The following is a 144,179-nucleotide window of genomic DNA, read 5'->3' as shown; positions in this document are numbered from 1 at the left end:
CCCTTTCCTAAACCCTCCATGGAGGGGCAGGACAGGGGGGAAAACAGACCCTCCATGGTAGTGAATGGGCAGGAATACAAAGAACCCCCCTTTGAGGAACTAGGGGAGGGGGAGGGGAAACCCTACATGGAGTGGAGACAGAACACCCTCAATGGAGAGGACTGGGAGGAGGGAAAGATGATCCTCCATGAAGGAGAATGGGCAGGGGAATAAGGATCCCCCCTTTGAGGAAACAGGGCAGTAGAGAAGGGGCACCCTTCATGGACTGGGGCAGGGGACCCTTAGTGGAGGTACAGGGCAGGGGTAAAGGGTCCTCTCCATGGAGGGTAATGGTCGTTGGATAGAGATCCCCCTTTGAGGGGCAGGGAAGGTGGGAGAGCACCCTCCATAGAGTGGGGTCAGGGATCACACCATGGAGGGGACAAACAGAGGAGATAGGGGGCCCTCCATGCTGGTTCTCCAAGGAGGGTGCCCCCTCCCTCCTGCCCTGTCCCCTCAAAGGGGGGAATCCCTAACCCCCTGCCCATTCCTCTCCAGGGAGAATCGCCTTTCTTCTGCCCTGTCCCCTCCATTGAGAGTCCCTTGTCACCACTCCATGGAGGGTGCCCCCTCCCCCTGCTCTGTCTTCTCAAACAGGGGTTCCTTGTACCCTTGCCCATTCACCATTATGGAAGGTCCCCTATCTCCCCTTCTTGTCCCTCCATGGAGGTCCCTTTTCCCCACTTTATGGAGGGTGCTCTCTCCCCATTGCCCTGTCCCTCAAAGGGGGCGTCCCTATCCCCCTGCCCATTCCCCTTCATGGAGGGTCTCTGTGATCCCTACCATGGAGATTCCCTTTTTCTACCTTTCCTGACCCCTGAAATGAGGGGTGCTCTATGCCCTTTCCCAACCCCCCCCCAGGCAGAGGGGAGAGGGCAGCCTCCATGGAGGGAGCATGGCATTGCCCTTCTTCCTCCCTGGAGGGTCCCCTATCCCCTGTGCTCTGACCCTCAAAGCAAGGCTCCTTGTCCCCCTGCCCTTTCCCCTCCAGGGACAGTCCTCTTCCCCCACTCCCATCCCATGCATGGAGGGTCCCCTATACCCCCTCCATGCCTGTTCCCTCAAAGGGAGGTTCTTTGATCCCCTGCCCATGTCCCAGGGGACCCTCCATGGAGGGACAGGACAAGGAGGAAAGGGGACCCTCCATGGCAGTGAATGAGCAAGGGTACAAGGAACCTCCCTTTGAGGGGCCGGGGAGAGGGAGGGAATACCCTCCAGGGAGTGGGGACAGGGGACTAGCCATGGAGGGTCCCCCATCTCCCCTCCTCGTCCCCTCCATGGCATGTCCCTTGTTCCCACTCTATGGAGGGTGCTCTGCGCCTGCTCTTTCCCCTCAAAGGGGGGGGGTACCTATCCTCCTGACCATTCTCTTTCATGGAGGAACCCCCTTCTCCCGTCTTTTCCCTCCATGGAGGGTCCTCTGTCCCCACTTCATGGAGAGTGGCCCCTCCCCCTGCCCTGTCCCCTCAAACGGGGGTTTCTTGTACCCCTGCCCATTCACGATGACGGAGAGTCCCCTATCTTCCCTCCTTGTCCCTCCATGGAGGGTGCCCTGTCCCCACTTTATGGAGAGTGCTCTCTCCCCCATGCCCTGTCTCTCAAAGGGGGGTTCCCTATCCCCCTGCCCATCCCCCTTTATGGAAGGCCCCTGTGGTCCCTACCATGCTCATTACATGGAGATACCCTTGTTCTCCCTTTCCTGCCCCCTGAAATGAGGGGTGCCTTATGCTCCTGCCCATTCCTCCTCCCCACCCCCAGGAGGGGAGAGGGCAGCCTCCATGGACAGAGCATGGCATTGCCCTTCTTGCCCTTCTTCCTCCATGGAGGGTCCCCTTGTGCCCCTGTCCTTTCTCCTCCAGGGTTGATCCTCTTTCCCACACCCTGTCTCCTACATGGAGTGTTCTCTACCCCCCTCCATGGGGGGTCCCCACCTCCATGCCTGTTCCCTCAAAGGGGGTTTCTTTGTTCCCCTGCCCATGTCCCAGGGGGCACTCCATTGAGGGACAGGACAAGGGGGAAAAGGGGACCTTCTATGGCAGTGAATGGGCAAGGGTACAAGGAACCTCCCATTGAGGGGCCAAAGGAGGAAGAGAGGACACCCTCCATGGAGTAGGAACAGAGGACCCTCAATGGAGAGTATGGGGAGGGAGGGAAAGAGATCCCCCATGGAAGGTCATGGGAAAGGGAATAGGGATCCCTGTTTAAGGGGGTAAGGCAGGAGGGAGGGAGCACCCTCCATTGAGTGGGGACAGTTGATTCACCATGGAGGGTCCCCTATCTCCCCTCCTTGTCCCTTCCATGGTGTGTGTCCTGTCCCCACTCTATGGAGGGCTCTCCCTCCCCCTTGCCCTGTCCCTCAAAGGAGCGTTCCCTGTCCCTGTCCATTACTCTCCATAGAGGGTGCTTGTGCTCCTTGCTTTGCTCCCTCCATGGAAATTCCCTTGTTCCCACTTTCATGACCCCTGAAATGGAGGGTGCCCTATGCCCTTTCCCATTTCCCTCCACAGGCTGAGGAGAGAGGGCACCCTCCATGGAGGGAGCATGGCATTGCCCTTCTTGACTCTTCTTCCTCAATGGAGGGTCCCCTATCCCCCTTGCTCTGTTCCCTCAAAGAAGGGTTCCCTGTCTCCCTGTCCTTTACCCTCCAGGGATGGTCCTCTTCCCCCCTTTTTTTTCCTTCATAGAGGATCCCCTATCCCCCCTTCATGGGGGGTGCCCCCACTCCCATGCCTGTCCTCTCAAAGGGGGGTTCCTTGTACCCATGTCCATTCTCCTCCATGGAGAGGATCCTTTCCCCCGTGCCCTGTCCCTCCATGGAGGGTGCTCTCTTCCCTGTACCCTGTCTCCTCAAAGGGGATTCCCTGTCCCCCTGCCTACTCCCCTCCATGGAGAGTTCCTTATTCATGTCTTGCTCCTGCCATGGCCAGTCCATTTCCACCCTTCCTTGCCCCCACAAAGGGGGATCCCTATCCCCCTAACCATTCCTCTCCATAGAGAGTCCCTTTTCCCCCTGCCCATTCCCCTCCATTGAGTGTCCCCTGTCCTTACTCCATGGAAGGTGCCCCCACCCCAATATCTGTCCCCTCATAGGGGGTTCCTTGTATCCTTGCCCATGTCCAATGGGACCCTCATGGAGGTATAGGACATGGGGGAAAGGGGATCCTCCATGGCAGTGAATGGGAAAGAGTACAAGGAACCCCCCTTTGAGGATACCCTCCATGGAGTGGGGACAGGGGACCCTCAATAGAGAGGATGGGGAGAGGGAAAGGGGATCCTCCATGGAGGAGAATGGTCAGGGGAATAGGGATCCCCCCTGTGAGGAGACAGGGCAGGAGGGAGGGGCACCCTCCATGGAGTGGGGAGCAGAGACTCTGCATGGGGGGGGACAGGGCAAGAGGCAAAGGGTCCTCTCCATGGAGGGGAATGGTTAGAGGAAAAGGGATCCTCCCTTTGAGGGGCAGGGAAGGGGGGAGAGCACCATCCATAGAGCAGGGGTTGGGGATGTGCCATGGAGGGGACAAGAAGAGGAGGTAGGGGACCCTCCATGATGGGTCCCCTGTCCCCACTCCATGGAGAGTGCTCCTTCCCTCCTGCCCTGTCCCTTCAAAGAGGGGAATCACTAACTTCCTGCCCATTCCTCTCCAGGGAGAATCCCCTTCCCTCTGCCCTGTCCCCTCCATTGAGAGTCCCCTGACCCCACTTTATGGATGGTGCCCCCTCCACCTGCCCTGTCCCCTCAAAGGGGGGGTTCCTTGTACCTCTGCTCATTCACCACCATGAAGCGTCCCCTATCTCCCTACTTGCCCCCTCCATGGAGGGTCCACTATCTCCACTTTAAGGAGGGCTCTCTCTTTCCCCTGCCCTGTCTCTCAAAGGGGGGTTCCCTATCCCCCTGCCCGTTCCCCTCTATGGAGGGCCCCTGTGGTCCCTACCATGCTCATTCCATGGATATTCCCTTGTTCTCCCTTTCCTGCCCCTTGAAATGAGGGGTGCCCTATGCTCCTGCCCATTCCTCCTCCCCACCCCCAGGAGGGGAGAGGGCAGCCTCCATGGGGGGAGCATGGCATTGCCCTTGTTGCCCTTCTTCCTCCATGGAGGGTCCCCTGTCCCCCTGTCCTTTCTCCTCCAGAGTCGATCCTCTTTCCCATTCCCTGTCCCCTACATGGAGTGTCCTCTGTCTCCCCTCCATGGGGGGTCCCCACCTCCATGCCTGTCCCCTCAAAGGAGGTTTCTTTGTTCCCCTTGCCATGTCCCAGGGGACCCTTCATGGAGGGACAGGACAAGGGGAAAAGGGGACCCTCCATGGCAGTGAATGGGCAAGGGTATAAGGAACCTCCCTTTGAGGGGCCAGGGGAGGAAGCGGGCACACCCTCCATGGAGTGGGAACAGAGGACCCTCAATGGAAAGTATGGGGAGGGGGGAAAAGAGATCCCCTATTGAGTGTCCCCTGTCCTCACTCCATGGAAGGTGCCCCCACCCCAATAACTGTCCCCTCATAGGGGATTCCTTGTATCCCTGCCCATGTCCCATGGGACCCTCATGGAGGGATAGGACAAGGGGGAAGAGAACCCTCCATGATAGTGAATGGGCAAGAGTACAAGGAACCCCCCTTTGAGGGATAGGGGATACCCTCCATGGAGTGGGGACAGGGGACCCTCAATGGAGTGGATGGGGAGAGGGAAGGGGATCCTCCATGGAGGAGAATGGTCAGGGGAATAGGGATTCCCCTTGTGAGGAGACAGGGCAGGAAGGAGGGAGCACCCTCCATGGAGTGGGGAGCAGAGACTGCATGGGGGGACAGGGCAGGAGGCAAAGGGTCCTCTCCATGGAGGGGAATGGTTAGAGGGATAGGGATCCTCCCTCTGAGGGGAAGGGCAGGGGGGAGAGCACTCTCCATAGAGCAGGGGTTGGGGATGTGCCATGGAGGGGACAAGAAGAGGAGGTAGGGGACCCTCCATGATGGGTCCCCTATCCCCACTCCATGGAGAGTGCTCCCTTCCTCCTGCCCTCTCCCCTCAAAGGGAAGATGCCTATCCCCTTGACCTTTCCCCTTCATGGAGGGTCTCTGTCCCTCTGTCCTGTCCCTTCATGGAGCATCCCCTGCCCTCCCTCCATGGAGGATGCCCCCACCCCATGCTGGTCCCCTTAAAGGGGGGTTCCTAGTTCCCCTTCCCATTTTCCTCCATGGAGAGAAAAATTCCCCTCCTGCCCTGTCCCTCCATGGATGATACCTCCTCCCTGCTCTGTCCCCTCCTAGGGAGGTCCTTATACCCTTGCCCATATCTCCATGGGGACAAGGGTCCCTCCATGGAGGGACAGAACAGGGGGTAAAGTGGACCCTCCATGGCAGTGAATGTGCAGGGGTTGAAGGAACACCCTCTTTGAGGGGACAGGGAAGAGGGCGGGACAGGATCCATGGAGTGGGGAAAGAGGACCTTCAATGGAGAGGGCAGGGAGGGAGGAAAGGGGCCCACCATGGAGGGGAATTGACAGAGGAATAGGGATCCCCCTCACAGGGGACAGTGCAGGGGGGTGAGAGCACCCTCCACAGAGTGAGGAAAGAGGGTGCTCCATGAAACGGAGAAGGAAAGGAGATAAGAGACCTTCCTCTGGTACGGAGAGTCACCTATCTCCCCTCCTTGTCCCCCCTCCATGGAGGGTCCCCTGTCTCCGCTTTATGGAGGGTGCTCTCTCCCCGCTGCCCTGTAGCTTCAGAGGGGGATCCCTATTCTCCTGCCTATTCCCCTCTATGAAGGGTTCCCTGTCGTCCATGTCTTGCTCCCGCCATGACAGTCCATTGACCCCCTTTCTTCCCTCCTCAAAGTGGGGATCCCTATACCCCTGCTCATTTCCCTCCATAGAGAGGACCCTTTGCTCCATGCCCTGTCCCTCCATTGAGGGACCCCTGTCCCCACTCCATGGAGGGTTCCATGTCCCCCCTGCCCTGCCCCCTCCATGGAGGGTCCCTTCTCTTCCCTGCCCTGACCCCTCCATGGAGGGTTCACTGTCTCCCCTGCCCTGCCCCCTCCATGGAGGGTCCCTTCTCCTCCCTGCCCTGACCCCTACATGGAGAGTCCCCTCTCTTCCCTCTGCCCTGCCCCCTCCATGGAAGGTCCCCTCCCCCCTCTGCCCTGTCCCCTCCATGCAGGGTCTTCTGTTTCCCTGCCCTGTCCCATCACTCACAGGCTCTGAGAGGCATGTGCTCTGGTCCCCAGTGTTCATCTGTCCTGCTCCAGGCCGTGTCCACTGTCTGCACCTGAAGCACATCTCACCGTCTTCATCTGCCTAAATCCTGCCTGGCTCTCAGGACACATGTCAAATATCATTTCAAATGTCAAATCACTGAGTGATCTTTAAAAAATATAAATCAGATCCCCCTATTCTGGTGCCTAAAAGCCTTCCTGCTGTGACAGCATTTCCAACCCACCCTTTATCTGCCCACCCGCCCTCTCCTGCACCAGCCTGGCTCTCCCTGCCCTGGAGGTACTTGCTGTCCCTTTGGTGGTGGCTTCCTGAGTTCTCCTTGTGGTGAGCTCTGTCTCAACAGCCAAGTCTGAGTTAAATATGACAAGATCTTGGGGAGCCCTTCCCTGAGTCTCTTGGGGCTTCACACTGAAGGGGTCTCAACCCAGGCCTGTGGGATATAAACTGGCAACAGGTCACAGAGCTGACAGGTCACAATGGTGAGACAGGTCATAGAGGTAACCTGGCAACCACTGGAGGTCAGCCAGGTGGGCCAATGTAACCTGGGTTCTTGTGTGGTTGTTTTAAATCCCTGAATGAACATTTATTCAGCAACAACCAACCCCAGACCCTCTACAGAATGTACAGAAGGTGCAGCTCGCCTCCGAGGTCCTGGCCTTCAGTAACCATGTGCTCTTGAAAGTGGGATGTGGGCGAGAGGGTGGGTCACAGATGCCGTGGGAGGGGCTCAGTCTGAGTTGCTGGCTGCAGGAAGTTGAGGCTGGAGGAAGGGACCAGGAGCCAAGGTTTTCTGGAGGCCCTGGAACTGGGAGTGGCTCTGGCAGGGACACAGCAGGAAACTGCTCTGCAAGGAGAGGGCTCTTCCAGTTCCCCAGTAGCCAGGAGCAGGGCCTCCCGACCTTCCAGGGAGGAGCTCAGCTGGATGCACCTGCTTCAGGTTTCTGACCCACAGCCCCTGGGATCACACACTTTGTGGTGAGGGCCACTCCGTTTGAGTCATTTGTTAGGACAGCAATAGGAGACCATGTAGTCCCTGTCACCCCCTTGTCATATCACCAAGCCTGAGTTCTCCATGGCTTTGGGTATCTTCTGAAATAAAGTGTGGTTCTTGTTCTCCTGTCTGTCTCCCAGTCCCTCTCAGCTCCTGAAAGGTAAACTGTGAAGGCCCTGCCCCCAAAGACCCAGGTCCAGGGAGGGACACAGAGGGGCACACATGTGTTCAATGAGTTCGGGAGTGAAGGGCTCTTTTCTGATTTTATAAAATGTTATTTTTGTAATAAACCTGATTGATTCACATATAAATACATATGATTTTTATTTTTTAAAAAAATATTTTTATTGATTTCAAAGAGGAAGGGGAGGGGGAGAGAGAGAGAGAGAGAGAGAGAGAGGGAGAGAAACATCAATGATGAAAGAGAATCATTGATTGGCTGCCTTTTGCACACCCCCTACTGGGGTTGGAGCCTGCAACCCAGGCTGACGCTCTATCCACTGAGCCAAACCAGCTAGGGCTACATATGATTTTTAAAACCTCTTTAGGACATCCCAAATATATAAATTCACAAATGACAAAAAAAAAGTTTTTGTCAAAACCCGTGTGTTAATTTTTGGTTCAGAAATGCAGTAGCTGCTCTGTGCGCAGCCTCAGAGGGACAGGATCCTGACAGCAGACCCGGTTCACACCAGGATGTGCCTCCTGTCCACCTGTCTCCACTAGCCGGCCCTCAGGCCTCTGGTGGCCAGTTGGCTGGCTGTGGTCCTGACACCTCATCTCATGTTCACCGGCCTGGTACTACTTCCGGTGGTGCCAGGGGACCCCATCTCAGGGCTGTGCATGCTCTGATCCTAGATCCTTGAGCGCTGGTTCATTTCTTACTTGGGGACCAGGAATTGTGACCATTGAATGTGGGGCAGCCCCATGCTCTTTGCTCCTGGCTTCAAGCCTGTGGGAGCAGGGGGGCAGGTGGTGTGGGTCAGGCCCTCCCGAAGCCCCCCACTAACTGCCTGCTGCCTGGCTACCCCTCCTGGATGGCAGCTCCCCTCCTGGTTGCCTTTGAGGTTCAGGGAGAGGCTGATGTTGGGTATCTGGATGGTCCCCCTGGGATTAAGAAAGCAGGTGCTTTGGAAATAGAAGAGGCAGACATGCTGTCCACAGGGAAGGGCTGTTTCTTCTTGGTCAGGAAACTCCAGCAAATCAAACAGCAAATCTGCAAAGAGATGAGTTCTGTCTTCCAAACAGTGTGAGCTCTGTGGAGAACCCAAATACAACTGTTCTGCAGATGGGTCTGTTTGATGAGTCCTGCGCCATGTGACCCTGGATGGGAAGTGTGTGACAGGCCTGGACGGACGTCAGGCACAAAGTGTCCATTGTGCTCACTGGCAGTTCAGGTGCTGCTGCCTAGGACTCTGTGTCTCCAGGCCGGAGGCTGGTGGCCCAGGAATGCTGGAGAGGATGTCCTGCCTGCCCTGCCCGGTGTTTGTTTCTTTTGTGTGGCTGGGCCTGGTTTAGCGGAGGCCAGGTGCCCTCAGCTGTCCCCATGTCACTGAGGACTGCGGTGCTGAGCTCAGACAAGAGCAGGACCCACGGCCCCCTTCAGACTCTGTTATCAGCAAAGGGTCAACCGTTGTTTCAAATAAATCACTTCCCAGTCAGCAGCCCAGGGATTGGGCCCCCATTTCCTCCCCTAGGTTGATAAAAATAGTCTCCGGTTTACTGTACAAAACATTAACTCCAGCAAAATTAAAGGAGTCATATCTCTAGGAAAATAATATTATAATCTCACTCAGCCTCACCTCCAGCATGAATCATACATTTTATGTTTCTGCGTCTCTCCTGCCTGGAGCAGCTTCTCATTTCCTCACTGCCCGTTTCTGTCCCTTCACGCCATAAAGCAGGTTGTGATCCTCACAAGTCCCGGGTATGACCTGCACAACCCCTCTGACCTGCACAACCTCCCTCTCATATGCACAACTTTATTGGGAAGAGACAGCAGTAGCAATGCCGGCCCATTTTACAGATGAAGTGTTATAATAAGTTTATATACTTTGGCCCAGCTAGGGTCTTTCGATGGCAATGAAAGAGCCCAGAGGGAACCTTGTTCCTCTTGTACAAATCCTTTGACACCAGGACATTTAACTTTTCCCTCTCCCTCCTCCTGCCCTCCCCTAGAATTGACACCATGTCCAGTCAGGGCCTGGCCTGTCTTGTGCCATGGGACAGTGCTGCCCTCCTCGGGCTCTCCCTGATCCTTGCTGAGAGGATGGTCTGAAGACATGGATTTGTCATTCATCCTCATTTCTCAGCCCTGATGGTCCCTAATCTACATAGAGTAGGTTCCTGATGGAAGAGGGTGAGAAGAGTCATGTTTGGGTGGGGTCAAGTCCAGAGCAAGGTTGCGGGGGCAGAGACAGAAGAGAGAAGGTGCTGTCACCATGGGTGAGACTGGAGGTCATGACAGTCCTGGGCTCTGGCACATGGGTTTCCTTCCTGGCATCACCATGATGGAGGGCTGGGATGAACTCTGTGTGGCCCTCTGATTCCTGGGCAGTTTGGGAGAAACGTATGGGCAAACTGCTTTTTTGTTTTTGCTTTTTAGTTTAAATAAACTTTAATTTTTAAAATTATAATAAATGTAAACTGAATGAAGATAAAACACAACACTGTTTTTTTAACACATTTGGAAAACTAACTTTCAGGTCTCTATAGTCTGTAAGATTTGCTCACTTTGATCTCTGATGAAATATGTTATGGCTGCTATATGACATTTCATGGCTTTTCAAGTGTGGATCCCAGTGCTTTAAATGTATTAGTAAATTGTGAACTTAAATACATTTCAAAATCAAATATTTAACTTTTTGGATAGTTTCATTTAAATTAAGAACTCACCTAACTAGATACATTTAACTGAAACCACCCGAGTCATCTCATGAAGTTGACAGTTGGCATCAAGTCCCTTTCAGGTGTTTTCCCCCCATGCAAATGCTATTTCTTGTCTCCATTGATCATGCCTCTTGAATGCAGTTTCCTTTGAATTCTTTGATTCCACCTTTGGGAACTGCTTGACTGAAAGTAGTTATTTTCTGTTTAGCCTATTTCCACATAAGAGCCTCTTGTTACTACCCTCCCTGAAGAAATGCAGGGATGATAACTTCATTCTGTAATACGTCAGCATACACAATTGGCCTCTCTCTGAGGAAAATCACTTATAACACCTATGTAACCCAAAAGGGGCTCCTGCCTCACACCATTCTCTACTGTACCTATATTGGATATAGTTATGTTATAAACCCAGGGTTAGTTGTTCTTCCCTCTGAACCTCTTTAGGACTCTGGTCTATGCCATGGACTTCATTTTTGCCATTGGTCCTTATTTTGGTATTCATTGTTTTATGTAAATGAAGTCACTTTTCAGTTGACTAAGACTATTCAAAATAAACCTTAGTATCATCACTAGCATGGTAGGTTCTTGTATAGATTTTGTGTTTAAGAAATATCTAGACATGATGGCAATTACAAAACCTCTGAGTGCTTACCTAGGGCAGTACTGAAAGCTCAAAAAGTGTATAATAGCAGCTTTATAACTTCCAAAGCTTCATTAAGAAAACAAAATCCTAATCATCTATATTCATGATTTTATAATCTATTGCAATGAAATGCATTTGAATAGGTAACATTCAGTAGCTACTTTTTCTTGATCTTATATTTAGTTTTAAAATAATTTATATTTTAGTGAGATTTAATAGTCACAAGTTTCCAAATATAATAAAAAACATAGTATGGGATTTTAGCTTCCATTCAGTTTACACTCTTATGTGAATCATGTATTCATGATTATTTTTAGCTGACAAACATTTCTACTTCCTTGTGACCTATCTTCACAATCTACATTCAGCTATTCATTTTTTTTTTTTTTTTTTGCCTCAGGCCAGGACCAGAGAAATTAGTGATATTTACTGAGGACCTGAAGAATTTTCTATTGATTTGTTTAAATGTATTTTCAGCCATAGGTGCTTACATTGTTAGGCATTTACATAGTGATGGGGAGATATTCCTGGGCTATAATGTATTCTTGCTGTCTACTTTCCCTTCTTACTCTGGGGGTAATAGCAAGAAAATCATTTCTATTTTTAAAGTTTAATGCATCAGAAATCACAAGCACTACATTACACATATCACAAAATAGCTTCACAAAGAAAAAATCCAAAGGCTTAAATATCTCTTCAAATGTTATTTTCCAAAGTGTTTATTTAGAGAAGATAGAAAGAGGTCATTACTCATGAATAACATTCTTTAAAATATTGGAAAATTTTATTCATTGTTTTTGAAAAAATTAGTGGTTAATATCAGATTTATGTAAATAGCACATTTTTAAAAAGTGTATATTTATCAATGAAAATAAAATTATAATAATGTAAATAAAAATTAAAGAAAATAAGTATTTGACAAAAAAACACACACAACAATTTGATTGTCCATCATGCCCTGCACAAACCACACACACACACACACACACACACATACACACAACCTATGTTCGGGAAGCCACTGCTTGCTGATACTGTCATGAGAGTGCACCAAGGGACCTGGATGGTCCTTGGGCGTTAGCAGGGCTGATGCTAAGCATGATTGTTCTTGTTGAGATAGTGTTGGCTCAAGGCAATTCCCTAACCTGATAATCCTTTTACTATTTACCAAACTTCACCTTTGATATGCCTGTAGGCATTGGTAAAGGGCAAATGTGTATTCAAGTAAATAAAAGGCGAACTAGGCCAGAAGCCCGTGTCTCTTCAAGAAAGAGGCTCCACCTGGCCCCCAGTGCCTTCTAAATTCATATTTCTTGTGCAGCATTTTCATTTGTGCATGGGCCCCTCCTTCAGATCCTGAACCCCGCCATGAAGGTCATGGCACCTATGTCTAACCTTTGTTAACAAACTAACAAAAATAGCATGGAATGGAATCAAATATTGCCCAATCATTATATGTGGCAAATAGGAAGATTGGAGGATATAGGTGGTAGATCCATTTCCTCAGTATAATTAAATATAGACAAGTCATTTCACATATTAGTCCCATAGTTTCTTCCCTGTAAAATGAGGAAAATGCATGGTCTAGGTCAGCCGTGGGCAAACTATGGCCCAGGGGCCGGATCCGGCCCATTTGAAATGAATAAAACTAAAAAAAAAAAAAGACCGTACCCTTTTATGTAATGATGTTTACTTTGAATTTGTATTAGTTCACACAAACACTCCATCCATGTTTTTGTTCCTGCCCTTCGGTCCAGTTTAAGAACCCATTGTGGCCCTCGAGTCAAAAAGTTTGCCAACCCCTGGTCTAGGTTGAGCTTTCTATAATTCCAGTCAGTAGTTATGATGAAATTGATGTAGTAACATCTACATCAACACCTACCTTCCTACTGTCCCTTATAGTGTGATTTCTTTAGTGGAATGTCTTTGTTAACATAATTTTCTAAAAGATACAATACAGTAAACCTTCCAAGGCATTTCATATATATATATATTTAATATTAGAGGCCCAGTGCACAAAAATTCGTGAATTTGGGGGGTCATTCAGCCTGGCCTGCACCCTCTAAACCAGTGGTTCTCAACCTTCCTAATGCCACGACCCTTTAATACAGTTCTTCATGGCCCTGACCGGTTTGGCTCAGTGGATAGAGCGTCTGCCTGCGGACTGAAGGGTCCCAGGTTCGATTCCGGTCATGGGCATGTACCTTGGTTGCGGCCACATCCCCAGTGGGGAGTGTGTAGGAGGCAGCTGATCGATGTTTCTCTCTCATCGATGTTTCTGACTCTCTATCTATCCCTCCCCCTTCCTCTCTGTAAAAAAATCAATAAAATATATTAAAAAAATATATATATAGTTCTTCATGTTGTGGTGACCCCCAACCATAAAATTATTTTCGTTGCTACTTCATAACTGTAATTTTGCTACTGTTATGAATCATAATGTAAATATCTGATATGCAGGATGTATTTTCATTGTTACAAATTGAACATAATTAAAGCATAATGATTAATCACAAAAATGTATGTGTTTTCCGATGGTCTTAGGCGACCCCTGTGAAAGGGTCATTCAACCCCCAAAGGTGTCGTGACCCACAGGTTGAGAACCGCTGCTCTAAACCCTTGGGTAGAGTCCATAGGCCTGGCCTGAGATCAGGGCCTATTAGGGTTTTCCTTCCCCTGGCTGCAGGCAGCTTAGCTGGCCCCATCCCCGCCGCTGCCACTGCTTGCCATCTATGCAGCACTGCCCCCCCTCCCCTGCCACCTGTGGCCTCCCTTTCTTTATATAGATCTGAGTTTCTGATGTATATAATTTTCCTTCCCCCTGAAGAAATTATTTTAACACAACTTGCAAGATCTACTTTCTTATGGTGAGTTTTCTCACTTTTTGTTTGAGAAAGTTTTTATTTCTCCTTCATTCTTCAAGGATAATTTCACTGGATATAGAATTTTAGAAGAATGGTTTTATTGTTTCAGCACTTTAACTCTTTTATTCAATTCTCGTCTTGCTTGCACAGTTTCTGATAAATCAAATGAAATTTTGATCCTTATTCCTGTGTTTCACCCATTTCTGACTCTTTATAAGGTTTTATCTTTGCCTTTAATTTTTCTTTTTTCACTGTGAAATATGTCTTGGTATAGACTTTTTGGTATTTATCCTGTCTGATGTTCTCTGAGCCTTCTGGACCTGTGGTTTGGTGTATGTCATTACCAAAAATTGTTGGTGATTATTAATTCAAATATTTCTTCTACTCTGCTGTTTATTTCTTCTTCGTCTGGTATTCCAAACTGTGTTATACCTTTTAAAATTGTTCACAGTTCTTGAATGATCTGTTCTTTTACATTATTTTCTACTATTTTTGAAAATTTTTAGTGACCTATGCGAATTTCACAGATTTTATTTTTTCTTGGCCATATACAGTCTACCCAAGGGACCATCAAAGCTTTCTTCATTTCTGTTACAATGTTGTTGTTTTTTCTATCATTTTCTTTTGCTTCTTTCTCAGAGTCCCTATCTCTCTGTTTACATTGCCCATCATTTTAAAAAAATATGTATTTTTATTGATTTCAGAGAGGAAGGGAGAGGGAGAGAGAGATAGAAACTTCAATGATGAGAGAGAATCATTGATTGGCTGCTTCCTGAATGCCCCACACTGGAGGTTGAGCCCACAATAGGCATGTGCCCTGATCAAGAATCTAATCATGACCTCCTGGTTCATAGGTCGATGCTCAAATACTGAGCCATGCCAGCCAGGCCATTCTTTCATATTGTCTACTCCTGCTCTTAGAACCCTTCTTTAGTTATAGTTATTTTAAGTTTACCGTGTTGTGATTTAAAAATCTATGTCATCTTATTCTGGTTTTATGCTTGCTCTGTTTCTTCAGGTTGTGATTTGTCTTGCATTTCAATAGGCTTTATTATTTTCTGTTGAAAGCTAGACATATTTAATTGCATAATAGAAACTGAGATAAATAGACCTGTTGTGTGGGATTTTGTTAATATGTCTAAAAGTTGGGCTGTGTTTCATGTTTGGTGTAAGTGGGTGCCAGCGAGTTCAAATTTCTTCAGTGCCCTTGTTTTTGTCTGTCCTCTTGATTTCTAGCTGCCCTAAGAACTCTCTCTTAGATGGAACCTGCATCTTGCACCTTGTTTGGCAGTAATCCACATTACTGCCCTGGAGCCATTAGTGTGGTGCTAAGGTGTGGGAGAGGAGAAGCCTTATGTAATCTTATGCTTAAATCTCAATGTTTTAGTGAGCCTATATTCCTGGGCTGTGACCTTCCTGTGTGCTTCATGGCTCCCACTCCTTAGGTGAGACAGGAAGGCTAGAGGGTAATGGATACAGGCCCTTCCTTTTAGATGGGGTGAGGTGCTGGTAAAGTCTTCTTCCCTGGAGAGTAGGCCTTTGTGTGGAGAATCCTCGTCACTACTAGTATGTCTCACTGGTCACCTTTTCCCTGCCTCTGCCAGAGCCTTAGCGGATATTTCTTGGCTCTTAACAGTGACAACCAGATAGGGTTCTTGGTGGTCAAACCCATGAAAGTGTGAGGGCCCCGCTATGACTGTGGTCCTCAGAAGTCTCTTATTTTCAAGTTAATGCACACTCAGACTCCAGTAATTCATTAAAATGACCATTAAAGGGATCCTACCAGTTTATGGCTCCAGCGACTCCTGCTTCAGGTAAGCCTACTTCCTCTGTGGTTCTCTATGTTTACCTATCTCCAGGTTCAGGGATGGAGGTCTGCCCTGTGACCTCAGTTCTCTAATGGTTCCTAGAATATTCATTAAATTTCAGTTTTTTTTCAGCTTCTTGTTCTAAGGAGGAAAATGACAAATTTCAAGCTTTTTTCATATTGTAGCTAAAATTGGTTACCCAATTGGATAATTTTTAAAGAAGAAATAGACCATTTGCTAATCTTTTTACTCTCTAATGTGAGACTAACAATTCATATTTACTTTGTGAGGTATGAATAAGATCTTAAAAATTTTAATATGGTGCCTACTCATAGTAGATGCTCAAAAATAGGAGTTGTTTTTAATTTAATTAAAAATTTCTTTGACTCATCAGTTCATTTCTATTATTTTGGTTATTGGTGTGATTCAATTAGTCAACAACTGGTATAACCAACTAAATAGCAGCTCTTCTGGAAATTGCTTTTAAGAAGAAAAAGACTTCTTTTTCTTGGAGGTGAATCTCTTGTATTTTGAATAAGTTTTATTTGTTATTATCTTACCTGGTGAGAATAAAATGAAAAAATAAGAGTAGCATTTATTTTTATTGCTATGGAGCAATCATTTTATATACAATACATTTTTTTTTATTTCCACAGCAGCCCTTTGAAGTCAGTACTATTATCGTCATTCATGCTTAATTGATAGAGCTGCATTAACATTTAGCATATTTGTAACTGTGACTCAGGAAGGTTCATTTAGCTAAGATCATAGAACCAATAAATGGTAAAGCTGAGGTTTGAAACCATGTCTGACTTTCTCCCCAACAAAACCTTTGGTCTTCAGTACAGCACAAGCATAACTAAAACTTTACCAGTGCATGAAATCCTTTTGCAGGAAAAATATCTACTCGATTACTTTATTCAGATTTTTACTATTTGTGTTATAATATTATTTAGTCATACATGCACAATGAACCTGGTATAAACTCCCTTTCAAACGGCTCTTATCCAACTACAGAAGGAAATGTGAGCACAATTTAAATGCAAAGAGAATTACAAAATTGATCAAATTTAACTAAACATTTTGACTACAGGAGTGAGAGAAAGATACTATAAAGCAATTGAATGCTTGAAATAGAATTTAAGTGTTTTCGTGGCGCACTTTATTTTTAAGATTCTGGTAGGCACGAAGAAGCTTTTTCAGAACAATAGCAATTATCTGCAAAGCACACCACACCTCCCCCAGGAAATTGCATTTGTTTAGTCAGTGAATGACTGCAAATAAAGAGGCTCACCTTAGTGGAACTTCTGTGGAAAGGAAAAGTCCAGAAACAGAATCTGAGCTGAGCAGTGTCTTCTGCAACAGTGACCTTGTGGTTTCAGTGTGAATAATGTCCATCATTTCATTGATCTGGTCTGTTTACCATTAGCCAGAACCACCTTGCAGCTCCTTAACAAGGTGGCCTCCAGTATTCAGAACGAAACTTCTCATCCCAAAAGGCACAATGTTATTCTATGGAGGATGTCTTCATTGCTCTGTTTGAAATGTTATTTGGAAAATATCATGTTTTGAGCCTTTTAATCAAAACATAAGTAAAAATCATATAAGTCGAACTTTTTTTTTTCTTCACCAAGTGAAAGAGTGAAACAACAAAATATTTTTTTCCTCATTTGGTTACCTTTTAATGCTATTTTACTCATGTGCATTTATCTTACTAGATAAAGAGTTTAGTAATTCAAGCATCCTTGACCTTCTAAGATATCTCCTTTTTTCCAGGAGTCTCAGCCCTAGTTCCTAATAGAATTCTGGCTAAGGAAGGCAATGCATTTGGTGCTTCCAACCCTATATGTGGATTAAGCATAAAATTAGTCCTGCTGTTAAGGGTTAGAGGCCTGTTACAGTCTGTATTTACAGAGTTCTTCAGCCAGCCATAGGTTCCAAATTTATCATTTTTGGCCAAATCAATATTACTTTTTATCTGCCTCAATTTTCTGGGATTTAGAGAAGCAGAAAAAATAATTATCAAGCACTTACAATTTTCCAGACACTGAGCTAAGGGATTTTTATACAGGGATTGATTTAATACTTAAATAATTATATAAGGTGTTATAATCTATTAGAATTCCACTGAAGCAAATTGAATTCCAAGCAAATAGAGAATAAGGAGAGAAAATGGATTAGCTATCCCAGATCAGTTTGAGTCCAATAAAAAAAGATCTTCTCAAATTCTAAATGAATCCTACTATGAATACGTGTAATCCTGATATCTTGGACATGTCTACTGGATGGAGACAAGCTATAACATAAATAAATTAACCAGATCCACAATGTGGTCCCTCATCAGAACTTGACCACAACCAGCAAACACACAAATGTTCAATACACAAACAATTCTTCTTCATTGCCCATCCCAGTCAATACTGGATTTGCCACATTCCCATATTAAGCTTATAAATCATTTTTGTTGTTATTGTTGATTGGGTTTTTCTCCCTAAGCTTTGGGCACAGAGTCTAGCTTCCTGTCTTGTCTTACTGGTCACAATTGATTATCAAATGACCTGGTAAGTATGCTTCCTGGTAAAGCCCAGAATGTCTTTTACATCCCTTATTGCATCTTGAATGGGCATTGAATTTCTTATATTCGATGTAATTAGAGACATTTCATAAATCTTAAATTCCTCAATTAATATTTCTTGATTTATGCTAAAGTTTTGTTTTCAGTGATCTTACCTTAGTTATGTATGTAATTATTCATGATGTCAGTATTTCTTAATTGACTAGACTGCACAGCTTTTTTTTTATTTTTTATCTTCAAGCTTTTAAAATAAAAATTGGTGAATCCAAGGAATGAGTGACAGAGGTACCCAGGCTTTCATTATTAGGTTGACAAAACAAGCCATTTTATATTCTGGGAAATCTGATACTACACTAGAATAAAAGAGAGAATTTTTTGAGATGTTTCTCCTAAGGACTCAAAAGAGAATGATTTTAAGTTATTTAGTTTACATATACATCAATCTTGACGGTGGTGTGAAAATTTTAATTGCATTAGGAGGTACAATACAATTATGACCTCCTAGGAGGGAAATGAAAGTGGTGTTAGTGCCTCTCAATGCTGAATTGCTTCAGATGAACCATTTGCTGATGTTTTTAGGTTGTATTTATTCTGGAAGAAGCTGTGATGAAGACTACCACAGTGTAGCTCTGTCGTTCTTTTTAAAGACCTCTCGGAAGGTTGGACTTTTAAAATGCTTCAGGGGCAAGAATGGAAAAGCACCCAACATATACAGGGAAAGAGAAATGGTTGCTACTGAAAAGGCCAAACAACATCTACTTGAATATAAATCCTCTTTCTTCATTTATTTGCTTATAATAATTTTTTTGCTTGAAGTGACTTCTCTGTCTTGGTGGACTATTAACCTTCAAGACCCTGCTGAGATATAACTCTTTGCTAACGCCTTCTCCGATTTACCTCTTCCTTCAAATTGCTATACATTTATTCCATTTATTCAATTCACTCATTCGTTCAATAAACCTTTCTATATTATTTACCAGGAATTGGGTCTATAAATACAGATAAAACTTGATCTCTATTCTTCTGAAGTTTTAAATCGATTTGGAGGAGATTCACACAGTGAGAAAAATAAGTGTGATAGTTGTCAAAGCTTCCATTAGAGACATCTTTATGAAACGTAAGGAGTCCATGAAGCAGGAACTGTGAACCACTATTGGGAACTAACAAAGGTGTAATAGAGAAAGTGGCATTTGTGATTATCTTGAAGTATGTGTACATTTGGCCGGTGTAACGGAAGCTGTGGGTAGCCTGCCTATATTTCTTTGTCTTTACAACAGCAGTGTACACTGGCTCAAATGTTATTGGAGTTGGCTCTTTGGCCACATTCCTGACAGGCTGGACATTCTGGAAATTACCCACTCCCTCACAAGCAGCCTTCCATCATAGGTAAATGGTCTAGGCTCAAAAGAAAGGTCTGGGATGGAGTGTTAAGTATAGCGGTTGTTGGATAAATAGCTCACCTTCCTTACCCAGGGCTGAGATAACTCTGAGGAATGTGTGCCATACTGACTGGGAGTGCCCCCAGGAGAGTTACCTGCAGTTACCCACAGTAGTAACTGGCTTCATAATGTGTATTTATAAGCTGGCTTCCCTACCTTGTCTCACTTCCTTATTTCCCTGCTACCCAAATAAACTACTTGTATGCTGTTATGAGATGATTTTTAAAAGTAAAATCAAGACTTTTATACAATTTTAAAATAAATACATATCAATGATTTTATTTAACTTGTTATTTAATGAGAAAAATGAAGAATGTCACAACCGAAAGAAAGCTAGAATTACCAGATAAAATGTAGGATGTTAAATTTGAGTTTTAGATAAATTTTTAAAGTGTAAATAAATCTACATTTTTGAATGGGACCAAACTTATGCTAAAAAATAACTATTTATTTGAAATTCAAATGTAACTGGGTATCTTGTTAGTTTGATTTGCTAAATATAACAACCTTACTCAAAGGAGCATTCAAACTACTATATATAGGTGTCAGATAAGGAATGTTGTGAAATTAATTTACAAGTAGGTATAAAACTGGAAGAACTGGTCAATATCTATAGGACAACAATCAATTACATACCACTGGGCATAATTTATGTGTGTATGGAAAGTAACTATTTTTATGGGTAATAGTTTTCTACAACTTAGAGTTGTGAAATAGCTCAAAGACAACGAAAAAGTAGAGATAACTGGGAGGGCTAGATAGGGTACTCAGTAGCCTTTTTGTTGTTTTTCCATTTCATAGACTTTTATAATTGTTTCCAACAATAAGAATTCTTGACTGAGAGTCTGCTTCTGAGAGAACACAAACTAAGAAACTGTTCTGGGGACAGGTGAGGTGATCAATCTAGACAATGGGACAGAGTGATGGTGCACTATAAAAACTGTACAAGATGTATGGAGAGTTGTGTTGAGTGGTGAGTGTAGTGGTAGGTTGAGAGTGAGATAATTAAGAACCTTGTGTACCATGCTGAGTAGCAAACCTGGAGCTACTGAAGAGGTAACAAGATCAGATTTGTATTATAAAGATCAACCAACCAATAGAATGATGCATGGATTTTAATGCTGTAAAACTGGAGGTGAGAAACAGAGGTAAAAGAGGCAAGTAGGTTACAGAGATAGAAGAGAAAGGAAAGGAGAACTGAGATAGAATGGGCAGGAAGATATATTTATTAAAACGTGTGGGTTGAGTTAGAAGTAACTATGTAGGGATTACTATTATAGTTCTGCTTTATTAGTGACTAGAGGCCCAGTGCACGAAATCTATGCACTTGTGGTGGGGAGAGTCCCCCAGGCCTGGCCTATGCCCTCTTGCAGTCCGGAAGCCCTCAGGGGATGTCTGATCCATGAGGAGTGGACCTAAGCTGGCAGTCGGACATTCTTAGCACTGCCTCGGAGGCGGGAGAGGCTCCTGAGGGAGAGCACTGACTACCAGGGGGCAGCTCCTGCATTGACTGTCTGTCCCCTGGTGGTCAGTGTACATAATAGTGAGTGGTTGAGCGGCATTAGCATATCATTAGCATATTATGCTTTGATTGGTTGAACGGATGACTGAAGGACTGGATACTTAGCATATTAGGCTTTTATTATATAGGATATTAACAGAGGTAGATGAGTTCTTGGCCAAAAATATTGAGCTTAGCTTTGAATGCATGAACATCTATCAGCAGTCAGCTAGATATATGGTTTAGGATCAGGAGAAAAGTCTGATCTAGATATATGGATGTGGGGGGCTTAAAATAGGTTAAAACTCTGGGAGTGAATGAAATCATTGAGGAAAAGATGGGCAAGGGAAAGACTTTGAAGGGTGCATAGAGGTAGAAAACTCATCAAAGAAACTTGAGAAGCAATGTTGGACATTGGAAGAATCATGAGGACATGCTCTAACAGGACCCAGGCAAAGAGAAGAGAGCTTTGGGAAACAAGAAACAAGAAACTCAAATGCCAAGGAGAGGAATGCCGGAAAGATCAGTACACCACTATCAAAGTGACAAGTGTTTTCCATGAACCATTGGGACAGCTTTTCCCACAGTATGTTTTGAGATACTCAAGTTTAAAGTTTCATGTCCAAATAAGTTTAGGAACATTTGTTATTATATTCTCCTTTTGCTGCTTTAATACAAATATCATTTAGATAATGGGGAAATTCTGATGTATTTTTCCTCAAACCAAAAGCACAAAGAAGGGTATGATTGAACATTATTTAGTCCAGAAATTTCCAATCTGACTTGACCATGAAGCACTTTCAGCCTCTTATTCATAAGTTAAGAAACAAATGCTTCTGGGAAAAATGCACTAGAATTAGTAAAGGAATAATAGTGAAAAAAAAGTTGGCAAGAAAAGAAATGTAGAATGTTTAACATCTGTATTAGCAATATTCCAGGGACTCTACCAACATTATTACATTTAAACTTCACAATGATCCTATAAGATGGGTACTATTATCCTCACTTTTCTGATGAAGAAACTGAAGATATTAGAGAAGTTCACTACTTTTCCCTCGATCACACAGCTAATTAATAGCAGACTCAGCCTCTGAACTCAGGTAGCCTGACTCCAAGCACTTGCTCTTATCCACAATACGATGTTGCCACCTAAATATTTCTTAAAGTTATTTCAAAATGGTTAGAAGAATACAAAAGAACAGCTTGTACAGTTGCAATTAGAAGGAGGTAAAAATTGATCATAATAATCTTGTATTGCATGTTCTATAGATCACAGAGATTGGCAAACTATAGCCCATAACTCAAGTCCAAACCGCCACTTGTTTTTGTAAGGCCTGTGGAGCTAAAATTTTTTATACATTTTTAAGTGGTTGAAAGTAAATGAAGAATAATGTTTTATGACACATGAACATTATCTGAAATTAAATTTCAATGTCCATAAATAAAGTTTTATTGGAACACAATCAATTCCATTTGTTTACACGTTATTTATAGATGCTTTCATGCTACAATAGCTGAACTGAGTTGGAACCGACAGAATAGTCCACAAAGTCTTAATTAAAAATTATACTATCTGGCCATTCACAGACAGAATTTGTTGACTCCTATAAGAAAGGGCAGGTTCTCTAGAGAAAAATGAGGGTACAGGCTTAAAGATTATGTGCCATAGATGACATAATAATAAGATTATTATGCAGAGCTTGGGGAAACTGAAGCCTTCCACTTATTAACATAAGCTGCTATAAATGCTGGTGTGCAGAGCCAACACACAAGCAAGTGTAGGTCAATTACAAAGAACAAAAACCATTCAAGACAGCAAAAATAAAGGGGTGAAACAGCATCATTGTTTCCTCAGGATATGGGAATCCTAAGATTCAGGGAACTGAATTGTAGTCCTTCTGTAAAATGGATAGTTATCAAGCCTTTACTTTCCTCCTCCTTCTTCCTTCAGAGTCTCTTATCTCTAATTTGCTTCTGCCTCTTTTTTTTTTTTCTCCATAGAGCATCTCTCTGCTCATTCGTTTGCTTACACAAAGCTGCATCCAATGGTAGTCTACACAACCGAAAGTCCACATGACCTCCCAGCTTGGCTCCACGTTGCAAATGGGTGTCTCTCCTAAAGTCCCAGAGAGAAATCCAATTGCTCCGGCTCAGGGAGGTGCATGACTCAATCCAATTAGTTGTAACCAAGGGGCTGGTTCAGATGCTCCACATCCCTTCTTCTGACCTGAAGGGAAAGAGTTTAAGGCAGTCATGTGTTCCAAAAACAGTTTTGGTAGAGTTCCTAAAATGGGCCAGGCCTTGATTTGCAAATGGTAAAGAAGTAGGGGCCGCCGTCTGACTCTGTGGTCGGAAACTATGAGAAGGGAAATAGTCACAATGTGGGGATTGCTGGAGAAGGGAGGTCCTCGGGGCAGATCTGGGTTTCCATTAGAACAAGAGATGAAGAAAACATTTAGAGATGAAGCAGATTTTGTTGATGATGGACCATAGATTTGAGAGGGTGCTTTGGAAGGGAGTGAGGGAGTCAAAGGGGAGATAGAGTCAGAGCATGAAATGGCTTTTGTACATATAGGTCCTATTAGAGATTCCTGCTATCTTCCCACCATGATGTAAAACAAAGTTATGTTAGAGAAACAAAGTTCCCCCAAACCTATCATGAGCTGAAACATGTTCTGCTATTGTGTGCATTCTGAAGGCATGTGCGGACCTCACCAAGACTTCTTTTTCCCCTATCGCCTTTATATGTCTATACTTGATCTTAGTCAAAAGGCCAAGAAGCAATCCTTTATATTTCTTCACAGTATTTAGCACTATCAGTCATGTTACATGTTTATTTATTTATTTTTTGGCTATATTTCTAGTAGAAGGCAATCTTCATGAGAACAGGACTTTGCCTGTTTCCACTAGTGCATTTCCAGTACCCAGAACAGTGCCTGACACACAGTATATAGTCAATAAATATTGGTGGAATTAAGACATGAATAAATACATCAATTAATGTATTTAATTAAATGTTGAATTCATACTTTATGATGCCATGTAGTTAAAGCTTGACTCATAGCTGGATGGCTTATGAGGGATGACTAGAATTTGATAACCAACTAGATCGACAGTTAAGGGTAAGTGAACAATAGGAAGATGATCAGAAAAGTGGAAAAAAATATGCTGTCAATTTTATAAATGCTGACAAAGTAGAAACTTTGGAAATCTGGCTACATGGACACAAGTCCCCACGGACTACAGTGCCTGAATAGATTGGGAGGGTCCAGGGAGACTTTTCTTGAAAACATTAGGTTACTGGGAAGACCACTCAGTAAAGACAGGAGCACATGCTTGGAGGGCAAACTGCATTAACTGGAAGTGGAATAAACTGAAGATTTAAAGCACAAGGGAAGAAACCAGTTACTGTAACCGGGTTACAAGGTCAGCCTTCTCTGCTCCATCTGTGGCTCTTTAACCTCAGACATGTGCAAAAGTGGGCATCTCTACCTTCTCCATTTTTTTCTTACATTCCTGGTCCTTCTCTCCTCCTTAATACCAGGTCTTCTTTCTTTCTTTTTCTTTTTTAAAAAAATATATTTTATTTATTTTTTTACAGAGAGGAAGGGAGAGGGATAGAGAGTTAGAAACATCGATGAGAGAGAAGCATCAATCAGCTGCCTCCTGCACACCTCCTACTGGGGATGTGCCTGCAACCAAGGTAGATGCCCTTGACAGGAATCAAACCTGAGACCTTTCAGTCCGCAGGCCGACGCTATATCCACTGAGCCAAACTGGTTAGGGCAAAGGTCTTCTTTCTTGATTGGCATTTCTCCACATCTAGTCGACTTCTGAGTCCTCTGCTGATACAGGCAAGAGATCCCCCCTCCTGAGTGATTCTCATGTACTGGTACCGAGCCGAGATTATGAACCCTTTTAATGGACATATGGAGTCTTAATGGCATTCAAATTCCTTAATTTGATAAAAAGCCTTTCAGTTTGCAAGGTAATGGGATATATTCAAATGAGACTCTTTAGGTCTTGAAATTTCAGTAGAGACCTCAATGCCTGATAGCATTAGAACAGGTGCCAACTACTCTCCCCTCCCCCATATCTTAAAATAAGGCCTAAAATACCTAGGAAGGACAGGCCAAGAGATTGTAAAATCAGCTCTGCCTATGTCCAAGCCAAACACCCACTTCCAGCCTACATCAGAGGTTTCCATTAGATTTGGGAAAGACATTCCATAAAGAGAACTATTAGGGTATTGAAGCTGTTTGCCTCTTCTCTCACAGGAGCAGGGGAAAGTGATGGCCCCTTATATTCAGCCACGTGAAGGGGGCATTGATAAAGCAACTTGGAAAGCTTAATAGGAATCCCTCAAATTTGGAGCACACAGGGACTGTTTTTCAATTCTGCTAGGAGAGGCCTAAGATAAGTTCGGTGGACCTGAGAGAGGAGAGAGAAGAAATGTAACTGCCTGAGACCATACTGCTGCCTTCTCACCCACAGAAAAGACAAGATACTTGTGTTCCAAAGGCTGGCCCCGAAACTGACCTGAACTCTTTTTTTTAACATGTTGTTATTGATTCTAGAGAGAGAGGGAGAAAAACATCGATGAGTGAGAGAGAAACATCTGTTGGTTGCCTCCCATACATGTGCTCTGTCCATGAATCTAACTGGTGACTTTTGGTGTACGGTGTGGAGGTGGGGCACTCATCCTTCTGAACCACACCTGCCAGGATAGCCTTTTTTATTTTTAATTGCCAATTCTCACCTGATATTTTTTCCATTGCTTTTCAGAGAGGGTGGAAAGGAGGGAGGGAGGGAAGGAGGAAGGGGGAGAGAGAGAGAGAAAGAGAGAGAGAAACATTGATGTGAGAGAGATACATGGATTGGTTGCCTCCCACAGGTGCACCCTGACATAACCTGCAATCCGGGTATGTTCCCTTGACAGGAATCCAGCCGGATGCTCTGAACAACACTGGCCAAAGCTGAAGTCTTCTTAAAAGAGTTCTTACCAAAGTGACTGCCAGAGAGGCAGAGAGGAGCTTGTGGGAAGCCTGTAGGGCTGAGAAGGGGGTCATAAAAGCCCTGTCAGTATTTTAAGTGCTAAGGTAGCATTCTGCAGCAAAGAAACCTGTGAGAAAGCCATGGGAGCACCGTATGAGATTTTTTTTTTAAAAAGTAATCATACTGATTACAGTGGTACCAGCACCGTACGATTATCCCATCCTTCTTTATTCCCTCTGCCTTCAGATGGTGAGGCAGGCGCCTGCAAGTGGGTAAGGAGGTAGAATAACAAATACTGAGAAAGCTCACCCAGTGCCCTCCCTCACTGCAGGTTCTCAGGCCTCCAAATGGCTTCAGCTGAAGGAGGGATTTATCTGAAATCAGTTAACACTTTAGAATTGTATCATTTTTACTGGATCAGAATCCTTCATGCTTCCTGGGAGGGCCAAGAAAACATTTTATTATCTAATATATATGTATATATACCTCAGCACACATGAACTAAGAGATAAGAATAATATCCTTAGCAGCATTGTCCATAACCGCAAAAACAATGTAAATAACACAAATTCTCATTGATAGAAAAATTTGAAAAAATCGAGCGTGTTATGTCTCATTGAATGGAATGCTATATAGTAGTGAACCTGTATAAAATACAAGTATGTTCAATAATAATGATGATTTGTGGTTATGCACTACTGAAGGGGAAAAAAAGCAAGTCCCTGTCTTTTCTTATAATAAGGTAAAAGAAAGTAAAACTAAACAATATATTTCAATATTTGCAAATACAGTGGGTGGTAAACTATAAAAACAAGCAAAAAATTAAGAAACATACAATGCAGGGTTGTGCTAACTTTTGGGGTGGGAAGCAAGGTGGAGGTGGATTAAGTGTAGAAGTAAGTTATCAACAATGTTATAGTTCTGTGGTTGGCTGGGATGTAGAGGTCTACTATCATATTAATATGAATGACTGCTTTCAATTTAACACAATAAAATGCATTCATAAAGAAATAACAGGTCATAAAACAAGAATTACAGCTCATCTAGTTCTGTGGATGACTTTAAAAAGAAAGGAATGAAGAAAGGAAAGAAGGAAGAGAGAGAGAGAGAGAGAGAGAGAGAGAGAAAGCTCAGAGTCTTAGTTGATATTCCCAGTTATGGCTAGAGGAAAATGAGTCCATGAAGCAATTTAGTGAGTGGACAGAAAATAAATGTTCCCTTTCACATGTAGTTAAGACATCCAGCTTTTTCAAAGAGCTGTCTGTGCCCTAGCTCACACATGTATAAGGGAAAAAACTTTGACTGGCTGTTTAAAACATGGTAATATCTTGTCAAAGTTGAAGGGCGAGGTAAAGATGAAAACTAAATGTCAGGGCTGTATTTGTATAAATCGAGTGGAAATGATCTGAAGGTCTAAAGAGAAGGTTTGGCTCACCAACTTAATTATGAATCTTGATGTTAATGCTGATGTTCATAGTTTTCTCTTATTCAAGCAAAGGTTATTCTGTCAAGGAATAAAGACTAGAGAGTGACCTGTCAGAGACAAAGCTCTGTGGTGGTTCCAAATGATCTGATTAGATAGAACTAGAGGCTTCAAAGAACAGAAGGGAGAAAGAATGGAGAGAGCCTCAACAAAGACTCTCCTCTCAATCTTACAGAATGATTTTACATATAAAAAGATCCTATAATACAATGGGGTAGAAGCATTGGGACTTATTATTAAACAATATCGCTTTCTCCAATATCTTTTCTGTGCCTGAGAGGAAGAAGAAAGGCTAAGACATGCCTGACATTGGTGGGATATCAGAAAGTGCATCGATAATGTCTGTAGGGACCTCAACCAAGAGAGGTTTTAGTACCAATTGGAATCCCCATGGCCTGGGAAGCCTGTCTTCTCTCACCAACCAGCAGCCTGAGCACAAGATGTCTTGATATTAGTATATGTTATCTGAACTGGACAATGGCATGTGTGGTTTAAGTGTAATGACAATAGGAAAGTTGGGAAACAGATCTCGCAGGGACTGGATAAGGCAGTAGTGGATCTCAAATCCACTCTATAAAAGGAGATAATAAATAAAGGCTCTTTCTTATTGGCATCTGTCATTCTGTTGATATTGACGGTCTTTCCCTGGGCTGCAAAGCTTGCTGAAGAACAATCTTTGATGCCTGGCCAGCATCAAAGGTACAGAAGTCTGCTTGTTTCCTTCCCCTATTTTACACTGGCTCCAAGATGATGCCGTGTTCTCATGAGATTTGGAATTAGTCTGATAGCCTTGGAAAAAAGTTCACACGATGGTCTCAGAAGGTGAGGAAAATGACTATGACATATCAATTCCTGATACATCCACAAGGATGGCTGCCTGTGAAAACTAACAACAAAGTGGAGATAACTCAGATCAATATCAAGGCTATTCGTGGAGCATTTGTATGAAGTAGCTGCTCAGAGTATTTAAAGGAGCAGATGGGCTCTTAGAATGCGGCAAGTGGCATCTGGTGACGTGTCTGCTTTCCCTTACTTCTAGTTACTTAAATTTTAAGATGATGCAGAGGAGAAGTAAAATAAAAGCCAAAGGTTGCCTGAATCCAGAGAATGTTGTTGGTCATTCCTTTCATTCAACGGATTTGCCGTGGCGATGTGACAGCATGGTCAGTGCCCATGTGGGATTAGCAACACTGATTTCTAGGGCAGCCTTTATGGACATTGACATGATTTTCAAATAGGTACTAGTCATTGCATACAGAAATGTTTAAGTAGCTCAGCAAATACCTCACATTGCATTATTTAGGCCCAGGAATTATTTACAGCCTTGCTCAAGTAACATTGTATATCTGTGAAGGTGGGAGTTGGCCAGAAGTTCTGAGTGGGGAAACCAGGCTCCTTCCGATGCATGCTGGAGTGAAAGCATAAAATCACCTGTCAGAGAAAACATCCCATGGGCCATTTGAAGTAATTGTAGCAGCGTGTCCCTTATGGTCAGAATGGGGAAGCCACACTTCCTTTCTTCCAACCCCTTATACTACCGAAGTGGAAAACTTAAGACGGGGCAAATCTGTGAGAGACTGACTTGTTCCTGAGATAGGAAGACAGCTCATAGGGGTCATGGTCCATGAAGGGAGACTCAGAAGACTACTTTAATTGACAACCTTCTTAGCCAGCATCCTCTCGATAAATCATTGCGTTTATAAGAAAGAGCATCAGTCATGTAGTTTGGACATTCAAGTTGCTTTATAAGAGTTGTTCCGGCAGGCAAAGGGATTTAACAGGTATCAGCTGTGGAGGCCAGGAAGCAATCACATGTACGGAGGCTACAGCAAGGGTGGGAATAGAGGGAGTTCTCAATACACAGGCACCGTATCTGGAAGGCAGAGCACTCAGAAACAGAAACCTTTCTTAAGTCAACTTACCCTGTTAACTTTTTTTTTTTGCACAAAGTCTAGTTTCATTCAGTGAATATGGAGGGAACTCAATGGATAATTATACAGTGACTGATAGAATTTTCCTAGCACAGTGACTAATTTATAATATCCATGATAGTGATTTGATCAAGTTTGAGTGACTGACGGTGGCTGACTCTTGGTTTACTTGTGAGACTATGGCGAAAGGTGGATGGAGACGTTTAGGCAAATCTTGCCTCTGACTGAGGCTGGGGCAAAAATGTCAGAATCACAGCCCCCTCTCCCCGGGTTGTTTTTTGTGTGCTCGGTATGAGTAACTCTTACAGGAGAATCAGAAATGTCACAAGCAAGCAGTTTTATGTGTGTGTTCCTCTGGGGAATGATGTTGGAGAATGAGGAAGGCACTTCATTTTCACTATGTGCACTTTTGTCTTGTCTGCTTATTTGACAAGGGTATGCATGTGTTAAAAAGTGACCCGGTATCCAAAGGCTAGGAAAAATCTCTGTGTTCTGTCTGAGATGTTCTTTGCAGGTTCAGAGGTTGGTTTTGTTGTTTGTGTCTTTGTTTATCTTTTCCTACTGGCCGTGAGAGCATACGTGTTTCACCAATTGCTCTTAAGGGAAACAGAAAATTTGACTCTAAAATCTGAATGTCAAATATTTAATAAACAACATGTAATCTGTAATGTTTTAACTGCTTTGGAAAGCAGTTTAGGTTTATAAATACAGTGCCATACTACTCATTTAAAAAATAAAGCAGTCAAACCAATTAATTGGGTTGGTGAAATAATGGCAAATATCTTGTTTTGGTTGAGGCTTCCCAGTCTTGGGTGCTTAGTTCAATTCAACAGTGTCTTATTCAATTTATACTAAGTGCAAAATACAGTGCTAAATATTCTAAGATGAATCAGATATAAATGCTGCCACTGTGGCAGTTTGCTTCTAATTGATGGAAGAATACGAGGTTAAATAAGTGCTAGTTAGAACTGAACATCTAAGATCTGCGGGGTACAGAGAAATGAGTGTGCTAAGGAATATCTAGCTGAAGATAAAGTTGTTGTTTTTTTTCCTGGAATGGTTATTATTCCCTTAATGATAATGTACTTTATTTCTTATAATGAAAAAAATGCTTAAAGCTACAGTTTGTAGGGGATAGAAGTAGCACTGGGCCGGTTATCCAAATATCTGGATGTCAGTTCTATCTCTCCATAGATCATTTGTACTGGGTAGATGCTTGACAATCATTAGTCAAGGTTCCTCACTAGTCCCCTCTCTTGAGTACAAGTTTACGGATAGTTACTGAACCATTTAGCTGTGCTGGAGTTAGACATGTGATGCTGGGAAGGGTCAATGTTCTGAGCCCATGGATTGAATTTTACTCTTTGGAACTTTTTGGAGTTTATCTCTATGGTTACTTCTCTTTCTTCCCTACAAGTGACCATTAACAGTCTTCAGGGTCTGTTGGCTTAGAAGGAAGTGCTTAGAGAGCCAATGGGAATCATAGCTCCCAAGGAAAGGAGGCATGAAGAGTAGCTTAGTCCTACAGGGATAGGTCTTTAGGTGAGACCTCCTCTTTCCTCCATCCTTTACTCTGGATTGTTTTCAGCATTAAGACCCTAAGTTTAGATCAGAGGATTGAGAATTGGGTATGGTCTAGGGGGAAAATGTGTCTGGACAAAGTCAAAGAGCTGGCTTTTGATTTTATCTCTAGGTTCATTCGTTTTGAGCTAAAGTCTTGATAGCTTTATGGGGCCTTGTCTAATTAACCAAGACATTCTTATATTGTCTGAGGAAAATATCTCCTTTAAATAAATGAAATAATTTGCCTTGATGATTGTCTTTATTTTCTTTGGCAACTTGGGCCAGTGACGAGGGTAATTGAAGATTTATGTCTTCAAGACGATAAGACTGGCCATTTTTTGTTTTCCCAAGGAAATAAAATTTGTTTAGTTAGTTCTGATTTTTTGTTTGTGTCACTTTACTTTTTCCTTTTGTGTTTTTATAAATGTATTACTCTGTAATTTGTCACAAGCAGAGGTGCAAAAGCACTGGTATAGGAAAACACATGTATCTTTTTTGATATTAACTCAAAATCTAGGCATAGATGCTGGCAGTTCAGGAGATTCATGTATATTTTATGTAGCATTCGTAAGATAGTTCATTAGTTAATGGATTAGTTAAAGTATATTTGTTGTATCCTCCATATAATGCTATCTTATACATTACACTTTCACCTGGAGTTTCTACCTTGAGGCCTTTGATCTCTAGAGGGTTCAAGGATGATTTTCAAAACATTATGAATCTCCTGAATTTATATATAACTTTGTGTATATGCTTATCTAAATATATGAATTTATAGTTTTGATATAATTTCCAAACAGCTCTGCAACTTCAAAAATATAAGAAAAAGTAATTTAAAATTTAAATTCTCTAAAATCACAGGCCTTATGTTTTCTTCCCTTTGAGTCTGTCAGCATGAAAATCAGTGTACAGCATAAAATTCCTTGGAGTGTATTAATTCAACACAATAGGGCTTCAATTTATTGAATGTCTATTTTGACTTAGGCGAAATATTTATATGCTAGGCAAATACAGTTGAAGGTAAGAGAGTGGAAAAGGAGGAGTTACAGGGCTACCCAGGGAGCTCATTCCCATCAGCCACCTACTGAATCAAAATTTCAAGGAGAGGAGTAGTCACAGAGGGTTGAACTGCAAACCAGGTTTTCCAGGTCAGTCAGTAGGATCTCATCCCTATGAAGGTTCAAAATCATGAGCCTGATGGGGAAGATAAATAGACACATCAAATAAATATACTTCAAGACAAGAAGAACTCCCTCCCAAAAAAAGGCCTCATTAATGTGAACTAAGAAACAGTGAAAGCAATGTGAATTTCAGAATATATATGACTTTGAGCCAGACCTTGAAGCGTGAGAAAATTCCAATAAGAACAAAATGATAAGACTTGGAAATGATAAGTATGGAAGTGTTGATGGTGCAGAAGGGAAAGGAAACAAAGTTTTCTGATTTTCTCCTGTGACAAAGAGAGTGTCCAGATAGGAGAAGATGTAGTACAGGGATCAGGTGCAAATATATTAATGCAGAGTTGCAAAAACGGACTAAGTCAATTGATCAGAGTTGGCTGACAATACCTTCACAACTGGTGTAGCTTTACCATAAACTCGCCCTTCTTTTGTTCATATTCAAGCCTGTTATAAACAGTCTGTGTAGTTTGACTTGACTCAGACAAGTAGATGGAATTTCCAAGAGCCTATTTAGTATAATCAATATACAAGTTTTTAAAAGCACACACATTTATCAAAGCATCTCGATTTTTTTAAAAAAACCAACTCATTATGAGAAAAACTACTTAGAATTTCTGGAATATCCTGACAGGGCCAGTATTTGTCATTTAGGCTGACAATTCAGCTTAAATGATTTCCTGGATCTTGATCCCATTAGCTGATATTTAGCTACCTGGCATTTTCTTTAGGGATTTTGCTCAAGAAACTAGTTATGAATATTGTGGTTGTGTCCTGTGGCTGCTGTAACACATTATCACAAAGTTGATTGCTTAAAGCAACAGAAATGGAATCTCCCATAGTTCTGGAGGCCCCAAGTCCAAAATCAAGGTGTCAACAGGGACATGTTCCCTCTGGACCCTCTAGCAAGGATCTGTTCCTTGTCTCTTTCAGCCTCTGGTGGCTTGTGGATGCGTCTCCTGCTTCATGCCTTCCCCCCCTGTGTGTCTCCTTGGAGTGTTTCAAACTGATTTCCCCCTCTCTTAGAAGGATACTTAAGGTAGTGTTTTCCATTTCATTAATGTCTGCTTGAGTTTTTATAATTTCTTTTCTTCTCATTACTTTGGATGTACTATGCTCTTCTATTATTTATTTATTTATTACGTATTTTATTTTAAAATTTATTTTATTTTTATTTATTTCTTAAAGTGGAAGCTTAGAGTATTTATTTTAGATATTTCTTTTATTCTAATATGCTGTGAATTTCCCTTGAAGTACTGCTTTCACTGCATCCCACAAATTTCATTTTCATTTAGTTTGGAATATTTAAACATTTCTCAAGATTTCTTTTTGAACCATTGTGTTGTTTAATCTCTAAATATTTTAGAATTTTTTAAGTTGTTGTTCTGTTATTATTTTTGGCTTAATATGATTATGGTCTTATAATTTCAACTCTTTTAAATTTGTTAAGGTGTGTTTTATGGCCCAGATTGTGAGATTATCTTGGTGAGTGGTCCATGGGATCTTGAGAAGAGAGTGTTGGATAAAGTATTCTATAAATGTCTTTTCATTCCAATCACAGGCATAACTTGTTTTACTGTGTTTTGTTTCATTACACTTCGCAGATATTGCATTTTTTAAAATTGAACATTTGTGGCAACCCTACTTTGATCAAGACTATTGGTACCATTTTTCCAACAGATTCAGATCTTGGCTAGCATTTTTAGCAGTATTTTTAATATTAAGATACCCACATTTTTAAAACATAATGCTATTGAATACTTAATAGATTACATTAGAGGGTAAATGTAACTTTTATATACACTGGAAAACAAAAAAAACACATGATATCACTTGCTTTATTGTGGTGGGCTGGAACAAAACCTGCAATATCTCTGAGTTATGTTTTGTAATTCTGGTCAGTTCAATTTTATCTTTACTGATTTTCTGTCTGCTAGATCCGTATACAACAATAATAGAGGATTCATCTGTTTCTCCTTGCAGTTCTATCAGTTTGTGCTGCCTGCATTTTGATGCTGTGTTGTTAGGCACATACACATTAAGGATTAAGTCTTCTTGGTGAACTGACCCTTTTATCATTAGGGATTGCCCTCTTTATCCATGAAAATATTCCCATCACTGAAATCTTTGTCTGAAATTAACATAGCTATTCCAGCTTCTTTTGGTGAGTGCTGATGTGGTTTATTTTTATCCATCCCTTTACGCTTAATGTCTCTGTGTTTTCAGATTTAAAGTAGATTTTGTATAAACAGCATATAGATGGGTCTTGTGTTTTTTTTTATTTATTCTAACTAGTCACATTTAAAATGGTTATTGATATAATTGTATTAACATCTAAGATGTTTGCGATAGATTTATATTCACTATCCTTGTTTGCTGTTTCTCTTTATGTCATTCACTCTTTTTTATTTTTGGTTTTAAGTGAGAATTTTATATAATTCCCTTTTCTTTTTTTTATGTTAGCATATCAATTACACTTCTTTTTAAAATGATCTTAGTGGTTGCCCTAAAGTTTGCAATATACATTGGCAACTACTCACATGTAATACTACACCACTGCATGAGTAGTGCATGTATCTCCCAACAGGAAATTCCCAGTCCCTGCCTCCTGGTCCTTCCTGCATCGCTATATCCATTTCACTGATCCACAAGTTATAATCAGCCAATACCTTGTTGCTCTGATTATTTTCAACAAACTGATGTCTCTTAGATCAATACAAAATAAGAAAACAAGTTTTTCTTTACTTTACCTCCACTTATTTGTTTTCCGATGCTTTCCCTTTCCTTAGGTAGATTGGCGTTTTTGAGCTATATACTTTTCCTTCTCTTTGAAGACCTTTTAAAAAACATTTCTGCAAGGCAGCCTACTGGCAAAAATGCTCGCTCTTTCATTTGTCTTAGAAACTCTTATTTTTCCTTTACTGTTAAGGATCATTTCACTGGATACAGAATTATAGATTTTTTTCTTTCTTTCAATAAATTAAAGACTTCACGTTACCCTCTGCTTGCTGGGATGGTTTCAGACAGGAAGCCACTGTAATTCTGATAGATGTTTCTCTATAGGTTTAGTTGTTACTTTCTCACTTCCTCTGTCAGAAACATGAATGGATTTTTCTCTGATCTTTAGAGTGAGAACTCAGTGGAGCCGTTGGTGGGTAAACTCATGGTTGGGTCCCGGGAGTTTTTATCTCTCAAGCTAGTCAGTGCTTCATCTTCAGCAATTATTTAATCACTGTTTAAGTGTTCCTAACAGGCTCCGGCAGCAGCTCCTGCTCCTGGGAAGCTGTGATTATCTGTACTCATCTGTCTCTCCACTTTTCAGGTCAGTGGTTTGCCCTGTCACTTCACTTCTTTGATGGATTTAAGAGGAGCTGTGGATTTTCAGTTTGTTCAGCTTTTCTTTAAAACAGAAAGGATCATCCCAAACTTTTGCATGTTATACTGAAAACTAAAAAGTACTTTTTAGATATTATACAGTCGATATATTTAATAGGAAAAAGAGTTGTATTTAATAATCATTAAATTCTCTTCCAGGTCTGATTTTTTTCTAATTCTAACAAAATTTGCCCCATAACTTCAAGCAGTTGCATGAAATATTTCTTTGACATTGCACTTTTGACACAATATACAAATGGGGTGGGGGGGATGTCTGGATATAAACCATGAGCGTGATGTCTTGGCCTCAGCTTACCACTTGTGCTGTGGTCTAGAAAAAGTGCTTCGTATCTCTGGATCTCAGCATTTTCACCTGTGTAATAGGTAATCAACTTAAGTTGCAATTTGCAGGAGGCCGCCCATTGTCTTCACTAGCAGAGAAGTGCAAACAAGGATCCCGGAAGGCTGGTGACCCTTGAACCCACGGCAGGGCCTGAGTTATGCACCGATTGTCTAGTCCTGACAATGGGGGCTCAAGCTATTTCCTGACCAAATAGTCTCAGAGTAAATCCCTCTAATATTTACTGACCTTTATGATAGCCTGTCTGTTACTGCAATTACCTGCCTAAGGGTTTTATGTTTAACCAAAGTTGAATAAAAGGTTGGCAAGGCCTGGGCACAGGCAGAGGTCCTTCCCCTTGAATTGGACTTGCCTGCCTGGCCCCCCAATATTTCCAAATTATCTCTTGTCTCTTCTCTTTCATTTGTGTGCGGCTCCTCTTCCAGATCCTGAACGACGCGGGACGTGGGAAAAACAAACATACACAACAATTAACATGGACATTCTGCTATAGTAGAGGATGAATCTTATTTTTAAATACAGTATATTTTTATTGATTCCAGAGAGCAAGGGAGAGGGAGAGAGATAGGAACATCAGTGATGAGAGAAAATAATTAATCGACTGCCTCCTGCATGCCTCCCACCGGGGACCAAGGCTGCAACTGGGCATGTGCCCAGACCATGAATAGAACTGTGACCTCTTGATTCATAGATCAACACTCAGTCACTGAGCAATACTGGCTGGGCTAGGAGGTGATTTTTTAAAGGATTCATAGCAAAAATGTGCCTATTTTCTTGCATACAACCTTAGTTCTTATACATGAAATACTTTGTTGGCATTAAACAAATAGCTATTGCCAGCAGTGAGTCAATAGTTTCTGTTAGAACATGAAAAGTCAGTCAGTCAGCTGGCTATTTGGGCTATCCTGCTCCAACAAGGTAGAATTTTTTTCTAATTTACAAATTTGAATATATTTTTGTATGAATTGACCAAGCAGATCTTCTTTTGTTACCACATAGGCACAGAATGATTCTACTACTGGCCTCCATGAAATAGACATATCTTCTATACTTTCATCTCCTGATCAATTCAGATATCATTTACTCAATATATATGGCATATCAAACACTATTTTAAAGTTTGGAAATAAAGATATAAAAAACAATATGCAAGTCCTGAAAGAGTTCACAATTTTTTATGAAACAGAATCATACAAGTGAAGTTAGGTTTCTGAAAGTTATACCAGAGCTAGAGAAATTGATTTGAAAGTCAACCTACAGATGCTAAATACAAACAGAAATGCGGATGAGTTCTACCAAAGAATGGCACCTTGAGAATCCCTGTTATTTAAAGAGGCCCAGTGACAGGAAATACTACTGAAAAGAAATATTCAGAGAAGCAATTAGAAAATTAAAATTTTGTCTTTGTTTGAATCCCAAAATTTTGTCTTTCTTAAAACACTAAGACAAGGTTTGAGTGCAGGGAATTTATCTGGAATGATCCTAGGAGGTAGCAGTATATGAGTGAAGAGGTGAGTCAGGGAGGAGAAGAAACCCAGTACAGGTTGCTTTATGGAGTGTTATAATAATGTTATGGTCATAAGGAAACCCTTCTAGTGTGTGAAAATAATTATTGTGTGAAATAATTAATGTGTGAAATGTTTGCTGTGTGAAGACCCCAATACTCTGTAACTTCCAAAATTAGTCATTGTAACTTCCTGCTGTTAGTCATTGGTTAGGGGTGGTTCTCAGGGATTGTTAATTCCCTGACACTACTGGCCTGTCACGAAATGTGGTGAACGCCCCACTATCTTGATGTGAATGCCCTAAGCCCTTACAGCGTAAACACTCTGCTCCTAGCAAAGGCACACCGTCTGGCCCACACTGATAAGACACAAGTTGTTTACTACTGGCTGTGTAAGCACCAGAGTTTTCTCCAGTCGATGTCTCCTGCCTGATGTGAGGAGGACTCCACGTCACTCCGTGAGACAAGCCCCTGATTGACTGCTCTGCTGTGTGAGCCTGAACCAACTGTGGCCGCCTGTCTGTCTCCATCTTCGTCGTCCGTCTTTCGGTGTGCACCGCCGGCCTTTGCTGAAGCCTAGGACCTACTAGGAATAGGTAAAGAAACCTTGTGTGGTTGCATACTAATTCTGTCTTTTTTTTTTTTTTAATTAAATCTTTATTGTTCAGATTATTACATTTGTTCCTCTTTTTTCCCCCCATAACTCCCCTCCTTCCAGCTCCCACCCCACCCTCCACCCTCACTCCCCACCCACTGTGTTCATCCATAGGTGCATGATTTTTGTCCAGTCACTTCCCGCATCTCCCACACCCCTTTTCCCCCCAAGAATAGTCATTCTATTCCCTTTCTATGTCCCTGATTCTATTATAATCACCAGTTCATTCTGTACATCAGGTTATTTATTCACTTGATTCTTAGATTCATTTGTTGATAGATGCATGTTTGTTGTTCATAATTTGTATCTTTACCTTTTTCTTCTTCTTCCTCTTCTTAAAGGATACCTTTCAGCATTTCATATAATACTGGTTTGGCGGTGATGAACTCCTTTAGCTTTTCCTTATCTGTGAAGCTCTTTATCTGACCTTCAATTCTGAATGATAGCTTTGCTGGATAAAGTAATCTTGGTTGTAGGTTCTTGGTATTCAGCACTTTGAATATTTCTTGCCATTCCCTTCTGGCCTGCAAAGTTTCTGTTGAGAAATCAGCTGACAGTCGTATGGGTATTCCCTTGTAGGTAATTGAGCCTCTTTCTCTTGCTGCTTTTAAGATTTTCTCTTTGTCTTTTGCTCTTGGCATTTTAATGATGATGTGTCTTGGTGTGGTCCTCTTTGGATTCCTTTTGTTTGGGGTTCTCTGCGCTTCTTGGACCTGTAAGTCCATTTCTTTCTCCAGATGGGGGAAGTTTTCTGCCATTATTTCTTGAAATAGGTTTTCAATATCTTGCTGTCTCTCATCTTCTGGCACTCCAATAATTCTGATATTAGTCCGCTTAAAGCTGTCCCAGAGGCTCCTTACACTATCTTCACACTTTCGGATTCTTTTTTCATTTTGCTTTTCCAATTGGGTGTTTTTTGTCGAATCTTTGGTTTGATTATTGTGCTCCTCTGGTCTGCTATTGGGTATAATATTCTTTATTTCAGTCCGTGTATGCTTACTTTCTAATTTCTTTATCGTAGCATCGAGGGTCTCATTAGTTTTCGTGAGGCTCTGCACAAATTTATGGCAAGCCCTCAAAACTGCGATTCTTAGCTCCATATCCTCCATTTCTGTCATGTTTTTTTGTCTCCGCATCTTTTATGCTTTCTTGGTGCACCCCCTTGTGGTCTCTGTGCGCAGTCTTGTTCTAGCCAAGCCTTAATTGTTGTAGTTAACACTAGAGGGATTTGACCACCAGGCCGACTGGCTATAGGAATCAGCTGTATGGAAAACATCTGCCTTCTGGGGAGGCGCTAATCCAGCCTTTGCCTGAGGCGATCGGCAAATGGCTGTGCGCAGGGTTTGGGCGGGGCGGGATCAACAGGGCGGGTGGAGGGAGCAGTTATGGCCGCGCTCAGTCCCGTTCCCAGAGGCTCTGCTTCTCAGAACCCCGGCAGCCGCTGCAAACCTCGGGGAGAAAGCTGCCCTCAGGTTCCAACTGATGCCGGATAATCCCGCTTCTCCCGTTTGAGTCTGGGTCCCTAGAGACTCGCCCGGATCTGGAGCCCAGAGTCTGAGACTCACTCCCGACAGAAAACGACAACCGCGCCCTCAGCCACCAGCCCGCTTTGCGCGTGCACCTCGGTACCTTTGTATTTTCCACACTGCGCCGCCTCTGAGCCTCGATTTGCTGTTCTCTTTCCTTCTAGTTGTAGAGTCTCTCTTCAGCCAGCCTTCCTGTGGTTCTGGGTGATGTCCGTTCCGTCTTTTAGTTGTATTTTTGAAATGGTTGTTTGCGGCAGCGGTCTCCGGTGTTTACCTACGCCGCCATCTTGGTCTCCTCCCTAATTCTGTCTTATGTGTTCATGTGTTCCGGTTCGGCTTAGCTGTCTAGACATTGAAGTACCAGGAGATAGGCCGTTATTGCTGACTCCTGGTCACCTGCGTTTGTCCCACTAAGTCTAGACCAGTGGTTCTCAACCTGTGGGTCGCGACCCCTTTCGCGGTCGAACGACCCTTTCACAGGGGTCGCCTAAGACCATCCTGCATATCAGATATTTACATTACCATTCATAACAGTAGCAACTTACAGTTATGAAGTAGCAACGAAAATAATTTTATGGTTGGGTCACAACATGAGGAACTGTATTTAAAGGGCCAGAAGGTTGAGAACCACTCTAGACAGATAAATAATTAAATAACTGGGGCATAATTGGGACATGGAGCAATGTACAGTTGTGAGTAACTGAAGCTCAACTTTACTGTGGAACTTGGAGCCCCAGTGCAGATATGCGCTGTAAAATTGTCTTGTCTCTGGCGTACAGGGGCTGAAGTATCTGTATAGCAACTGCTGTTAGTCATTGGTTAGGGGTGGTTCTCAGGGGTGGCTAATTCCCTGACACTACTGGCCTGTCACATGTTCATTGATGGGTTCCAATGGTCAGAGAACCCTCAGGCAGAAGTATCTGGTGCTGGAGGTAGGAAGTCTGGGCTATCATGCATAGGAATGCTAAGTGCTTATGAGCTATGGATGAAACATTCACAGCACCTGTTACAGTTTAGTGCTGTGCGGATCACGGGGAGAGAGAATTTCTGGTAGGTGGGAGTAGTGAACAATGTCCAAAAAGACTGGCAAATCAAATAAGTAAAAGAAACACTGAGAATGAGTCATAAGCCACGGAGAAGGTGTTAATAGAAATGGGAAAAGAAAGTAAGATGCAGGAAGAGATGGAATGAGGGTGTACGTGTGTGTGAATATTTATAACTGAAATAAAATTCGCACACAAAGGCAAATTAAATAAAATTAACATTAAAAATAAAAATACCCTTTTATGTTTAATTCCTATATCGGCGTATTCAGGAGACTCTCCTGAAACTGCTAAGTCTGGAGTAAGCGCCACTTCTTTTCTTTCCAATACACCCTTTGCTTATTTTTATGGTGGAATTTACCTCACAGACTCCAAATTATTCATTTACTGCCTATGCCGGGACGGCATCAGACAGAGACACGTTAGGGCTCCATTTGGTTCATTTGCACTATAAAGCTCTGGATTACTCTGTGCCCAGCAATCTTAGGAGACATGCATAGAAACTAAAGCAGCGTCCTGGGGGATCTAAACCTGCCCACACAGTGTCCATTCCAAACAGGTTAGTCACATCCTGGATGCTTTCTCCTGACACAGCGAGGAGTTGTTACATTAAAGCCCACCATCCGAATACAGAGTGACTGCTTTTCAGCAATCACATTTCTCCTAAACAGGCTCTAGATGGAGACATTCATCTACTGTTCTTTTGTTTCCTCAACAGCTGAGATGAACAATAGACTCAACAACAGCAAAAGTAAATTAAAATTATCCCTCATGTTTAAGTCCCTCAACGACTCATAGGAATGATTTAGGGTGTTCGGTAAAGCAGATAAGATATGGGAAATATTTTTGAATTGTTATTCTGTATAATTTATTAAAGTGGGAGATGGTCGGATGTTACCTCTTTCCATATATGCACATTTTCTAAATAAGGTGCAAATCAGCCGCCTTTTTATATGGAATAAACTTAATCAGAAATACAAAGGAGTCCAAACATTTCCATTTCTTTTTGAAAATCTGCATTTCGTAAACAACAAGGGGGAGTAGCAAAGTCAACCGGCCATAGGGAAAAAAAGCAACATTAGCAAATGTTCTTGTGTACATATTAACATGTAGGTAAGGCTTAGAAATTATTATTATTATTATTGAATAATCGTGTGGGTCACTTTCCCAGTAAATGGGCTATTCTGCACCCTGAGTACCTACGTTTAGAAAAGGAAAATTAATTCGGATCCCAGAGAGAGACATGGTCTGATGGAAGAATTAACCAACTCCTGACACTGGGCCAGCATTAAGGATTCTGAGCTTCTGTTTCCTCCGCTGTCCGAAGAGCCAAGTTCTCCCTGCTGTGCCCGTTCTACAGACTGGGATTGTGACGGAGCAGAGACGCTGGACTGAGTCTGGCCAGGCCGGGGACGGCCTCTGCCTGGCGCCGCGGGATGGGCCGCAGGTGCCCCCGGAGGCTGTGGCTGCTGCTCCTGCTGGCCGCCGGCGCCGGGCTCCTCCTCCTCCTCCGGGGCTGGTGCTCGGGAGCAGTTTGGAGTTCATGGCCAGGGAGGCCGGAGCCCTGCCCGCGCCCCCTGGCCGCGGCCCTGCAGGGGCGCCCGCGCTTCCAGCGGCTCTTCAACCTGTCCACCCCCGTGCTGCTGTGGGGCGGCCTCCTCACCCCGCAGCTCTGGGACGCCCTGATCCAGCTCCGGGGACCCTACAGCTGGCGCGGCCTCTCCCGGGAGGCCATCGCCTCCACGCTGCGCCTCCTGAACGGGTCGGAGAGCGCACAGCTGTTCCCCGAGTCCCAGGAGCCGCGGTGCCTTCGCTGCGCGGTGGTGGCCAACGGAGGCATCCTGAAGGGCTCCCGCCAGGGCCGGCGCATCGACGCCCACGACTATGTCTTCAGGCTCAATGGTGCGGTGATCACAGGCTTCGAGAAGGACGTGGGCACCAAGATCTCCTTCTACGGCTTCACGGTGAACACCATGAAGAACTCCCTCTACAACTACGGGCACCTGGGCTTCCGCTCCGTGCCGCGGGGACCGGGCGTGCGCTACATCTTCATCCCTTCCAACATCCGCGACTACCTGATGCTGCGCTCCGCCCTGTTGGGTGTGCCTGTCCCTGAGGGTCGGGACAAAGGGGACAGGCCTGAGGCCTATTTTGGACCACATGCCCCTGCAGGTAAATTTAAGTTACTGCATCCCAACTTCATCCACTACCTGAAGGAGAGGTTTTTGAATTCCAGCCACATTCACATAGATGCCAAAGGCATATACATGCCTAGCACTGGGGCCCTCATGCTGCTGACAGCCCTGCATACCTGTGATCAGGTCAGTGCCTATGGATTTATCACAAAAAACTACCAGAGCTTTTCTGACCACTATTTTGACCGAGAAAAGACGCCACTGAAATTTTATCTGAACCATGATCTGTATCTTGAGGCAACGCTGTGGGAAGACCTCCACAAGGCTGGCATCATTCAGCTGTACCAGCGCTGACCCCGACGTCTCCCAGCCCTTTGCGTCTCCGTATAAAGCCTTGGCTCTCCTCCTCTCGGTGGCTGAAACCGTTTTCTTTTTTAACCTATGAGAGGAGCTCCATCTTTCTCCCCTTCTTTCCAAAGGAGGGGTGTGGAAGGTGGGAAGGTGGCTTCGTGACTCTCACCAAATATGAGACACGGGATCTTGCCTCTGGCTCTTCCAAGAGAACTCCCCTCTGGATCTTACATTCCAACCTCAGCCAAGGAAAAATAGACACCTCTGCTGGATCCGTTTTAAAATGAAAAATAACATTCCCAAGGAAATACGCCGTACCTTAGCTCACAGAGGCAGGCATACCTGTGTTTAGCATCATTTTAAAAAAATAATTATTGTTGAAAGTTTTACATATGTTCCTTTTTGCCCCATTGACCCCACCCCAGGCCTTCAGCACCCTATTGTCTGTGTCCATGGGTTATGCATATATGCATACAAGGGCTTTGGCTGGTTACCTCCCATCCACCCACCCTCCCCCACCTTCCCTCTGAGATTCTGCACTCTGTTCCATGCTTCCATGTCTCAGTGTTTAGCATCTGAAAGCCAGCATTTGGTTTCGTGATACTTTTGGAATGCCAATTCAGCCGTTCCAGACCTATCACTGAACCTAGATTAAGCAGCAGTAGAGGCAAAGGCACAGTGTCTAACCCAAATCGTCCCACTGGCTATGTCAGGATTTCACAGAACACTCCAAGTCTTCAGCAACTCAAGGATAAGTCTTAAGAACCTGTCTGTAAGATGTTAATCCTCGGAGGACATGATCAATTTGCTTCTGCCCTATGGGGAGTGGAGACTTTTTGTCTGATAAAGTCGGAGCACAAAAAAGAAGCAGAAAAGACAATGCAATTTGAGTTTAAATAATTATATAAATGACAAAAAAGTCATTTGTGGGTTTTCTTTTTTTCCATTAAGGATGTAGAGAAAGCATATAAAATGCAGGGTGAAGGGTGAAGATCACTTGGAAATCAAGAATCTGGTGAGGTAGAAGGAGGGTTGAGAGAGGAGAGGGATGTTGGGGGGCTGGGTGAAAAAGTGAAGGGGTTAAGAAGCACAAATTGGTAGTTACAGAATAGTCACAGGGATGAAAGTACAGCATAGAGAATATAATCAATAATATTGTAATAACTCTCTATGGGACCAAGTGGGTACTTGAAATATTAGGGGGACCACTCTGCAAAGTACTATGCTATACATCTGAAAATAATGCAGAATAATATTGAATGTAAACTGTAACTGAAAAAAAACAACACCCAAAACAAACAAAAGAATCAGGAGAGATTTCTGGGTATTTGATGGGAGTGTCAATAATACTGAAGACTGCCTACCACTGGAGTAAATACCATTATAAATTTATTACCATCTTGTGACAAAAACCAATGGGTTAGGAACCCTCAGTCAAGTCATGATTCCAATCAATTTGAACTGAGATAGTAAATAATCAGTTTAATGGTTTTAGATGGATTAGAGCTGTAATGTCTGGGCTTTTATTGAGACTTGGTTGCTTCCCAGACTGGTTTAAGGAAGTCTCATCCAACATATTATCACCATACAGCCTGTTTGACCAAGCCTTGTGACAATGTCTTGATAACTGTAGCTATGGACAGCCTATTCCACTATACCAGGTGTTTAGCTGACAAGAGACTTTTCAAGGGAGCCTTTGCCTAGAAAATTCACCAAGGACCAGCATCTGGCCTTCAGGTCTGTGGTTTTGGAAGACAGAGTTTATCAACACTAGGAATGAACGAACTCAACAACTAGAATCAAGAGAGTAAGGTTTACTTAACTATAATAAATTTACAGAAAAACCTGATAAACAAACAAAATAAGTTGTGAGAGTTGTAAGAGACATTACAATAACCTTTGAATGTTAAGAGAGTACTCAGGACAGGTCTGACCTAACAGTAGAAGCTCAATTCTTGGAAATAAGGAAGTTGTACCAGGGGTGGGCAAACTTTTTGACTCGAGGGCCACAATGGGTTCTTAAACTGGACCGGAGGGCCGGAACAAAAGCATGGATGGAGTGTTTGTGTGAACTAATATAAATTCAAAGTAAACATCATTACATAAAAGGGTACGGTCTTTTTTTTTTTTTTTTTTTAGTTTTATTCATTTCAAACGGGCCGGATTCGGCCCGCGGGCGGTAGTTTGCCCACGGCTGACTAACCCCTTGATCTGTTTTCCTGATCTTGAAAAGCCTGCTGATTTTGAGTGGGGTTGTTTTCCTGAGCAGGATGCAAGGGTGATTTCTTTCCCAGGCTCTTGTCCAGATGGATTCCAAGAATGAAGCCATGGACAAAAGATGGTAGATGAAATGGTGGAAATTTATTGGAAGGAAATACAGACTCCCATTTAGGGAGGGGCCCTGTTCCCAGGGGTAACCCACCAAGGTCTTTTTTGCTAAGGTTTATAAGGGCTGCAGTTCTTTGTCTCTTGATGCTCCCTTCTTATTGGTTACTATAGAAGCTTCAAAGCCCCAAACCACATGGTGCCCTCCTCTTTCTCTCCCCCTTCAGTGGTAGAATTCTCCATCCTCTGTGAAAATCTGTTTTCCTCTTTCTCCCCATACCCTGTGGCTTTTCCTATCTTCTGTGAATGGATGTCATCCTCTCTTCTTATCTTGCGGCACCCCCTCCGCCCCTCTATGAATGTATGCCTTCTGGCAGTTCCAAGCCCTCATCTATGCACTCCTTCCCCATGGACCGTCTTTATTCCCAAAACTCCCTAAACCTGCCTATTTTATCCCTAAAACTCCTTTCACTTTTTATGTCCCTTTGTTACAAATGTAGGTGGGTGAAGCCCTGAAGGCGAAGCTGTCTGTGAATATAAAGTGCTAATGTAATTAGCCAAGGAGATTGGTTTGTTCCAAGAAGTTCAAATTTCCTGAAATTCTAGTGGGAGAGACTCTTCTTATGCTTTTCAAATTTCTCATTTTTTTATTTTTTAAAAATATATTTTATTGATTTTTTTTTTTTTACAGAGAGGAAGGCAGAGGGATAGAGAGTTAGAAACATTGATGAGAGAGAAACATCGATCAGCTGCCTCCTGCACACCCCCTACTGGGGATGTGCCCGCACCAAGGTACATGTCCTTGACTGGAATTGAACCTGGGACCCTTCAGTCCACAGGCCAATGCTCTATTCACTGTGCCAAACCGGTTAGGGCTCAAATTTCTCATTTTTTTATATGAGAAAACAAATAATCAAGATCTCACACAGTGGTTCCTTATTCTCCACTGTATGTGCTTCAATTATTCTCTTTGCTATTCAGAGCTCTCCTCAGCATAGAGCGGTCTGGCCTTAAAACCTGTATTGCTCACTCCAGGCAACCTTGTCTTCACATAAATGTACTGTGTTCATTTATTTCTCTTTGCATATATATTTTTTTCTGCTGTGCCTCATGCAATCACCTCTGTTCCCTCTGCTTAGCCAAGTCATATCCATCGGTAGGAGCCACTCAACTCATTCAAAGCAACCTTCCTTGATCACTGCAGTCATTACTGGGCCACTTTTATTTTGAATCCTTGAAGCATAAATTGCTTTTAAACACATTATCATGTATTAGTAATACTATTGCAAGTGCATTAGCATTTTCTCTCAAACCAGAATGAGAGCTGGACCGTATCTTGACTCATGCCACTTTTGTACTTGTCAAAGTGCTTAGCACTATTCTTCAACATTATGTGACACATTTTTCTGTCTCAGGCTATTAATGCCTAAGACTGGATCACTCTAATACTCCTTCACTACAGTTGCTAACACTATATAACATGGATAGGTGAGGTCATAACTTGAAAGCAGACAGAGGGAAAGAGAAAAAAAGGATCAGCAAGTGGATGGAGGCCAGAGGGACAGGAAAGGGCTGGGATCTGGGAGGTTTATGTATCAAACAGCTTTCTTTTAAAAAAATTAAGTTTTTCATTTTTTTTCAGAGAGTTGAACAAGGCATCTACATTCTAGCACATCTTTCTAATTTTTAAAAATATTTTTGTTGATTTCCAAGAGGAAGGGAGAGGGAAAGAGAAATATCAATGATGAGAATCATTGATTAGCTGCCTCCTGCACGCCCCCTACTGGGCATTGAGCCCACAACTTGGGCATATGTTGTGACCTGGAATTGAACTGTGGCCTCCTGGTTCATAACCCCATGTTCAACCACTGATCCACAACGGCTGTGCACATCTTAATACTCACTAACCAATGAGTATTGGTTACGCTTCAGTAACCCCATTATTAATCCTTAACCAAATGAAGGATTACTTACTTATATATAAAAAGGTAAGAGAAAAAGGTCATGATTGTTTAACAGGGAATTGGAATCTCCAAATAAATTATCTTACAAAAAGTCAAACTTATATTTTGAAACACTTTTATATTGGGAAGAATGAAAAAAAAAACTTCACACTGAAAAAAAAAATCTTTTTCTTGTATAGCAAGTTGAGAACATCATTTTTCTACCTTAAATAATTCTTTCAAATATTTTACACAAATTTACATTTTCAAAAAAAATTAAGTCAAATATTTGCACTTTGTTTGCTTGGTCAACTAAAATGCCATTTATCAAATTGACATTAAACTGGACTGCAAATGCTATCCTGCAATTGGCATAAACACATCACTTGGGCTGGATATGCACAGGTGCATGTTACATACATGTGAAATTGCTCACGCCACTATCTATACTACTTCCACAAATAGTTTTACCTATAAAATTCTTTAGATAATATGATTATTGTAGACACTTGCTCAGGCATTTTCAAAAATGCAAAAATTATATAATGCTGTTGGGATGTAAAGATATTGAACATAAGATAAAAGTCAACACTGTTTACAAAATACCTGAATATGAAGGACATATTTAACATACCCCTGTGAACAGCACATGGTGAATGTATGTTATAGAGTTCTGGATTCTATAGGTCTGTTCCTGTTGTTTTATTCTAAATTTTACATGGTTTTAGATCCTTAAAAGAGAGTGACTTAATCCAATATTATTACATTAACTCTTTGTTCTAATCACCAACTTTAAAATAAGTACAGTGGAAGAGTATAGACCTTAATATACTTGTAGTTTTAAGGCCAATATAATTTTTATTGTTATGCAATAGTTTAATTAACAGATGCCACTAATAAAAATGACTGTATTGTGGTTTTGTCCATGACATTTAAGTATTTTATTACTAAAATATTCCAAAATAAACTCAGTAAATACTTACTATTTTCAATAGCATGAGAGGTGAATCCAACTATTTTTATCAATTACAACTAAACTGGGATGAGAACAGCTGTGCTAAAACCCAGTCATCAAGATGTCTAAAGCACTCATACTTTTCATCCAAGATAGAAGAATGAGTATCCAAAGTAAAGAGAACCCCATTATTAATCAAGTAACCAATCAACAACTACTGCTCTGTTATTCAAGCTAATAGTTTTGCAAAGTTTGACATTTCTGCCTTCATTATTATTGGTGGTTCCCAGAATCACATTTTCAATGTCAAATGGGACAGCTCTAAGGCCCTCTTGCCCAGCAATAACTGTGGGCAACTGAATGACACCGTTTGTATTTGTGTAGACAGCTTAATCCTTCTGCGGACCATCATAGCCATTCTGTGCCTCTGCGTACAGTCCTCTGGGGTCTCTTCTCTCCAGTTGTCTCCCAGTTTCAACCCTAAATATTAATGTCTTTCTGTAGAAATAAATTGGAGTGCTAAATTTGGAGAGATGGTAAGCCACATCTACTCTGAGACTAGGCATTCTCCATGCTGTTCATGGCACTGCTCTCACAGAATCTGATCTCCTGGTTTCTGATTCCTGTCCATCTGGGATTCTAGACCTGCCTGCTCCTTTCTGTCTTAGTGGACTCCTCATCATGTCTTCCTGGATTGTAGAATTTGCTAGGCTACTTCTGCTCCAGAGTCTTTCTCTTCCTGGCTCATCTTATATAATAAAAGCCTAGGTGGCATCATGTGTGATGTCATCACAAGATGGCTGCCACAAGATGGCCATCACAAGATGGCCACCACAAGATGGCTGATGCAAGATGGTTGACAGGGGAGGATAGTTGGGGGTGAACTGGCTGGCAGAGGAGGGCAATTGGGGGTGATCAGGCTAGCAGGAGAGATTAGTTGGGGGCAATCAGGCTGGCAGGAGAGCAGTTAGGAGTCAATCAGACTGGCAAGGGAGTGGTTAGGAGGTGATCAGGCAGGCAGGCAGAAGCCGCTAGGGGCAATCAGGCAGGCAGGCTGGTGAGCGGTTAGGAGCCAGCAGTCCCAGATTGTGAGAGGGATGTCCGACTGCAGGTTTAGGCTTGATCCCTGTGGGCCTAAACTGGCAGTTGGACATACCCCAAAGGGTCCCAGATTGGAGAGGGTGCGGGCCAGGCTGTGAGACACTCCCCCACCCATGCACGAATTTCATACACCGGGCCTCTAATTGTAAATAAAACCTCTGCACAACATGCTACCCTGTCCTTTGTTCTTTAAGGATCACAGACTTGAAGAGCAGCTAAATGAACTTGCTACTTTTTTATTGAATGTCTACTGTGTACCAGGCACTGTTCTAAATGCTTTACTCGTATCAACTCATTTAATTCTTGTGGTGACTGTGTGAGGTCCCTATTAACAATCCCTATGAAGTAACTTGCCCTAGATCACTCAGATGTTAGGGGATAGAGCCAAGATTCAAATCCAGATAGTTTGGATTCCAAAGTCTGAACTCTATATTTTTAAAATAATATTTTTTAATTGACTTTTAGAGAGGAATGGAGAGGGAGAGAGAGAGAAACATTGATGTGAGAGTGGAACATCAATGATTGGCTGCCTCCTACATGCCCAGTCCTGGGGATCAGGCCACAACCTGGGCATCTGACTTGACTGGCATTGAACCAGCAAACCTTTGGTACAAACAAACTGAGCCATACTGGCCATGGCCCAAAGGCTGAACCCTTAACCATCACAGCATAAGATCTCTGTAAATAAACACCCAGGTGGCAAAATGTAAAAGAGCCAGAACAGCAGGTTGAATCATTTCATACTCATTGTTATTTGCATCATGCCTTAGGATCTGATATGTGCAAAGTTACACCAGATAACAAGTTTACATTCTCTGAGTTCACAAGCTAGTGAACATTAAAATAAAGGAGAGTGTAATCAACACTAGATGACAAATGTAGTCTGGTTGCTAAAAGGGCACAGAAGAAAGTATGAGCAGTTCAAGGGCAGAGGATCAGGAAATATTGTGTGGTAAGTCAGAGTTTGACTGGAGCCAAGCATAGTATTTGGAAGTCCAAAAGGAAGAAAGAGGGGAGCACTTTCCAGGAAAGGGAATAAGAGAGGGAGGGTCCCAAGGACGCACTGTGTACAGGGAAGTAGGTGACTTTGGACAAGAACTTGGGTAAGAGCAGAAAATAAAGTTGAGAGATTAAGGCCAGAAGTCTGAGACCTTATATGCCAGATGAGAGTGTGCATGCAGATTGAAAGGTGACACATGTCAGTGGAATCGAGCACGCTTCAGGAGGATGGACTGGCAGCAGAGTGTGATATAAACTGGAGCTAGGAGCAGCCAAACAAAAGGTTCATATAGTCTCTTAGGAAGCTTATCAGGCAGTATACAAGAGAGGGATGAATTTGAGAGCCATTTCGAAAGCAGAGACAAAAGCCCTAGTGAGTTGAATATTAGAGGTGAGGAAGAGTGCGTTGTTGGAGCCAGTGGGAGTCAGAGTGCCCTGGCCCTCACCCATGGGTAAGTATCTTTTTTGCTTTGCCTGGTTTCTTAGCACACTTCACCCAACCTGCATGAAGTGCAAGGCCTCCACACTCACTACCCTGCCTTCTGTGACCCTCAACAGGGATAATAAAGTCGTACTTGACTCTGAGATGGTGACTAGTCAAATCCTGCTTGGTACGTATGACATTCATACTGACAAGTGCCTACACCACTTTTGGAACCTTTGTTAGGTTCCATTTAGAAATTGCATCAATTCTTATAGCCACTGGTCTTAGTAGAGTCAGGAGAAGTCCCAAAGTAGCCTAGAGAGCCATCGCTGAAACAGGGAGCAGTACGTTGAGTTAATTGATCACTCAGACCTTTATTTTGTTTTGGGACCTTAGGACAAGGGGAAACGATGAAGTGCTGTCTGGAGAAAGGCTCTGAGAGCAGATGTGCTGTACTGAGTAGCAACACTGGTTGTGGGTGTTGCAGGGGGAATGATTGAAATGTACCACATTCAAGCCATTTGAACTCAGGTCCTGTTTTTGTGGGATGCTGGAGTTGAAATAGGTGAGGATCTATAGTGCCAAGCCCCCTTGAATATCTTGGGGGAATTTAGGGACGTGGCTTTTGTCTATGATAAACATTTAATGGAAATGTCTATAGCCCTTAAAAGGGTATGGAGATGATCATGATAATGAATGGCTGTAGGAGATGAGCAGACATGTTGGGTCTAATTTGGGCAAATAATTTTACCTCTTTCTTTCAGAGGAAAGAGTAGGACCTGATTCAATGTCTGGGGATCCCCATTTACTAAGATTTAATACTTTTTCACTAGTGCTGGCCTGAAAGGGCCAACTGCCCTTGAAATTCCTCTTCATAGTATTTTCTTTCCCTCGTCCCAGAAAATGAGACAATGAGAAAGTCTGGGTGATTTAAACTCATCTGTCCTTCCATGACGACAATTCTGGCACAGCCATGTGATACTAATGGCAATGCCAAAGTCATAGTGTTGGTCCGAAAGCATGCCCGGACTGGATTTAAGGCTGAATGACCTCAAAAGCCATCCACTACCCTAGTCCTACCTGCAAATTGGAATACTGAGTGCTGCTCCTCTAATGCCACTTTATCACATGCCACTTAGTATGCTGAGAGTCTGGAGCTTGTCCAATCATTACTCCTTTAGCTGAAAACCAGTGTCAAATAACATGCAAGGTTTAGTCTCCATAAGGAGCAATGACATTTCATAAAAGAGGCTGATGTGACTGCCTAAATCCCAAAGTTTTACTTAATTTGCTCTCACCAATCCTAAGAGATCTCATTTTTCTTCCTTATAGGTGGTTGGATTAAGCTATTATCTCTAAATTTGTCCAGAATGAGTCAGGTAATGGCCAGCATTATGTTCATCCTGATTTTCACAATTGATGCCTGATCTTTGAGCAGATGGCAACCACTTTAGAGGTAGGGGCGTAGACAAAACTTGGCAGTGATATGGCAAGATCCTTCACTCAAGGGCTGGAATCAAGATTCGCTTAGCTATGAAGTCATCAGGATATGGCATGAGTAAGAGATGGCAGTTGAGGCCAATGAAGCCAGATTGCTTTATCTAGAATGCTAGAAGGGATTAATGGGCTACTCCTCAGTGAGCCCAGAAATCCTTCCTCCCTGATGGAATCTACTAGAAGACAACTTGTTCCTAACATGTCTGAGGTTTACCTTTTGCTCCTTGCACACTGTGAATATTCAATTCTGAAATGAGGAATTAGGAAGAAACAGTTTTACGTGTGATTATCTGAAATATGTTCATAGGATCAACAAAATGGAAATGCAACTCTTTAGGGCATCTGAATAAACAGCAACGTAGAAAAGCCATTATCATGATTTATACTGGAATTTATTCAAAGCTGCCACAGGTCCCAAAGCATCCTGGGGCCTATGATGGCTGCATAATAAATTGAGCAGAGGATAATAGCAGAGACCATACATAAAAAAACCTGCACTATTGTCTGTGTCCATGGGTTATGCATATCTACATATACATTCTTTGGTTGATCTCTTCCCTTTACCCACTTCCCTCTGAGACTCTTCAGTCTGTAACATGCTTGCATGTCTCTGGATCTATTTTGTTTGTCAGTTTATTTTGTTCATTAGATTCCATATATAAGTGAGATAATGTGATACTTTTCTTTCTCTGACTGGCTTATTTCACTTAGCCTAATGCTCGCCAGGTCCCTCCATTCTGCCTCAAAGGGTAAGAGATCTTTTTTTACAGCTGCATAGTATTCCATTGTGTAAAGGTACCACAGCTTTTTTATCCATTTATCTACCAATGGGCACTTGGGTTGTTTCCAGATCTTAGCTATGAGACTTCAAGTCAAATATTCAAACATTAATCAAACAATCAGAACTATATCTTACATTTTATAAATGCAAGGAGGGCTATTCCTTGGCCCCATATCCAAGTATTCACAAATATGTCCAGACTACCTCCCAGTATTTGTGTCCATTATCACTGAACTGATTCAGCCTCATATAGTCTTGCTCAAGCCATTGTATTTGCCTTGTACTTGATCTCTGTATCTTCAGTTTACATTCCCTCTAACTGAGTATACAGGTTACCAGAGAGTTGCCTTTCTCAAAATCACACTTCCCATTATAACTTTCCTTCATTAGATAAATACTGCCTTCTGGATCAAGTCCAGATGCCTCAACGTGGCACATTAAGTTCTTTATTTTGAGGCAATGTTTGCCTTTTCAGCTTCAACTCCTGCCACTAACACAATCTTGACAAATTCTGAACACACTATGACATTTATCATTTTGTGCCTTTCTTGTTCACGGGTTTTCTTTCTTTTAAGAATGTTCTCCTTCCTCTCAACTTTCTGCTTCCCCTTGTTCTTCCTCCAAGACTCAGCAAGTAGAGTCATCTCTGAAGTTTTCCTGATCTATCCAGACAGTTGGTTTCCTTACCCTGCATTATTCCTCAGACAGCTCTTGGTGCAACCTCATAACAACACTTTATAATGCTCAAGTTTCATATTTGTCTCTTTTTTCATATTATGAGTTCCTAAGTATTCATATTTTTTTTAATCTCAGTTTTAGTGCTCAATTTAAGTTTTTGAAAAGTTAGAATGAAATCTAAGGCCCTGGTTGGGAAGCTCAGTTGGCTAGAGCATCATCCTGATACTCCAAGTTGTGGGTTTGATCCCCATCAGGGAATATAGAAGAAGCAACCCATGAATGCATAAACAAGTGGAACAACAAATCTCTCTCTCTCTCTCTGTCTCTCTCTCTCTCAAATTAACAAATATAAATTAAACAAAAATTAATTCAATCTAAGTAATTGTCTCAATCATGCTACTGGTTAAATCAAATATGGGAATGAAGTGGCCAATAATTCCATATGCAAAGTTTTCAAAGTATTTGGGATCAGAGTCAAAGCCTTGAGTTATTTTGGAAATAACTAACCTGAGACCAGTAGAACTGAATTCAGGATAATATCACCACACAACATTGCTATCAAAGATATACATTTGTTTATGCCTAATGGCAGAAAATATATGTGAATATATCTTATTAACAAGAAAAATAAAAAATATCTTGTGAGATTATATTGTGCCATGATATATATTAATCTTCAGTTGGCTGGGATAAGAACTTGTCTAAGATGATTAGATGGAAGTGGTATAAACAATGCATATTGATATCAAGGGAACCTATTGTATTTAATTTTGATGGATGCTAACATTGTCAATTCATATGTAGTTCCAACAGCAATGGGTAGCAACATTGCTTTGAGGCACAAGCTGTTAATAAATAAAGCTCATTGTAAAATGTCAGCCAATGGGCATATCTCCCCCCATTGGGGAGAAAAGCAAACAAATATAGCCTGCTGTTTAGCTATCACATGTCTAAGGGAATTGGGCTGGGAGATGACTAATGACTGTGTTCTGTATTGGAAATTCTCAGGTTTCTATGAGAACGTAGAGCCAAGTGGGCACTGCTTTCATAAAATTTTACACTGAGTAGTGGTACTCTACTCATTCTCTCTTCCCTTTTCCCTCTCTGCCAAAGTGACATGTTATTTGTTTGTCCCCATTTTATTTGGATAGACTATTTTATATTATCTGTACTTTAAAGTACATCAGCTGTGTGATATGTACATGGATGAGAAAATTAATTTTACACCAAAATAATTGTTTAGCACTTGATATGCCCTATTTAAGTATACATTCTAATAACCAGGAGCGCACACTCAGAGCAGCCTCAAACAGGCACTTCAATGTCACCCTATAAATCTGTGCTAGCCCCCTAATATTCCAACTGTGGTCCAGAGCCCCTAACTGAGGCATCACTTACAATGGTAGAATGAAGCTTCTCAGGCCTTTAATCCAGACATAATGAATCAGTCTGCATTTTAACAGGATTCCCAGTGGATTCTGTGAGCACTTAATTTGAGAATCACTAAAGGAGGCAGTCTGTTAATTAGCATGAGACATTAGGAATAATTTTTGTATTGCTGAAGTGAGTAATGACCAAACATGTGTTTTATTAGAAATATTATACAGATACATCTGCCCATGTTGGGATTAGATATAAGAATCTTGAGAGCCCAGTAGCTTTTGGGGTGGTACCCCAAAATGAATCTAGAGCTCATTTGGTTTTGTATCCCCCTCGCCCCCACTTAATAGGAGATTCTGGCAAGGTGAGCTGACCCTGCAGTCAAAATATTGTCACATTTGCATTGGTGTAAAATGTACATGAAAGGTAGTTGCCTAGGCCAGATGGCTCAGTTGGTTGTAGCATTGTCCTGCACACCAAGAGGTTTCAGGTTCAATCCCCAGTTGGGGCCAGTCTGGGAGGCAACCAATCCATGTTTCTTTTTCACATCAATGTTTCTCTCTCTCTCTCTCTCTCTCTCTCTCTCTCTCTCCTCCCCTCTTTCTCTAAAAAAAAATAAATAAAAACACAAACATATCCTCAGGTGAGGATTAAAAATAAATAAGAATTTATTTGCTTGTTATTGTTTATAAGGACAGAGAATGAGGGTGTCATATGATTGTTTTTGTGCTTACTTGATAGCAAATGTTTGTATGTGCTTACAAGTTTGTATGTCCAAGACTTCTTGAATTATATCATTATAGCATGCAACCTGATAGTGATCCCAGTAAATATATATTTAGAAATGCCTATTCTATTTATTCATATTTTGCTTACTCAATTCTTAATTCATGATGTTTCAAAGTTTCTTCCATCATTTTCTTTCCATTTAGAAAACTTCCCTTAGCTACTTTTTTAAGGTAGATCTGCTGTGACAAATTATTTCAGTTTTCCTTCCCCTGAGAATATCTTGCTTGAATTTCCCTTCATTCCTAAAGGCTATTTCCACTGGCTATGAAATTCTGAGTTACATTTTCTTTTCTTTCAGCAACTAAAAAAAAAAAATTTGGGGGGAAGGGGGGAATATTTACTGTTTGTCTCCATAGTTTCTGATGAGAAATCTCTTGTCATTCAAATTGTTTTTCCCTGTAGGTTAAACATTTTTTCTATGGCCCCTTTAAGAAATTTTCTTTGCCTTTAGTTTTCAGAGGTTTAATTTTTATATGCTTTGGAAATGGATTTCTTTAGGTTTATCCTAAATACGTCAGAGTGGATCAAAAAACCTAACCCAACTATATGTTTTCTAGAAGAAACCTACTTTAAATATAAAGATGCATATAGAATAAAAGATGAAATGAAGAAAGACATCATGCTAAAATTAATCCAAAGAAAGTAGTGAGAGATCAGATAAGTAGTGTAAGCAGAGACAGAAATCCTAAGAAAGAACCAAAAGAGCCCTAGCCGGTTCTGCTCAGTAAATAGAGCATCAGCCTGTGGACTGAAGGTCCTGGGTTTGATTCCAAACAAGGGCACATGCCTGGGTTATGGGCTCTATTCCCAGTAGGGGGTGTGCAGGAGGCAGCCGATCAATGATGCTCTCACATCATTGATGTTTCTATCTCTCTCTCCCTCTCCCTTCCTCTCTGAAACCAATAAAAATGTATTAAAAAAAGAAAGAAAGAACCAAAAGAGATGCTAGAGATAAAAAGCACTGTAATGAAAATGAGGAATTACTTTGTTACACTTATTAATTAGCTGTACATGGCTGAGGGAAGAACATCTGCTACAGAATATACCAATAGAAACATCCAGAACTAAAAAAAGCCCCAAAAACAAGAGAACAAAGACTAAAAAGACAGAAAAGAATATCCAAGAATATGTGTAATGAGAATGTCAGAGAAAAGCAAAAGCAAAAGGAACATACGTCATATTTGAAACAATAATGACTGACAATTTTCCCAAAATAATATCAGACACCTGATAAAAAATAATCCTGCCACCTAGGCATATTATTTTCCAACTACAGGAAATCAGAGATAAAGAAAAAAATACTGAAAGAAGAGACAGGAAAAATATACCTTCCCTAAAAAAATGGAACAAAGTATCATACCTGACTTCTCAGAAACCATTTAAGCAATAAGAGAGTGAGGTAAAATATTTAAAGTTTTGAGGGGGGGGGGGGGGGGGCAGGGACACCAGCCTGAAGTCCTATTCTCTATGAAATTTTCCTACAAAAACAAAGAAAGAATAAAGACTTCTTGAGACAAATAAATATTGAGGAATTTACTACTAGATTTGCCTTGCAAGAAATATTAACAAAAGTTCTTTAGAAAGAAAAGAAAGAACATGGGTCAGAAACTTAGATTTACATACAGAAAGGACAAGCACCAAAAAAGAAATAGTAACGGTAAAACGAAAATTTTTGTTTCTTATTCTTTATTAACAATAGTATATTCAAAATAATAGTAACAATGGATGCAATTATGTATAGTTACATATATATGCTTATCTATAGTAAGTGAAATGATTGACAGCAAAAATACGAAGGATGGGAAGGAGGAATTAGGATTATTTTTATTATAAGGCACTTACACTACCATGAAGTGGCATATTGTTATTTGAAAGTGGACTTGAATTAGTTGTAAATGTTTATCTCAAACTCTAGGACAACCACTAAAAAGAGTTTATAAAAAGAGAGGTAAATTGGACATGCTAAGAAAGGAGACAAAATGGAATACTAAAACATGCTCAATTAAAACTACAAAAGAGGAGAAGATTAAGATAGAAACAATAAACAAGAGTAACAAACAGAAAATAGTAATACATTTGGTAGATATTAATCCAACTATATTGTTAATTAATTTAAGTACCAGTGGTCTAAATTTACCAAGAAAAAAGACAGAAATTGTCAAATTGGATCAGAAAACAAGATCCAACTATATATATTGTCTACAAGAAACCCACTTTAAATATAAGTAGACATATATATATTAAAATAAGTAGAATTTTATACCCTTTGACCAACATTTCCCCATTTTCTGCAAAAATGAAAGGTGGAATATACTTCTGATTTTGTTCGGAAAATTTGCCTTACTGCTAATTGTTATTTAACATGTTGATTTATGTTGCATTCTCCTAGTTTATCTGTGTGTGTGTGTGTGTGTGTGTGCGCGGCGCCCTTTAGGTTTAAGACTAAGCAATTGTATTCTAAGAGGGAAAGTTATAGTAACTTCACAAATATTTTGATCCCTCTGAAAGAAATTGCTTTTGCAATATTTTATCTGCATGCTGTTCTCTCACTGCATTCCACTTCTCGAAGACACAACTCTATATGGATGAGTACATTGCTGGGAAAAATTTCTTCTACCCATTTTCTCAGGTCAGAAATCTTGGTTGCTGGAAGCTCATGGTATATTGTTCTTAAATAAAATAATAATTTTATAAGGAAGTTCCGGTTTTGGCCACATATTGGCAACATGTCTAACTAAATTTTTCTTTAAATGATCAACTTACTTTTGTTACATTCTGCTTGATGTCAATTCATTGCATGGATTCACCCTGTATATGGAAATGGGCCATGATGGAGAGAGTTATGACCAAAACCTCCCCTTGTCTTCTGTATGCTTCTCACAGTGTACAGAATCAAATTTAAGAGGCAGCTAAGGAGATTAGACGGTATGATGCCTCAGTGTTTTAAGGGATATGTCAGAAACTGTTGATGTTCAGATTTCAGGATAAAGGGGAAAATATCAATTCAGAAAGTAGACCCAAGCATGAAGGATACGAAGAGGCTACCAAAGCAAGTGTAGGGAAGAGATATTATTTTTGGTGAGGAATTATGACAACGTGTGAGACTGTCCACTTGCGGTGCTGATTTTCCTTTCCAAATCTTGATGAGCCTTAATTATGATCATTATTGCACTTCACTTTTCAGAGGTGGTATTTGTCTGACTATTACAGATAGTATCCAGTTCTGCCATATAATTTAGAAGGATTGGTCTAGGATTTAGCTTGCAAAATGCAATGGTAGAGAAACAGAAAACGGCTACAGTTGTAAGTGCTTTAAAAGTGCTGCAGCTTAAAGACCTGTTAAGGAAAAGTGAAGAGAAATTTAGAAAAAAACTTTGTATATAAAAAGACATACTTAAGACTGGAAGAATTTTGAGATAGAGCGTGAATGTGTGGATGAGGGAAAAAATGTTTACTTTTTTCTTTCTGCTTGAAATCTATTTTAACCAAATCTAGTTATTGGTATCCTTTTATAGATTTTTTTTTTACCTGATGCCTAATACACTCTCAATTGTGGTTTTAACTTACTCTTCAGCTCGAGAATATCTGTTTCCATTTTACTTTTGATTATTGTGTCTGTCTCATTTACTCAGGTTTTCCTGTAGTACCACTGGGAATCCACAGGCTTAATCTCCATTTTCTTCTGTCTATCATGTTTGTTATCTATCTCACATTTTCATGGTGGCTTACTTAATTATTGGAGAGTTCCATATTTTTCATTCCCCTATTCAGATGAGGGGGTGGGAGGCACACTATTATGCACAGTCCCAGCCAAATTCCTGGAATTATGTGGTCAGTGAAAAGTTGTAAAGCCACAGACTACTCTGTTCTCATATATTTTCTTGTCTTGTCAGCTTCCTATGGCACCTTGACACTCAAAGATGCAATGGGCCACTCTCTTCTTTTTATTGATTTATTTTATTTTATTTTTTTTACAGAGAGGAAGGGAGAGGGATAGAGAGTTAGAAACATCAATGAGAGAGAAACATCGATCGGCTGCCTCCTGCACACCCCCTACTGGGGATGTGACCACAACCAAGGCACACGCCCTTGGCTGAAATCGAACCTGGGACCCTTGAGTCGCAGGCTGACACTCTATCTGCTGAGCCAAACCAGTTAGGGCGGGCCACTCTCTTCTTGAGATGTTCAGTGGAAGGGGGTGAAAGAGGGTATTGTCACAGCCTGGTTGTCTCAAAACACATGAATTTCTGTCTTTTTTTATATTTGGGGCAAGAACCATATTCTTAAGGAATGCTGAAATGTTGGATTGGCCTATCTTTTTCCTGTGTGACTCATTTGTTTTGTTTTAGAAGTCAACGCTTATGTAACAAGTCAAAGCTGTTATTTTACTTTATGACCCTGTTTGGTGATATAGTTCGTAGAAATACCTGGATCTTTTCCTTTTTCCTCATAACATTTATTTCCATCTGTAATATTAAGTTATCATTTGCTTATTGCCTATCATTTGTCTCTCTCTATTAGAACATAAGCTCCCTCTGAGCAAGGGATCTGATTGCTTTGTTCACTGCTGGATTCTTAGGGACTGGCATTCAATGTATATGCTCAGTAGATATTTGTTAAAAGGAAGAAAGGACGTAACTGTACATTGGTGAAGACAAAGATGATTATCAGGCTCTTTACTTCAAAGACTCTATGGTCCCAATACACAGGGTATCCCCAAAATGTGTACATACTTTGGTTTCCATTATTAATTCCAATGGATTGAATCTGAAAAGAAAGAAACATCAATTGAGCTATCGGCTGTTAAAGTGTGTATACATTTTTTGGGGAACGCACTGCATACAAGTGTCTATAAATGAAGACGAATGATTTAGGAAGGGAAGATGAATGGTTTATTTTGAATATATTGGGTTTAAGGTATCCAAAATACATCATGGAGATGTCAATTGGTTATTTAGATGGAAAATATGAAGCTAAAAGGGTAGTGTTATGCAAATGAAGAGACTGGGGATTCAATAACATCTATATAGTATGTAGTGTATAAAAAGCACTAAGCTGATTTTTTGTAGCATGGAATGACTAGGGGGCCAAAGACTCAACCCTTGTGCACACTAATGTGGAACTGAGAAAAATATTTTTATATAATTATGACCTCTGAGCTAAGAAAATGGACAAACATTGGACATTAAAGAGTGATTGAATAGAGACCTCTGGAGATAAGGATTTGTCTCCAGGAGCTACGTTTTCTTATTCCAATGAAGGAGGGTGCAATATCTGTGACCATCTGTTTATAATGCAAAGAATCATAGAATATCAGGAAGAAAAGGTTTATCTCTGTTTTTCTGGAGGGGAGAGTGCTAGCTATATGGTAGTTTCTATTTAAGTTCCCAGATTCATACATTTAGAATTATTCTCCCACAGTGCTAAAGAAAAAGTCCCGTGTGGATGCAGGGTTACATCTGTCTCTCATTGTGTCACATTGAAGGGAGAACAGGGGTCACGGAGAGCTAACATATTTGTTGCTGTAAAGTAATAATACTATGACTTTGATCCAAAAATCTAATGTTTGATTTTAGGGAAAAATAAATAAACATGATATTAAAAAACATTGACTAATACTTATGTTCTAATAAGAGAAAAAAAGAAACTATGATTGAGAACTGGGAAAGGGTGCTATCTTAGAAGATAACCGAGTTTTCCAATGTTTAAAGAGCTCCCCGGTAGATGGATTTAATCTAGATTATAGAGGGCTGTATAAAGGTCAGTTGTCCTGGAAGGCAAGTTTTGGTGTCACCATTTTCAGTGAGGAAACGCACAAACTGTTAGAATAAGAGAAGTAATATGTTGCAATGAAAATAATACTGAGCCAGGAATAGAACAATGCTCAGAATTTGTTCACCTTCCTCATAGCCATGTTGTTTGGTGCAAGCAAACAGAATCATCTTTGAATCTCTATTTTCTCATCCTTAGTCAGTCTACTTAACAGGACTTTCCTGAAGATCAGTAATTGTAAATTGTAAATTTTTAAATGCCAAAAGAATCTTAGATACATTCTCCTGAACTAAAGATGTAAAGCAGAGATTAGGTGGCCATCTCTCAAACCATCTTGGCTGTCTGACATTCTGATACCTGCAACCCCCAATGTCTGAGGGCAACCTCATGGGGGACCACAGTAAGAATCGCCCTGAGTCTAGTCAGCCCACAGAACCATGAGATACAATAATAAATTGTTCTAAAATGTCATGCAGTGCTGCATAGCAATATGCTTCAATGCATTTCTGTGTGAACTGGGAATATACAAGAAACTAACATACATGAGGATTCCCAAGGCTAATCACCCTGTGTTTTGCTAAAAGTATAATCTTTGCTGTTATTACACAGTTAAGTGTGACTTTAAAATTTTTATATGCTGGAGTGCTCATTTGCTTCAAGCCTCCAACTCAGTTCTCTGTGGGACAACTGCACTGTGACTCCAGCTCCCCCAAAGGACATAATTCAATGTTTCTTTCCAAAGCCATTCATGTTACCAGGGAGTGCTGCAAATATATTGCAAAGGGAGAACATATGGGTTCCCTTATAGTATTTTCTTTGTTTAAGAAAATAAAATTACATAAAGAAAAAGAAATGATTTTCCCATCCTTTGGGAGGTCCCATAAGCACCTGAGAATTGTTTGAGAATATGATCTTATTTTTGAGAAAATTGCATATTTTGGGCATACTTTTCCTGACGATTGAACACTAACGTTATTTCACCATAGGACACAGTCACTTATCAGCAAGGAGGCAATATGTGGTAATAATGGAGATCTACTTTAATTTTTTAGAATTCTTTTATATATATTAATAAAATTACAGAGTTTTAAAGTGGGAAATAATGTTGGACAAAAATGCAGTCCCTTCGTTTTTCCAATAAGAACAATGGAGGCGAGAGGGTGAAGTGGTTTGCTCATGGACATTTAGCTAGTTGGTGGCAGAACCAGATTCTTCAGTCTTTGTCCACTATCCATCGTAGCGCTTCTGTTTTGGGAGACCTTTCCCTGGTAAATATAGCAACGCTTCTTTGTCTAGTTTTATAGTTAAGGCAGAGTATCATTATGGTTGAGTGATTTAATTAAGGTCAAAAAGGCAATTTAAAACATAACCCTAAGCACTCTTAAGATCCCTTTTCATCCCAGCCATTCCACTCCTGGGCATATATCCATTTTTTAAAAAATATATTTTTATTCATTTCAGAGAGGAAGGGAGAGGGAAAGAGAGATAGACACATCAATGATGAGAGAGAATCATTGATTGGCTGCCTCTGGAATGCCCCCCCTGGGGATTGAGCCAGCAACCCAGGCATATGCCCTTGACTGGAATCAACCCCAGGACCCTTCAGTTCACAGGCTGATGCTCTCTCTATCCACTGAGCCAAACCAGTTAGGGCCCATAATTTGTTTTAATAGTTTGGTTGTGTGGGTTAGCTAAACAATGTAAGTGACATATATCACCTGAAATAGAGTAGATGATTAAAACTAGTTTCCTTCCTTTCTCTGTAGGTTATACAATCACATTTCATGGAGCAGAGTGGAAAGTTAATTGACTATGTTTTTCTGTCAAGAAGATACATGTTAAGGCTGTTGTAGGGTCGAAGGGTGAGGCTCTCTGGCTTTTCTAAGTCAAGTGCAGTTATTGGTCAGTCACACTCCAGAGGCAATTAACACATTCTCTGGACAAAGTTCACTTTCAAAAGACTTCTCTAACTCTGCCATTCTGATTGCTATTCTAGACACCTTGGTTGTTATGCAAATTTTTTTGGGGTGTGTGTGTGTGTGTGTCTGGTGACTGCATCTTCTCTGCATAGGACTGGAAGATCATCCAGGGAATTCTTTTGGGGTCCCAGATACTTCTTACAAGAGGAAGCTGATCCCCAGGAGCCTGGTAGTTTGGTACCTTTATATAGGGCGCCCCCAAAAAACTGTATACACATACTTTGAATAATTATAAAGATAATAGTGTTTATTAAAATACATTTCATTTTCAAAATTGAGCTATCAGCTGTTAAAATGTGTATACGTTTTTTTTGGGGACTCCCTTTAGATGAAGCAGAAATGGCTTCCCCTTAAGTACTATTGGACCATTCATATGTAATAGATAACTGGGACTTTATTCAGTCCATGATGTGAGATGACAAGCAGAGCGTGGGCTTTGATATTTTACATATTTGCATGCACCTGCTAGCTCTAAGTTTTATTATCTTTATGACCACTACAGTCATTTGTTTCTCTTAGTCTCAGAGTTCTCTGTGATGAAAAAAGAAGATAAAGGAAAAAAGGGAGGTAAAGAGAGGAGGGGAAGAAGGGAAGAAAAGAGGAAGGGAGGGAGGAAAGAAGGAAATTAATATCTTTTTCACCAAACTGTTGTGAGAATAAATCAAAATGAGATAATTTGGGAGATAGAGTAGACACTTAATAAATATTTTTGCTTCTTAAAACTGATTTTGGAGTCTAAAAGCCTTTATTAAATAATGAATCTAGACATGATGGGTGGAGATTATACAAGTGGGAAGGGTATAGTCCCTGTCCTTAAGGACCATTACAACTTAGATAACACAAAAACTTGTTTAACATAAATTAGATTGCAGAGCCTTGGTAGGGAACTGTGCCTAAATGCTAATAAAATTTCTTACAAATATCACTGAGAAGCTTCCAGCGAGTCTTCTTGCTCCTATGTCATCTTGTTACAATGACATTTCAGCCAATATATTTTTGGCTCGATGAATGCCTGGCTTTGTCCTCAGGCAGTCTATATTGTTTCACTAGAGAACTTGTCATAGTTAGAGAAACTCCAAGATGGGGACTATATTATTGCCATTGTATTGATGAGGGAAATTAAGGTCCAGTGAGGTAAAGTAACAAGTTCAAGGTCATATGAGAAGGAAGATAGCACCTGGGTCTGTTCTATCCGAATCTGGAGACTTGATTCATTGTCGCTATGTGCTGTTGCCTCTCCAGGTCTTGAAGAAAGTCAGGAGCGCAGGTTGAATAGCAGAGAGCATGGCTTCCAGAAATGACACAATAGAGCTTTACCAGGTTCTGAAGGGAAAGACATTCAACAACTTGGCCCATCTGGAGTAGAGACTTGGGATAACTATCGGCAGCTGCTGGAACAATTTGGGAAGGCCACTGCTCCAGGTTGAGAAGAACAAAGCACACATTAGGCTGGATGCTTGATTCTGAAGTAATTAACTTCCTTGTGTTTTATAGGTTGGCCAGGAGAAAGAAATGACTGAGCCACGACTTTCATTCTTCCTCTTATTAAAAGCTCTGCAGTCAAAGCAGTCAGTTAATATTCTCCCGCACAGGCACATGGAAACCAACCCTTCCCATCTGCTTATGCAAAGAGCCATCGTGATGTGAGGTAAGGACAATGTAACAGACTTTATCTTTTAAGTGTTGAAGGGAATGGCTCGGTTTCTGTGAAACCATCCATTACCTGTAGAGTGATTTTCAGCATAATGCAGAGGATGCATGATTTTTACTGCCTTTTAAACATTTGCAAGATGGATGCTGTTTTAAAAATATTGAGATAAAGCTGCACCTAGGGAAGGATGCTATGTGGGGGTCTGTGTGGTGAGTGTTAGAGGCATATGGGATTCTTTTTTTAAGTGAAGGCTGACCTAGGCAAAGTCACCATGGGGTAAAGTTTGTCTTTGGGGCATCTCTTTCTCTCCTTTCTGTGACTCCCTCTCCCCTACCTCCGGAAATCTGATTCCTTCACAAAACTGCTCAGAGCAGCTTCCTCCCCTGGGTTTCATCCAACATTAAACATTGCCCTCTGACTCCAATTCCCAGAGCCAGAAGTTCAATTTTGTAGAAACAAAAGTGCTAAAAAAAAAAGGTCTGTTTCTTTCATCTCAAGGGGAGCAAGCATGTGCCCAACCTTGCCACTTAACGCAGGGCCCAGGGCCAATGGCATAAGACCACCTGGGAATTTGTTTAAAATGGAGAAGTTTGCGTTCTACCTGAGACCAATCGAATCAGACTCTGCATGTTAACACGTTTCTCAATTGATAAAAGTTGGGAAGCTCTGCTCTAGAGACTCAAAGTCTTTCCATGGGAAACAAAATCCGGAGCAGAATTTCCTATGCATCGTGTCTTCCCCAATTCCATGTGGTCTTAACCTGTGCTGGAGTCTGAGGTCAGTTTGCTCAGTTTGGGAATCTCAGGGTTAAATTAAATTAAACAGGTCATTAGAATGATGAAAATACTAACATACCCTGATTGCAACCAGCTGCCATGTTTGAGTACTTATATTCAGGTACACTTGAACATTTTCTGATTCATTTTTTACCATAATTCTATGAGGAAAGTACAAAACATGTCTCTATTTCATGTGGGGAGAAACTTAGCTTCAAGAAATTAAATATGCAGCCCAAGGCCACCAAGCTTGTGAAGTAGAGATTAAATTGAAACCCAGGCGACCTGACCCAGAACCTAAATGACTGTTCTGACCCCGCTGAAAGGTCTACAAGCCTCTAGAATTCTGATCTGCTTTGTGAATCTGTAAACCACATCTATAGTTAAGGTTCCCAAAATGGATTTGGCCACAGAGCCCCCTTGAAAGGATGGAAGAATTCTCTAGAAGAGATGCTACAGAACATCTGGGAGCTGTCTCCCTTTGTTCCCTATGCACTGGCAACCCTCCTCCTCCTGGCTTAGGGTCCCTATATCCAGCCTCTGTGGATGGCATTCACAGGACACTCTTGCCCTCCAGCTTGTGGTTGGATTCGGCCAATGGGCGTTTGATGGTCAGAGTCCAGATGGATGGAGAGGTCAGGTTCCTCATTCACTGGGCTCTCTACCTGCTTGACTGCAATGCATCTCTCTACCCAGGGACACAGCTTCAGGTCGGTCGTTCTTTCTTACAGCTTCAGGTTCAGGGGCAGGAATGACCCTTTCACAGGGGTCACCTAAGACCATCGGAAAACACATATATAATTACATATTGTTTTTGTAATTAATCACTATGCTTTAATTATGTTCAATCTGTAACAATGAAATTGGGGGTCACCACCACATGAGGAACTGTATTAAAGGGTCGCGGCATTAGGAAGGTTGAGAACCACTGCTCTAGGGTGATTCACTGCCCCTTGTTGGTTTCCTTTCATTTTTCCCACAAATCTGCAAGTAGGCCTTTATTCAACTGGCCAGCTTCACCACTTGATTATGCCATTTGTTTCCTGCCTGGATCTTAACCGACATATCAACAAAAATATAATGAGGTATACTTCAATGAAGATGTTTTTTAAAAATTATTTACCAGTACTTCTTATACTAGTACTTCTTAACTTCTTCCTCATATCTTCCCTCATTTCCTGAATCTTCAGATAAGACCAGTGTTCAAGAAAAATGTACCTCGTTTCTCCATGGGCTTTCTTCAGGCATTTCCAAGGGTATTGCAAGTATGCCAGGTGGAGGATTCTGGGAAACTAATATGGACGGATGTTGGATGCTCACACCTGAGGGAAATGGATACAGCAAAAAGCACAGCCTGAAGCACTCATTTCTTCTCCTCAGAAACACAGAGGAGCATGCTGTGGCCACTCTCTCAGAGGAAAACTGCTGGGAGCCATAGCATTAGGGTCTCCTAGGGGGTGAATATTGGGTGGAGGTGATGGATCCTGAGGAAAGGGGAGGCTATGAAGAAGACTGCTGCAGAGAAAGAAGAGAAAACAAATTCCTTTCCTAGAAAGTGCCTCTGGCCTCAAGCAGAAGTGACAAAGTGGATCCGTGGAGTCTAAGGTATATTTATGTTTGTGAGAGATGTCAACCTTAGAGCATCTCTGAGTCCAGGCGGTGGCTGTCAGAACCGAATACCCCTTCTGGGGACAAGAGACATCTGGACCAGGTCAGATATGCTGAGGCACTAGGGTATGAAAAGAGTGAAGAGAACTGACAAAAAAATAAGAGGCATTTTGAAGAAACGGAGGGTGAGTTAGTGAGAGAAGGGCCGTGGGAATAGCTTTCTCCCATATACCATCAACATAGAGAGAAGGGCTTTGAGGGCATGTTGCTGAAATGCTGCCTGAGCTCAGGGACGCACTGCATCCCCTGGAAAATGACAAGTGGACTCTGCCTCGTTCAGAAGGATGACTGCCAGGACAGCAGCTTTGATCTGGATCCAAAGAAAATGAGAAAAATGGGAGCCAGAGTTTCTTAAATAGATACTGCATCAAACGCTGGAACATAGTAGCCTCGTTTTAATCTCCTTACAGCATCTATTTTCCCCCTTTTATTTCATACACAAGAAAACCGAGAATCAAAATTTACTAGCATAGGGTCACAAGACCAGGATCAGAGCCCAGCTCACACTCAGTGTGCTCCGAATCTGAGCCAGGGATACTAGGCATCCTCCTCCTGGTCCAGGGAGGGTCACTTTCCCACCTCATCATGGATGAAGGGATCAGTGGAAAGCAGTCAGCATAACCTTGGAGTGGCAATAATTCCGGCAATTAAGAAAAGCTGATTCAGGTACCCAGTGCCTGAAGGAAGAGGTCTGTGAAGTAGAAAGAGGAAAACTGAGAAACTCCCTGAAAGAGACCATTTTAAGCTTGCCATTTGCAGCCAATGAAGTTAATAAGGTGAAACTCCATATTTTGAACTCCCATTAACCGTATGTGTCACACAGTTAGACCCCACAGCTCCCTTCCACTCCAGCAAATCTCGTTTGAGCGTCAGAATCTATTTGAAGTGCTGGACCACACAATCATTAAATCGAGAGAGTTGATCTCAAATTGACGGTGCATGAGAATCACTGGGGAGTGACAGTTAAAACACAGACTCCTAGGCCCCAACTCTAGATGTTCTGATTCAATAGGTCTTGAGTACAACCCAGGAATCTGCAGTATAGCAACCACCTATGTGACTCTGATGGAGGTTGATCACCTGCTTGAAGCATTGACTTTGAGGCACTTGGGGTCTGAAATCTGACCTAGGAAAAGAGAAATCTGTAGAAAACAGGGACACATGGCAGACATGGAAATAAAGCTAGTTCTGAAAGTTTGATTAGTATAACTCTGTTTTTTCACCCATTTTTTTTCACTCTCTGCTTACTACTCTTTATTCCTTTATCAAGTCACTCTTATACCATTTAATAGACTCAATCACTTGGTTTTTTGAAAATATCATTTTTTACCCACTACATCAGGGTGGGGAATGTCCAAGTCGAGGCCGGATAAGGCCTGAGAAATCATTCGGTCTGGCCCTGCCAAGGCATTAAGGGTGAGTTAATCAAATGTTTGACCAAATACAGCAGGCTAATTTTTAAATTGATAATTTTGCATGGCCCACGAATGATGTTATAAATACCCAAATGACACTTGGCAGACAAAAGGTTCCCACCCCTGTACTACATTATCCAATCTGATATACCCTAAAAGGTAACCTTCCCAAACCCATTATATAATGCCATTCTTTAAAAAAAAACAAAGACAAACACAAACCTTCAAGTTTTGTTAATGATTTTTTTTATTTTAATGATTAAGAGTTAAAGGCCAGTCTCCTTGACATGGAATTTAAAGTTGTCTGAAATCTAGCCTCTCATTTTCTAGAATAATTCTTCTGCACCTTTTATAGAATAAGATTGTGTTGTTTTTTTTTACCAAGTATACTCTGAGCAGCTATTCTTCCAAGTCCCTGCTAATATAGGGAAGGAAACTCCTAATGTCTTCCCACATTTCTACCTTGAGGGATGGAGAAGAAGGTATGAGGATTAGGTGTGCTGGTAAAACGTTAACAATCAGCTCTCTTTGGGGGGAAAAATAGGTCTGATTTTTAGCATTTACCAATTTTCATGCTGTCAATAATCCCAATATGGCTGATTTCAAGCTGACAATATTGTGGCACTGGAAGTGGGGTTCGGGAGTACTCTGAACAGTGGGGCCCCCTGAGCCTCGCTAAGCTAACTCCCTCACACCACTGGGAATGGTGTGTGAGAGTTGGCTTCTTACTTCACACATCACAGTGTTGTCTGGCTGTAGGGGAAGCTCTGTTGGTCTTTTCTAGGATAATTCTTAGAAACACACACCATTGGGCGGAGGGGTGACTAGCCTACATGCCAAATTCATTCCTCCCTGGGGCCCCCTGGTTTCAGGCCTGATGGCCTTTGTCCTGTGCAGTGCTCAGTGTTCTGCTAGCAGCTGCTAAAATCTTATGGGTGAATTATAACTTCTTCACTCTCAGTACTTTCAAGGCTCAGTGACCCTTCCCCATCAGCTGAGTTACCTCAACTCAGCTAATGCTGGGACCATAGTCTCTGTGCTCAGCCACGTGGTCCACTTGCCTCTTGGCTTATGCTGGTCACCCACGTGGATTCCCCAAAGCAGGCCTGCAGTTCCGGACTCAGCCAGCTTCCAAGTCCACCCTGGGTTCAACAGGGATGTCCTTATCCCTAACCCAGGCAGCGGAGGAGCCTTAAGGGCAATGACTATGACCTCTCTTCCTTTATTTCTTTTCCTCCACAGAGGGGGGTCATGCTAGTCACAGAGATTGTCTAAGAGAACTAGAAAGCTCTGCAGTCCTCACCTGACAAACTGAGGAGGGCATGCCAGTGCTCTGGGCCCCCTAACCTGTTTGCTTGTTTCTAAAAGCACCAACTTTCTTCTTTCTGAGGTTTCAACTTAGAGTGGGTAGCAGGATATATATTTCCTTCTCTACCCTTCTCTTTTCTTTCTCCTTGGACTTCCATTTTTCTTGCTGAAGGACACCTATTTCCATTTCCTTTGAACAGACCACTTTTCTCATATTGTGAGTTCTCCCTAAAAATGCCCTGGTTGTGGGGGGCATACAGGAGGCAACCAATCAATGACTCTCTCTCATCATTGATGTTTCTATCTCTCTCTCCCTTGCCCTTCCTCTCTGAAATCAATAATAAAATTTAAAAAAATGCAGAATAGGAAGAATGTACAGTGGTTGGCAAAAGTAGGTTTGCAGTTGTGAGTACATAAAACATAGCTTATTCTTGTATTATTATTTATTAATTATTGTATTATTAGTTGTATTACAATTGTCAACCTCTTTTGCCCACCCCTACATGAACAAATAAATACACTATTTATTTTCTCCATGGGTGCAAAGAGAAATGAATAGCAAACAAAATTACAAAATTTGTAATGACAGTCAGGACTCAATAAAAAAATGGATTATGTCAGACTGGCATATATTTTTGAATATGTTTTATTTGACCAATTAATAATTGCACTACATTCGATGTTTTTCTGGTCTTCAGAGTGTCTGCTAGACACCTATCCACTTTGCACACCGGAATACAACATTTCACAGGATGCCATTATCTCCAGACAGGAGGGCTGTCTCTGATGTGACAAGTGGCAGGAAAAATTCTGGCTATCTTGCTTTCCAACCCTGTGATCGAGCCAAGAGTCTAAGTTCTTGAGAGTCAAGGGTTTAAAACTGAACAGCAGATGAGTCAGCAATGACTCTGATGGCAATTCTCCCAGAGAGAAAACATTGAACAAAGGGGAATGGCTTGTTCCTTCAGGGTCTTAAATATTTAGGGGGGTAATCTTCTCACTGGGTATCTCTAAATTATTTAAACTCAATCGGCCTGCCCTGTGGTCTGTTCTCTGCCCAGGATTTGAAAGCCTGACTATTTCCTTCTCACAAGCCTGTAGGTTTACAGCTTAATCAAAATAACAATCACCTGAGGCATTGTGTCTATTATAAAGCACATCCATTACAGGGTCACCAAGGCGGGGAAGTGGGAGGGTGTGAGGAAGAAGTTCAGGCTGCTGGTGTAGCTGGAAAACAGATTCTCCTCTACCTCTACACCTCCTTCTAAGGTGAGGCATGAGCTTGCCCTCAAAGCCATTCGCTCTTTTGGAGGCCAATTCTGAGGCCTGTTTCCGGGGTCACTATATGAACATGCTGGTTTCACAACCACATGGTATGTACCTGAGGACCAGGGATTCCAACTGCATTTGTCCTTATGCCTCCAGATCATTTCTGTCCTGACACTCAGGACTTCTTTTATTTTGATAAGAGAAAAAATAGAGGGGGTTGAGACATTCGGACTTGACTTTGAACAATTAGGGGCTGACGTTTGATCGAGGGATTCTATTATTCAATGTGGAAGCTCCAAAAGTGGAATTGAAGCCAGTGGGTGAAATTTGCACTGATGTTGCCTTCACTTTTGTCTAATCAGTCTGCTAGGTCACACCTGTGTAGCTAGGTATACTCAAAGAGGTATGAGCAGTAAATAAAATGTTTAATGGCATTAAGTTTTCACTACAGAACTGATTATTGGACAAAGTGGGCCTCTTCCGGTACCACTGGAATAAGCAGTTCTGGAGGCCCCCGGGAGAGGATGAGATATAGTAGAGAGCTTTATTTCTGTGCAATTACACCTCCATGTTCCCAAAGCCCCATTTCCCTTAGTCCAGTCATGGAAGTGTAGCCAGTGTCTGGAGATTCCCTTCTATGTTGGAGTGGGGTCCAGTTTAGCATCAGGCTAGTTAGAGTCCACTATTCTACTGTGTGTGGGGTCTACATGGCTGTGGTCCACACTAGAGAGTGCTTATGGGCCAGAGCCAAATGTGCCAAGAGGAACCAAGAGCACCAAGAGAGTGAATTTCTTTGTTTAGTATCCCAAACCTTGTCAGGCTTGCAGTGGCCACACCCATTCTGGCCAATGACCTTTGTTCTCAGGTGTGACTGACAGACAAGCATCTGCACTAGTCACCCCAGCTTTACTGGGCATGTGTTTATCTTCCCTTTGTCCAATCACCTTCCTCCAATGTTTTGCAGGGGGAATAGGCCTATAATGTCTGGCTTTCCATTTGCTCCTTTCCTATAATTAATAATTAGCTGATTACGATGATATCAGTAGAAAAATGGAAACTCCAGTCCCTCAAAATTTCTCATTAGAGTTCTCATGCTGGCATATATACTCATCTTAGATGGACCACAGTACCCTGTTTCAGGTGCACCTGTTCCACTCCATGGTATTCTTGCTGCACTGATGCCGCAGAAGTAAATTGATGCTACTTTTTCCCTCTTTCATGAGGTTATTAGTCACTTGATCTCTAGTCAGAGTAGTTAGTGAAACCAATTCTCTTGCCTTAGGTGGTCATGACCGCTTTAGTACTGTAACAATTATGTTCTCCATTATTCCAAAACTGTGTGCTGCCCCTTCCCTATGGTGATTTGAACACGGTATTTGCACATAAACTTTTTGCTGAACAAATTAGGTGAAGTGAAGTGAGGAGAAAACTGTCAGAAGGGAAGTTTTTTCTTGAGTCCTTAAAACAGGGAGCAATTTGTCCCTTAAATGAGATCATTGTCTGCAAGGCCCCCATGGCTAAGCTCATTAAAAAATAAAACCATAAGCGCATCATAAACCAGGTAAGAGGTCTCAGTGTGGTCCTTGAAACAGTGCAAAGTAGAGAGAATCACAAAAGAAGGTTGGGGACCAAGATGAGAAATTACATCCACCTTGCTCTGTGGATATCTTTCTCCAAATTACAGTGAAAAAAATGCTTAAAGGAAGAACATACATAGAAATGTTGTTTTCTTTCAGGAGTATCCTTATTTATTAACCTTGGAAGTAAGAATTGCCCTCTCTGTAAAGACTGGTAGAAGTGGAATGGAATGATAAAATATAAAGGAGTCATGATTATATTTTATTAAGGAAAATGCACTGAATTATTCTCTGTTATGAGAAAAGGAACAAGAAAGTGAGCGCAGAATAGATAGTTATAGAATGTAGTTTAGGGGACAATGTTGGGGCATGTGGATACATGCAGTGGGGTGGGCGTTTTGAATATGAAAACATTAAAGCCAAATAAAGTCATGTGTTTCCTGTGTGATGAACAGCTTCTGCTATCATATTAGGGGGCAGGGGTTAGGCATTGGTGTTGACTGTATGAGATTCTTAAATCCGTGGCTTCTTTAAAATAATTTACAGGAGAGTGATACACATTATTGGGTGTGTTTGTTCTAAGCTGTCTGGGGGGCTATCTGAAAAATTGGCGCACATAACTCATTTCTGTTTAGCTTAACTTGGAATTCACTCAGGGCAGAAAAGCAGTGGGCATCACCCCAAAACATTATAAGGCAAATGGACAGCCAGCAGCCACCTGGGACAATATATTATGGTAGAGACAATAGGCAGCCTTAAATCTGGGAGTCAGCAATGGGGAAAGGCTTTCTTTGGGAAATTGGAGCATTTAAATGTTCTCATGTATACTTGAGAATTCCTATAGACACACACACATGCCCGGGGCTGGATGCATGTTTAGAAAATATCTGAGAAAACCCTAAACTTTGGTGTTTGGCTGATCTAGGCTCCGGGCAAGCAGAAAATTAAGGCTAAATAAGGCAGAGTTGTAAATGGCCCATCTGAGTGGGATTGAAAGAATGCCTCAGGACAGAGACTATCTTCAAAGCCTGGGAAAGGTATTTTTAAGCTCCCAGTATTCAAGGAAACCTCTTTCAAAACAGTAGCTGGACACAAGCTAAAAAAACAACAACAACAAAACCCACAGCGCTTTTTGTGACCATATAAGAAAAGACATATAGCCTTTGCAAAAGTAGATTAGAAATGTCACTAATCAAATGGATGACTGCGCCCTGGCTGGTGTGGTTCAGTTGGTTCAGCATAGTCCCAAGCACCCAGAGGTCGCCAGTTTTAATCCTTGTCAGGGCACGTGCCCAGACTGCAGGCTTGCTCCCCAGTAGGGGGCATATAGGAGACAGCCAATGGATGTTTCTCTTTCTCCATCTCCCTTCCTCCTCTAAAATCAGTAAAGACATGTTTTAAAAAGTGGATGACTGGGGACTTAAAAAACCCACAGATAACATAATTAATGGTGAAAGATTAAAAGTTTTTCATCTAGAGATCAGGAACTAGACAAAGATGAGCACTTTAAACACTGCTATTCAACAGTGTACTGGAAATTCTAGACCCCAAAAACCAAACCGATTTTTGAGGTGCAAGTTTAGATGTTGAGAGGGACTTGTTGAGTGCTACATCTATTACATTTCTTGGCTCAGGTGTTTTTTACACAGGTGGGTTTATTGTGAGTAATTAAGGAAGTTATGCCATTGTGATTTGTGCATTTTTATATCTAATGTTTTAGTTAAAAATTAAAACATATACCATTGAAATAAAAAAAGACCCCGAATAGCTGCAACGATCCTGAGAAAGAACAAAGTAGGTGGGATCTCAATGCCAGATATCAAGCTGTATTACAAAGCCACTGTTCTCAAAACTGCCTGGTACTGGCACAAGAACAGACATATAGATCAGTGGAATAGAATAGAGAGTCCAGAAATTAGCCCGAACCAATATGCTCAATTAATTTTTGACAAAGGAGGCATGAACATACAATGGAGCCAAGATAGTCTCTTCAATAAATGGTGTTGGGAAAATTGGACAGACATATGCAAGAAAATGAAACTAGACCACCAACTTACACCATACACAAGAATAAACTCAAAATGGATAAAGGACTTAAATGTACGACAGGAAACCATAAAAATTCTAGAAGAATACAAAGGCAACAAAATCTCAGACATATGCCAAAACAATTTCTTCACTGATACAGCTCCTAGGGCAGTTGAAACTAAAGAGAAACTGAACAAATGGGACTACATCAAAATAAAAAGCTTCTGCACAGCAAAAGAAACCATCAACAAAACAACAAGAAAACCCACCTCGTGGGAAAACATATTTGCCAACGTCATATCTGATAAGGGCTTAATCTCCAAAATTTATAGGGAACTCATACAACTTAACAAAAAGAAGATAAACAATCCAATCAAAAAATGGGCAAAGGATCTAAATAGACACCTTTCAAAAGAGGACATTCAGAAAGCCAAGAGACATATGAAAACATGCTCAAAGTCACTAATCATCCGAGAGATGCAAATCAAAACAACAATGAGGTACCATCTCACACCTGTCAGAATGGCCATCATCAACAAATCAACAAACGACAAGTGCTGGAGAGGATGTGGAGAAAAAGGAACACTTGTGCACTGCTGGTGGGAATGCAGACTGGTGCAGCCACTATGGAAGGCAGTATGGAGGTTCCTCAAAAAATTGGAAATGGAACTCCCATTTGACCCTGTGATCCCACTTCTAGGAATATATCCCAAGAAACCAGAAACACCAATCAGAAAGGATATATGCACCCAGATGTTCATAGCAGCACAATTCACCATAGCTAAGATCTGGAAACAGCCTAAGTGCCCATCAGTAGATGAATGGATTAGAAAACTGTGGTACATCTACACGATGGAATACTATGCTGCTGTTAAAAAGAAGGAACTCCTACCATTTGCAACATCATGGATGGAACTGGAGAGCATTATGCTAAGTGAAACAAGCCAGTCAATGAAGGAAAAATACCACATGATCTCACTCATTCATGGATAATAAAGACCATTACAAACTTTTGAACAATAATAGATACAGAGGCAGAGCTGCCTCAAACTGATTGTCAAACTGCAGTGGGAAGGCCAGAGAGAGTTGGGGGGCAGGAGGGAGGGGAGTAAGAGATCAACCGAAGGACTTGTATGCATGCATATAAGCATAACTAATGGACATAAGACACTGGGGGGTAAGGGAGGGTAGGGGTTTGTCAAGGGCGGGGGGGAAAAAAGGACACTTATGTAATACCCTTTGTAATACTTTAAGCGAAAAAAAAAAAAAAAACATATACCATTGAATAAAAAATTAAAGTGACCATTGTGACTGCAGTTTAGGTTTAATATAATTGCGTCGCTATTTTTGAATTAAAGTAAAAAATTATTTTAAAATAGAACATAAGAAAAAATACATAAAAGCATACAATGAGCTTCAAGTAAATGAACAAGAAATGCTTTTTACAGCAGCTACCTTCCAATGGACAACCCTGAGACATGGCATTTCTCATTTCGGCAATAAACATTTCACTGGAGCTGGTGATATAGACTAGAGGAAACTTGTGATCTAATTTTACATGATTAGCTTGGTTGTTTCTTTATTGTTTCTTCCTCTATAACTTTGTGAACATTAAAGTGGGGAAATGACTCTTTCCCAAAAGATTGGCTTATAAATCATTACCCACTCATTTGTCTATGTTGCTTTTTTCCCTTTGACGGGAGTCTGGATATCTGGAGAAGAAATCTTTGTACAGTAATGTGCTTTGACTAATGCTAACTTTATTAAACTTTGTGCTTTTGGCATGCCCTTGAAATTTTGGAAAGCATTTCTATTTTCTGTCAATAATATGATAAATCCAGATCCATTTTGGTATTTTCTTGGTCAAATCATGTAATCAGGTGCTTTACAATGTTTCCATTGATTTTCCTAGTTCTACATATTATGTTGCTTAACACTATCTTTTTTGTTTTGTTTTGTTTTTTTAATCCTCACCAGATATTTTTTCAATTTATTTTTAGAGAGAGAGAGAGATTGACTGGTTGCCTCCCAGCCTCCCACATGCATCCCAATGGGGCTGGATATCGAACCCAGGCACCTGCCCTTGATCAGGAATTGAACCCTGACTCTTTGGCCAGGGATTAACCTTTCTCTTTTAGGGCAAGGCTTCATCAACCACTAAGCTTTCTTTTACCCCAGTACTTTACAACAAGATGATCAAAGCCAGTGTGGAGGGAAATAGAAGACCCCTGCTACTGTGAAGCTGAGGCCATATACCAGTTGTAGAAGGCATGTTAACATTCTAGCAGGATTTTGTAGCTAGATACATTTTAGTGAGCATGGTTATTTGCAAAAGCACTGTGAATGTTGGTTTAAAAATTTCATTGTTACTGAACAACTGCTGTGCCCCTTTCTCCTTTGTTCATTAATACTGGAACACATATTAATATAGGAGGATATTAGAAATTAATGACCCTCATAGTGCAAGTGAATAGATTTGAACTAATCCTATTTTCTCTGAAATCTGTTCTTCAGTGTGACCGAAGTTTTTTAATTATCATACTAGCTGTCCCTAGTGTTACAGAGCGTGGCATCTTTGACTTTATTCTTTCTTCTCTCTTTATTATAATATAGCAGTTGGAGCCAAAAAGTTCTGGGTTCAAAATCTAGATTTGCCCCTTACTATCTGGGACTTGGACATGTTATTTATCCTCTTACTTTACTTTAATTTCTTTATCTGCTAAATGTGGGATAATAATAGTCTTCATTTTGTGGAGTTGTTGATAGAATCAAATTATAAAATGAAGGCATCTGAAAATCAGTAAATGCATAGTGAATACAACTAATTATTGCTGTTATTGCTAAGTACCACTGATTCTAGCTTTAAACTTTCTGTTATTGTTGCACATTGCTCTCTGTTCATACCAGTACTGTCTTGATTTAGGTCTGGTCTTCCTGCTGCCCTGGACTCTTAAAAATCTAATCCAGTCCACTCATTTTACCCACGTTTTTCCCTTATATTAAGCTGTTTCCTTTAGAAACATTTAATACCTTCCAGTTATCCAGAAAATCAGGTTGAATTGTCCTAGGCTAGTTTTTTTAGACTCTTAAGAATGGATGTTCCCTTTCAATTCTTTTTGGTCTTAATCTGCTCTTAACCAGTGTGTCTTAGATCAGCCACTAGACTTGGCAGTGAGGTTAATACTCTTAAGGTTTATTATTATTATTTAATTTATTTCATAGTAGTTCTGGCTTTGAGACCTCCCCCCCCCCCCATTAGTTAGAAGAGTGGCCTTGGGAAAATAAACAGACTTCCTTGTGCCTTATTTTATTTATCTGCACATTGACAGGTTCTCAAATTTTAGTGTGCGTAAGGATCCCTTAGAGAAAGTATGAAACATGTAGACTCTAGCCCTTATCCCAAAGATTATGATAATTTTTGATTTCTAAAAGTGAAATATAACATACAATAAGTCCACAGAGTACACAAATATTAGGTGTGCATCTTTGCATCTTGATTTTTTATGTATGTATACTGTTGTGTGAACACCATCCAGTCAAGAGAGAAAACATTTCTAGTACCCCAGAGGTTTTCCATGCCTTCAGTCTATTTTCCCCCAGAGACAACTACCATTACTCCTATCATGATTCCTCTTTAACAATCTGCTCATACGGTTGTTGGTGTTCCTTTTAGATACAGTTGATCTGGTTCAATTTTGAATAAACTCGTACTGTTGTCCTATCGGTGATGGCGAACCTTTTGAGCTCTGCGTGTCAGCATTTTGAAAAACCCTAACTTAACTCTGGTGCCATGTCACATATAGAAATTTTTTTATATTTGCAACCATAGTAAAACAAAGATCTATATTTTTGATATTTATTTTATATATTTAAACGCCATTTAACAAAGAAAAATCAACCAAAAAAATGAGTTCGCGTGTCCTGTCATAGGTTCGCCATCACTGTCCTAGATTTAGGTATTTCTTAGAAACACATTACCTATCCTACCTGTCCCCAGCCCCATAAGAAATACCAAAGGACTTTCCTCTCATTTGATTCTTCACCTTTACAGACCTTCATAACCTTTCATATTCTTCAGCATTATAGTGTCCTCTTTCCAATCTAGGCGAGAAATATAGAATGAAAAAGTTAGAGGTCAGGTATTCCAACCTCCATCACTTGCAGCAATTCCTTCGACAGTATCCTTGGAAAATGGTCTTTTACCTCTGCCTGAAAACTTCCAGTACCTGAGAAGGGATCACATCTCATTTTTTGATATTTTTCTTCACTATAAAGTGCTGTTATATATTGAGATTGATAAAATATTCTTTGGTTCATTTGCTCATAGTTATGCTCTTTGGAATGAGAAAGCATATCTGGCCCCTTTTCCTTTTAAACATCTATGATTCTTGCCACATACACCCTAAGATTTTTTTCCTACTACTTGGAAACATGTAGACGCTAGCCCTTATCCCAAAGATTCTGATAATTTTTAATTTTTAAAAGTGAAATATAGTATAACATACAATAAGTGCACAAACTCCCAGCACTTTACTGGATCCTGTCATGCCTTTCAAAGACCCAAGTCTGAAGGGTACTCTACAATTATGGGGAGAAATTACACTTTATGGTGTAACATAACTGTGGGAGCAATAATTTATGGGTTCTACCCTAGGGGACACAGAGAACAGCACAAATCTCTTTCGTCTCCTCAGGACCAGCTTCGTGACTTACAGCCTGTGCACTTTCCCTGAGCTCATGCCTCATTGGTCGCCATGCTTGGTTTGGTGTTCTGCTGTTATCATTCTAAAATTCTTAATATATTTTCAACTAAGGGCCCTGTGTTTCATTTGGTACCAGGTCTCAGAAGTGAAATAGCCAGTTCTGCATTTATGGTTGCCTTACATTTGCTAATGCTTACATATTTTGATTTTTTGTTTTTACTCACACTTCCTATAACTGCCATATTTTATAGTTCTTTTTACTTATTTGATAAAGCTTTTCCTTAGAGCGATGAAGATAGGTTCAATATTGCAATCATGCTCGTGTTACAGATGAATGATCTAGGGCTTAAAGAAATTCCGTGAACTGCCAAGTTTTTATAGCTTATTAGCAACAAAGCAAGGCCAGAACTAGGTCTCCTGACTTCAGCATTCTTTGGATAAGGATATCCTGCTCTTCTCCTGAAACAGTGCTATCTTTCCAGATTCCCAGGCTTCAAGTTAAATACTCTAATTGTATTAACTTTCCAGCTTCCCATGGTTCTCTTTTTGTTCACTTCCAAGCACAGTGCTTTGACTTGACCCCATGTATTGCTGACTCATGCTTAGTCTAGAATTCCCTCTATTTGCTCCTCAGGTCATTTACCCATAATTGCCTAGTCCTTTCTTATCTAATAATTGAAGCTTATTTTTTTACCCTAAGTGATTTACCCTGAGTTTGCATTTTTTAAAAGTAATCTCTGGTTAATTTTTAGAGAATTTCAATGCAATCTTATTTTTTCCTCCATCAATTATGATTCTGATCTATAGCTAATCTCCAGATCATTAAGGATACTCTAGTAATTGGAAAGAAATCTGCATGGCTTTGTTTTTTTTAAGTGCTCATCTAACTTGTGAAGGGAGGTTAAACGACTTCAAGCTACTGAGACATGCCTAATTTGATCAAAAAGAAACCCAAGGCAATTTTAGGGAAATGTAACCTCCTTTGCAACTATATTAGTCAGGTGATGGGAAATGGAGGGTATAGTGTAACAAGGTTATAATGACCATCTTAATATAGCAAAGTTGATAGTAGCATGAAGGCTCAACATTGGCCTTATCTCTGCATACTCCACAGACTGACCTCAGTCTTGGGGGTTGTCTGGCCCCAGGAAAACTGTGCAGTTGAAGTCTTCATCCTCTGCTGATGACTCTGACTAAGGCTCTTTCTCCTGGGTAGCCCACGTTGACATGTACATTTCATATGCAGTGCCCACACCTGAGTTAGCTTAACATCGTTATTTTCTAATTCCTGGAGGTTAAAATAACAAGACTTGGTTGAAATGATTTAATTGTCCTATGTCTGCAATGTTGCCAGTTGAGATGTTCCCACTTTAGTCATGTACCACTGATTTGGAGCTGGTAATTTGTATCCCAGTTAATGACACCACCATCTTGCCCCCTGAAGCGTTGAAGAAACTGGGCATTCTCCTAGTTCCCACCCTTTTCTTTACTTGCACATCCAATCAAACAACTAAGCCCTGTGCTTCTGTCTCCAAATACATTTGAAATGATTTCTGCTCTCCATTCACAGCTATGCCTACACAATATATAATATACCCACATGTTACACACTACAGCTACACACTACAACTCAAGACAGCACTGCTTCTCACCTGGTCTCTGCAGTAAACTCTTAAATTGATCTCCTTTGGCCTGTAATAAGCCTTTCTATATATAGTGGTTAAGATTATACTTTCAATAATGCAAATCAGATTATGTCATTCCTTTTATTGTAGCTCTACCCTAGTTCTGTGTTGTTGTTTTAAGTAGAACATGATACCATCTATATACTTTCCCCCTTGTTTGTATTATTTTCTTTCTTCTCCTTCCAACCCCAAACTAGAATGGATCTTCTGGGCTTCCTATCCTATCATCATTTATCTCTCCCTGCTAATAAGAAGAGTGTTGGCACCCAGTAGCTGCTCAAAAAGTATTCACTGAATAAATAAGTGAACCTGCAATCCAGGGCTGAAATACAGCCCATTACTCTTTATTTCAGAAAATTCTCTCCAAAACTCCAGTACTAATTCCAAGCTTTAGCAAACAATTGGCTTTCCTGGGGTTGGCTCTCAGGCTTGCACCTCCTCTGCTTATCCCTTTGGCTTGGCTGTAGCCAAAGACCTCACTCTGATTGGGGTCTGGTTCCCTTCTTTCTTCCTTAATGACTTTTCAATATATCTTCAGCTCTGCAACTCTAGGAGTAATTGTTCCTCCTATTTGAATTTAGCTTTTGACTAGTCATACCTTCTTATCTTTCCTTTATATACATAATATTGACTAGGCTGCCATTCCTAGCTTCCAGTGCCCTGGCTCCCTCCATGAGCCAATTAATAGCTGCAAATTGTCATATACTCTTTAACTCCTGTAGGGTTCAATGGATCCCCGGTACTTGGAAAGTGTTTGGAGTGATAAGCCAAATGAGTGCCTCCTTCTGATCATATAAAGTATTCAGGATACATTTCCTCTGCTGAGATTTGCAAAGCTTCATTGCTTATAGATCAACACTTGTTTCATAAAAGTAGTCTGTATATTTTTGCTTACTGTGTCCATCTATGAATCCATGATGAGAATACCATTGCTTAGCACTCATAGAAAAAATGAGCTGCATGTGATATATTCCAAAGTGTTCTCTGACAACTAAAACTTAGTTGTTCACTTAGAAGTCAAGAAAGATAGCAATAAGCAGCTGGCAAAACAATCCTAATGGCAGAGATGGGATGCTGAGCATAACTTTGGCTCGCATTTTCAGGATTTTTTAATGCTTGCTTGCAACTGTCACTTCCTTAAGGATTTCATGAAGATTAATAATGTAAGAAAAAGGCCATCTTTCTCAAGTAACTGAACACAGTTACTGTTAGACAGGACTTTTTCTGGCAAAATAGGGAAAGAGAAGCAATTTGTTTCCTTATATGTTCATTTCTATTTTTCTTTTTTTCTTTAAATATATTTATTCTGCTATTTGTCAATCATATATCATTAAGCTTGGAAAAATTACATTTCTGTTACAGTTATATCATGGTAATAATAATATATAATAATAATATATACATATATGCATATATATAGACACCTGTACATGTATGTTTGTGCATACATATATGTATATAATATTTGATAGGGTTGTTTTGATAATAACAAATGTGAATAAATGAACTGAACTATTAAATGTACCATAGTTGGCACTCAAAAAATATTAGCCCTTGTTATTGTTATATTGTTATTTCTATAAATAATTAATACATTAATATAGAAAAGGAAGCATGACAGTGTGAAGACATTTACTGTCCTGCTCCCCAGTGAAACAAATGAAAACTATAAAAAAACTATTTAAAAGCCTCTGTAAAATTATAATAAAGGCAAAAAGCAAATAAAAAAATCTACTCAAAAGCACTTATGAAAAGTTGGTAAGAAAGGCAAGAGTCTGTGATGTTTGAATTAGAACCATTTTCTCATAGCTCACATGGCACTACTATAGGAGCCCCAAATTCCATTTGTAGGTATATATCCAAGAGAAATGAAAACATGTATCTATACAAAAACTTGTACAAGAATGCTTATGGAAGCTTTATTTGTAATAGCCTACTGTGGAAATAACCCAATATTCATCAACTGAAGAATGAATAAATAGATTTGGAATCTATAATAATAAAAGCATACTATGCTAATTAGACCAGACGTCCTTCCAGAAGACCTTCCGGACAAAGCTGGGGCTGCGAGGGAAGCCTGGGTCCTGGGTGCCGGAGGGAAGCCTTGGGCCTCTAGTATCCATATAATGCAATGTTATTTGTCCATAAAAAGAAATGAAGTAGTAAAACCATAGCTACAAGAAAAGAAAACTACAGACCAATATTTCATATGGACATTGCCACAAAACTCCTCAACAAAATATTAACAAACCAAATTTAGCAGTATATTGAAAGAATTACACAACATGACCACGTTATGTTTCTTCCTGAAATGCAAGGTTTGTTCAATATTTAAACATCAATCAGTGTAATGCATCAGGTTAACAGAATAAAAACCCCCCACACATATAGTAATGTCTATTATAATGGCTATTACTTTAAAAAATAGAAAGTAAAAATGTTGGCTAGGTTGTAGAGAAATTGAAACACTTGTGCATTGCTTATGGGAATGTAAACTGGTGGAGCCACTGTGGAAAACAGTTGGCAGTTTCTCAAAAGGTTAAACATAGAATGACCATATGACACTCCTCTATCAGTAACTGACAGGCCTGGCAGGCAGAAAATCAGTAAGGATATAGTTGAACTCAACAGCACCATCAATCAACTGGATCTAATTGACATCTACATAACATTTCATCCAACAAAAGCAAAGTGCACATTCTTTCCAAGCTCACACACCTGAGCCATAAAACACAGCTTAACAAATTTTAAAAATAATAGCCAATATAATAGGTGCAAATTGGCATCTCATTGTCATTTTGATTTGATTTCCCTCATGGTTAGTGATGTTTTATATCTGGGATTTCCTTTTGAGGTGATGAAAATGTTCTAAAATTGTGGTAATAGTTACACAAGTATCTGTAAATACATTAAAAACCATTGAATTCCCCTGACCAGGTGGCCCAGTTGGTTGGAATTTTATCCCCTGCACCAAAAGGTTGCGGGTTCCATTTCTGATGAGAACACATACCTAGGTTGCACGTTTGATCCCCAGTAGGGGCATGTATGAAAGACAACTGATTGATGTTTCCCTCTCACATTGATGTTTCTTTCTCTTTCTTCCTTCCTCTCTCTCTGAAAATCAGTAAACATATGTCCTTAGATGAAGACTTAAAAAAAACCAAAAACTAAAAACATTGAACTGTCTGTTTTAAGTGGTATGAGAATTATATCTCAATGAAGCTGTTAAACATTGGAAAAAAGAGACAAGGAAAAAAAAAAAAGAAAGCTTAGTATTTCTCTGTGCATGATGACATAAACATTCAATGATATGGACGTACTGCTACATCTAACTCTGAAGAGAAAGACTGCTGCCATGCACGACTGAAACATCTCAGGGGGTAGGAAGGGGACTACATATTGGCCAACTCTTGAGAAGCCTGGGAGTGATTCTTTTGCTGGGAAAAATATTCATAGGTTTGTGGAGAACAAATGAAAGAGAGATGGAAAATGCTAGCTAAAAAAATGAGTTTCCTTCTTAATGAAGCAGGAGAAATTTTGGTGAGCTGAAACCACACACTCTTAGAAGAAAACATAGGGGTATATCTTTGCTACCTTGAATTTGGCAATGGGTTCTCAGATATCAACAGCAAACACACCCACAAAATATATAAGCTGGACTTCATCACATTTAAAAAGGTTTGTGCTTTAAAGGACATTATCAAGAATATGAAAAGAAAACATACAGAATGGGAAGAAATATTTGCAAATCACATAGCTGATAAGGAGCTAAGATCTAGAATATATTAAAGAATATTTACAACTCAAGGACAAAATGACAACCCAGTTAAATCTGCATCTTCCTGTGAGTTCTAGATAATCAGCCCTTCTTCTATGCAAAAGGGAGCAGAGTTTGGAGAAGTGGGGTCACACAGGAGAGGAGACTCTGCTGTTCCCAAGCCTCAGTCTCCGCAGCCTCTTACTCAGGTAGGGGCTGGGGAAAACATTGAAATGCTGGCCATAATGAAGGCACAGGGTTTCCTCACCAGGGTGTGAAGTCCAGGAAGGAAGTGTTTGCTAAACTCTTCGGTAAGTTACTTTCCTTCATGGGGCCTTAGAAGCGAGGAGAAATAGGTGCAGGACTTCTACAGCCCTTTCCTGCTAAACACTGCTGGCTCTCAGAGACTTTGCCTCTATTACCAAGCCAGTTTTTTGGGGGGGTTGTGTGGGCAGCCGGCCCCTGAGGACAGAGATTTTGAGGTTTTGAGCGGTTCCAGGGTGGATGGGTTGATGTCATGCTGCCCTTCCCTCTCCCGTGGAAGAGGAAACCTTCTTCTAGGAAACCCCAAACCCCACCCATTACTGTACCCCAAGTGGAGGCAGGGCTTGCTAGGGATGCTGTGGCACCTGGAGCCTCCCAGAGCCTGGGCTACCCAGGTGTCTCTGCTTAGAACCCACTGGCCCTGGAGGACTCAGATCCATGAAGAGATGAGGTGGGCTGTGTCTACTCCCTTCCCCCAGTCCCAGAACCCAGGGATGTGGCCTCCATTGACCAAGCCCAGAGAGGGAGTGTGGTGGGGAAGGGGTGACATAGAAGCACCCAAATGTTAGCTATTATTGCTATTATGTTATGACTATTGTGTGAATAATGAAATCATACCTTAAAATAGAAAAGGACAGCTTAATACTTTTCTGTGCATGATGGCACAAAAGCACAATGAAATGAATGCTTATCACTTGCTCTGAAAAGAAAACCTGCTGCTGTGAACAACTGGAGTCTCCAAGGGAAAGAAGATCGGTGACAAGAGTCCACTGGATGGCCTACATTCCTGCCAATCAAGGCTGGTCCACAGGACACAGTAGCAGCAGCGCCTGGGAGAGTGTGAGAAATGCAGAATCTCGGGTCCCCACTCAGATCACTGAGTCAGGATTGTCTTTTAACAAGATCCCCCTTGCACGTTCAAGAGAACACGGGAGAACGCACAGCTAAATTAGCACATGCCACAGGAAGTCTATGAGGGGTGGAATGGAGGACCATTCTAGGATCCCCTAAGAAGGAATAAAGATTACATGACCCTGACAAAGGTTTCAGTCCCAAGGGTGGGAATGTTCTTGAGGATTCACATGGCCGGAAATCAGTGATTTGGTGGGAGGATTTTGCCAGGATCCTGTTCTAACATAACCTTGCTTCGTGTTATTTGAGCATATTTGGTTAACTCAGTGTTTAGTCTTATTGACTTTCACTTCATACAGTTCCAATGTTTTTGGAAAGTTAATTTTAAAACTAACACGATAACTTGAATTCTAAGACGATTCTCAGAGATCCCCATGGACATTCAAGTTCAAGAAGCAGTGAAGGACATGCCACTCAGGTAGACAGAAATGGATGATCTACAGAAATTCTTGGAGAAAAATAATAACAAAGATACTATAATTATCTATTGTTTGGTAGGAAGACCTTGCGCTCCACAACAAGTAGGAATATTATTTTTCAGTCAAATAAGAATATAAAACTGGGAATAGTACTTTAATTGAGTAAGTTTATGCCAACATGGCTAATTAAAAAATGTTCTGTGATACCACATTGGCATCACAAAGAAAAAAACAACAAAACAATGTTTTTGCCCCAAAATCTTTTTTTTTATAGCAATAGGGAGAGGAAGTTGGGCTTTGCACCCTGAAAGTGAAGTTCTGTCTCAATTTTTTTTTTCTGCCCTACCTTGTGCTTCTCTTTCCTAATTTAAATGGAATTCTAATGTTTCCTCTTACCATTCATGACTATGGAAAGTATCAATGTAATAATGTTCGTGAACATACTTTGGAAATTAAATGTGAATTATTTTTTTATTGATTTTTTTTAGAGAGAAAGGAAGGGAGATAGAGAGAAACATCAATGTGAGAGAGAACCATGGATCAGTTGCCTCCTGCACGAACCCTGGGGAATCAAACTCAAAACTTGGATATGTGCCTGACCAGGAATCAAACTGGCGACCTTTTGGTGCACAGGACCTACACCCTACCAACTGAGCCACACTGGCCAGGGCATGTTGTGTGTTATTTTAAAAGCCACCGATCATTTCCTTTTCCTGTTCTAATGATGACTGCAAATCAATCGGCGTGCATGGTTTTCCCATCTCCAAGAGCTCTCTCCATGCAGACCTGCTTGTCTTGTGTGTTTTTTCATGGAGAAAGTAAGATACTGAAGCCAAAATGTCATTACAGGGTTAGCAGAAGCAGCGCGCTATTGTTTATTCCCACATCTCAAATCTTCTCATTGAGCTTTTCCATTCTGCCACATGGAATGGAAAATGTTTCCCGAACACTATTGTTTGCAGTTATAATCCTTTACATTTTCCTGGCTTCCAGGCCCACCGCGTCTTTGCGCCAATCTGGAACACACACTGGGGACTATTTCATTTGTGGCGCCTTCCTGTTCATGCTTTTGGATGGTTGCCTTTTCACAGCACACGCAGCTCATTTAAGCATTAACATTTCAGGAAACACACAGTGGCATTTTAAGTGAAGTAGAAATTAGAAGACTCTGCTGTTCTTAGTTACTCTTTTCTCCCAAATTCGAAAAGAAATCACTGTCAAATTACCCAAGTCACATTTATCCTTTTGAAACTCCCCGAGTTGTTGTCAGTATTCTGCCAAACTCTCTGTTTCTATCCCCTTAGATAGAAATTATGCCCCCCTGGAGCAACAGCGGGGAGAAAACTGAAGCATGCTAGATTCAGAGAAAACAATTCTCTGAGGCACAAAGAACTCCTTCCTCCAGCACTTGGCTCCTACTTCTGCTTTATGGCTCTTGTAATTGTGTCTGTGTGAATCTATGTTGCACCGACACAAGTTCTTGATTATAGTTATCAATCAATATAAGTTGGTTGGTCAATTTATTGGCAAACAATCCCTCCAACAAAGAAAAGGTGATAGGAATTCCCAAGGCTACAAAGAGACCCAGCAAGGGGCTGGATAGTATCTGTGGTTTTCTCCACACAATATGTTGAATGGGAACCAAATTTACATTTTGCTTTAGATCAGGTGGGCAATAATGTACTATTGCTCATTAAAAATAAAATGCTATATCACTAAAAAAAACAACAACAAAAAACAAACAAAAATAACACTAACCTGTTTGGGAGTGGTTAACAAATAAATAGGGTCTCACATATTCACTACCACATTGGTAAGCACTTCTGACCGGAAGAGGAAATTGGGGTGTTCACTCTTTTGCCTGAAATAGTTCAAATGGAAATACAGTTGATCCTTAAACAGCATGGGGTTGAACTGCAGGGGTCCACTTATGTGCAGTTTTTTTAAAAAATAAATACGATAAATTTCTTTTCCTTAGGATTTTCTTAATAACGTTGTCTTTTTCCTAGTTTACTTTATTGTAAGAATAGAGTGCATAATACGTATGACATAAAAAGGTGTGCTAATCGACTTTGTGTTATCAGCAAGGCTTCCAGTGAACAGAAGGCCATTAATTCAGTGGACCCTCTACATTCGCCGATGCCCAACTTCAGACTGAAATTTTGATCCACAGTTGGCTGAATTTTTGGGAAGTAAAAGTTACACATGCATTTTTGACTGCACAGGGGACCAAGGGATTAGAAACCCTAACCTCCATGTTGTTCTAGGGCCAATTGTATTTTCTGATTAAAATTAGTGATGGAAGGAGACCTGCCTTGGGGTGGTGAATGCACAACACAATATACAGGTGATGTATTATAGAATGAGACACCTAAAACCTATATAATTTTGTTGACCAATGCCACTCCAATAAATTCAATACAAATAAAACACAATAAAAATGATCATACAACTAAAATACTACTTAAAATAATAAAATAACAATAATAGAATGTTTAATAACCTGGAGTATTAGGGTTCTTCAGAAAAACAGAACTAAAACATTGTGTGTGTGTGTGTGTGAGAGAGAGAGAGAGAGAGAGAGAGAGAAAGAGATTTATTTTAAGGATTGTCTCCACATGATTGTGGAGGCTTGGTAGGTCTAGAATTTACAGCATGAGTCAGCAACATGACACTCAGTGAAGAGTTGCAGGCTGAGCCCAAAGGCCAACTGTTGGCAGAATTCCTTCTTACTCAGAGATCATTCTTTGTTTTATTAAGTTCTTCACTGACTACTAAGGTCCTTTCACATTATGGAGAGCAATCTGCTTTACTCAAAGTCCACCAATTTAAATGTTAATCTCCCTTAAAAAAAAAAAAAACTTCTTCACAGAGACATTCAGAATTTAAAACCTGGACATCATGGTCCAGCCAATTTTACACAAAAAGTGAACCATCACAAGGTTAATCAGAATTTTAAAAAATATTTTTATTGATTTTTAGAGAGAAAGGAAGGGAGAGGAAGAGAGAGAGAAAAAGAAAGATAAACATCAATTGGCTGCCTCCTGTATACCCCCTACCAGGGATCAAGCCCACAACCCAGGCATGTGCCCTGAACTGGATTGAACCAGCAACCTTTTGGTGCATGAGAGCATGCCCAACCTACTGAGAACACTAGTCAGGGTAAGGTTAATCAGAATTTAACTAATTTTAAGAATTCTTGTTAGTTGAGGTTTTATTTTTTAATCAGCTACATCTCATTGAGATATTACACAGACTTCTCTTTCCTTATTTCAACTCCACCTTTTTTTTTGACTTATGTTACTGCCCTCCCCCCCCCCCCCCAACACACACACACACACACACACACACACACACACACACACTGATCCTGACTGTGACCAAGCTTGGAGGTTAGCCTGTATGGAAGAAGGGGGGTGCAGTTTGCACTGAGTTCTTAGAAACTTACTTTCTGTAAAGATGTAATGATGTTACTGTTGTCTAGTCCTCTGTCGCTTTTGTACCTTTTCATTTTGAGTTGCAGCCACAAGGAAGTTAAGATGATGAATGTAAAATGGAAATTTTCTGGTTCAGATACAATTATATGTTTTTCAGTGGCTTATTTTTTTATTTTAGTAAATAAGCATTTAGCAGAGTCAGGTAGTAGAACTAATGATTACAATTTTGCCTCAAACAACAGAGGAGACAAATACTGTAATTATATGAAGTACAAATCAAATCACCTAATTAAATAGAGAAGGAATATCTGCAATAATTGCCGAGGTATAGACCAGTTAACAGTGCACAGAAAAAGATCCCATAATTTTAAGAAATACATCCATGCCTGATTTATCAAGAGGTAAATATAATAAACAAGTGCGTTTTTACTTAAAAAATACAAGCTTCATCTATAGTAAATAACTTCGAATGACTCCTCAGACTTCTCTACCTCTATTTCTTTTTAAAAATATACATTTTTTATTGATTTCAGAGAGGAAGAGAGAGAGGGAGAGAGAGATATAAACATCAATGATGAGAGAGAATCATCGATTGGCTGCCTCCTGCATGCCCCCTATGAGGACCGAGCCCACAATCCGGGCATGTGCCCTTGACCGGAATCGAACCCAGGACCCTTCGGTCTATAAGCCAACACTCTATCCACTGACCAAATTAGCTAAGACTCTCTATTTCTTTAGAGAATTGAAAACATATATGTAAATGATCCGTTTTATAGGAAAAAAATATTAATTGTACAAATTTAATACTTCTTTGTTCATGTCCCAACTCCAGGAAGCCTCAGTGATGGCTGCCAGCCCACGATAGCTACATGATGTGCAAAAGCTCAGCTCTCAGCCATTGGCTTCCTCCGTTTTTTGGCACCATGGCTGCCATATGGCTTGCCCTGTGTGCTCCAGTGATTTCCCAGAAGGGCTTCATCTGCCTGCCCAAGACTCTAAGTCTATCCGAAACAGAAATTGTGCCTTCTATCTCTACTGCCTCTTCCCATTCCTACACCACTTACTGAAAGCATTAATCATTCTGTGTGTGAGTATGTGTGTGTGTGTGTGTGTGTGTGTGTGTGTCCATGTAAGTATCACACTCTGCCCTTTGCCAGGAAACATCAAATGGGTCCCACCATAGTGTTGTGGGAAGCACTTTGGGGCTGTCCTCATGGCGTTATGCAATGCACTAACCAGCCTGGACTTTTACATTTAATTATTTCCTCACAAAATCTCGATAAAAACATGACAACTCTCAAGATCCCTTAGTCAAAGAAAGCTCTGTGTTACTAACTCAGATTACATTCCAAATCTCCTATACCATTTCATCTTCATCTCCTTAAAGTGTGAAAGAGAATTTCCATGGAGAATTCTCACCTTGTCACATTCCCCACAGCAGAGAGTTCAGGGTTTCTATTATCGTCCTCATCCTACCTGCTCTGGCTCAGTGGGTATCCTTACTCCAACTTCAATAAGGAAATGGCCAAATCCAAGCAATTTTCCTTAATTTCATTATATCCCACCTTGGCGTCTTCTTGTGTCTTCACTCTTTATTACTTTGGCTGGATCCCATTGTCTTCAACTTTTCCCAGACTTTGCTCTTCAATGATCGATGGTTAATGTATTCCTCTTCATCTACAAACTTGCTCAGTCACTCCCACCCTAACATCCATTCTAGTGCACCGGGGAACATGTCCCTCTCTCTTTCCTGTAATGGCTGAAAGCCTTCTATTACGTTTTCTGTACTCTTTCAGCTCCCTCCCTTGTTGGTGTTTGTCTCACCATTTTTCTAAAACTGCTCTTTCAACTGTTTCCAGCAACTTTAAAAATAATCAAACAAATAACCCAATAAAGTAATTATTTTTCAGTCCCTAGCCTTCTTGAGTTTTCAGCAACTTAGGCTATTTGGAACAGTCTTGACCCGAAATGTATTCTTCTCTTAGTTCCCCTAAACTATGAACTTCTGAAACTCTTCCTACTCCCACTAGCATCCCTGTCTCTGTCTCCTTCACTAGTTCTTCACTCAGTTTTGTAGCCTAATGGAAAGAGCAATGGTTTGGCAGGACAACTGAGCTTAACTCCTTGTCTTTTAAAACTCATTTTTAACACTGGAGTTTGCTTACTCTGGGTGGTTCTCAGATTTTATAGCTGTAAGATGGGGTGGTCTGCGACACTGCATTTTAATGGTGCTTTACTAAGTCTTAAGAACCCCTTTCACATTTTTTGGCCACCATCATGATTCCAAACACAACAGCTACACTGTATTCTGGTATATGGATTGGGTATCCATGGTAGATTTTTACTACTAGGGAAATGCAAGTAGTTTGGACAAGTGAGTCCAGAAACTGTTAGCCTAAATGAGTTGATAGATACCATTTCCAACGATCAAGTTTGATGAGGGAAAACATGCCTTGCAATGGGACAAAAGGGATGCTGGGCACACCATCCACTGGGATGGTATTCAATCTGGCGGCCCATATTCTCCACGTGCGATGGTGGTGCAGGGCTGGGAGGTGGGGGTGGTTTCTGTACCAGTAAAAGCACTTTGCTATTGATGACCTAGGATTCACCTCTAAGATCACCTTTGATTCTAAATGTAGAAATTCGGTATTGGTTTTCTGGAGTTGATATGAGAACTATGTGAGATAATATTTTTAAAGCAGTCAGTATAGTACTTGGCACACAGAGATCAGTTGATACGTTTATTTGTTTTCAGTACATTCTCCATGATATTAAGTGTGCATTTTACCAGACCCCACACCCAGTATAGTGGCCTAGCCACATACTAGTTAAATATATTAACAGTCCAATTTGTGTGGACTCATTTTGCAAACCCAAGACATGGAAAAGTGGCTCAATAAGCAGGAAGGAGCATGGGGAGAGGCATTTACAATTATCTAGCTATGAGGACTTCTCCTGTGTTTCAGGTAGGGAAAAGGGAAAACAGGACCTTGCCCAGTTCCATTAGAGCTCCTGCTTTCCAACTTTGGGAGCCTGTCCACAACGTAAAGCAGCAAGACTGTCACTTCTGCTCCACAGGGACACTTCCTCCCTGCAGGGAAAGTCTTTGTTTTATATCACATCCTGCTGGCTGGGAAGATAATCCTTGTGATTTCTCCTATATTTATTTCCCCTGAAAATTGCTGCCAGGACTCCTCAGTCCTGTGCAGTGAGTCATTATTTTTGTCACATCGCAAATATCAGCAACACCTAGCTGATTCCACTTAAAATCAAAACAATGAAAAAAAGAAAGAAAGAAAGACCAAAAACACAGCCCAAACCTCAAACCAAGTATTAAATGTCCCTGAAATTCCTGCAGCAAGCTTGCTGTTCTTTTTATGTAGGGAAATGGACCACAGTCTGCAATGCAGTAGTGGCTACGTTCCTGATTTGCTTAGGTTTGTTTTAAGTGAATTTCTACCCTTACTGTGTGTTTAAGTGTGAATGACAGAGAGCAGGAGAGCAGCTGTGGCCATTAACGCCATTCTCAGGCACTGATTCTTCAAGAAGTTGGACACTAAGCTTAAAACCAGTGCAGAAGATGCTGATTACATGACTTCTCCCTCTGCTAAATTTTATGATGACAATTATAGAGTGGGACGTGCCACAGTTTTAAAGTCTCTTACTGTTTATTAAGCACTTTCACGTGTACTATGTTGTCTGGTTCCTATGCCCATCACGTAAAAGAGATAAGGCTGCATTAAGCTCTTTATCTTCAGATGAAAATACATGATGACTCAGAAAAGCGAAATGTGTTGTCTACAATCACTGAGCTAAACACACACACACACACACACACACACACACACACACACACAAAACCAGAGCTGGAGCTCAAAACCAAGGATCCTATTGCTGAATCTGGAGCTTTGCTCACCAAAGGTCTCATGTCTTCCACAAGAGCCTCTGCAAACAGACAGGCTTCTGCCTGATGGTGACCCCATGCTGAGGCCATTGTAGGCATTTGCCTTTCTTCCTCCTCTCAACATCCAGGACTCTCTCCCCATCCAACACTGCCCACTTTGTTCTCTATTTCCGGGAGGGGTAGATGAGTCCTTGTTTGGCTCTGCATTTCTATGATTGATAGTGGCTGTATGGACTGAAAATTGCATCACCCCAAATTCTTTTGTTGTATCACAACCGCCCTGCTCCACTGTGATGATATTTGGAGGTGGGGCCTTGGGGAGAGATAACTAGGTCTAAATGAGGTCATAGGAATAGGACCTACATGAGGTTAGTGCTCTTATAAGAGACACCAAAGAGTGCTGGTTCTCTCTCCCTCTCTCCCTCTCTCCTCCTCTGCAATATGGGGACACATTAAGAAGGACTGGAAGAGATGTCTTGCCAGAACCAGACCATGCTAGCACCCCAATTCCAGACTCTCAATCTTCAGCATGTGAAAATTAACTTCCTGTTGTTGAAGCCACCCAGTCTTTAATGTTTTGTTTGGCAGCCTGTTCTGACTAATAGGGTAGATTAATGAATTTCCTTTCCTGGTGTGTCCATTTCCTTTGTAACAGAACTAACTCATAGATGTGCATGCTTTCATCTAGAGCCATGAGCACTGGAGGCACCATGGTAGAGCGCACAATCTCCTGAGGGTTCAGGCTGGTCTGATCATAGTGGGGGTCTTTCCTTGGCTCATACAGTAAGTTACTACTCTAAGGTGAGCATGCTCTCAGCTGCTGCCTTTCTCCTGCTCCCCCACCCCTTCGCCATCACAACTGCTCCCAAAGAATTAGAAACCGGTCCGCAGGTGACTGGAAGCTGGTTAAGGAGTGTTAGTCCTGGTATAGCCATTTGGTCTTCTGTGGGGTCATTTCTCCCTGGACTTCAGTTCTTCACTGGTAACATATGAGATTAAACTAAATCATTTTATAAACCTGCTTTTCTTTTGAAAATCAACTCCTGTCTTCAAATGTAATATAATCTAGGTCGTCAATACATAAACCATAAATACAGTGCTTGCTTTCTCTTTCTTAAAGAGCAACTTGCTGTGAGGGCAGGAGCTGGCTATAAAGGAGAAAGCAGGAGATACAGGACTGAGAGAGATTTTTATCTATTGTTTTGTGCATCCATTTAGCAAACATTTATTAAGCTTTTTTAAAAAATATATATTTTATTGATTTTTTACAGAGAGGAAGGGAGAGAGGTAGAGAGTTAGAAACATCGAAGAGAGAGAAACATCGATCAGCCGCCTCCTGCACATCTCCCACTGGGGATGTGCCCGCAACCCAGGCACATGCCCCTGACCGGAATCGAGCCCAGGACCCTTCAGTCCCCAGGCTGACGCTCCATCCACTGAGCCAAACCGGTTTCGGCATTATTAAGCTTTTTTAAGTAAGTATGATTTAGGATGCAAAGATATTACAAGACCCTATTTACACTTTGTGTTTGTAGGAGATAAGGCATCTATGGATCAATAACTAAAACATGAGTGGAAATGACAAGGGGTCTTTGTAAGCTTCAGCTAAAGTGCTGAGACAGTCCCTCAGTGAGCCATGAGAGAGACAGCAAAGGAGACAGACAGAGCGGGGAGGCAACAAAGGCAGCAGTTGGTCTGATTACTAAATTCTTAGAAAGCATACAATTTCCCTGTTGAGTGTCATTTCTGAGTAATGAATTACATATTTAAAAGGGTGAATGGAAGGGGTAATGTGTGTTCAGTTCCACCGAGACTGCCTTTACGCCAGAAGATCATCCCACCCTCTCTGCAAGGTCTCTCCTTGCTCTTGCTCAGAAGATCCTCAATGGGACTTTCTCCCCGCATTATCCAGATTGGCCATCTCTATTGATCAAATTTATCAAGTAGTAGCTAACCTCTCACCTAGAGACCTCCTTTATTTCAGTATGCCCTGAGAAAAGTCTTCCTTCATGGATCCAGACTTCTAAGTGGAATTTTACAGCAAAAGAGTCTGATAGTATTTTAATTAACTCAGCTAAGCCTCCCCATTACATCCAGGGGCAGGAGTTTACAGGTTCATTTCATTTCCTTAATTACAGTGATAAGGCCCGATAAAATTCTGATACAGTACCAAGTTAGTAGTCAACGTGCTGCATTACGTGGGGATGTGGCAGTCTTTGCTAATCTGCTCACAGAACTTCAGATTTGCTAAAAGCACCTGTAGGAAAGGGCTTATTGCTTACACAAAGCTGCTTGCTATTTCCAGACCTGGGTGAACTTTTGATTCGTGAGGCTGGAATTATTTCAGCTCCAGAGAGATTCTAGACCTCTGCTGTGGTCACAAGGGAATTCTTATCATCAGGGAATGTTGAAAACACTTATAAACAAAAATTAATTCTAGACTGTATTAAAGAATATAAAGCATTTATTGAGCAAAAAGGAGCTGTAGCCCCAGAAACACATATTCAGGTAGCAACCCAATTGTGTTCCACTGAAACAAAGGGGAGGCTGCCTTATATGTCGAAAGGTCTATTTCATGTAAATGAGGAATCAAAATTGTGCAGTTATGATTGGTAGGAGACAATTTATGCGGTTCTGATTGGACGGGGCAGGTCTCAGTCCATTGGTAGAAAGATGAAACCAGGATTTCCCTGCAGTTGTTGCCTCAGATGATTTAAACAGCCGGGTACAGTGCAGAAAGCTGAGAGTTCAGTCTGAGCATCTTCTCAGTGTCCAGAGTACATTTGGAGCCCCCATCAGCAAATGGCCGCTAGACTCTTATTATTCATAAAATTTGGGCCCTATATTGAGCCTGGGGAGTCCATCTCAACAGATAAATTCCTCTTCAGGGGGTTCACATCAAATGAATCTTTCTTCTTGGAACCCAAACACCTGATTAAAGGGAGAAAAATGAAACCATTTAAATAGTTCCCTTGCTTATTAAATTACCTCTCCTGTACTTGAGAGAGTGGGGTAGTGTAGAAAAGTTTCTCAACCTCAGCACTATTGACACAACGGATCAGATAATTCTTTGCTTTGGGAGTCTGTCCTGAACATTATAGGATATATAGCTGCAACCTTGTTCTCTACCCGCTAGTTGATAGTAGTATCCTTCTCCTACATGTGGCAATGCAAAAAAGGCTCCGGACATTGCCAAACATCACCTGAGCCATAAAATTGCCTCTGACAAAGAACCATGGGTTATAGAATTAAGTGTGTAACTCCGGGATCAGATTAGTTTACACCCAGGTCCCTCCCTGTAGGGGCTCTAACCTTGGGCACTTAAACCCTGGATGTTCACATATGTAGAAAGGAATCAGAGCACCCTCTGCATGGCATTGTTGTGTGTGTCACGTAAGTTGACATATAAAAAGTTCTTAGAATTATGCCTGGTGCATAGTAAACACTTAATACATAGCTACCATTTATTCATATTTTAGTATCTTCCAGATTATCTACATTTTACAGATTTATTTATACAAAAACAAGAATAATTAACCATAAAAAGCAGAGACAGACAGTTGCCATACCAAAGTTTACAACCGCTTGATGTCCTACTTTGGTGAAAGACATGTTCCAGTTTGAAATCATGGACATAGGTGCACATTCTATTTGGCAATAGACAACCTTCTCTTTGTCCCTCAGCATTCTCCTTGAAAGAAAGGTATCACCTGCCCCATAGGACTATATTATATTGTTCAAAACCATCTAGTACAAGACTGAAAAATAAAACCAGACTCCCCCTAACCCTGCCTGCTTTCTCACCTTCCATCCTTCTTTCTTCCTTTTCCCACCTTCCTTTTTCTCCCCATGTTTGAATATCAACAACTTTATTTTTCTTGGTTCTTATTCTCAAAGAACAGCGATTCTCAAACAGCTGAGAGCTTGTTAAGACACACGCACAGAATTACCGATTCAGTAGGTCTGGGGGTGGAACCCAAGAATTTGCATTTCTAATAAATTCCCGAGTGATCCTGAGGCTGATGCCTTTGCTTTCCAACAACTCTGGGAACTAATGTCATACTATTTATTGCTAAGCTCTAGAACAGTGATTCTTGATCTGAACCAGCATTAAGATCCCCTACAGGGCTTTTACACACATTCTGGGCCCCATCCCAGAGGTCCTGATTTAATACATTGAGAACCACTGCTCTAGAAAGGTGGCAGCCTGGAGAGTTTTAAAAGAAGACCCAAGGCCTACGTCCCAGCCCAGACCAGTTAAATCAGAACCTCTGTGGGCTCGTAAGGCTCAAAGTGGGTTCAACATGTAGCCAAAGTTGAGATGTGATTCAAAAACAGGAAGAGAAAATTACAAACTCTAGGACTGCAAGAAGGAAATTTGAGGGTTTTTTATTTAATATGTTCAATTCTAAACCAAAAAAGCAATTCCGAGTTTTTGGTATTAATATGATGAGCATATATCTAGTCCTGTCTACCTTGGACTAGTGATGCATTATAAAGACTCGCTGGCTCTGGGGGCTAGGAGGGATGTTGAAAAATAGTGTTCAGGTTGAAAACATGGAAAATTTTGTGGTCATCTGAAGCTAAAGTCAGAAATAGATTTTTTAAATATATATATATATATATAATTTATTTCAGAGAGGAAGGAAGAGGGAGAGAGAAATAGAAACATCAATGATGAGAGAAAATCAATGGTTGGCTGCCTCCTGCATGCCCCCCACTGGGGAATTGAGCCTGAAACCCAGGCATGTGCCCTTGACTGGAATTGAACCTGGGACTCTTCAGTCCGAAGGCTGATGCTCTATTCACTGAGCCAAACCAATCAGGGCAGAAATAGATTTTTAAGAAATCAGACAAATGCATGATTATTCAGAGGCATCTTTGACTATGACAGTTAGACAGACTGGGTATTTTATATTCTTTCTCCTTATTCCTGTTGAGAGACATAGAGGGATCTGACTCTAAATGACACTCCTATTTAATGATTGAGCCCATTGTCCTCAAATAGAAGTCACTCCTTTCATTTTTCTAAAAGATTTTTGGAAATGCCTTGATCTTCTTTCTTTCAACACTACTTGGACTAGTAATCAAATATAGAAGTCAGAGGTATGCTCAGTGCTTCTGGATTTTACGGCAATGGATTCTAGGAACTTGGGTGAGAGGACCAAGGAAACAATGTACTACTGAGATGGAAGAAGAACAACTTGAGGCCAGGCCTAGGTATGTGATCTGAGCATGCCACCTGAGCTTTGAGGTCAGGGATGACCCTTAAGGAGTCTGCCTGGTAAAGACAGAGAAAACTGGTTGTTTGGATCTGTCTGGCTCTCAGAGACCTATCAGAGGGTGGCAGTGGTCAGCTGGTGCTCTGTTGTTGGTATCCACACCGAGGAACTGTTCCCAGGCACAAGACAACATTACATCTTTGAGAATGATAGCAAGTTTCTTTCCCTCAACTGCAATTACAGCACTTTAATTAAAAACCTGCCCTGTCGGTTTTCATATACTGCCATCCCTTAAGGAATGTGGGAAAGCCCCGTGAAAACATAAAGCTCTCTAAGTTTCATCATTCAATGTCACCATTCAGAGCTCCTCCCCACACCCCATCAGGTCCCAGACTGGACCCCATAATACTTAATGTCTCCCTTATGCCATTTTGGGTTCCCTGGAATTGGGTCCACCTGTAATTCTCCACAACTTCCTTTCCCCTCAGTCCTTGGGCATTATTCCAGTTAATACCTCCATTTGACCATCATCGACCTCACCAGATTTTTCAGGTCTTCTTAGTAGGTTCTTCTCCAATTTGGTTGCCTGTTGGCAGACTTAGTCCTGCATTCTCTTCTCCCTGCTCCTGGAACCACTCTGGTAAGTCTACGTGCCTGGTGGCTAAGGTGAGTGGCTTGATTTTGATGTATCAAAGTCAACTACATTTCTTGGTAAAGCTATATGGGCTTTTAATTTATTACAGCAGGAGAGTCGTGAGGAATCAAAGAATCACCCTACCAATGAGAATTTTTCTCATGTTCTAAAGGCAGTGCTTCCCCCACCCCACCCCCTTGCATTGCATCTAACTAAAGATAATGATGCTGAGCAGTGGTGGATTTTGAAAGTAGGATGCAAGTAATTGAGCGAAGTCAACCTAGCTTCCTATCCCAGCTTCCCACAGGAAAAAAGGCCAAAGAGAGAAGAATACACAAAGCAAACATTCCTATATCATGTTCTTAACAGTTTAAAGTGACTTCATCTTGCCTTAAAGTGAAGATTTTTAGGAATATCTTCCTAAAAGGCCACTTTTGAATTCCATGATTATTGAAGTAAAAATGAGGTCGATGTTATGAAAAGTCAAATAATAATAGAAACAGGTTATAATAAGTTAAAGGGGTTTGATTATGCACTGGTTTTCCAATAGGATTTCTCAGAGCCCTAGTGTTAACGAGTTGCTTCAGGTGGGGAGATGTGATGAATGGTGTGTGGTAGGGGGATGGCATTCTATCAGTTTATACTCCCACCATGCCAACAGAGCTACTCTGCTTTCTTTGTCTTCATATGTGAGATAATTAAGTAGACTGACATGCTTTATATGATCTTATATGCAGATTTATAGAATAATATATCATTAGATTAGTTTTAATCATTTCTGTGAAAGGTTTTGCATTGGCTACAGGCCTGAGCAGTAAGGACTAGCATTTCTCAGTGGCTGGTAAACTGGTTAAGGTAGATTTAACCTGATAGACATGCCAACTCCAAAAGAGATGACTGTGGGACAGTGAAGGATGAAAGGGACCCTCAGCCAGGTAAAGGAGTAAACCATATACTAGTAAATCCCTGTGACTGGGTCGGTCAAATGCCTATTTAGGCTCCAGAAAATGACAACCTCCAGTTGGAGTTTGAAATGTTTAGTTTCCTGATACTTCATCCTAATATTTTTCTCAGGAGCTCAAATTTCAATAGCTTTTTTTATTTTTTTAATTGAGTTTGATTATGAGAGAAAAGCATACACTAGCTGCCTCCTGCATGCCCCCTCCTGCAGCCCACAACCCAGACATGTACCCTGATAGGGAATTGAATTATGACCTCCTGGTTAATGGGTCCATGCTCAACCACTGAGTCACACTGACCGGGCTCAATAACCTTTTTAAAAATATGTTTTACTGATTTTTTTTAGAGAGAAAAGAGGGAGAATGATAGAGAGATAGAAACATTGATGAAAGAGAAACAGTGATTGGTTGCCTCCTACACACCCCCCAGCAGGGATCGAGTCTGCAACCCAGGCATGTGCCTTGACAGGGAATCAAATCAATGAACTCTTAGCTCATGGTCGATGCTCAGCCCTTGAGCCACACCACCTGGGCTCAATTACCCTTTAATTAATTTACAATTAAGCATATTTAATTCAAGGTTCGTGTTTTTATAGGTACGAAAAAAACCTATGCCTCAGATAGACTAAATGACTTGCCTAGGGTCACACAACTAAAGATGAGATGATTTCCTAATTTATTATCCAGCAAGTTTTCCTCTACAACAGTAATTAAAACCATCTTTAGAAGTTGATGGGTTCATATTTTTAATGTACATGAAACTAAATAGTAGAACTGCTTTAGCTGAAGCCACGTTCAAGAGGGACTCGCTGTCCTGCCTCATTCCATTGCTCAGGACTCAGAGTAGAGAACTAGGAAATTGGAATTTGGGAGATATGGAGCAGATCGCGAGAAGGATAGAATTCAAGGACCCAACTATGAAGCCCACAGTGGGCAAGTAGCTGGCAGAGGTAAGCTGCCTGAGAAGAATGGTAAAGATTCAACAGCTTTGGTTAAATAAGTATTGAATGCCTACTGCTGTCAAGGAGTAACGTATAGATCCTGATGTAGTCTCAAAGCTGAATAAGTAGAAGTAAGAGCAAGAGCAATAATCAGGCATTCAAGGGAAGGATGTAGTTGTAACTTGAGATATAGAATGTGGAGGATCAGATGGAAGTTCTGCTAAGGAGCACATGAGATCCCAAACTGCTCCAGGATTTCAAATACATGATTTTTAAAAAATTCCCTGGCAAAATACTCCCCCTTGTCAGTCTTTACTCAATACTCTGACATAGCTCAGACACTTCTCAACCGGTGACGTTTCCCTCCTTCTAAAGGCACAAGTAAATAATACTCTCAGGAGGTTCCTATGGGCTTCACTTTCCCATTCCCAATCTTCTGCATTTTCCTTAGCTCCGGGCTACATTCAGACGGAATCACCAATTTTACAGGAAATGCCAAAAACTGGCTATGAAATATCTGCCATGTTGTTTTGCTAACAGGAATCCTCTATTAGTCTGAAACGCAGGGCACGTGTGCATTGTTAACTTGAGACGGGTTGGAACGTCGATGGTGAACGTTTTCCTGGACAGTGCAACCTGGAAGCTCTACCCCATTAAGCAGAGCCAGGGCGCATTTTATTGTTCTGCTGGAGCCCTGCAATGCATCTGCTCCCGGAGCATCTAAGCGACACCCTTTACTCCCTCAATACTTCACCGGAGACTAGTTTATCGCCCCGATAATGCCTTGCCTTGAGACAATTAGGTTTGATAAGTATCCTCATTATGCTTTTATGAAGCAGTAAATGCCACCCCCCAAGGAGGCAGCATCCACTGAAGGGTGAGACTTAGAACCAAATTGGTTTTTGAAATTCAAAGGGAATATATCATTGGTACATGCGGCTGGTGTTGCAAATTCTGTCACATCTGAAGCCCTAAGACACGCAGCTCTATAGACTGCAGGAGAAGGAGTGGACGCACACCAAAGGGCATTGTCTGAAATGTTTAAGTGTGTTTGGTAGAAAGGCTTTTCCCCTGCCAGGGGCTTTGCTAGGGAGCGGCTAGGACTCTCTGCTATGAATGAAAGCCTTGCCAAAAGAGATGAAGTGGAAATGAGGGCAGAGAGGGACTCCAGGGCTGGACTTGTTTAAGCTTTAGGATGACTCACAGCATCAAGAAGCCTAAAATAGGAGGCAGACTAAAGAAACACACACACACACACACACACACACACACACACACAACACTAAACTTTTGGGCAAATTATACAAACTTCTTGAGGTGGCTGTTACGGAATTTTGGCTGAGCAAGGCTGTGTATAATCATTGCTGTTATTACAGTTGATAATTAGTGGCATCTTTAGCCTGCTGATATGCGTAATTAGTCTCTACTTACCTGGGAATGAAGCCCAGCAGTTTCTTAGGATGTCGGAATACTGGAGGTTTTGCTAAGAAAAGGGAGTTTTGCTTTATTCTGTCTAGTAGCAATACTATCAACCTAAATTAACTCATTATGCAGTTACCAGTTAGATCATGGAGGCCCGTTGTCGTGCACTGGATAAGTCTCTTTAATATTTAAGAATTTGAGATTTGGATTCATAATGCCTGGGTTCAAATCCTGGATTTTCTACTTCCTAACAGTGTGACTTTGGCAGGTTTCTTAACCTCTCTACACGGTCCATCCACATATGAGCTGAAAATGACAATAGTACTTGAGTTACAATATTATAAGATAAAGCACTTAGCATAGGAACTGACACCTGGTAAATGGTTTATAAATGTTATTACTGTTATGAATAATTGACTGTTAGGTAAATTGTATTTATAACCAGTTAAATCGTGAAATATAGAAGCACCTTGGTTATATAAATACTAAAGCAGGCAATTTCTAAAGTACAAAAGTTGGCAACCATGCTTGTGTATTGAGCACAATCTACAAGGCAGTAATGCATCAGCTGTAGGACTATGTAAATTTGATAAGCAATAAGACTATAGGTTCTTGTTCCCACCTACATAGCTTCCCCCCACAAACCATCTTCTTTTTAATTTAGGAAACTCGAATCCCTTGAAGACAAGAATAGCACAGTACATTTCCAATGGCTCAGAACTTGGTGTGTGATTTAAAAATGCTTGGAAAGCATTGACTATTAGTTGCCATGATTTTACACTAAGGACTTCAATCACATGAGTAATGTTTTAAAATCAGCAGGGTTTATAGTCTCTTTAGATAGCTGTAGAAGGGGAAGACCTTTGCTTTGGAAAGGAACTCTCATAAGTCTATTAATTCAAGATGATTGACACTAATACTGGGTCAAAGTTGCAGGTGGTACCCATCAAGATTTGTTATCCTCAGGATTCTCCTTTTGGCCTCTTACCTTGTTTGAAAGGGACTCTGTATAGTTTATTATTTCCTGATGACAGCTCTTATCAGCTTGGAATTAGAAGCACATTAGTTATTCTTTGTAGTTTTAAAGTCCCAGATGCAGCACAGTGAGCATCATGATGGCTCCAAGTGGCTTCTGGATAAATATATGATCAAAGAGGATTGCATACATTTTCTAATTCATGATGTGGGAATTTAAAAATTATGGAACCCTATGAATACAGGCCATACCCCAAACTTTATTTGTCAGCTCTTTCCTAATTTATACTTTTCTATAGTTTTATTTACTGATGCATATTATATGCTCAGAAAGATTTTCCCCATTTTCTGAATTAAAAACAGAGCAAGATATATATAAAATTTACTGCCTTCTACCATTTAGTAGAGAAGATGTAATTGAATCTTTTAGTGATAGCTCTGCTTGTTGGTAGGCTAGCGATGTAGACTGGGCAGGGCACTACAGATTGGGAGTTGCATTACTTTCCCTATCTCTGACTTGGTGGCTCATTACATACTTCTTGTACTCTCTTGGATTCTGTGTATAGCTCATGGTGTCCTCCAGAGATGGGGAAGTCTACCCTAAATATCATTTGATTAAAACCCTGATTAGGACTTGAGAATATGGTTTGTGGGGGGAAGATATGCAGGTGGGAATAAGAACCAACAGTCTTGTTGCTTATGAGATTTACATAATTCTACTGCTGGTTCCTAGTGATAATGCATAGTGTTGGGTGACCGTTGGTAAGATACTTGTTACATTTTTTCTTTATTAATAAAAGAGGATAACAACCCTTACTGCTGGAATTTGAGGAATGTATTTGCAATAACATAATAACAGTAATAGTTATAGAGTCATTGCTGTAGAGTTGTAGTGTTGGCTGATGTCTATTGGACCCTTATTCTACACAAGGTGAAGCACTTCACACAGAGATCTTCATGCAATCCTTACAGCCGCGATGGGAAGGTTCTGTAATTCTCCTCATTTGCAGATTAATAAACTGCAGCTTGGACAAGTCAAATAAGAAGTCCAGTTCACACAGGTGTTAAATAATACAACTGGAACTTAAATCCGGTCTGCCTGACTCCAAAGCAAATATACTTGACCGCTAGACCATATTACATTGTTTACTCATTGAAGAATCTATAAGGAAAAAAAATTAAGACTAAGGTTAAGAACAAGGAAGTTTGAGCTTAGAAAAGAAACCGAGAGGAGAAGTAAAACCTGACCTGGGAGGACATTGGCAATATGCGGAGACCATGCAGGGTGAGCCGATTCTTTCACTGCAGCACTTCTAATGGCAGAGGGAGAAAACTCATGAGTCCCTATAGACTCAGAAAACATAGTCCCTGAGCCTTAGCAAGAATGGAATTACTCCGGGACACAGAGTATTTTTAAAAAGTGCAGATTAGGCATTTTCCTCTGTAACATATCCTGGATAGTACAGCTATGTGAGCAGAATTACTCCCTGGTATGAAGGTAAACGTGAAAGAGCACCAGGAGTCTTAGATAAGGTGAACAGTTATGTCCTATAAAGTGATCACTGTGGCCAGAACGGAGGATGACAAAAGTCCCTTGTGGGGATGCACACCTGTGTAAAGAGGGTGCCGAAGAATCCTGAAAATAATTCCAGTGAATTAGGAGTGATTATTTTCATAGAAACCAAGGCAGCATTTCAGATACTTCATAGAGTTTTAGGAGGATGGGAGGAGATAATGTATACGAAGTGATTATTCCAGCATTTTCTTCTTCTCAGCAGCTTTCCTGTCAGCATCAGCTGCCTGCCTCAGCATCTTCCCCTTACGGGGCAGGAAGATCCACTTTGAAGGAAATTAGATCAACTTTAGAAATTGTAACTTTGGGGTAAGAACAAATGTGTTCATTTGGGATGAAACCAAGAAATTTGTACTGCAATTCAGATTTCTGTGGTCAAGACCACAAAAAAACTAGATTTATTTTTGGGGCTATTTTCCAAGCACAAAGGAACAAAAAGTTGAGGAGAACTTTGTGATGGTTCACTAAATAAATCAAGATCTAGTCTGTCAGGCTCAAAACAGTTTTGGGTAATTTATGTAAACCCAAATGAGCTCAGCACCCTCATAGAGTTAGTTAATAATGGTTCTAATGGAAAGTTAAGCTTTTCTGAGATGCTTAAATCAGCTCCAATCATTTGGGTTGGTCACAGCTGAGAAAACCTTGCACAAATACCCTTGAGTTTTTATAAAAAGTGCATATATATATTTACTAGGTTCTGACTCATTTAAACCAGCTCTGACTTACCTAAAGTTGTTCTCATTAGTTTAAATTAATCAGGCCTCACCTAGTTCTATTTAAACTTATCACAACTATTTGAATCATGTGAACCCTGTAAAGAAGTTTCCTTCAGTTCAGAATGTTTCTGAAAGTTCAGGATAAACTTAAAGCTTTTTGATTAGTTGTGCTTTCTTTTTTGATCCTACTGCTTCTGAGTAAAGTCAGTGATAACCCTGTCTCATCTTGTTCAAACTGGATCAGACCCACTTAATGAAATTAGAAGGGTTTATGCCAGAGTTCGAGGAGAAAGGCAGCCTAATGATCTGTTGAAATAAGTGCTACTATTAGGTCCCCAAGTACAATAAAAACATGGGAATATAGCCACCTGGATTTTCAGGAATAGAAGAGGGAGGTTAAGAAGATGGATTTATATGGCTGTAGAAATGAAGAGAAAATAAAACAAAAGAAAATGGTCCAAAAGAAAATAGTTGAGATATTCAAAGGTGGGATGACAGGCCCTCCTCACAGGAAACAGATACATCAGAGACAGGAAGTGAGAAAAGGAAAGACATCAGTATATTATTCAGGATGAAGGATATAGAAGAAGTCAATAAAAATGCAACCATCACATTATATTATACTAGAAGTCTGTTGCACAAAGATTCACACAATAGGCCTTCCTTCCCCTGGCTGCTGGCACCGGTTTTCCTCCAGCACCTGGGACCCAGGCCTTGGTCCGGCCACAGTGGAGAAGCGAAGCCTCTTCAGTCTTCAGTCTTCAGTCTTTAGTCTGGCTGGAGTCTTCAGTCTTTGCTCCATGCCTGCGTATGTAAAATTAACTGCCATCTTTGTTGGGTTAATTTGCAAACTCATCCAATTGGCTGATGGGTGTAGCGAAGTGACACCAATTTGCATGTATCTCTTTTATTAGTGTAGACTAGAGGTCTGGTGCATGAAATTCATGCACGGGGGTGCAGGAGGGGGGTTCCCTCAGCCTAGCCTGCACCCTCTCCAATCTGGGACCCCTTGGGGGATGTCCGACTGCCTCTTGCAATCCAGGACCGCTGGCTCCTAACCGCTCGCCTGCCTGCCTGCCTGATCACCCCTAACTGCTCCCCTACCAGCCTGATCACCCCTAACTGCTCCCCTGCTGGCCTGATCACCCCTAACTGCTCCCCTACCTGCCTGATCGCCCCTAACTGCTCCCCTGCTGGCCTGATCTCCCCTAACCACCTCTGCTTTGCCTCACACCTGGGACCCAGGCTTCCCTCCCTCTGGCTGGCCGCTGGCACCCAATACCTGGGCTGGCTGCAGCCACAGGGGACCATGGGCTGGCGGCTTCACCTGGGCCACAGCCGCAGGTGCCTAGGACCGTAGAGTGGGCAGCTTGTCCCTCTCCCAGGCCGTAGACTGACTAGTCCCCATTCCTCTCTCGCAAGTTCATTTGTGCCTAACTGGTCTCCATTCCTCTCTTGCGAGCTCATTTGTGTCTGGCTGGCCCCCATTCCTGTCTCCCTAGTGTTGAGTGTCTGAGCTGTGATGGCATGATGGTGTGAGGGCGTGACAACCATTTGTGTATTAGCTCTTTATTATATAGGATTATAAATCTCTTAAGAATGTTTGCAGGATTGAGAAGTATACTTAGAGTAGCTAGAAACTAGAGTAGGGAAAGAGAAGCTAAAAGAGGGAGATTGTTGCAAACATCCAGGAGCTAAATTAATTCAGAAATGTGGTTAAATTACAACTGAAACAAATATTTATAACACAAATGCCATTTAAACATCAGAGGCTATAGATGTATCCTGAAGGGCTATCAGACATAACATACAAAGAGAGCATGGTATATGCCTGGCACCATTTTATCAAAATACTAGAGGCCCGGTGCACAAAAATTTGTGCACTCGGAGGGTGGGAGGGGGGTCCCCCAGCCTGGCCTGTGCCCTTTCACAGTCTGGGACCCCTCGGGAGATAACAACCTGCTGGCTTAGGCCTGCTCCCGGGTGGCAGAGGGCACGCCCAATCCCTAGGTGCAGCCCCTGGTCAGGCTCAGAGCAGGGCCGATTGGGGAGTTGGGGCGCCGCCCCATCATGCACAAAGCAGGGCAGATCGGGAGGTTGCAATGCCACCCTCAGTCACGCTCAGGGTAGGGCCCATTGGGGGGTTGGGGCACCGCCCCCTGTCACACTCAAGGCAGGGTCGATGGGGAGGTTGCAGCGCCACCCCCTCTCATGCACAGAGCAGGGCCGATCAGGGGGTTGGGGCACTGCCCCTGTCACACACAGAGCAGGGCCGATCAGGGGGTTGGGGTGCTGCCCCCTGTCACTCACAGAGCAGGGCCCATCAGGGGGTTGGGGCGCCGCCACTGTCACACTCGGGGCAGGGCCGATGGAGAGGTTATGGCTCTACCCTGTCACACACAGAGCAGGGCCCGTGGGGTGGGGGGGGGGGGTTGGGGTGGGGGTGGTTGGGGTGTTGCACCCTGTCACACACAGAGCAGGGCCGATCAGGGGGTTGGTGGGCTGCACTCTGTCAAACACAGAGCAGGGCTGATCAGGGGGTTGGGGCGCCTTCCCCTGTCATGAACAGAGCAGGGAAGATAGGGAGGTTGTGGCCCCGCCCCCTGTCACACACAGAGCTGCAGGGTGATCAGGGGGTTTGGGCGCTGCCCCCTGTCATGCTGATCCTGGTGCCAGGAGCCTTGCTGCTCCGATGATCCTGGTGCTGGGAGGCATATTACCCTTTTACTATATAGAATAGAGGCCTGGTGCACGGGTGGGGGCTGGCTGGTTTGCCCTGAAGGGTGTCCTGGATCAGGGTGGGGGTCCCCACTGGGGTGCCTGGCCAGTCTGGGTGAGGGGCTGAGGGCTGTTTTCCGGAAGCGGGTGACTGAAGCTCCCAACCGCTCCTTTTTTTCTTTCTTTTTTTTATTCTGGGCCAGCTTTAGCTCTGAGGCCTCGCTGCTGAAAACATCAATACAATGGGGTTTTGTTTAGCTTCTTATTTGCAACATAGTACATATTTGCTTAGAGTTGTAGCTCAGAGGCCAGCAAGTCAGGCGGGGAACGTTGCAGTCTGAAGTCCCTGGAGCAAGCAAGCCTCATGTTCGCTTCCAGCTGCCACCATTTTGGCTGACAGTTAATTTGCATATACTCACTGATTAGCCAATGAAAAGGGTAGCGGTTGTACGCTAATTACCATGTTTCTCTTTTATTAGTGTAGATAACTCATATATTGTAGAAAGGGATGGACATGAATTAATGCCAAATATATGCCAGGTACTATTCCAGGAGAATATTGTCCTCACATAAAGGAAAGAAAGGAGTATGTAATCAGTTACTAGCTTTTTGCCAGGCAGTATTATAATTCATCAATACTTACTTAAAGGGAAAAGGAAAAACAATGCATCATTGCCTACTATTTACAAGGCCCTATTTTTGTACAAATGACAGAGAGAATAAAGAAAACAAGGATACATTTAGTACCTACTATATGCAAGGCAGTGTCCTAGTAAAACATAACTTGCAAAGAAAGAAGCTAGCATGCATTAGATGCCTACTGTATGTCACATCATATTCTAGTGAAACATAACTCATGCATAAGGGAAGGAAAAAGGATTGTATTAAGCATCTTGTATGTGCCAGGCACCACTCTAGTACAATGTTACTCACCCATAGGTGCAAGAAATAGGCATACTTTGCTCATCTAAGGAATACAAAGAACCATTCTAATACAACATTATTCTAAGATAGCATGTGGAATTGTTTTTATCACATAGAACATGTAAGGCATTGCTTTAGTAATGTGTGTGGCATTAATAAAATATCTTAATGTGTTAAGTACTCTGTGTGTGTTTGTGATATGTGTTTAATAATATGTGAATGGCAAGATGGCGGCGTAGGTAAACACCGGAGACCGCTGCCGCAAACAACCATTTCAAAAATACAACTAAAAGACGGAACGGACATCACCCAGAACCACAGGAAGGCTGGCTGAAGAGAGACTCTACAACTAGAAGGAAAGAGAACAGCAAATCAAGGCTCAGAGGCGGCGCAGTGTGGAAAATACAAAGGTACTGAGGTGCACGCGCAAAGCGGGCTGGTGGCTGAGGGCGCGGTTGTCGTTTTCTGTCGGGAGTGAGTCTCAGACTCTGGGCTCCAGATCCGGGCGAGTCTCTAGGGACCCAGACTCAAACGGGAGAAGCGGGATTATCCGGCATCAGTTGGAACCTGAGGGCAGCTTTCTCTCCGAAGTTTGCAGCGGCTGCCGGGGTTCTGAGAAGCAGAGCCTCTGGGAACGGGACTGAGCATGGCCATAACTGCTCCCTCCACCCGCCCTGTTGATCCCGCCCCGCCCAAACCCTGCCCACAGCCATTTGCCGATCGCCTCAGGCAAAGGCTGGATTAGCGCCTCCCCAGAAGGCAGACGTTTTCCATATAGCTGATTCCTATAGCCAGTCGGCCTGGTGGTCAAACCCCTCTAGTGTTAACTACAACAATTAAGGCTTGGCTAGAACAAGACTGCGCACAGAGACCACAAGGGGGTGCACCAAGAAAGCATAAAAGATGCGGAGACAAAAAAACATGACAGAAATGGAGGATATGGAGCTAAGAATCGCAATTTTGAGGGCTTGCCATAAATTTGTGCAGAACCTCACGAAAACTAATGAGACCCTCGATGCTACGATAAAGAAATTAGAAAGTAAGCATACACGGACTGAAATAAAGAATATTATACCCAATAGCAGACCAGAGGAGCACAATAATCAAACAAAAGATTCGACAAAAAACACCCAATTGGAAAAGCAAAATGAAAAAGAATCCGAAAGTGTGAAGATAGTGTAAGGAGCCTCTGGGACAGCTTTAAGCGGTCTAATATCAGAATTATTGGAGTGCCAGAAGATGAGAGACAGCAAGATATTGAAAACCTATTTCAAGAAATAATGGCAGAAAACTTCCCCCATCTGGAGAAAGAAATGGACTTACAGGTCCAAGAAGCGCAGAGAACCCCAAACAAAAGGAATCCAAAGAGGACCACACCAAGACACATCATCATTAAAATGCCAAGAGCAAAAGACAAAGAGAAAATCTTAAAAGCAGCAAGAGAAAGAGGCTCAATTACCTACAAGGGAATACCCATACGACTGTCAGCTGATTTCTCAACAGAAACTTTGCAGGCCAGAAGGGAATGGCAAGAAATATTCAAAGTGCTGAATACCAAGAACCTACAACCAAGATTACTTTATCCAGCAAAGCTATCATTCAGAATTGAAGGTCAGATAAAGAGCTTCACAGATAAGGAAAAGCTAAAGGAGTTCATCACCGCCAAACCAGTATTATATGAAATGCTGAAAGGTATCCTTTAAGAAGAGGAAGAAGAAGAAAAAGGTAAAGATACAAATTATGAACAACAAACATGCATCTATCAACAAATGAATCTAAGAATCAAGTGAATAAATAACCTGATGTACAGAATGAACTGGTGATTATAATAGAATCAGGGACATAGAAAGGGAATAGACTGACTATTCTTGGGGGGAAAAGGGGTGTGGGAGATGCGGGAAGTGACTGGACAAAAATCATGCACCTATGGATGAACACAGTGGGTGGGGAGTGAGGGTGGAGGGTGGGGTGGGAGCTGGAAGGAGGGGAGTTATGGGGGGAAAAAAGAGGAACAAATGTAATAATCTGAACAATAAAGATTTAATTAAAAAAAAAATAATATGTGAATGAGGCACTGTGTTTTGGGAAGTGTTTGAGGTATTGTGTCTAATAATTTGTGTTTGAGACACTGTGCTTAGTGGTGTGCTGTGTGTAATAATGTTTTCATGATGCTTTTATGAGGCACCATGTTAAGTGATATGTCTACTAGTCATTGTGTTAGTTGTATGTTTTGTGTGTGTAATAATAATGTTTGTGAACCCAGTGTGATATATTGTGTTTACGTATGTGTGTATGAGGCACAATGCTAGTGCTGTTTGTTGTTGGTGATAAATGCATTTAGTGATGGGTGTAAGATGTGCAGAATTTGTTCCTATGTGTGTAAAACATGTGTTTAATACTATTAAATACAGTGTATCAACATACCTCACTAAACAAATTAGGAACTGTTCCATGCACTGACAAACAGTGTTTCACACATACATGACTCTACATAGTAACACGTGAACTTGGAACTAAAAATTACAGTGTGTCACACATACTAGTATAATGTGAAACAAAGAGGTTAATGCATCAAGTATTGCTAAGTATACTGTTTCCCACACATGTCACTATATACAGTAGCACATACACATGCCACTGTTACACATAGTGTTCAACATATTCAACATGTATTACTAACTAAAGTACTGCGCGTACCACACAGTGCCAACCACAGTGCGAACGGCCATTCAGCACAGGTCAGTAACAAAGGGGCATGCACAGCACATGCTGCTAAACAGAGTTGTTCACACAAATATCACCATGTGCAGTAACACATACATATAAAACTATTAAACAGACTTTCTATATACGTCACTAAACAAAGAGGCATAAGTACCATGCACTGCTATTCAGTGGTTCATGCATGTATTTCCAGAGAAGCAACTCATACATCTAACACTGTACAACAGTTTTAACACAATGTTTCACAGATACATGACTGTACACAGTAACACTTGAACTTAGAACTAAAAATTACAGTGTGTCACACATATAATGTGAAACAAAGAAGTTAATACATGTCCCTGACAGTAGTACATTTACCACATACTACTAAGCAATGTGTTCCATACGTTTATCTTTATACACAGTGACCCAGACCTGGAATTATTAGCACAATATGGCAAAATATAATACTAAACCATGGAGCACACGTACTATACACTGCCAGACCTTTTACCTGGAAACTTAGTGTCTTACAAAGTATCATCACTAAACATAGTTGAGTTTGGGGATTATTTTCTGAGCTTGAAAAGGTTTAGCAAATATCTCTGTGTAAAATTCTAAGAGGACCATTTTTGTTTCATAAAATTTTATAGATTCTTAGCTGAGGTGTTGAGTTTGGAATTAATAGATAAGCTTAGCTATGTCCAGGGCTGTCCTTCTGGGTATGAAGAAATGCTGACAGTATTTTTTTTTCTGGGCATCACCTCACAAAAAAGCAGATGTACAAACACAAAATGAACAAAAAGAGAGGGAAAAATGGACACTTCTAAGTTGGAAAATTATCCTCCCCTCTATGTTATGAAACCATTCAGCTGAAGTGAGATGGATGTTTCTCTCCTAAGAAAATCCTGATATTGTAGGACAGAGGATAATGTTTTGGGATTGAAGATGAGGTAGTGTTTGCTGCTTATGCTGTGTGAAAAGGTGACTTGATTTGCAAATTTTAATAAATTGTCAATCAAAACCTGAGATTGGTTTTGCTAAGTAACCTTCCATTTTAATTTCTTTATGCAATAAATGGGATATAAATAAACAGAAGAATAACCCAGGGTTACTAAAGCATATATGATATAAACTTTAGGAATTCTGTAGCTTAATTTGATTATGAGCCTTTAAATAGTATACATTTGATTAATTTGATTATGAGCCTTTAAATAGTATACATTTAATTTTGACTACTTTGTAGTTATTGTTTTATTTTGCCTTTGTCTTTAGCTATATATTTTTTTAAAAATTCTCACCTGAGGATATGTTTTAATTGGTCTTTAGAGAGAGAGGAAGGACGAGAGAGAGAAATATCGATGTGAGAAAGAAACCTCGAATGGTTGCCTCCCTTATGCACCCTGACCAGAAATCAAATCTGCCATGTTTTGGTGCATGGGACGATGCTCCAACCAACTGAGCCACTCGACCAGGGCTGAGCTATTCTTTTCTTTCTTCCTCCCTCCCTCCCTCCCTCCCTCCCTCCCTCCCTCCCTCCCTCTCTCTCTCTCTCTTTCTTTCTTTCTTTCTTTCTTTCTTTCTTTCTTTCTTTCTTTCTTTCTTTCCTTCTTCTTCTTTCTTTCTTTTTTTCCCTTCCTTCCTTCCTTCCTTCCTTCCTTCCTTCCTTCCTTCCTTCCTTCCTTCCTTCCTTCCTTTCTTCCTTCCTTCCTTCATCTTCTCTCTTTCAATTGTAGTAGGGATTACAATATATATCCTTAATTTACTATACATTTAGCTATACATTTTTTAAAAAATCCTCACCTGAGGATATGTTTTAATTGGTCTTTAGAGAGAGAGGAAGGGAGAGAGAAACATTGATGTGAGAAAGAAGCATGAATTGCTATTATGCCAATTTACATGTAATATAGTCATCTTATAACAATATACTTCTATTTCCCAACCCATTTTAAATGAAAATTAGATCATAATTTTATTTTTGTTCTGAATCTTAACATATTTTCACTCAACAGTAATGTCCTGAACAATTTCCATTTCTATGCATAAAGATTAACCTTTTTCTATGATATTGTGTGCCATGAACTGATCACAATTTCACACTTCCTCTATTACTGAAAATTAGACTACTTCCAGTTAGTGGTTCCATATTATAAATAATGTTACCATGAACATATTTACAGAAATACCCTGATATTCTTGCTTGAATATGTTCGCACTTGACTAGAAGGGGATTGGTTAAGAGATATGTGCTGTTAATCAGATTTTATTTTGTTTTGGAATAGTTCCACATTTACAGAACAGTTGTAAGTACAATACAAAGAACTGGATTTGTTAGCATGTGTTTCCTGCAAACAAGTATATTTTCCTATATGGCCATGGTACGAAGATCAAAATCAAGAAGTTAATATTGAATCATTAGTACTATAATACTCCTCAGACTCAGGCAAGTTTCTACAAATAGCCCAACAATGTAATTTTTAGCAAAAGGATTTATTTCAGAATCAGACATTGTTGCTCAGTTGTCTTTCATTCTTCTTAGTTCTGGAAAGGTTTCAGTTTTCTTTGACTTCCAAGACCTGACACATTTAGAACAATGAATTTTAAATGGCCCTCAAACTGGGTTTGTTTGATATTTCCTCATAATTAGGTAAATTCAAGTTACACATCTTTGGTGGTGATATCACCAGTGTGACATTGCATTGTATTTGATCAGTAAGTGCAACATTTTAATTCCTACTATTACTGACAATCTTCTCTTGGATCATTTGATTAAGGTGGAGTCAGACCTCTCCCTTGTATGGTTACTATTTTTTTTTTTTTTTGTTATTGTTAATCCTCACCTGAGGATATTTTCCCATTGATTTTTAGAGAGAATGGAAGGGAAGGGGAGAGAGAGAGAGCAACATCCATGTGAAAGAGACACGTGGATTAATTGCTTCATGCATGAGCCCCGACCAGGGACAGGGATCGAGCCTGCATTTGAGTACATGCTCTTGACTGGAATCGAACCTGGGACCCCTCAGTCCACAGGCCAATGCTCTATCCACTGAGCCAAACTGGCCAGGGCTGGTTACTGTTTTTTCCCTCTTTATAATTAGGTAGTATTTTGTGGGGAGGCAATTGAAATGATGTAGCCATGTCACTCCTCATCAAACTTTGATTTAGTTATTCATTCATTTAGTTATATCTGTGCTGTATTTATACACATTCTTTGTATTATATTTTCAGTTTTTATCTAAGTATGGGAATGCTCCAAAATAAACACATGGTTTTCTATGTGACGCAATGGGTTGTAATATGTTACTACCTTTGAGAACTTCCTTACTCTTTGACACAGCACAATGTTCCAAGCTCACCTTTCAGTTGCCTTCCCAGCCGCAGAATCAGGCATTTCTCCAAGGATTCCTGGTTCCCTTTTAGTGGATATTGGTGTTTAGAAGCCAAAATCTGGGTGCTAGATATGCTCATTGCTACTGGGGTGTCACTATTTTTTACCCTACTTCCAATCCAACATCACAGGAGTCATCTTAATTTTCTCCCTTTCACATGTGTGAAAAGCCTGGCTCTAGATTTCCTTAGTTTATATACTTATTTGACCCAACGCCTTATGTATAACCAATCTCCCACCACTGCTGCCACCTGCTCTCTTGCAGGTGCCCTCCTCATCCTGCTGGGACTCTGAACTCACGTCTCAGCCACTTCCCCATATGGGTGTTTTCATCCTGCTTAGATTCTGAAACCCAGCATAGCTTTAGTCTAACAACACAAGCCCTCCTTGTCTATCATGGACTCTTATACCCCTTGCAAGACTGCTTCTGCCTTTTGGTGGAGTGACACTCATCAGACTGCTTCCATGCATGGTTTTTCTCCTTACTCTGCTTGGGCTCTGATACCCCACACTGGGTCATCCCCGCCTATGGGTACCCATCGTGGACTCTGCACTGTCCTCTGTGGCAATCTTCCTTTTCCTGCTCAGACATTGACCTTATGCCAGGTTCCCCTCCTTTAAGGATGCCCCCCCCCCCGTCAGCTTGCTTGGGGCCTGACACAATGGAGTTGAAAGCTTAAGTCTCTCAGATATAGGGTGGGGCAAAAGTAGGTTTACAGTTGTGAATATGGGAAACAGAGCTTATTCTCATATTATTTATTAATTACTGTACTATTTTCCACATGAACAACTATAAGCTTACTTTTTCCACCACCCCCTGTATTTAAGTTTGAACAGAAGTAACTTTATTCATTAAAAGAATTATTCATGTAAAAGGTCAAGGATGAATGTAATTAGATCTTTGCCCTTATAGAGTGTGTATCCTGGCATGGGACAAGGACAAAATACAATAAGTATAATAAATGAGCACATTATAATGTATTTCAAAAGATGTAAAGTGCTATGGAAAAGGGAAAATATAGACCAGGGTAAGGACAGTTGTGTGTGTGTGTGTGTGTGTGTGTGTGTGTGTGTGTGTGTGTAGTGGGGGGAGTTGTAATTTGAAGCATGCGATTTGAATTTGTTATCTTTCCAAAATAAAGATTGTATATAGGCAGCTCCTAGGATGAATCTGATTCTTAAACGGTTTTATTGAGCTCAGTGTGTATTTATTTATTGCCTGCATTTAACAACTCGAAGATTTCATGTAAAAAGCCCCATTTTCATCTCTTTGTGAAATGTCGGGAGGATTGGTGACCCTGGGCAAGCCCCTCCTCCTGGAACTGGTGATGGGAGCTGAAGAATGCCTTCCTGTTTAGATGAAGCAAGTTTGCTCCTCTTTTCCACAGCCTGCACCTGCTGTGGTTCACATATTCACTCAGCCTGAATAGGTCTACCAGTGTCTGGGACCTGATTTATAGTACCTGTATTTGTATTTTCTGTGTTTGTGTTCTATAAGAAGTAGGGTAAATTTTGTAGCTCTTGGCTCTGTTCTGTGCTAGACTCTGTTGTGGCCTACTATTGCCTTCAAATGTACAATGCTTTATTCCCTGATGACAAGGATGAGATACTGTTAAGAACAATGAAAACAAAGACATAGGCAAAATAAATTAATTCCCATAATTGTCTAGTATGTAATTGAACCTATCCATTATCTACCAGAAATTTGAGGAGATTTAAGTTTTAAAATGAATGACCAGGACTCATTGGTGAGTTGATGTTGGTCATTTTTGTTTTTGGTAGCCACACAGAGTAGGCATTTGACCTTAACATGTGATAGACTCTAAGATGATGTCTGTGAGGCATAAAATAATGTAATAGCAATGATAACAAAAACCCCACACTTCTTAAAGATGTTATTTTTATTGCAGCCTTATACACAATAGCCAACATATGGAAACAACGTAGGTATCTTTCAATGGGTCAATGGAAAAAGATGTTGTGATATATATTTGAACCATAGAAGAGAAGGAAATTCTTCCATTTGTGACAATGTGGGTGAATTCTGGGGATATTACTTTAAGAGAAATAAGGCACACACAGAAAGACAAATATTACATGATTTCACTTCTATGAGGAATCTAAAAACGTTGCACCTAGAGAAACAGAGTAGAATGATGGTTACAAGCAGCTGGGGAATGCTGGAAATGGGAAGATATTGGTCAAAGGATACAGATTTTCAGTTTTTAGAGATAAATATGCTTTAGAGATCTCATTTATAGTATGGACACTATAACTAACGATAGTGTATTGTACACTTGAAATTTGCTAACAGGTTAGATGTTAAATGTTCTAAACACACACACACACACACACACACACACACACACACCATGGTAACTATGTGAGGTGACAGATATATTCATTAGCCTGATTGTGGTAATTACTACACAAAGTATATTAATATTAAACTACCACTTTGTACACCTTAAATATATACAATATTTTGTTTCTTATCATACCTTAATAAATCGGGAGGGGGGGGAGTAAACCTGACCCCCAATTAAAAAAATAATAACAAAAATAAAGACTTACTAAATGTCTTCTGTTTAATAAAAATAAAATAAAGAAAGAAAGTGCTCCCTCCCTTTTCCAGCAACAACAAAGAGATGTAGTGAAAGACTCATGACAATTGCAGATAGTTGCTAATTTTATAATAAATAGAAGAAAACACATTCGAGTAGGAAAGGCTCCATCAGGAACTATGATTTTCACCAGCATATCAGCCTCATGGAGCTCAAACTAGTCAAGCAAGAACACAATGACTTCAGTCCATGAAACTTCACAGTCATTGTAAAACATTCAGAATTGAGAAAGTGAAATCTAGTGCCAAGGATGTACTGAACTGGAAGCTTTCATTCTCTCTGAGTGCAATCGTAAAAAGAACACTGCATTCAACTGGGCTGTGCTTTTGACTATCTTTGGAGTCCAAGCAATTCTTATTTAACAGCATATGCTGTAAGACTGTAGAACCTCCGATTTTGTCCATAGATATAAATTTCACAAATAGAGCAAATCCTCTGGTGAAGGCATTGATTTTTCAAATGCCTTATCACTTTAATTATAGTTTTTTCTTGGATGCTTTTGCATAATTCCTTTGTATCTGGAGTCCAAAAAGGGTCTTGCAAAGCTCTCTCTTTTCCCTTGTCTGGAAAAAAAAGATGTTCTAAAAGGTCCAAGTTATTATTTCAGTCTTCAAAATTGCCAAGGGCACTAAATTGCATCTTACATTTATATATGCGTTGTACTTCAATTTAGCCTGACATTATGCAATTACTCATTGGATTTGATATTTATTGAGCACCTATTATTATATTCCTAGCAATGGTCCAAGTGCCATGGAAAGAAGAATTATGTGGGTATGTAATGCAGCATGCATCTATAAAATGTCATAGAGTTAAATGAATTGAATCAGGTTTGGACCTTGCCCTCCAGGAGATTTTAAGAAACCAAGAAAGATAAAACATAAACACAAATAATTTTAACAGAAGGTAGATGACCAGGATCATGATAAATATGTGATAAAAAATGAAGGAAGGACAAGGAAGGTGAGATATAAACTCTGGATGGAGAGATGAGGTGGGTGGAAATTTCATGGAGGAGGAAGATCTGAAAAATATTTGTGCTCCACTGGGAATTTTATAGGTTTATTTCAAATATCCCCAACTTTCTCAAGTAGTAAATTAAGCAGAAGTAGCATGGGCAGTTTTATGATTGGAGCAACAAAACCAGAGGGAAAGGTAGACGTGGCACGGAGAGCCTATCCCTTAATTTCTTACACAGGCACTAGTCTAGGCCTATTCTGTTTCCCTTAACATTACATCACCAGTACTTTGAAGAGTGTGTGGAAATTTGTAAACACTCAATACACATTTGGGCAATTAGAGAAACCAAAGGACATGGAAATCTTATGGTTTAGTCATCTTTCCTCAGAATAGGTGACTTAAGGTCTTAGCAAGTGGGGGAATACAGGAAAAAGTGATATGAATAAGACAAAGTATTTTTATTTCAATTGTTTGTTTTTCCCTAGTTCTCTACTTATCATTGATTTATAAGCTAAGATACTGGAACAATCTTTTTTTTTTTTAAAAAAAAAAAAGAATTGTGAATAAAATCCATCTATGTCAATTGTCAACTTTCTATGTGTCTTTTCTCCCAGAACAAACTGCATAGAGGTGGGACTTAGTCAAGCTTCATGCTTCCACAGTTCTCATACAAGCCAGCCTGACTTTGTGAAACTCATTTTGATCTTATATTGGAATTCGTACAAGGCAGTGTTGAGCATTTCAGTGCAATTTTTTTAATAGTTTGCTCATGCTGAGATGATTTACTTTACAACTGTATAGGGATACTCAAGGGAAAAGGTCATGGTATACAGAAAGTACATAAAAATACTAAGGCAATTATAAACTCTAGAGAAAATTGTTTTTATAAGAAAGTAAATATACTTATATTTTATATCTCAGTTTGAATAATTTAACATAATCATAATAGCTTATTGGGAAGCAGAAGAAAGATAAAGTATGCATGTGTGCATATAGATGAAAGAGAGTGTAAGAGAGCTAAATTTCCATCTCTATAAAAGAAAGACAAGAATTAATAGTTAAATATAAAATCATAAAATAGTAATATAAGCCTATTATTTTTTGTGATATTTTTTAAATTGTTGACACTATTACAAACAAATAGTAAATAAATGAGGCATAAATGGCAAATGAGAGGGTTTAGATTGGTCATTGCTTATTGTTTGAAATAAATGATATACAGTGTATTAAATATCAATGTAAAGATTGAGGTTTTTTTTCCAAGATTTGTCCAATGGAATTATGTTAATCCTATCCACAGGCAAACATCTTATATTTGTATTATGTGTTGTATTCAATAGTGCTTTCAAGTACCCATGATCTTATTTGATAATCTAATAAAAATCAAGTAAGAGAAAGAGTGGTCTCCAGTTTATAGAGGAAGACAGTGGGGCTTAGAAAGAGTAAAGCCCAAGTTCATAGATGTTGGAGCAGAACTGCAACATTTCCAAACCCATCCTTCTGCCTTTTCACATTATAATTCTAATTGTCATAGAGGAAGGGAAAGCATTAGCTAATGATGCAAAATAACTGAATCTTTTCTATAGCCATGTTCATACCGTGGACTTTAGGCAACTAACAAAAAGAAATAGGCAGAGATAGTTGACATAGAGCAGAGTGAGTTCACCATCAAAGACTCGGCGATGTCTGCTCAGAGTGAGATTTACTCCTTTCTCAAGGGAAAGCCATGTTGGTACTTCATGCTTGTGGGAAAGAACTCCTGACATGGAGAGATGCTGCTCATTTTGTGCTTAGTTCTCCAGCTTCAACCATAACCGCAGGAGGAAAGTGGCCACAGATGAGAATGAGATCACTTTTCACATAAAATTGGATTAAGGAATCCTGCTTCCCTCCTTAAAGTACTCCTTTAAAAAAATGCACACTTTCCTATTGAGGATCTTACAAATTATTGCTTTTAATGGATCTTGCCCCATAAAGTGCACTGTGCTTGAACTCCAAACTTGTGTCATGCCTTGGTGAGTATTTTATGAATTGTAAAATTGAAAAGTAAGTTCAAATGCAAAAGTGGCTGCTGGCTCTTCCATCTGATAAATCTTATTTGGGATTAGAATATAATATTCCCTTTAAGACCTCTTTTTTTTTTTTAATGGAGTTTAACTGAATACCAATAAAAATTTAAAAATTCTATCCTGTATCTTTACTTCTTCATTGTTAACTATATATATTAATTTAACTGTGCAAATTTCCTTTCTTCTAAATGATTTCAGGTTTTCTGAAATGTCAGCATCAGATTTCACCGTTTTCTAATTTTCACATATTGCACCATGACTGATAATGTGCTTGGAGATATATTCTAAAATAGATGTTAATCTGCCTGGCCAATGCGGTTGAGGGCTGTCCCATGCACCAAGAAGTCACCAGTTCGATTCCTGATCAAGGCACATGACCTGGTTGTGGGCTCAATCTCCAGTAGGGGGCGAGCAGGAGGCAGCTGATCAATGATTCTCTCAGGGATGTTTCTATATCTCCCTCTCTCTTCTTCTCTCTCTTTAAAATCAATAAAAACATATTTAAGAAATAAAATAGATGTTAACCAGGATAGGACCAATTTCTGGACTGGAAGAGTAAAGGCCTTGATGAACTCTCCTTCTAAAACAAAACAAAACACAAGCAAAAATAACTAAAATCAATCATTTCAGAACTCTGGCAATTAACCAAAGTACCAGAATGAACTGAAGACTGTTCATACAAAAGAAATTACTAAACTTTGGTAAGACAGCAGGGTCTGTGATGCTGTGGGACTATTCTCATCTCTCACTTCCTCCACAGCTTAGTGGTATAGCAGGCAAAAGCCAGCAGCACCTCAGAGAATGGAAAGTTTGCACTGCTTTAGATCTTCATTAATAACATTATACCCTGTGCAGAGCCAATATTTGTCTGAAATGTTAGCTCCCTGCGATATTTCTATGCTTAGATGGCTATCTGGATATCTCAGAGCAGCCCAGTGGTTGCTGGAGGAATCTGATACCAGAGTTGTTACACACAACTCTATTTGTAACAAACAAACAAACAAACAAACAAACAAACACCAGGAATGTGAAGAAACAGGAAAGTGAGTCTGCATACAACAGAAAATGTCCTGGAGGGGGAATGATTTTGGACTTAGGCAAAGACTTTACATAAGCTATTATAATTATTCAGAGAATGATAAAGAATTAAAAGAAAGTATGAAAATGATACAGGCAATAATAAGTGCATAGATATTATAAAAGGCTGTATAAAATTCAGTTTTGTTTGTAATTTTTTTCTTCTCTAATCATCTGTTTTTTAAAGACAACTGCAAACAATAAACATAAAACTTTGCTAACGGGCTTATAATATAGGGTATCCCCCCAAAATGTATATTCATACTTTGAGTAATTATAAAGGCAGTGTTTATTAAAATACATTTCACTTTCAAAATTGAGCTATCAACTATTTAAGTGTGTGTACATTTTTTGGGGGATACCCTGTATATACAGATGTTCATTTGTACAAAGGACAGAGTAAGAAAGAGAGTATTTTAGAAGTTTTTGCATATTATTGAAATTAAGTTAGTATTAATCAAGTAGATTGTTTTAAATTTAACTGTTTTAGAATAATTATAATTTCTAAAGCAGAAGATCTCAACTTTTTTTTTGCTTATTTAGAGAAATACCATTGACATGTATGTATGAGCTTTTAAAAGCATATATTCCAGCTTGATTCTGCTCCTGTACCTACTACTAAAGCTCAACTTTGTAGAATTCAGTAACATTAATGATATACCCAACATGTATGTGTATGTGTGTGCACAACTGCCTGCAGCCAGGACTGTGCCTTCATTTATTTTCATTTCTAGACAAAGAGATTTATGAACAACCACTTGCTTGGTGGTTCTTGTGGTAGAGAATCAATATGCTTAGTTGCTGTAGCTAGAGATGAAGCCGTTCCTTTTAACTAGCCCACATGGCTCAGTGAGGAATTTAGTGAAGTCCTTTTGGACAACTCAGGATTTGCTCTAATAGATGTTCTTACAGAAATTCAGCAGATGAGAAAATAGAGATCCAGATAGGTTCACATTTACATCACTCAGTTGTAAATGCTGCTGTGTGCCAATCAAAAGGTGTGAGACTGGTTTATATTTTTCTTATCTGGCTAAATGGAACATTAGTTCATCTTTATCTTTATGGGTTTGAATGCTTCTCTGACTGTTTTCATGATGCAGCTGAATTTGTGCTAAACGCTAGTCTTTATTTCTTTCTGAATGACAACAGTTGCTTTAAAAATGGCCCTGTAACTAGAGTGTGCCCAGTGCCTCCCCTCCTTGTCCTCCTCCTGGGACCCAGTGCATCTGAGGTAACAACGCTTATATAGGTTTTATTCTTCTGCTGAAAATCTAGCAACCAGTTTTCCTTCCAATTAAAAGTCACATTATTTAAGGTTTTAAAATTTAATTTTCTTAATACAAGACTATACAAAGATACAGTATTAAATCATATTCTAACACCTAACTATATAGTGTGCTTTAATATAATAATGTGAGATAGCCTTAAATAGTGCTATCTACACTAATAAAAGAGAAACATGGTAATTAGCTTATGACCACTACCCTTTTCATTGGCTAATCAGCATATCCTTATGCAAATTAACTGTCAGCCAAGATGGCTCCCGGCAGCCAGGCACTGAAGCGAGCATGAGGCTTGCTTGCTTCAGTGACTGCGGACTCCAACGTTCCCCGCCTCACTTGCCAGCCTCTCAGCTGCAACTCTAAGCAACTATGTACTATGTTGCAAATAAGAAGCTAAACAAAACCCCAGAAACCAGCTGTCAGTCAGCCCCGGACCGCAACATTGTATCGATGTTTTCAGCAGTGAGGCCTCAGAGCTAAAGCTGACCCAGAATAAAAAAAAAAAAAAGAAGAAAACAAGGAGCGGTTGGGAGCTTTTAGTCATCTGCCAGCCGGAATACAGCCCTCAGCCACTCACCCAGACTGGCCAGGCACCCCAGTGGGGACCCCCACCCTGATCCAGGACACCCTTCAGGGCAAACCAGCCAGGCCCTACCCGTGCACCAGGTCTCTATCCTATATAGTAAAAGGGTAATATGCCTCCCGGCACTGGGATCAGCATGACGGGGGCAGCACCCAAACCCCCTGATCGCCCTGCAGCTCTGTGTGTGACAGGGGCGGGGCCACAACCTCCCTATCTGCCCTGCTCTGTTCATGACAGGGGAAGGCACCCCAACCCCCTGATCAGCCCTGCTCTGTGCCTGATAGGGGGGAGCTCCCCAATCCCCTGATTGCCCTGCAGCTCTGTGTTTGACAGGGTGCAGTGCACCAACCCCCTGATCGGCCCTGCTCTGTGTGTGACAGGGTAGAGCCATAACCTCTCCATTGGCCCTTCCCCAAGTGTGACAGTGGCAGCGCCCCAACCCCCTGATCGGCCCTGCTCTGTGGGTGATAAAGGGTGGCGCCCCAACCCCCCTCCAAGGGCCTTGCTCTGTGTGTGACAGGGTAGAGCCATAACCTCCCCATTGGCCCTGCCCTGAGTGTGACAGGGTGCAGCGCCCCAACCCCCTGATCCGCCCTGCTCTGTGTGTGACAGGGGGCGGTGCCCCAACTCCCCTATCGGCCCTACTCTGTGAGTGACAGGGGGCAGCGCCCCAACCCCCTGATCGGCCCTGCTCTGTGAGTGACAGGGGGCAGCGCCCCAACCCCCTGATCGGCCCTGCTCTGTGCGTGACAGGGGGTGGCGCCGCAACCTCCCCATCGACCCTGCCTTGAGTGTGACAGGGGGCGGTGCCCCAACTCCCCAATTGGCCCTGCTCTGAGCCTGACCAGGGGCTGCACTTAGGGATTGGGCGTGCCCTCTGCCACCTGGGAGCAGGCCTAAGCCAGCAGGTCGTTATCTCCCGAGGGGTCCCAGACTTCGAGAGGGCACAGGCTGGGCTGGGGGACCCCCCTCCCCTCGCCCCCCAAGTGCACAAATTTTGTGCACCGGGCCTCTAATATATATATATATATATATATATATATATATATATATATATATGATCACCTGATACAACTGAAGATAAAATAATTCAGTAATCTAGTTTGAGTTTAATGAAATGATTCTGAGACAAGTGCAGAGGATACTAAAATGTGTCCTTGTGTTCATCATTGTTCTGTGTATTTCAAATCAGTGAACCATCGTTTACTGAGAACAGTTTATGTCTATGACACAGTGTTCCATGCTGTGGGAGTACATGAAGACTTCCAATAGATTGCCCCCCAGTGTCTGTCTTTGACTGTATTTTATGAAAACAAACATTACACATATTACCCCTTGACAATTCTTTTCATACATCTTTTAAATAGCCTGAATTTGTTCCTGTGCCTCAAATCCCCTAGCATTATTGTCAGTTGGATATTGACTACCTTATGCGTAACTCAAGTTCAATATGCTCCAAGTTTAAATAATTGTTTCTCATCTCCAAATTGATGTCCTAGAATCCATTTGAAACCTCTTCTTTAAAAATTCTAAAACCTCTCAGTATCAAAATATGTACTGGTATGTCAGAAGTTTTTCAGAGAAATAGAGGTATTATATAGAGATATTACTTTACCATAAGGAATAGGCTCATGCAATTATAGAGACTGATAAGTCCAAAGAGCTAAAGACCAAGGAGAGCCAATAGTCTCAGTTCCAGTCTGAAAGCTGGCAGGCTTAAGATCCAAGAAGAACCTGTTTCTATTTGAGTCTAAGGGCCCAGCTCAAACAGTCAGGCTCAAGGAATTCCCTCATAGCCTTTTTATTCTACTCATGTCTTCAGTTGATTGTCTGAGGCCCACCCACATTAGGGAAGGCAATCTGCTTTATTCAGTCTATCAAGTCAAACATTAATCTCATTCAAAAACATCCTCACAGACTCACCCAGAATACGCTTGATCAAATGTCTGGGCACCCCCATAGTTCAGTCAAGTTTACACTAAAAATTAACTATTATGAGGATCACATATCATTTATTGCTAGTGAAAGTTGGTCATTTTGATCTGCACATTAAGTGGCCCATGATCCCCAAAGCTAATACCATCTCATTATCTAAAGCATTTATTAGAGAAATTCAGAAAGACAGAGGTCTAAAACAATGGAAAGGAATATCTAGTGTGTGGCTAACATCCACGCTGTGGGTCTAGGATACTGACTTTTGCTAATGGAGAGTTAAGAATCTTTTTCTTTAGCTGTTTCCAAACCTGTGTAATGTACATTATATCATCAATGTACCTTGAAAGAGAAGATTTTGTAAAACAGGAGAACATTTTCCAAAGTCTCTTGACATCATCTGAATCTTTGAGTCTTACATAATTTTAGGGTGAAATCTCCCTTCTATATTCATTTCTGAATTGAATACATAGCAGTCTCTAGACTGCCTTGACCTCAGCGCGATCCCGAGCCCCTGCCCGGCCCAGCTCAGGATCCGGTCCTGCCATCTGCAACCGGGGGCAGACAGGGCAGACACCGCGGGATTGGGCTTGCCATCTGCCACCAGGGGAGCGGGCCTAAGCCAGCAGGTGGTTATCTCCTGAGGGGTCCCAGACTGTGCAGAAGGCAAGCACTGCCAATCACCTCCCCAAGCCCTCGCCGCCCACCGGAGACCCAGGGCCCACTCTCGTGTGCAACCCGGGGGCAGGCGGGGGCTGGGGTGAAGGCAAGCGGTACTGATCACCTTGCCCAAGCCTTCACCACCCACCGGAAACACAGGGTCCACTCCCGTGTGCGATCTGGGGCAGGCGGGGGCTGGGGCAAAGGCAAGCGGTGCCAAGCACCTCGATGGAGCACTCCCCACCCACAGGAGACACGGGGCCCATCCACTCTGTGGGTCTAGAATACTGACTATACAATATAGAGGTATTGTATAGAGATATTACTTTACCATAAGGAATAGGCTTGTGCAATTATAGAAGCTGATAAGTCCCCGCCCACCCCGCCCACCCCCAGACTTTTTTTTTTTTTTACTTAATGTAGTAGTGATTAATGTGCTGGTAGTCAACACCACCAGTCCTTTAACTCTAAAGGAAATTCCAGCAGAGATCTTTTGTCAACATAGACTATAAATATTACTTATATGCTTATATTACTTACAAGTTGTTAAATTTTTATATTCCTACACCAACAACATAAACGGTAAACAATTAAGTAACATATTGCCATTTCCAGAGAATGTTTGCATTTTATGTGAGTTCTCAAAATTTAGCCCATTGTTTTCTCAAAGCATGCTCCTAAGGGCACAAAATGATTCTTTGTAACATGATTTCCTAGTCAAAATGTTTGAAAAATACTGCAGACTGTATGTCCTCTTGGAGAATCAAAAAACATGTGTGCCTGGCCCATGTGGCTCAGTTGATTGAGCGTCGTCCTATGAATCAGGAGGTCATAGTCTGATTCCCAGTCAGGACACATGCTCAGGTTGTGGGATCCATCCCCAGGAAGGGCCATGCAGGAGGCAGCCATTCAATGTTTCTATTTTTCCCTTTCCCTTCCTCTTTCTGAAATCAATAAAAACATATTTTAAAAACCACAACAAAAACATGTGTGCATTCTAAGTGCTCTGAGAAGGCCTGCAATAAAGAAGTTAATTAGTGTTTCCCAAACTTTATTGCATACTGAGGCTTTTTCATTTATGCTTCTTAATGTTGATTCCACCCAAACATCATAATTAATATTCATTAAGCTTTTACTATATGTTAGATACCATCTGAAGTGTTTTATATAATTTCTAATTTTACTCTCATAACCATCTGAGGCATGTACTGTTGTTATCACCATTTTATTGATGAGGTGATTGAAGCTCAGAGATGTTCTGTACCTTGCCCAAGGTCCACCAGAGTAAGAGTTAGAAGACCAGGGTTTGAGCCTGTATTCATTTTATTTTGTTGCAGTAATGAATGACCACAAACTTAATGGTTTGCAATAACACAAGTTCATTATCTTACAGTTCTGTAGATTAGAAGTCCAACACAGGGCTAAGATCTCACTGAGCTAAGATTCAGGTGTAGGCAGGACTGCATTCCTACATTCTTGAGGGAGGAGATGTTTCCAGTTCATTTGGGCGTTGTTAGAATCCAGATTCATACATTTGTAGGACTGAAGTCTCCATTTCCTTGCTGGCTTTCAACTGGAGGCCTTCCTTCCTTACTCTACGCCTCTCTCCTGTCTTAGCACATTGCTCCCCACATGACCAACACCAAAGCATAACATTTTTCTCATGTTGCCATCTTTCTTGTCCACCTTTCTGTCTTCCTCTCTCACTTAACATGAGATATACTCTTAGTAAGTGTTTAAGTCTACAATACAGTGGTGTTGACTATAGGCATGATACTATTAGCAGATTTCTAGAACATATTCATCTTGTGTAACTGGAATCCCTCCCCCCAACCCCCAGGCCCTGGCAACCACTATCCCACTCTCTGCTTCTATGCAATTGACTCTTTTAGATATTCCATCTGAGTAGAATAATATAGTTTGTGTTCTGTGATTGACTTATTTCATTTTGAACAACGACCTTAAAGTTGATCCATGTCGTTATATATTGCAGGATTTCTATCTTTTTAAAGACAATGATATTCTATTATATGTGAACTCACATGATTCAATTGGGGTCACCCAGATAATCCAAAATGATCTCCGCATTTCACAATCCTTGACTTTGATCACATCTGCAATGTCCCCTTTGCCATACAAAATAAACTTATCACAGATTCCAGTGACTACCACAGAGTTCTTTAGGGGGCCAGTTATTCTGCCATCCACAGCGTCCGCTGGCTTGACTTCAAGGCCATGTGGTGATCCACCGTGATCTTCTGTTGTTTTAAGAACATCCTGTACAACATAGAACGTTGCGAAATACTTTTCTAGTTCAAAACAGCAACACGAGCAGTAAACGTGTTCACCTGGGGCACGTCTGGGGAACAGCTATTCGGGTTTTCAGGTGTCAACACACAAAAGTGGCTGCAAAATGCTCATCTGGGGGGAGCAAATACATCAAGCGCAGCACGATTCAAGAAGCTCCCAACCAACTTATTTCCCAGGCCTTTAGAAAATCAGTGAGAAAGAGAAAGTGTACCCTTAAATGTGATTTCTCTGGCTATATCCCCCTAATAAAGCGCCCTGCAACTCTATGAAAGCCCATTTTGTTTACAGATGATTTGTTTCTAAAACTCACTGCAGTGATTTAAACCAAGGGAAGCAAATTTGCTTCATGTGTTTCCTTTATGATTCTAGCTTTGGTTTTAACATGTCCGCCTTTAGGAAAGCCACACACTTGAACATTAATACAGGGATGTTTTTCTCTCCCACACTCAGCGTTGCTTTGGGGATAGTTTTTGAAATGGCAAGTAGCATATAGCTGAACACTTACGATGGCCTGGCTACAAAACACAGTCCTCTCCAGATGTTCAGTATGTGTTCCGTTATGTGAGAAACTCATCTACTGGGTGCCCTAGTGTATATTCAGCATTTCCACCCAGTGTTCGTTTTAATCTGAGGAAAAATAGTGGTTAGAGTAGTTATCAACGTGGGGCAGAGTGGCTTTTTTTTCTCTAGAATTCATAGTTTTGTTTTCTAAAATCAATCCGTTTCTATCAAATAACTATTTACAATATCATAGCACGGTATTGGTCACTGTGAGTGAAGCCACCCTTGGTTAAACCTCCCTCATCACTCTAGAATGGTTCCTCTTGACTGTATTCCAGTCGTAGCTTAGTCCAATATTTGTTTTGCAAATATTTTCTCTTAGTCGGTGGCTTCCTTTTTATTTTATTAGGAGTTCCTTTTTCAGAGAAAAAGTTTTAAAATTTTATAAAAGAATTTAAATAGCAGGCCGACTATTTTGAACTTGTTACTATGTGGACATATTTTGAGCACTTCTAATAAGATTTCTCTTCAGCCTTCTCCTGCATTCTTGCATTTTAGCTGCTTATAACATTTCTGTGAAATAGACACCATCTCATTTTAGAAAAGAGGAAACTGATGTCCTAGAGATCCAGTGGGTTGTATGTATACTAGTATATTGCCTTTTCCTTGGCTTTCATTGTTACTTTGCAAAATCAATATCCTATATAATAAAAAGGCTAATGTGCAAATAGACCAAACTGTGGAACAATCAGAACAACTGAACAACCAAACAACCGGGCACTATGACATGTGCTGACCACCAGGGAGTGTGTGCAGAACTTGGTGGGCATTGTTCGCAGCGGGATGGTGGAGCAGGTGAGTGGGGGGCACCAGACCAAGGCAGGGCACCAGTCGCTGTCATCAGGGCGAGCCTCGGGTGGTTACTGAAAATTCTTTGCTCCCACGAGCCACGTCATGCCCTGCTGCTGGTGCTGGCCCCACTCACACCCACATCTAGTGCTGGAGCCATCATTCACACCCACTGCCGGTGCCCAGTGCTGGTCCTGATTACTTGGCACTATCAGCAGGTGCGAGGGGCAGCTGCCATCCCTGATAACCCTTGAGGGCTTCTCCACCTGCCCCTGCTCCTGAGGGGCAAGCGGGGGTAGCAGCTGCTGCTCACACCCACTGACAGTGCTGGCCCTGCTCGCACCCACTGCTGGCACCAACAGCAATCATTTCGCGCTGTCAGCGGGTGTGAGCGAGGCCGGCTCCATCAGTGCCATCAGTGCTTGGGAGCAGCGGCAGCAGGAGCAGAGCTGCTGGCAGACCGGGGACCAAGGGCTGAGGAGGGAGGGGCCAGGTGGGGGCTTGGAGGATGGGCCGAGACCCGCCCCTATGCCTACTGCAGCCTCACAGCTCACCGTTCCTTTCAAGGTTCACAAATTCATGCACTGGGCCCCTAGTGTTATTGTATTTTGCCATTAATTTATTAAAGGGATATGACTATATTTATGGGAGAGGGAGTCATTTTAGGGCTTCATGAATGATTTTGTAGTTAGCTCCCTCTACTTCTGAAAAATAATTCAGTCATAATCACAAGAAACCATTCCATGTAAAATCAATGAAGTTTCCTTTGGAATATTTCAGTTTTTTTATAAAGACTCAGGGAATGGTGATGTGAGTAGTATGTAATTACATGCACCTTGCTTATAATTTTCTTTAAAGCAATTTTCTTGCTGTGTAATCTTTAGTTACCTTATGAACTGCTAGTCTCTTTGACTACCTTGCATTTCCCAAATTTTGCGATTGACATTCAAAAGGCACTACAATTATATTCACTTATAGCAGAATAGTCACATAACAGTAGAATCTTCCACAATTTGGCCAAAATAGTTAAGATGTTTTCACACATTGTATTTATATTCTGACATTTATATTTTATTTCTGAGATAAATATGGTCTGCTATGCTTATTATTCAGCTTCATTCCTCCTCTTACTGACTGTGGTCCTCCAATACTTTGCCAATATTGATAGCTTAAAACCAACCTAATCTATCAGTAACTGTGTATAATGAGGTTTACCTGTCCAGTACACATCCTGGATTGATTAAGCTGGCTGTATCAATAGCTCCCTCAATGACTAAGTATCGAGTGCTTATCTGTGACTGGTTTCATTAGTCACTCAGTAAGAATCTAAAAAAAAAAAAAGGGAAAGAAAAGAAAAAACTTAAAAGAGAAAAAAGGCTCAGATTTATTATCCAAGCTCTGATAGGAATACTTGTAAGTAGCATCACTGGTTACCACTCTCTCTGCACAAAGGACAATATAATTCTGTGAATTTCCTTTCTAAAATATGATGCTAGAGGACAAGTTGTAATGTGTGGTACATTTGAAATTATGGACATAATAATGAGTTGTTCTGTCAAAAGGTATTCTAATATCTAAACCAGCATAATAAACTATTTTCCTGAATTGGTTATATGTTCATAGGCCTATGTCTACATTACCATTGACCTAACCCTGCACTAGCAGAAGGCAAAAAACCAGGAAAAATTTACACATCCCATCTCTTGTTAAAAATAGTATCTAGGTAAACTTTTACTCATTTCAAAATGAACAAATAGAAATACCAGCATGGAAGCTATGGAAAACAGATTGCAAATGAAGAGAAAGAGATTTCTATCACAGATGACTAAGAGGGAGAACACAGTTATAAAGTCAATTTATTTCCTTAACCAAAAAAAAAAAAAAAAAAAAAAAAATTCAGGCCATTATTATAAAATCTCCAGAGGATAGGAATCATGGCCAACTCCTTTTCATGGAGTTAGTTCCTTTGTATTCTTTTAATCTCAGTTTACAAGTCATTTCCTCAAGGGGTAGGGAGAGGGACTTTTCTGACCTCTATGTAAATTAAGTTAGCCCCTTTATTGTTGCTTTCACAATTTATTCACTTCCATTACAGTACAAATTATAATTTTAAATTATGTATTGACTTGTTCTTTTAATTCACTGGCTCCTGAAACAGAACATAACTCCATAAAGGCAGTTACAGTATAACAACCAACAAATATTTTACCATGAGTAAATGATAAAATTTATTGAATACTTTGACTAAAAAACAAGACACAGGAAGTTATGGGATACCTGGTTGACCAAGGAAAAAAACAACAGCCATCAAAAAAGTTAAAATAGAATTTTGTTCCAGAAAGACCAAGTGATTTAGGCTTTAAAGATACACTTTTTAAATTTTTCTGTTTTGTTTTTCAAATTGAGAAATGATGCTGTATGGTTTATTCCAGAACAAAAAATATCATAGGAAATATACCAGTTGATGGAACATTGTGATTAACAGTATAGACTGTGATCCTAGAAGGACCAGATTTGGTTATTTGAATCTACCATTATCAGGGGTAAAACAATATGTAAATACTTAGTGACTATAAAATTTATTTATCTGTAAAGTGGACACAAAATAAATTCTACTAAATAGAATTGCTTTTGAGGATTGATCATGAAACTTTATATAAATTAAACATTATAGAATAAGAAGAACACAGTTAGTAAATATATAAAATTTATCACAGTATAGGACAAATAATAAAACATTTATCATACATGAGCTATTAGTATCATTTTTTTTATGTTGAGTGAATAAACTCAACACAAAAATGCAACATAGCATGCATACCATCATTGTACAAATATCTTTAAGAAATGACCAACTGGACTTACCAGTACCGTGAGTAAAGAAGAATGCAAGATGGACTAATAAGCCAATCTATTAGCTCATTATTATATTCTATAAGAAAAATATAGCCGAAACCGGTTTGGCTCAGTGGATAGAGCGTCGGCCTGCAGACTGAAAGGTCCCGGGTTCAATTCCGGTCAAGGGCATGTACTTTGGTTGCGGGCACATCCCCAGTAGGAGATGTGCAGGAGGCAGCTGATCGATGTTTCTCTCTCATCAATGTTTCTAACTCTCTATCTCTCTCCCTTCCTCTCTGTAAAAAATCAATAAAATATATTTAAAAATATATATATATATATAATATAGTAGGATGCTTAATATGTACTAAAAATAAAATGTCAACAGTCATCATTGTTTAAAACTTTATGAAAGTGAGAAATATTGGGAAACTTTCTGATCATTTAAAGAATATATTCGACTTTAAAAATTGTACTCATTCATTCAATTATTCATTTATACAACACATACTTATTGAGTACCAATTATGCTAGTCAATATGGGCATTGTGATCAACAGAATATCCCCCCAAAAATGTTTATGTCCTAATTCCTTGAACCTATGCATATGTTACTTTATATCTAGAAGGAATATTAAAGTTGCAGGTGGAATTAAGGTTGTTAATCAACTAATTTAAGATAGGGAGATTATCTTGGATTGACTAGATTTATTCTAATCACAAGGGTCCTCAAAAGTAAATAATTGAGGCCAAATAAAAGGTCAGAGTGAGAAGGCATCAACCCACTTAGAAGCTGGAAAAGGCAAAGAAATCAATTTCCCTTAGAGCCCCCAGTAAGTAACAGAACCCTTGCCGGTACTTTGATTTTAGCTCAGTGTGACCCTTGTCAGACACTAGACCTACAGAATTGTAAGATAATAAATCTGTGTTGTTTTATGCACTAAATGTGATAATTTGTTACACAACAATAAAATACTAATACAGGTATGACAATATATGAAAAGAAGCATGAGTCCTGACCTAATAGAACTTATTGTCTGGTAAGAGAAGCAGTAACTGCGTGAAGTGCTATGAAAAAATATAGGCTTTGAGATGTTTATTTATATTTAAAAAACAATTATGCTTTAAGGTTAGTATAAAATGTGCAAATCATCATAGTTATGGTTAATTCTGAATAGCTCTAAATTGTCCATATGAAGTTTATTATACATGATTTTGGATATATTGGCCGGAACAGTAATTCTTAGACAAACTAAAGCATGATAACCAATAAAACATAAAAAAAGAAAAGCAAAATTCTTATGCAGAGTGGTTGGATATCAAATGTGTCTTCTTTTTAGAAAACAATCAAATAACTAACAATGACTAGAATTTGGGATGCAGAGCATGCTAAAATGTTTCTGCTTTTCTTCAGCATTTGCTGTTTTGTTTTTCATATCAAGCTTTTAAAACTTCATTTTCAGTAGTGAGGTGCAAGATATAGTAACATTAAATTTAAGATAAAATAAGTGCTCCATGAATTTTAATACTTTTAAAAGTCATTCTAGACATTCTAATCAATGTAATGTGACAAAATGAGAGCTGTAATCATTATAAAGTTTAAGATAAAAAAGAATTTTTTTATTTTTATTTTTTTTATGTTAAAAACATTTACAGATTATATTATATACCTAGAAACTCCAAGAAAATAAACTGAAAACCACTACAATTACTGGTAAAATTATTACATATAAAATGAAACAATAGCTTTCTCTTAGAAGTTATATCTTAAAAGAAAAAATTCATTAACAAACAAACCATAAGGTTCCAAGGAAGACCCTAACCAGTTAAGATATAAGATCTAAATAAAGAGGAAAGATTAAACAAACAAACAAAACACACACACACAAAAGCATGGAAAATGCCCTGTGGACTAACTAAGAACATTTAAGTTAAAGAGCTATGCCAGCGTGTTAGGGTAGGAAGAAGACTTGGGGAGGAATCCGAGGGAGGCATAGCTTTTATAAGAATTTAATAGGGTTTGAGAGAAATCTTAGAAGCCAATGGGAAATGAGAGTGTTCAACAAATTACTTTGGAATAAAAACATTGGGTGCTCATTGCACATGCTTTTCCCCCCTTTCTTTTTAAAGAGAGATAGGTAGAGGGTGTGAGAGAGAAACAAAGAGAAACATCTATTGGCAGCCTCCTGCAGGAACCTTGTTAGAGGATCAAGCCCACAACTGGGCATATGCACTGACCAGAAATCCCACTGGCAACCTTTTGGTTCACAGGACAATGCCCAACCAACTAAGCCACACTGGCCAGGGCTAGATACATTTTTTTGAAAATTAATTATCAGCATATAGCAAAAGGCCTACATATTTATATAATTTAATTAATATTCTCACTTTTTGGACTCTATCTTAATGAAATAATCATAGGTTCTGACAGGGAAGATTTTTGTATTATGATTTTAACTCCAGAATTTAGTACAATGAAGGCACTTAATACATACTTTTAAATAAAAAATAACCACTTTTTATTTATTTTTTAAATATATTTTTATTGTTTTCAGAGAGGAAGGGAGAGGGAGAGAGATAGAAACATCAATGATGAGAGAGAATCATTGATTGGCTGCCTCTTGCATGCCCCTACTGGGGATGGAGCCCGCAGCCCAGGCATGTGCCCTTGACCAGAATCAAACCTGCCATCCTTCAGTCCATAGGCCTACGCTCTATCCACTGAGCCATGCCGGCTAGGGCTAACCACTTTTAAAATGGAAAAAATAAAATGAGCCTAAATATCCAGTAGATACAATTTACATATAAGTATATAAATAGTTATATACAGTCATACAAATTATGTGCAGTAAGGTCAATGTGGTAGCCAGTTCCAAGATGGTCTCAGTGACTACTGCCTTCTGGTGTTCGTGCATTTGTGTAACGTACTCCCCTTGAGTATGGGTTGGCATTAGTGACTTGTTTCTAATGAATCACAGGGTGGAAGTGATGGTATATGACCAGAAGACTAGGTCATAAAAGGCAGTATAATCAATCAATCAATCAACCAATCTCTCTTGCTCTCTTTCTCTCTCTCCCCCGCTCCCCTTTCACGCCTGCAGGGAGAAGCGATGTGTGGGAGCAGCTCTATGGAGAAGCCCATGAGCCTCTCCAGTCAATAACCAGCTGAGTGAGCTTCAAGTGAATCCTTTGGGCCAAGTCAATTCTCCTGCAGCTGCACAACCCTGGTCACAGCTTGACTGCAACCTCCAGAGGCACCCTGGGCCGGAACCTCCCAGCAAGGCCCGCCCGAATTCCTGACTGTCAGAAACTCTGTGACATAATAGATAACCTGTCTCAAGTTCTAGAGTAAATTGTTATGCAACAACAGATACCTAATATAGTAAGTTCCAAGATGAAATATTAAGCAATTGTTAAAGTCATGTTCTCAAAGACTATTTAATGGCACAACTGCTTTCACATGAGATAGCATCAAGGGTAATAAAAATATGAAAAAAAAACATGAAGTAGAATTTTATGAACAATATAATTTTAACTTAAATTCATCTTTATAAATCTTAAAAGAAAATATACCCCAAAATTGACAGTAATACTGCATATGATATGGTAATTTCACATTTAATTTTTCTGCATTTTCCTATTTTCCCCTGAATGTTCCGTAATGAGCTTATATTCCTTTTATAGTCAGAAACCATAAAGGAATCATTAAATGTTGCCTATAAATTTGTACAAATGTATTTCCATGAAATCCATTCAATAAAGGAATAAAACATTGTCACATCCAAAGGGAAATAAATAAAATAGTAAGTTATAATATTCATTGCATATCTCCTTCCTTATTGTTGGTCATAGTTAGGAATCATGTCTTCTGTATAGTCCGATCATACCTTTCTTTTACCATTGAGGATGTTTCTTTTAAGCTAACAATTCCTATAATAGTGGGTGTAAAATATTTTGATCTTCATAATTTTTCTCACTCATGTTCCTCTCTTTGAATTTCCTTTGCCCTTGTGAATAAGTTGGCTTGGAGACTGGGTCCATCTCTGCTTCCCTCCCAAGGTCCAGCAAACTCTTAAGAGGAGGAATATGGGGACAAGTCTCTACACACCTGTAATGGGGCCTTAGGCAATGAGAAACAGCCTCTAGTACTTGATAGAACATAATCTTGGCTCACACAAATGTGTTTGTTCATTCACTCATTTATTTATTCAACAGATTTTTACTAAGTATTTACTGTGTACCACCAACTGAGTCTTGATATATAATGTTAGTTCCTACTCCCCAGGAATTAATTTGTGAAGGTGGAGTTGGAATAGCACAGGTTAAGACTAGGGACTGAGAAAAGTTCCCCAAGCCAGAGTGGAATGAAAGCTTGGATGTGTTTCTAGTCTCAGTGGAAGAGTTGGTAGGAGGCTGTTCACAGAGAGCTTTCAGACCATTTACGGTAGGAAGTTCATTCCAAGCTCCTGGGGTGGAGGGTGGGAAGACAGCCCCCTGACATTTGAAAGCTGGCCTGGAACTCAGCAAGGCTAAATTAGTCTCCTGTTAAACATAAACAATTTCTGAGAATACTAATCTTAGGCAAGATTACTCAGAAGCCATGATAAAATGAGACAAAATACAGTGTCTTAATCATTTTTCCTAAGAAAAGGCAAAAAAATAAAGTCACTGTGCTACCTCCAAAACACCAAACACTCCATTCCTGGCCACAATATTTAACTACTGCTTCTTTACCTTTTATAGTTTTATCTTTGTGGTTATCTAGATTTATTGAGATACCCAATCATAGATTAGCCCCTACTTTCTGACAGCCTTCAAACAAAAGTGACACTTTACTTCCTTAGACCTCCTAACCTATTCACCAAAATCCCAAATCCTAAAACAGGTTCTTTGTAACACCCTTTTATCTTTACTGAGGTACCCATGGTTCCCATGGTGTGTGTTTTCCTCACTGCAATGAGTAATAAAACCAACTTGCTTTATTATGATTATAGTCTTGGTGGGTCTTTGGCTAAAGAATATTGATATCACCTGAGGTGTTTTTTAAAATTGTTGACAGTATTACAGGTGTCCCTCATTTCTCCCCACTTTGCCAACCTCCATCCAGCCCCTACCCTACCCCCCGCTTGCCCCATACTATTGTCTGTGTCCATAGGCTATGCATATATGCACATATGTTCTTTGGCTGATCTCTTCCAGCCCTCCTCATCCCCTCTCCCCTCTGAGATCTGTCAGTCTGTTCCATGCATCCACGCCTCTGGGCCTGTTGTGTTCCTCAGTTTATTTTGTTCATTAGATTCTACAAATAAGTGAGATCATGTGATACTTGTCTTTCTCTGACTGGCTTATTACACTCAGCATAATATTCTCTAGGTCCATGCACACTACCACAAGGGATTAAAAAATCCTTATTTTTTTTTTTACAGCTGCATAGTATTCGATTGTGTAAATCTACCACAGTTTTTGTATCTACTCATTTACTGATGGGCACTTTGGCTGTTTCCAAAAATTTTGTTATTTTATTTTATATTATTTTATTTCATTTTATTTTATTTTTATAATTTAAATTCTTTACTGTTAAAGTATTACATGTCTCCTTTCTCTCCCATTGACCTCTCCCAGGCCACTCCCACCACCCAGCACATGCCTTCACCCCCCTACTCTCTATGTCCATTGGTTATGCTTATATGCATGCATACAAGTCCTTTGGTTGATCTCTTATCCCACCCCCACCCCCTGCCCCACCCTCCCCTACCTTCCCTCTGAGGTTTGACGATCTGTTCGATGTGTCTCAGTCTCTGGATCTATTTTTGTTCATTAGTTTATGTTGATCATTATATCCCACATATAAGTGAGATCATGTGATATTTATCTTTATCCGACTGGCTTATTTTGCTTAGCATAATACTCTCCAGGTCCATCCATGCTGTTGCAAATGGTAAGAGTTCTTTCTTTTTTACAGTATTCCATTGTGTAGCTGTACCACAGTTTTTTAATCCATGCATCTGCTGATGGCTGTTTCCAAATCTTAGCTATTTTAAATAACGCTGCTATGGACATAGGGATGCATATATTCTGTCTTATGGGTGTTTTGGGATTCTTAGGATACATTCACAAAAGTGGGATTGCTGGGTCAAATGGCACTTCCATTTTTAATTTTTTGAGGAAACTCCATACTGTTTTCCACAGTGGTTGCACCAATCTGCATTCCCACCAGCAGTGTAGTAGGGTTCCCTTTTCTTCACATCCAGACAACACTAGTTTGTTCATTTATTGATAGTAGCCATTCTGATAGGTGTGAAGGGATACTCATTGTTTTTTTAACCTGAGCTTTTTTTAAAACATACTTAGAATAAATTTTGACAAGATTTTATTGAGAAATCTAATAACATGAAATGTAAACATAGTATAGTACCTTCAATTCGTATATAGGCCAAGATGGATCTACATGGTCTTTCCTGTATTAATAATCTCTCTTCCTTTCAGTCCTCTTCATGAATTCAAGGGCAGCTTTTAACTTTTTCTACCTCACCTTCCCTTCCCTGTTGACCTCCACATATATTCTGGAAGCACTATATATAATCCCATGTCTTAGAACATGAGAAAAATGAAGTCTATGATTTCAAAGATTACTGGGAAACATTCATTCCTCACACCACTTGTTTTAGTTCCTGTTCTCTAAAATGAAACCTTGAGATGAGGATTCATGTGCCAGTGGTTTGTTAAAGAATTGCTCCCATGAGAAATATGTAAGACAGTAAAGGAAAAAGAAGGAATGAAGTCATGCAAGTACAGGCAAATTCCCAATTTCAGCCTGGTCCACGGGGAGCCCTGACATGTAAGTTGCACCTCAGAATTTGTATCAACTTGAGGTAAGAACCTAGACTATTATACTCTGACATTAGTCATTGGTTCATGGATGCTCCAGAGGCACATACGTGTGCATGACCTTCCAGTTCCAGTAACCAAGGACAGCCACACAAAGAGAGTCACAAATGAGGGTCATTCAGAGCAAGCGCAAGTGGGGGCAGAGATGTCACAAAAATCGTCAAAAATTTTCCAGGGGATCTGGTGGAGCACTTCCATTTTCCAATCCTTGTCTCCCCATCTTTATTTTCTATCACTGGACTGACCTTCCAAAGAATAACGACAATGGAAATATAGCGCTTTGGAGGAAACTCTACAGGGACATGGTGTGGACCATTGGCGCCTACAAAACAATTTTGCACAGCAGGACCTTAGTCCAGATCCTGACATTTATCTTAATTTATTTATCCTGAAATTCTTTATTTTAAATATAACCCCATAAGGAGCATCTCATGGCAAATTCAGATCTCTTTGCAACAAGTTCAGTTTTGTTTTCTTTTTCATTCTCCCAGTAAAAGTGTTCAAGGACGTACGGGGTTAGCTTTACCATCTGTCGCATCAATGGATATGTTAAACGTATAGTACGTTGCCTGACACTATGTAGATCTTAAATATACAGTAGCTATCTGTATGATTGTTTTCTTCCACAGCCCTGTAAGAACAGGAAGATAATGCTAAGGCAGACAATTACCTCTTTTTTTTGCTGTTATTGACCAGTTATCTACTATCGTTTCTGTCCTCCCAAGACCTGAAAGATGTGTTGACCGCACTATGTGACAGGACCATCTGTAACTTAGGCTTTTTTTGGAACCGGAATATCTTCTTCCCTTATATTTATCCAGCATAGCTGCAGTGGCTCAGTCACAAACACATGTCTTGCATGACTTTGTGGAGGGAAGGTTTCCAGAAGTCTCTGTGACTGCTTGGAAGCAGCACAGGGAGGGAAGATAAGCTGCCAAGACACCTCTTCCATCATAATGAGCACTAATTGAATGTCTATTTGAAAAATAAGTAACATTATAAAGACATCATCACTCAGATGATTTGGGCTGCTGCCTGGCCGATGCAGTTCTGTGTCTCAGACATGATTTCATAAGCCAGTTAAGATATGTTACGTATTTTAAATATTGTATTGGCTTGGAGTGATCAAGTATTATAGACCTTTTTTTTGGACCAGCCCTCAGAAAAAATGGTGAAGAGAAGCCTTTACCCAAGCCTTCTTCAGCTTTGGGGCTCTCTATGCTTCTAGGTTCTCATCTGAGTCTCCCCTGCCTTCCCAAAGTGCTAGCCTTTCCTGTCCCTGTCTCTAATTACAACTTGCTCGTTCACTATATGCTAACTCATTAGGCTCAAGGTTATGAAACAGGGAAAGGCAGAGACTTAGCTATGGAACCTAGCCTAGGAATATCCAGCTAATTGGGGGCATACTCAGAAATGGATTTCCTAATAGGGTTGCATAATTGTATTGGATTCCTTGATAAGAATAAGAATAAGGGTGGACATCGGGTGGTATTTGAATGGAATTACAGCCAGGGTCTTTAGGATGCCTAAATGCTGCTCAATCACCCCATCCTCTCTCATCAAGTTCAAAGAAATCTAAGTGCATAAGGGGAAAAACAACAACAACACAAAGAGAACAAGAATAAATTTATTAGAAATATATTGACAAATATGTATTGGTCTCTAACACAATGCTGTTTGGCAAAATGTTAATTATAAAAATGTAGCCTGGACTCTGTTTATGAAAGGAATGTCTGGGGATCTAATCAATCAAGGCATCATCTGTGTCGAGGCAAATGCTGGGAATGGACATTAGCAGAAGCAGTTTTGGAAAGGAAAGAGAGCTGGAAGTTTTCCTTATCCAACCTTTCTTGGTGCTTGTTTTCGTTAAAATGCAGACAGCATAAAATAAATTAAGCAAAGCTGTGACTTCCCTGACCCACCTCTATGAGACTCCTCCAATATCTTTATCTCTTTTTAATCCTCTTGGAGCAGTGATTTTTGACCAGTATGCTGCAAGAATTTGTAAAATACAATACACGACTAGTCAGGGATATTGACTGCTTTTCCCTTAGATTGTCAAGTAAACTAAAAAATGACAATAGCCAGCACAATAATAGCTGTCTAGTGTGAATACCCTGTATAGAACCATAAACATATAATAGAGTTGCATCTTATTGGTCACATAGCATAATAAGGTTTTGTCTGATTGCTTAGTTCTTGGTACCATAAATCCTTATATTCAAGTGTAGGCACTTGATTTTTTTAAAAGTAATTTTATAGCAAAAGTAAATCAATCAAAATTATACCTATTTTTTTGTCAGATCGGCAAAAAATATATTTTTTGGTGTACTGCAGAATTCTAGTAATTTATGTGTGCCATGAGATGAAAAAGGTTGAAAATCGCTGTCTTAGAGTAACTGAAATGCTTGTCTCTGAAACTGACTAGAACAAACATTAAGTTAACTTTAAGGCCAAACTATTCATTAGGCTGAAATTGCACTCTCCATTTTATTCAGCAACCTTATATTAATGGTGGTAACCAATAACCAACTTTTGACCTAATTCCAGGATGAGGCTTCAAATAAAGCCAAATAATAATGATCCAAATATGTAACTTCTTTACAAAGCTCTTTTTATTCTGACCCCTGATTATCTAAGAGAAACACAGGCCCAGTACTTGAGAACAGGGGGCTCTGAGAAAGCATGCCTGGTACAGCTCAGGCTACGACACATAGGAACTGGATGACATTGTTATACAATTTATTTAAAGAGACATTACTGGGGGGGGGGGGGATTTATTCTATCTAGATTTACTTTCCAACACATGAGTGCCCTAATGTTAGGAAGTTATCTTTCATTGAGAGTAGATTTTGATTTTTAAAAACAACTACCACTTAGATATAAAAGAGAAATAAAAACTATGGTAATATGTTCTTTTTTTCAACGTGATGCCATGAATAAAAAATGGTATGTTGTTTTAATTTTATTTCTTTG

General features: G+C 40.7%; 1 long non-coding RNA gene and 1 pseudogene across 1 annotated transcript; both read left to right on the top strand.

Annotated features, from left to right (window-relative positions):
- Positions 1-37,796: 37,796 nt before the first annotated feature.
- LOC139019483 (uncharacterized) lies at positions 37,797-137,449 on the top strand. The gene is made up of 3 exons (XR_011473112.1): positions 37,797-37,939; positions 65,171-65,324; positions 137,417-137,449. It is a non-coding gene; the product is annotated as an uncharacterized lncRNA (long non-coding RNA).
- On the top strand, positions 42,004-43,362 carry LOC139019581 (alpha-N-acetylgalactosaminide alpha-2,6-sialyltransferase 2 pseudogene; annotated as a pseudogene).
- Positions 137,450-144,179: the final 6,730 nt, after the last annotated feature.

This window comes from Myotis yumanensis, unplaced genomic scaffold (genome assembly GCF_028538775.1).
Source record: "Myotis yumanensis isolate MYYU_CA2020_CCGP unplaced genomic scaffold, mMyoYum1.0.hap1 SCAF_11, whole genome shotgun sequence".
Taxonomy (NCBI): Eukaryota; Metazoa; Chordata; class Mammalia; order Chiroptera; family Vespertilionidae; genus Myotis; species Myotis yumanensis.
The sequence above is the reverse complement of the archived record's forward strand: the minus strand, read 5'-3'. Positions and strand labels throughout refer to the sequence as shown.